The 144,179-nt window shown below is 36.1% G+C and overlaps 1 protein-coding gene across 4 annotated transcripts; it reads left to right on the forward strand.

Annotated features, from left to right (window-relative positions):
- Positions 1-21,000: 21,000 nt before the first annotated feature.
- Tgap1 (GTPase activating protein testicular GAP1) lies at positions 21,001-97,896 on the forward strand. 4 transcript variants are annotated; one of them, XM_087618590.1, is made up of 29 exons: positions 21,001-21,144; positions 36,170-36,349; positions 39,245-39,394; positions 42,411-42,452; positions 43,040-43,121; positions 46,638-46,715; positions 48,332-48,395; positions 51,393-51,575; positions 53,694-53,872; positions 54,280-54,441; positions 55,400-55,509; positions 55,901-56,090; positions 57,508-57,766; positions 58,706-58,845; positions 60,110-60,268; positions 63,218-63,327; positions 64,632-64,818; positions 68,065-68,302; positions 73,304-73,437; positions 74,678-74,836; positions 77,480-77,589; positions 78,676-78,862; positions 82,171-82,408; positions 88,024-88,154; positions 89,394-89,552; positions 91,955-92,064; positions 93,162-93,348; positions 96,712-96,949; positions 97,665-97,893. In XM_087618590.1, the coding sequence occupies exons 2-29, from the start codon at positions 36,207-36,209 to the stop codon at positions 97,697-97,699; spliced, it is 4,164 nt and encodes a 1,387-aa protein (XP_087474716.1). In that variant the 5' UTR covers positions 21,001-21,144; positions 36,170-36,206; the 3' UTR covers positions 97,700-97,893.
- The last annotated feature ends 46,283 nt before the right edge of the window (positions 97,897-144,179 follow it).

Here is a 144,179-nt window from a genome sequence, read left to right on the forward strand (position 1 = left end):
TTTGACATAGGTTAATACATTGAAAGTTTATTTACAAACCATTATTAACCAAACAACTGTTCTAGATTTACTAGGTTCTATGTCTGTATTTACATGATAGGAAAATATATCTCATTATTTACATTGTATTTATATTATCATTTTTTTCAAATTATTGAATACTATGACTATATTTAAAATAGTGAATCTGCAGTATTCCCTTCTCAAAAACATAGTATGTTTTAGCAGAAAAGTTATTTTCCTACAGTATATATGAAAAAGAATTATCTTACGACTTCTTTGTTTTTATGGTACTTGATGTTAGTAAAAATATCAGTTCATAAATTTTGTTAACATATTTTCCTCTCAGTGCAGTAATATCTCATGTTTTCCCACCCCAACCATAGAATATACTTCTATTTACAATAATTTCAGTAAATATATAGTCTACATGAAATTTTAACTATATACTTGTAAATATAGTAAAAATAATCATTTATTATTTTTAAGATTTTTAAGGAGGCATTTTACTTAATACAGAACAAAAATATTAGCAAGGCATATAGTTAGTAATAATGCTGGTACCTAAAGTAAGACCTCTGGCAGTTTCCTAAGAGCTTCACCTCCAAGTTGTCACTGATCCCAGGTAATGGGACATTTTAAATTAAGTATAGTTTTATCACTATCTTCCATTTTTAAAAGTTTAAAATTTTCCTTTAATCCATATTTTTATTGGATATTTCTTTGCATCTCAAAAGTTATTCCCATTCCCGGTTTCCTGTCCATAAGCCCCCATCCCCTCCCCCTCCCCTTCTTCTACAAGGGTGTTCCCTTCCCCATCCATTCCCCCTTACTGCCCCCCTAACATTCCCTTACACTGGGGGGGTCAAACCTTGGCAGGACCAAGGGCTTCTCCTTCCATTGGTGCCCAGCAAGGTCATCCTCTGCTATATATGCAGCTAAAGTCATAGGTCTGTCCTTGTACAGTTGTTGTGTAGTGGTTTAGTCGCTGAGAGCTCTGGTTGGTTGGCATTGTTGTTCTTATGGGGTTGCAGGCACCTTCAGCTCTTTCAATCCTTCCTCTAATTCCTCCAACGGGGGTTCTCTGTTCAGTGGTTTGGTGCTAGCACTTGCCTCTGTATTTGACATGCTCTGGCTGTGTCTCTCAGGAGACATCTATATCTGGTTCCTGTCAGCATACACTTCTTAGCTTCATCAATCTTATCTAGTTTGGATGGCTGTATATATATGGGCCACATGTGGGGCTAGATCAAATTTATTAACCTCAGACTTTCTTAGAAAGTTCTCACTGGACATTCCAGCCTGAGTCTCTAACCTTACTTCCAGTACTCCCTCTGGCACGTACATACACTATGTTCACCTAGTTCTCCGGGATTTCTGTCATACCACAACCCCAGGCCTTTCGTACCATCTATATAATACAAGAACTGTGTGTACCAGCCTAGCCTGGTAAGTCCCTCTAGGAACCTGTCTGCCTATGTTATCTCCACACTCCCAAGTCTAACTCTTTTTATGCAGCTACCACACCAACCATGCCTCAGGCAAGCTGGAATTTTACATCAAACACAAAACCAAAGAAAGAACTGTACACTGTGCATGTCCAGCTAAATATCCATGGCACTAACAATGGTGAAGGCTGAAAGTAACCTAGGGAAAATTGGTAGAAATGATATGTTCACAGTACTCCTGAGTAAAAGTATATTTGACTCACCCTACCAAAAAACTGAAGGTAGATGGGAGAAATCAGAATAGTTGGTGACACGAAGTTAACACCAATGATCATTGACCATTCCTTAAAACCTATGGTCTCTAAGAACGGCAAGGAGCCTACATTTTTCTCTGCTGTGTGAATAAAACAGCAAACATATAGAACATGACATATGTTCACAGTATAATTAGCAGAACACTCAAGAATATAAAACAATTTCAAAAGCCTAGAGAGATGACTCACAAAGGAAAAGCAGTTGCTACTCTTCTCAGGGACCTGAGTTTGGTCCCTAGTACCCATGTTGGTATGCTAGCAATGTCTGTAGCTCTAGCTCTAGGGGAATGAATGTCTGCCACATATAAGGCAATCATACATATATACATACATACAGACAGACAGACAGACAGACACACAGGTATATATAAAGAATATTAATAAAGAATTTAAATGTAAAATATTTGCCAAAATTATTCCTCATGGCAATTCCACCTTGGCAACCCAACTTTGAGAAATTTACAACAAATGTTTTATTTTTATGATTATAATTTATTTATTTATTTACAAAATAAATCTAAGATGAAACATAACTGTCATTTTGAAGTTGAACAAGCCATCCAAACCAAAGTAAGAAAACCAAAAAGAAAACCAAGTGAAGTTTGCAGAATCAGAGATGCCCTAGTTTACCCACCCAGGATCCCATCAAAGTACTAAACTGCAAGCTACATGCTGAGGTCTGGTGCAGACCCATGCACATCCAGTTGTTTTCATGTCAGCTCACACAGCTTCCCTGAACAAAATAGAATTGTGACTTGCCAGTCTTCTGATCTAAGACAGACATTTTATAAACCTAAAGCTGCCAAAGATGGTGCTTCCACTAATTCAAGAGAAGCTTTCTGGAAGAAGTGACAGTCCTAGGCTCTGTTAACACATCTGTGCTCTGTAAATCGCATGTTCCTCAGAATGTGGAAGCAGTTGACTTCAAATTTTTGGAGAACTCTGAGTAATTTTCTTTTCAGTGAAGAGAGCCATGGAACTCACAGATGACAGCTCCCCCCCCCCACTCTCTCTCTCTCTTTCTCTAATCTCTCTCTCTGAATATAGAATTTGCTCCTGTTGAAATTATGTGACAGTGTTGAAGTACCTTTGGGTAACAAGAAGTTCACAAACCAGCAGCAGATTTGGGAAATTTAATTTATTGGTTGAAATAAAGTCCTTTGTGGGTAAAATGCTGCCCCAAAATAATGAGTTACTGAGAAAACCTGGATGAAGAGACCAGTTTGCAGATGTTGCAAACTTAAAAGTCTCACACAAGGTAATTGTCATAGCCTTCACATCTTCAGCATCCACATTTAGTTAATAAACACTATCAACAAAATGAATGGCAAAAGCCTCCATTAATAGAACACAACTCATCCAATTGTCTTATCATCACTATCATATTTAGCAATATAGAACTTCTAAGTTAACACATGGGGCTTTTGATACAAACTACTTCATACCTAGATAAACGAGAGAGTATCATTAAGCTTTGTTATGAATACATGGGAATTGAGTTCATTGATGCTGAATTATTAAGGACTAGTTATTGTTCTTTCCTGTTACTATTCTTTTTTGGTAGAGGTGGAATTATGTTTGTGTTACTCTCTTCTTTTGGGTTTGTTGCAAGAGGATTACTTTCTTGATTTTTATAGGGTGTAATTTCCCTTCTTGTGTTGGAGATTCCCATCTATGATCTTTTGTAGGGCAGGATTTGTGAAAAGATACTGTGTAAATTTAGTTTGTCATAAAATGTCTTGGTTTCTCCATGTACGTTAATTGAGTTTTGCTGGATATGGTAGCCTGGGCTGGCATTTATGTTCTCTTAGTATCTGTATAAAATCCACTCTGGATTTGACTTTCATAGTCTCTGGTGAGAAGTCTGATATAGTTCTGATAGATCTGCTTTATATATTACTTGACCTTTTTCCATTACTGCTTTTAATATTCTTTCTTTGTTCTGTGCATTTGGTGTTTTGACTATTATGTGAAGGGAGAAATTTCTTTTCTGGTCCAATCTATTTGGAGTAATGTATGATTCTTGTATTTTTATGGGCATTTCTTTCTTTAGGTTAGGAAATTTTCTTCTATAATTTTGTTGAAGATATTTATAGGCCCCTTTATTTGGGAATCTTCGCTCTCTTCTATACCCATTATCCTTTGGTTTGATCTTCTCATTGTGTCCTGGATTTCCTGGATGTTTTATGTTAGGAGCATTTTGAGCTTTACATTTTCTTTGATGGTTGTGTTAATGTTTTCTATAGTATCTTCTGCCTCTGAGATTTTCTCTTTTATATCTTGTATTCTCTTCATGATGATTCTGTCTATGACTTCTGATCTCTTCGCTAAGTTTTCCATGTCCAGGGTTGTCTCTCTTTGTGCTTTCTTTATTGTTTCTATTTCCATTTATTGATCCTGGATTTTTTTAATTCCTTCATCTGTTTGGCTATGTTTTCCGTAATTCTTGAAGGGATTTTGTGTTTCCTCTTTAAGGGCTTCTACTTGTTTACGTGTGCTGTCCTGTATTTCTTTAAGCGGTTTATTTATACCCTTCATAAAGTCCTCTATTATCATCATGAGATATGATTTTAAATCCAAATCTTGCTTTTCCAGTTTGTTGGGATATCTAATATTTGCTTTCTTGGGAAAACAGGGCTCTGATGATGCCATGTAGTCTTGGTTTCTGTTGCTTAGGTTCCTGTGCTTGACTCTTGCCATCAGGTTTTCTCTGGTGTTAGGTGGTCTTGCTGTCTCTGACAGTGGCTTGACCTTCCTGTAAGCCTCTGTGTCACCACTCCTATAGACCTGTTTTCTCCCACCAAGATGTGGGTACAGAGATCTGTAGGACCAGATCAGCTCTGGGTGAAGGCAGAAATAGGAAGTGTCCTGTCCCAGACTGCTCTTGATTTGCGTGTCCTGAGGGCTCCAGGCTGGTTGCTTGAAGTAGAAGAGTTGGTCTTATCTCTGTTCTCAGTTGTGCTAGTTTTTCTGGCCACTGGCTTTCATCTCTGGGCACAGGTAGATACTGGAAGGATCCTCTTCCTGACTCTTCCTAGGTTCCTGTGTCCATAGGACTCTAGGCAAGTTCCTCTTGGTACAGGAATGTGAGCAGAGGTAATGGTTTCCTTTAAGTTCTCAGAATTGCCCATGATTCTGAGAGTACAGCTTTCTCCCCCACAGAATTTGGGTACAGCAAGCTATTGGACTGCATCACCTCTGGGTGCAGCCAGAAACAGGAAGCTTGCATCTTCTTGATAGTACCATTCTAATATATGGAAATATCATGAGGACAGGCATTTCCTGTATGTGAAATATATATTGCTGGGGTGAAGTGACATGGGGAGGTGGATACAAATAGATACAAAATACACTGGAATAAGTGTGGTCTATTAAGCTACATCCTGACTGGAACCTGTGAAGAACAATGACAGAGTCTGTATTATATAATATGGATTGCAAAATTGAGTGGAAAAATTCTATAATAAACTACAATGTAACTTTAAATAGAATGTGTTTCATCATTTATTGATATAACAAACCTTCACTTGGTATTGATCATTTCTTAGATTATGATATATTAAGGATGCAAATAAGAAAAAAAGCACATCTTCCTGAAAAAGGCATTCTAGACTTTTTGGTTGCATCTTAACCAATGTAAAGGAAGAGAAAGAACTTAGAGAGTTGTCAAGCATGTCCTCACAGGTAGTTACTTATATAATGGGGCCATGGTCTTTATTTTCAGTGAGCTAGGAGTTTGGGGGGGTTAATCTGAGTTTGAATTTTGTGTTTCATTTCTGTGTTTTTATAACATATTTTTCCTTATCATATATATTTTATAAATATTTATATTTTATTCAGTGAGTTTATGTAATTTATATTTTATTTCAGCATTGCTGCTGAGATTAGATCTCTCCAAAGTAAATGAACTAAAGAAACCAATTTTGATACTCTTCTAATATACCAGATGACCCAAGATGATGTGGCTATAATCATGAAAGGATAGAACTAACTATGCTTCCTTTAGCATAGAATTTGAAAATGAAACCAAAACACATGTTAGATAATTTAAATAAGGTATTAGATATAATGGTGACTTTTGTAATTTGATGGATTTGCTATCATTATAATTATGACCTGATATGATATAGAGAAGTACAAATAGCTAATATGTGAACATTTCCATAGAAATACCTAATATACAGTGACTAATATCAGTGTCCCTGACATGTTGGTTGTGACACAAGTCTTTAACAGCTGAGGCATTTTTACAGCTCCTAATGTAGAGTTCTAATGCACATTAAATATATTTACTGTACAGTATGCTTGAGAGATCAGAAAGTATATGGCAAAAGTATTATGTCTAGGAAATATAAGCATAGAAAAATACTGCACTAAAATAATTTTAATTAATTTGATTATTAATTTGTAGCTGAATAAGAGTATACATTAGGTTGAAAGAGGCTTATTTGTGTCTTACTATGAAATAAGTGATAGATAAAAGAATACAGATAATCAATTTTTCAACACTGTTTGACTTTTACTTCACTAGAGTTTACTTCTGGCTTCACCACAAATAATATAGTCAAATCACCAGACAAAAATATACAGTATAAATGGAAGTGTGTGAATGTGGGGTACGTGTTTGTGTTCTCAATGAAATAATACCAGAGCAATCACTATCATCCGAACAGCCAAACCAAAAGGGTCTCCATAATATGAATCACAATTATGAATTAAACTGAAATCACTATGCCATAACAGTGAACATAAAATGATGTAGAGACCTATAGCCATCCATGTAAGGAAGCTATTTAATATTGTCAGCAGAGGGTGTGCTTGTTGGCCAAGCAGGGTTTTTTAAAATGCATGTACAAATGTAATGAGTAGTGCATAAAATAGAAGACTGGGTACCATTATAGCACTGTGGCTATAATATACAACATTAATTAATTCCCGCAAACACAATTTCCACTAAAATAATCCAGTTATTAATTCTGAAGTCATAGAAATGCTGCCAGACAGTATTAGGAATTATGAAATTCGGGGACTGCAAAAAGGTTCCCTGGGTAAGGGTGGTTGTTTGCCAAGCTGAGGTTGAAACCCCGAGATCAATCCCTGTGACCCACATGGCAGAAGCTAATAACTGACTCCTGAAAATTGTCTTCTGATCTGCACTAGCATACTGTAGCATTTGAGCACACAACTAATAAATAAATAAGTGTAAGGGGGGAAGAAAAGTAAATAGAGAAATACTATCACTGTGGGGAAAGGAGAAGGCACATGTGGGAGCAGTCACAAAGAGCCTGGCAAACCTCTTTATTTCAGCTACATCATCACATGAGAACTCTTGCAGAAATATGTTCATGATATATATTTTTATTACGCTTGTTATAGTCTGTAAATTGTTTATTTTAAATCTTTCGAGAAAAACTAAAAATGAAAAGGTAAGGATATCATGTTATTCTAGAGGTTATGAGGTTATGATCTCTGCAAATTTCTTAAATACCAAAACCTAAAATCTATATTATTAGAAATTGAAAACTAGTAAGCTCTATAGCACAGCTCATACACGAGAAGCCCTGATGAGCAATAGCCAGGCTCCATGCAGAAGGAAGAGCCCTGGGTCTACAGAAGACGATAAGGAGGAAAAGTCGAAATAAGAAAAATATGCGGGCATAAAAATTAAGGAATTTTAGAATGAGCACAACACAATACTCAACCAAACAAATGTCAGGCATGATAAATAAAAGCAAATCTGAACCCAGGTGATCATACTGAACCTGCCAAACAGCAGAAACAGAGTTCTTAAAAGCATCCAGAAAAGAGAAAGAAATTTCCCACAAAGGAGGGATAGCAATTGACATAAATGCCAGAATAGGCTTGAAAAACATCCACCAAAAAGGAAAGAACGTAGCTGTCTAATGCAAACTCCATAAATAAGGGAAACTGTCTTTCAAGAATGTGTTTAAGGAACACATATGGCTTCACAGAGGAGGAGGAAGTCGACACTATTGTAATCCACACTCAGTCTTACCCACAGCTCAGCAACAGCTACTTATGTCACCTAAAAGAGGAATGATAAATTGTGTAAAAGCACCAGTGAAGGTCTGACTCAAAGTTTCTAAGTCTGTATCCCCTAATATTCCAAGGAAGCAATCTGGAAAACCCAGGAACATTAAAATGCTATAAAAAAAGCCATTTAAAATGAAAACATACAGCATATAACACCAGATACATTGAATGTTCCTATGTTTGTTCCGGTTTAGAAAGTCAGAGATAAAGTATACAGTTTAGGAAACTTGCATTTGAACACAAAATGAATTCTAAAAATTAATCACAATTTGGTGATATGAAAATTGTTTAATAGAGAAGTACCTGAAATTTTGATAAAATAATTCAGTCCTGAAGATCAAGATCATAACCTACTGTGTGCCAGGCAAGCCCTGAGCTATATTTCAAGCTCTTAGGATTTTGATACAAGTTCTCACATTTTTCAGGTTAGCCTTGAACTAACTGCTCTGATGCTCTCATACGTGAAGCTCTGGCCTCCTACTTGTTGGCTCTGTCTCAGTTTTGTAGTGTAATTATAGGCATTCGTCATCATTACTAGTAAACGAAAGCAAAGCAAGAAAAGCAAAACAAAACCACCTTTAAACCACCTTGAAAACCACAAGACCACCTTTAAAAGTATATGTTTGTGTGTAGTGTGTGCCTGCATGTATGTATGGTGTCCATGTGCATTTGCATATTTGTCTGCACGTGTATATGTCACACTACACATGTGATGATTAGAGGCCAACTTTCCAGCATGGAGTCCATGGATCCAATGATGTCATCAAACTTGCACAGCAGTTACTCTTATCTTAAAGCCATTTTGAATGTCCTTCCATTATTTTTTTTAAAAGCAAAGTAATTTACCACTAGAGGAATGATGTAAAGTTAAAAAGTATCAGTATATTTTTCCAGGAACATCTACACAGTTTATATTAAGATAAGATAATAATTTGAGACACTAATTTGACTTTTTTCATGTCCCTACATAAAAAAAAAATCTAGCAATAGTGTCTATAAATCAGACCTACACATGAGAAAGGATGATGATGCATCTTTGTTCACAGGGGAACAAAAGCTCACACAAGCTCAGTTTGCCTTTCACACTAAGGTAAGTTCTTGTCCCAAATTTATATTTGTAACAGGCTTAACTTTTCATCTATATACAGACACTATAATTTTACCCATATGCTATTTTATTCCTCATAAAAATGGAGAATGTTCAGGGTGATATATCAGAAGATAAGTTATTTTATTTCTAGACAGTTAAAGAGTAATACATTCTTTTTATGATTACACATAATCAGAAATTATAACCTGGCATAAAATGTTGAGAAATAAATAAAATAAACATTTGAAAATACAAATAGTGGTATCATTTCAGGACGTAGCTGAACTAAGTTGCATGGTTAGAAATAGTTAGGGCCTGTTTTTTTATTATATATATATATATATATATATATATATATATATTTAAGATTGTTTTTATAATTACCAAATTATTACATCCCCTGCCCCTCTGTTTCTTTGATATACAGGTTATATTTTAAAAGGCTGAAAAGTTCAAGATGACTACATTAAATGTGTGACCTATAATAAATTTTGATATGAAGAATAGAACAGAATGTTTGATAGTGAGAAACACAAGGACAGGGGATGGGGATTCTTTTGTATTTGGAAGAAGCAGACTTGAGAATTGCTACAGAGCTGGCCTTTTGTGAACCCTCAGTCCAGATGCATTGCAATAAGGGACACTGGTGGCAACACAATAACAGTGCAATTCATGTCTGTATCAGTTAGACGGGACAGAAATTCTTTGTAAGAATGACCAAAATAATAAAAGGCTCATTGGGTTCCTTAACCCAATGGATGTTGTAGGGGTAAATTCAGAAGTTTCTGATGTTATAGTTTAGACTATACAAGACTTTCTAAGACCTAGACTGAAACATACCTAATAAAACTAAAATCTTGTCCAGAAACTAATGACAGAATAAAAAATGTCCTTAAATGTAGTTACAGTGCTGGCCATTTGTAGAAAAAGAAATTGCCCACTTGAAGTTGCATTGAAGAGCAGAGGTGCCATGCTAGCTGTGGCATGGCTTACTGGAGCAGAATGTGATTGCTTGGCAGCTCAAGTCACAGAGACATTCTTTGGAAATGGCTCACTGCACATCACACAACAGGGGAGGTGTTGTGCCTATACATCATAGGGCAACTGCCTTCCTGATATGAAGACAAATAAGTGAGAGAAGTTCCGCTTGCACAGGACATCCTCTGGCAAGAGACACAAGAACAGTATGTCACAGATCAGAAAATGTACTCCAATTATCAGTGCACCTAGTCTAATCAAGCCCACATTTGAAGAGTCATAGAAACAGTAACAATGGCCAAATGTATAATAGTACACACTGTAAACGAACCTCATCTTAATCTGGGCCTGCTTCTCAGTGAGTCTCCTTTGTTGGGAAATGAAGCCTTCTCAAATCCAATTCAGTAAATGTTTTCTTTGTAAGAAGAGAGAAAGAATGCATATCATCATTGTTCAGTTTGGAGAAAGATGCTGGATGATCTCCAACTTTGTACTTTTAAAAGTTCTAGAAGTACAGTTAAGACTATTATGGGTGTGATCTATTTCTCCATCTTCAATGTATACTTGAGATGAATTTTTTCCAAAACTTTGGGATGTTGATTCATTAAACTGTCTCCTTCAATACCCCTACCTCCATTCTGTTGTTCTGTCAATGTCATTTCAAAAACCAGCTGACAACTGACAAAGTCAACTCTCTCCAATATTTTGAGTTCCCATCACTTTCCATTGTCCTCTCCCTGCGTCCCTTTGGCTCAGTTCTGATGTTAGACTCTCAGGATTACTATCAAGCTCTGTCATATTCTCTCTTAATAGGCTACTAAAATTTTTTTAAAAATTAAATTAGGATATGTTTAAGCCTTTTGTTTTCACACTCATGCAGACACATACAGCAGAAAGAAAACACCCCACAACCTGATGCCACTGAAATTCACTAATTCTTGAATGTAAAATGAATGATACTCATACTCTGTCAGAAAATTTTAATAATAAATCAGAACGGTCTCTAATAATCAGTCTATATTCATTCTAAGTGTAGAGTGCAAAGGGAAAACTACAATTAGTTTAGAATGCCAAGATCCTGTGTGAGGGACAAGAAACAACAGATAAACGCAAGATGAATAAGCATATGATAGTTAGTCACCAAAGGTCACTAATATGACAACTAAAATGAATACTAGAAATAAATGAATAACCTCAGAATGGATACATTTCTTCTGAATGGAATATACTAGAGTATCTATCGTTGAAGAAATAAGGCAGGATTTCTTACACTGAAATGTGTGAAAAAAACATTTTGTCATCATCGTCAAGTGAGGATCTCAAGTCTCACATGGCCTACCAACCAACAACTCAAAGATAGTGTTCCCAATGATATTTACACACCCCTGAGGCAAGAAACATGAACTAAACGAATAAGCTACCTTGCTCATAATGACGGCTAACTACAAGATGACCTTTATAACAGTATTGAGCATGTGAATCACAACCCACTTAAATTATATAATAATTTAATAAAAAGATATGCAATGATATATAAACTATGTGTATATAAGAAACTAGACTTCAGGAAAACTCTGTAGGTTAGGGATACTGTGAGAATCTATGTATTAATATGCAGTTATGGATGCTGAGTCTAGAAGTTGATATGCAGGTTAGGGATGCTCAAAGAGTATAGACTATAAAAGAATCTTGTCATAGCCTAGGGCAGTTTTTCAGCGAGTCCTTATTTGTAAAGTGAAGCCCTTTAAAAGTAAACTTCATAAACACTTTCTACATGAGAAGAGAGTAAGAATGCATGTCAATGTTTGGGTTGGGGGAAGATGCTGCGTGATCTCCAACATCTAGGTTTAGAAATTCAATTCATAAATTGATATGGGAGGTGGATAAATTAATACTCTTCACTATATTTTATTATCTCAAAAAACTGAACCTTAATTTTTCTCTTCTAATAACTTACATTACAAATGTAAAATATAATTATTAAAGGACTTTAGTGTTTTCTAAGTTTATATTTTTAGGATGAATCACTTTTTTAAAAAATGGATTATTCTTATACACCCTGAATTCCACTGTTTCCAGCTCCCCCTATTGTCCTTTTCATTCTTCCATCAGCAAGAGGCAGGCCTCCAAAGGACAACAATCAAAGACAACAAAACCAGGTAAAATGAGACTCAGAAAAGGCACTTATGTGTATGCAGGAAAAGGCAACACAATAGAAGGAAAATAGTTTCAGGAGCAGGCAAAAGAGTTGTAGACACACCTGGTCTCACTGTTAGGACTCCTAAGAAACATCAAATTAACAGACACAAAATATATGCAGAGGACATATGCCACTTCAGTCACAAAGCCTATATGAGCCCTAATAGAATTTCTTCTCCTTCTCTTCCGCAGGATTCCCCAAGTTGCCCTGATGGAATTTGATGGAAAATTTCAATTTAGACTCTTTCTTCCCATCATGACTCTCAGTGTGTCTATGCATTCATACCTTTCTGCTGCTTGAGGAAGCCTCTATGATGTTGACTTGACATGGAACAGATGTATGTGTATAACAGAATATCATTGAGAAACATTTCATTGATTTATTGATTGATTATTTGATTAATTTTGCTAGCTGTCCTTGGTTCTACTCTAGGTTTCTGGGCTATCCAGTATCCAGTTCCTGGCCATCAGAGCAAGGCTGGGTGTGGACTTCCTTCCTTAGTGTGATCCTCAAGTTAAATGAAATATTAGTTGGCTATTCTCCCAAGTCTGGCACCACATTGCCTTGGCACATCTTTCAGGGAGGACAAATTGTGGTTCAAAGGATTTGTGGCTGTGTTGGTGCTCTTGTGTTAGTTTTGGTACCCTGCAGAGTACCTCCCTGCACCAAAGAGGGTAGAATGTAGGAATGTAGGAAAACTTGCATGACCTGATATTTTCACATTTTATGAGCTTTGTAGATGCTGTCCTTGGCAATGAGGTCATGCTGTCCGTTTGTGGAGTGCATCCCTCTGTTCTATCATGATCATGGGATGTTTGCAGATCCCTGAAGCCAAGTTTAGCCATTGTAAGCCTTGTTTGGCTATAAAAAATGATCAGTTCAGAGTTTGTACTCTATGAAACTTGAAACCTTCACTGGGATCAATGTCAATGAAGTTTCCTCTGAATGAGATTTCCACACCACAACTGTATATGCATCCAATTCCAATTCTCTTAAGCCTAACTCTCACTTCATCACTCCCCATCAACCTGATCCCACTTATTCCCATCCCCACACTCCCTTAATTCACCCAAAAAACTGTCCTTTTTCCCCTGCCCAAGGAGATCCATGATTCCTATAGCCCTTTTCTTCATCTAACCTTTCTAGGTCTATGAATTGTATCTTATTATTTACTTAGCAGTTAATATGTATGTATGGTTGAATACATACTATATTGTTCTTCTAGGTCTAGATTACCTGACTCAAGATTTTTTTTCTGGTTACATAAATTTTTCTGCAATTTCATAATGCCATTGTTTATATCAGCTGAGAAATACTCCATTATACAAATCTAATACACTTCATTAATTTTTGGTTGAGGAATATCCACATTGTTTCAAGTTTATGCTTATTATTTGTAAAGCCACGATGACTGTAGTTTAACGGGTGTCCTTGTGGTAGAATGGAGCATCCTATGGATATATGCCCAAGAGTAGTATGGTTGGGTCTTTTAGAAGATTGATTCCCAACTTTCTAAGAAACTGCTATATTGATTTCCATTGTAGGGATAGAAATTTGTACTCCCACCAACAAGAAGTTTCCCCTTGCACCACATTCTCACTAGCATGAACTGTCACTTTTATTATTACTCTTAGTCATTCTGGTAGTTATAAAATAGCATTTAATAGTTTTCATTTCATTTCTTTGTTGTCTAAGGAGGTTGAACGTTTCTTTATGTGTTTCTCAGAAACTCAGGATTGCTTTGTTGTAAAGTCTCTTTACATGTGCATCCCATTTTGTAATTGGAATATTCTGTTGACATCTAGTTTCTTAAGTTCTTTATATATTTTGGATATTAGTCCTCTGTCAGATGGGGAGTTGGTGAAAAATCTTTTCCAATTCTATAAACTTCCATTTTCTCCTACTGACAGTGTTCTTTGCCTTACAGAAGATTTTCAATTTCACAAGGTAACATTTTTTTCAATTATAGATCATATTGCTGGTCTTATTGGTGTGCTGTTGAGGAAATTCTTTCCTGTGGTAATGCATTCAAGACTATTTCCCACTTTCTCTTCTATAAAGTTCAGTATGTCAGGTTTTATGTTAAGCTCTTTCAACAACTGGGTCTTGAGTTTTGCACAGGATGATAGATACAGTTCTATTTCCATTATTCTACATGTAAAAATCCAGTTAGAACATAAATATTGTTGAAGATGCTTTCTTTTTCCACTGCGTATTTCTAGCTTCTTCCTCAAAAATAATGTGTTCATAAGTATTTAGATTTATGTCTGGGTCTTAGACTGGATTTCATTGATCAAACTGTATTCTTTCATGCCCATACCCTGTGTCCTTTTAAAATTATTTATTTATTTTTACACTCCATATTTTATTCCCCTCCCGATCTACCCTCTGACTGTACCACATCCCATACCTCCTCCTTGCCCTCCCTGACTCCAGGAAGATGTCCCCACCCCATCCATCCCACCAGAAATCTAAAGTTCCTGGGGCCTCCAGTCTCTTGAGTGTTAGGTGCATATTCTCTGATTGAACCCAGACCTGGGATTCCTTTGCTGTAAATGTGCTGGGGGCCTCATATCAGCTGGTGTATGCTGCCTGGTTGGTCATCCAGTGTCTGAGAGATCTCAGGGGTCCAGCTTAATTGGTACTGCTGGTCTTCCTACAGGGTCACCCTCCTCCTCAACTTCTAGCTTTTCCCTAATTCAACAAGAGTGGTCAGAAACTTCTGTTCATTGGTTGGGTACACATATCTGCATCTGACTCTTATTATTACAGTTCTGTAATAGATCTTGAAATCAGGGATTGTAATAGGGTTGGATTTTCTTTTATTGTACTGAATTGTTTTAGCTATCCTGGACATAATGCTTTTCCATATGAAATTGCATATTGTTCTTTTAAGGTCTGTAAAGAATTATGCTGCAATTTTTATGGGGATTTCATTAAATCTGTAGATTCTTTTAGGTAGGGTGGCTATTTTTACTATAATAAACTTACTGGTAATATAAACATAGGGAATCTTTCCATCTGATATTTTCTTCAGTTTCTTTCTTCAAAGATGTGAAGTTTTATTATTTTATATTATTTGTCTTAGTTAAGGTTCTATTGCTGTGAAGAGATACAGGACCCATGGCAACTCTTTTAATGGGAAACATTTATTTAGGACTGGCTTTCAGTTCAGAAGTTTAATCTATTATCATCGAGGCTAAAAACTTCGTAGTGAGCTGGCTGGAGAGAGAGATTAGAATTCTACATCCAGATCCCAAGGCAGCAAAACAAAAAAGTGACATTTCGCATGGCTTGTGCTTCTTAAACATCAAAGCTCTTCACCCATCTCTGCCAGAATAAAACACTTCTTGCAAAAGAGAGAGCCACACTTACTCTATCAAAAGCAGACTTCCTCATATTGACCCTCCAAAGTAGCCTACAAGGACCATTTTCATTCACCCTCACACATTTTATTCTGTGGCCTCCATAGTCCAACTTCAAGGTCCTCATAGTCTATCATGGTGTCTGCACTGTTTGAAAGTTCCAAGTCTCTTCTGAGACTCATGCAATCTTCTTACTGTAATCCTCTGTAAATCAAAATGAAAATGCAGTTCACTTACTTTCAACACACAGTGACACAAAATATACATCACCATTCCAAAAGGGAGAAAAGGGACATAATATGGAAATACTAGATGAAAGTAAGACTAAAACCCAGCCAGACAAACTCTAAACTCTGTTTAATTTCAAAGCATTCTTTGGATCTCCGCCTCTTTTCAACTTCATTAACTCTGAAACTCATCTTTATTTTGGGCTGTGTTTATTCCCCATTAGCAGCTTGCTTTGGCAAGTATCCAAGACTACTTTGACATTATCAACATTTTAGAGTCTCCAAGGCAATCTATGCTTCATCCTCACAGCTTAATACAATGACCTCTATGGATCTTCGTTCAGGGTTACCTCTGCCATAACCTAGGGGTTATTTACTTGTTTAAGTCACAGAGGGAGATTCCATAACCCTATTCTTGCATATTTATCTCTAAAGTTATAAGCATATACCCAATGTTGTCAAAATGTTTTGGTTTCCAGTATTGGGACATGAATTATTGTTTAAGTACAGTTTTACCAGCCTTTTGCTTTTGATGGTTTCCTACAATGTTTAATCCTGACTGGCTCTGCAGACCAGGCTGGATTTGAAATCACTCTGCTACTTCCTCACCTCAAGGGCTGGTATAAAATGTATTTAGCAATACAGCTATTTTAAAGTTTTAAACATTCTTTTTCAAACGTTGGAAGATTAACTGGGTGGGGTCTTGCCCTGAGGTTACCACTCCCTTTCCATGAAGATTTTCTATTTTTCTCCTCCTCCTCTTCCTCCTTTTCTTCCTCCTCCAATTCTTCCTCCTCTTCTTCCTCCCCTTCATTATTATTATTGTTTACTATTATTGTTGTTGTTGATTTAGGCTTTTTTTTTACAGTCCAGTAATTATCCTCCTCCCGGTCAACTCTCCAATGGTTCCTCATCCAATTCCTCCTACTCTGTCTCCAAAAGAATGCTTACATACCCCTATCCATGAGAGCTTTTCTAAGGAACCTCCAGACTGATTTCCAGAGTGGGTGTACTGTCTTACAATCCCACCAACAATGGAAGAGTCTTCTACTATCTCTTCATCCTCACCAGCATCTGCCTTTAACTGAAATTTTTATCTTAGCCATTCTAACTGGTGTTAAGTGGAATCTCAGGATTATTTTGATTTGCATTTCCCTGATTACTAAGGATGTTGAACACTTCTTTAGGTAATTCTTTGCCATTTAAAATTCCTCAGCTGAGAATTCTTTGTTTAGCACTGAATCCCATTTTTAATAGGGTTATTTAATTTTCTGGAGTCTTAACTTCTTGAGTTATTGGTATGTATTGGACATTAGCCTTCTTTCAGATATAGGATTGTTGAATATCTTCTCCCAATCTGTTGGTCGACGTTTCGTCCTAAGGACAGTGTCCATTGCCTTACAGAAGCTTTGCAATTTTACGAGGTCCGATTTGTCGACTCTTGATCTTAGAACAGTATTAAGAAATGGTCTTGAAATTAGTCTGTTATTTCCTCAGAAAAGTAGCTATACAATTCCTTGGCATATATTCAAAATATCCTTCAACATATAACAAGGAAACATGCTCTACTATGTTCATATCAGGCTTATTTATAATATCCAGAAGCTGGAAAAAACCTACATGCCACTCAACAGAGGAATGGATACAGAAACTGTGGTATATTTGGACAATGGATAATTACTCAGCTATTAAAAACAATGAGGTAACCCAGTCACAAAAGAACACACATGATATGTACTCACTGAGAAGTGGATATTAATCTAAAAACTTGGCATACCCAAGATACAATTTACAGACCACATGAAGCTCAAGAAGAAAGACAAAAGTATGCATGTTTCAGTTCTTCTTAGAAGGGAAAACAAAATAATCACAGAAGGAAATACAGACACAAAGTGTGGAACAGAGACTGAAGAGAAGGCCATCCAGAGACTGCCACACATGGTGATCCATCCTACATGCAGTCACCAAACCTAAGCACTATTGGGAATGCAACTACGAGTTGCATGCTGACAGAAGCTGTCTCCAGATAGGCTCTGTCAGAGCCTTAGAAATTCAGAGGCAGATCCTTGCAGCCAAACACTGGACTGAGAATGGGGTCCCCATTGGAGGAGTTAAAGAAAGGACTGAGGTATGTGAGGGGGTTTGCAACCCCATTGGAGGAATAGGATCAACTAACCAGACACCCAAAACTCCCAGGGACTAAACCACCAACCAAAGAGTACACATGGAGTGACCCATGTCTCCAGCCACATATGTAGCAGACGATGACCTTGTTAGGTAGTAATAGGGGGAGAGGTCCTTCTCCTATAAAGGCTTGATGCTTCAATATAGGAGAATGACAGTTTGGGGAGCCTGGAGCGAGTGGGTAGGTAGGTTGTGGGAGCCCTCTCATGGAGGCACGGTTGAGGGAATGGAATAGGGGTTTTTTGGAGGAGAAGCCAGGAAAGGGGATAATATTTGAAATGTAGATAAAGAAAATGTCCCAAAAAAAAAAAAAGAAATGGTCATTCTACCAAAAGTACTCATTAGATTCAGGGTGATCCCCATCAAAATTCCAGTACAGTTCACAGATCTTGAGTGGACTAATCTCAACTTCAAATGGAAGTGAACATACACACACACACGCACACACACACACACACACACACAGAGATAGAGAGACAGAAAGAGACAGAGAGAGACAGAGAGACAGAGAGAGACAGAGAGAAACAGAGAGAGACAGAGAGAAACAGAGAGAGACAGAGAGAAACAGAGAGACAGAGAGAAAGAGAACTGGATATCTAAAACACTGTGATATAATATAAGTATGGTATTGGCACAAAACAGACACAGTGATAAAAATAATTGACGTCATAAGCCAGACATAAATTTACATACCTATGGTAGATTTCATCAAATGTCTGCATGCAGGAGAATTAAAATAGGCTTGTACTTATCACCCTGTACAAAACTCAACTACAAATGCATCAAAACTACAATAGGCCAGATATATTCAATATGATAGGAGAGTATGTAATGAATAACCTTGAACTCACTGATAGAAGAGAAAACTTTCTGAACGAGACTCTATTAGTGAAAGTGCTAACACCAAAATTTAATAAAAATGGGACCTCCTTAAACCAAGAAGCTATACATGCCAAAAGACACTGTCATCAGGCAAATCAAGAGCCTACAGAATAGGAAAAGATATTTAACCAACAATACATTCTATAGAGGACAAATGTACAAAGTACATAAAAAATTTTTTAAAAATTGGTATTCAATAAAAATATGCAAACTTTTTCATTCTCTATGAAAATCAGTATGTAAGTTCCTCAGAAAGTTGGGAATCCATTTATCTCAAGATCTAGCTATACCACTCTTCAACATATACCCAAAGCATATTTCATCATATCAGAGAGAGACTCTCTCTACCATATTTAATGCTGCTCTATTCTCAATTGTCAGAAAGTGGAAATGAGCTAGATGCCTCTCTAAAGAAGAATTCATAAATAAAATTTGATAATTTACATATTCCAATATTACACAGTTGTTAAGGAAAATGGCATCATGTAATTTGCAGGCAAATGAAGGAACTGGAAAATTAACATCCCAAGTGAGGTATCCTCGACCCAGAAAGACAAGTATGTCCTATGTCACCTACACATGGATATTAGCTGTCAAGAAAATGATAACCAAGCTTCACTGAATGTATCATATGTATTTTCTAGAATAGACACAATTAGCCCTTTAAAACATGGAGATAAATTCTATATGGGAAAATATGATTTATCTTTTTCAAGGCAGAGATTTTTCCTACTTACTGAAAAATTAGGTTAAATCTAGACTTTAAATAATGTTGCTTTGAAAGGGGGAGATCTCTATGAGGTAATCCAAAGCTTGCTAGAAAAGAAAATATAGAATTAAACATAGGACTTCTTACATTTAACCAGAAGCAGCGTATCATGGAAGACATATTCCATTGAAATTCTCATACAAAATCAGATTGGTATAAGCTGACTATATCATCACTTAACTGTTTTTTTCTCTTGATATAATCATTATCAACACCATACTCCAGAATGTCCTTCTATACGCCTGATGTGCCAGTTATGACTGGATACTGAATTTATGAAACTTTATAGTATTTTATTAAGTGAAGCTTCACTTAATTACCAAAGTACAAAATTACAAATCATTTCAATAACTTTTTAGATATGTTACCATAAGCTAGGACTAAAGGAGTGATAATATTTTCATAAATTATTTTAATTTTTGTATAAAAGAATGGCAGACATGGATCTCTCTATACAGACCAAAAGAGGATGCAGGGTCAGTTGAAGATAGGGTTATAAAATGTGTGAGCCACCAAAAGTCAACACTAGGAACCAAATCTAGGTCCTTCAGACAGGCAGAAAATGCCTAGACAAGATAACCTGTGGATGTTAATCTTTGGACACAAACAAGGAAAATCAAGCTACATGACAATTTCAAAAGTGTATGCTGGTCTTGAATTTCCTCTGTTTTGTTTTTTGTTTTGTTTTACTGTGTTTTGTTTTAAAAAACTTGACAGAGCAAGACCAAAGAAATTGGGTATAAGTTCAAATACTTTGAGTTATTTAGTAATACTAATTTAAGTAATTTATTAGATTAATAATTTTAATTTACTAATAAATTAGATTAATGTAGGATTTACTGTATAAAATTTACTATATATTGATAGCTGTGGGTTCTTCTCTATATACTTCAAAGCTGTCTGGCTTCACAGATGTGTGTGAAGGTTTCTGATTCTATGTCAGTAAAGCACATTACAATTCAAAGTTCCTTGTGATTTTGTGTCTATTCCGTTGTAAAGTTCTCAGTGTTGAAGAAGACTCCATGCTACATTTTCATAAGGAATATTATGTGGAAAAAAATAAGAATTGACAATTTTTGAAGTCCATATGTATTTCACAATATTTTACACAAATATCCTATTGCACATACGTCTGTCTACCCATTTATCTGTCTGTCCATCTGACTGTCCGTCCGTCCAACTGTCCATCCATCCATCCATCCATCCATTCACCTATCTATCTACCTATCTGTCTGTCTGTCGGTATGTGTGTCTATCTGTCTATCCAGACATCCATCCATCATTGTATCTGTCTTTTATCTCATCTATATCATGTAGGTATATCTACATCTATATGTATATTTATAGCTGTGAAAATGTTATTTATTCCAAACACTTGTGATTCCACCTGTGTACAAAATTTATGTTTTAAAGCCACAGGGAGAGTAAATGAAATGCACATGTCACTTTGCCAGATGACACGTGCCTTAGAATATTGACATCACAATGGTCCTTCAGCCTGACAACTACAGAATCCTCAGACTTCAGTAGTTTTCTAGCCACTGCAGTCACCAGTTTGGTGTCTAAAGGCAAGAAGGCAAAGGAAAATTTCACATTGTTTGATAAGTTCTTCATCCCAGGCTTTACTAAAAAGGTATATATTTATATAATTTGATTCTCATGATAGACTTATGGTATCACGAAGTGTTCTGTCTTGATTATTCAAGATCATATGAAATAACTCTCAACTCAGCAGTGGTTTCTTGAATGTGTAATATTTGTAGCAATATTCAGTACTAGTCTTCTAGAGAAACAAAGTTATCACATGGAGAGGGGTATATTTTGTGCTACACAGGAGAATATTTCTGTAAAGTTTTAAAAACTGTACAAGTTAGAAGTGAGGATTATTTTATGCTCAATCCAATTACTTTACTCCCCATAACTGCAGATTTTTTTAAAGAAACCGGTAAATCTAACCCACAATCTAAGAATTCTCTGAATTTTAAGAAATTGTTATTTTTTACCATACACATTGTGCACTTTGGAATCTAATGCTCAGAATTTAACATTGGCACGACTTTCATGACATGGTAATTAACTTAAAATTTTGTTCATGAAGCTGAGGTAGTACTATTTTTTAAACATATCTTTACATTATTGCTTGATGTGTGTGATGGCAACTATTGCCTGTTCTCTTTTGATACATGTGAGTCTTAGGTCGTTTCTAAGTGAAAACTATGCCATTTCTGTACATATTCTTTGAAAGATATAACATATATTGTGGGATGAATTATAGTCACTTGAGTAACTATCATTACTCAAGTGTATACATACATACAGTAAAGAAAGTATATATATATGTATATATAGTAAAGAAAGAATATATATGTACATATATACATACATTTATATATATATATATACACATACATTTATGTATATATATATGCTTTAAAACCAAAGGGTAGAAAGAAAAGCACATGTGTCACATGCTCAGACAGTACATGAGACCTCTACTATTGTATCATAATTTTCTGTCAGCATGACTGCTACAGAGTCCTCAGACTTCAGTAGTTGGTCTACTAACTACTGTATGTAGCTTGGTATTCAGTGCCAGAAGAATATTTCACATCGAGAGTTCTTCATTCTATATCATCTCACCATAAAGATAATTTCAATGACGAATTTGATACTCATGATTGACTAATAGTATGAGGAAGTGATTTGCTTGATTAGTTCAGATCATGTGAAGTAACTCAATTCACAAGTGTCTTGAGAAGCTATTTATGTTAGGAATATTTCTCTACGAATTCCTTACAAAAAGACAGTTATCATGTGAGAAGAAGAATGCATTGACCTAAATAGGAGAAAGGTTTCTGTAAAACTTCAAAAATATCTGTCCAAGTTATGAGTGAGAAATATTCTGTACTCAATCCAGTTATTTACATACCATGATTATGAAAATATTTTTTGTAACTGCTCAGACTACAACCCAAAATATAAGAAATCTCTGTTTTTCTGCAAATTGTTTTCAACAAAATTTACCATTATTCCAATTAGACAGGAATGATGCTCCAAGCATGCTCATTTGCTTTCAATTATAACATAGAACTGACTTGTTCCTATTTCTATTACCTTATCTTTACATTATTGTTGGATGCATATAAGGACTCTGACTCTCAGGGATCTTAAGGGCTTTCTACATAAAAATGATGGTGTCTCTGGACATTTCTTGAAAGAGGGAACATACGATTTAATCAAAATTTTATTCACTTACATAAACATATTTTAAATATTCAAATTGTGTGTGTGGGACACAGTAGAGAACCAGCAAATTATTAGTGACTATATTAGTAGAGGAAAGGCTTTCATTATAGTTGAGAGAATGTAAATATACAGAGCTCAGAGCAGAGAGAAAAACAAATTTATGTGACCAAGTCTATCTGGTAGAGAAGGGAGAAACTTACGAGATAAATTGAAAGTAGTTGGGCCAGAAAAAAATTTGCCTTCATAAAGAATAATGTTTTAGAATATTTTGAGAGTTTCCCAACTGTAGAACAAGACAGTAAGATTTGGAAAGGGATGGGTATCTAGATGGGAGATTGAGTCTGGCATCTGGATATCTAAAATCTTTGAGACCTAACTAGTTAAATAATTAATTAAAAACTAAAGATTTTCTTCACACCTATTCATGTAAGCTTAAAAATTTGTTATTTGTGGCATTTGAATACATAAATTTCTTTATGATTTTCTCTTATTTACTGGACTTCAATGTATCAGTCATTTGATATCAGGTTTATGCAGCAGCAAATCTTTACAAAAACTTTAATTTGATAGAATTTTAATCTTAATAAGTACTGAATTATTACATATATCAATGAAACTATGTAGATTGCAGAATGTATATTTTATTACTCTCATCAAAATTCCATTTTTAAAGATACAGACATTAGAATCTTACATGATCTTTCTAGGATCATTGCATTTCCCTGGTATACTATATAATTAATTCTGAGATTTATAGAGTATCTCCCAGGTTGTTTCAGTAACAATTCTTTGTCTCTAGGCTTTACTCTGTAAAATTTACTATATATTGATAGTTGTGTGTCCCCTTCTGTATGCTTCAAAGCTGTCTAGCTTCACAAAAGTGTGTGAAGGTTTCTGATTCTATGTCAGTAAAGCACATTACAGTTCAAAGTTCCTTGTTAATTTGTATCTACTCAGCTTTAAGGTTCTCAGTGTTAAAGAAGACTCCATGCTACCTTTTTCAGAAGGAACCTTATGTTGAAAAAATAAGAAACGACAATTTTTGAAGATTCATATGCATTTGGCAGTATTTTACACAAATATCCTCTTATACACATGTCTGTCTACCCATTTATCTGTCTGACTGACTGTCCGCCCATCCATCCATCCATCCATCCATCCATCCATTCATCCATTCACCTACCTATCTGTCCATCCATCCATCCATCCATCCATCCCTCCCTCCCTCCCTCCCTCCCTCCCTCCCTCCCTCCCTCCCTCCCTCCCTCCCTCCCTGCCTCCATCCATGTATCTGTCTTCTATCTCATCTATATCATGTAGGTATATCTACATCTATATGTATATATTTTTTTATATTTTTTTATTAACTTGAGTATTTCTTATATACATTTCGATATATGTATATTTATAGCTGTGAAAATGTTATTCATTCCAAACACTTGTGGTTCCACCTGTGTACAAATATTATATTTTAAAGCCACAGAGAGAGTAAATGAAATGCACATGTCACTTTGCCAGATGACACGTGCCCTAGAATATTGACATCACAATGGTCCTTCAGCCTGACAGCTACAGAAACCTCAGACTTCAGTAGTTTTCTAGCCACTGCAGTCACCAGTTTGGTGTCTAGAGGCAGGAAGACAAAGGAAAATTTCACATTGTTTGATAAGTTCTTCATCCCAGGCTCTACTAAAAAGGTATATATTTATATAATTTGATTCTCATGATAGACTTATGGTATCATGAAGTGTTCTGTCTTGATTATTCAAGATCATATGAAATAACTCTCAACTCAGCAGTGGTTTCTTGAATGTGTAATATTTGTAGCAATATTCAGTACTAGTCTTCTAGAGAAACAAAGTTATCACATGGAGAGGGGTATATTTTGTGCTACACAGGAGAATATTTCTGTAAAGTTTTAAAAACTGTACAAGTTAGAGGTGAGGATCATTTTATGCTCAATCCACTTTCTTTTCTCCCCATGACTGAAAAAATTTTTTAAGAAACTGGTAAATCTAACCCACAATCTAAGAATTCTCTGAATTTTAAGAAATTGTTATTTTTTACCATACACATTGTGCACTTTGGAATCTAATGCTCAGAATTTAACATTGGCACGACTTTCATGACATGGTAATAAACTTAAAATTTTGTTCATGAAGCTGAGGTAGTACTATTTTTTAAACATATCTTTACATTATTGCTTGATGTGTGTGATGGCAACTATTGCCTGTTCTCTTTTGATACATGTGAGTCTTAGGTCGTTTCTAAGTGAAAACTATGCCATTTCTGTACATATTCTTTGAAAGATATAACATATATTGTGGGATGAATTATAGTCACTTGAGTAACTATCATTACTCAAGTGTATACATACATACAGTAAAGAAAGTATATATATATGTATATATAGTAAAGAAAAAATATATATGTACATATATACATACATTTATATATGTATATACACATACATTTATGTATATATATATATGCTTTAAAACCAAAGGGTAGAAAGAAAAGCACATGTGTCACATGCTCAGACAGTACATGAGACCTCTACTATTGTATCATAATTTTCTGTCAGCATGACTGCTACAGAGTCCTCAGACTTCAGTAGTTGGTCTACTAACTACTGTATGTAGCTTGGTATTCAGTGCCAGAAGAATATTTCACATCGAGAGTTCTTCATTCTATATCATCTCACCATAAAGATAATTTCAATGACGAATTTGATACTCATGATTGACTAATAGTATGAGGAAGTGATTTGCTTGATTAGTTCAGATCATGTGAAGTAACTCAATTCACAAGTGTCTTGAGAAGCTATTTATGTTAGGAATATTTCTCTACGAATTCCTTACAAAAAGACAGTTATCATGTGAGAAGAAGAATGCATTGACCTAAATAGGAGAAAGGTTTCTGTAAAACTTCAAAAATATCTGTCCAAGTTATGAGTGAGAAATATTCTGTACTCAATCCAGTTATTTACATACCATGATTATGAAAATATTTTTTGTAACTGCTCAGACTACAACCCAAAATATAAGAAATCTCTGTTTTTCTGCAAATTGTTTTCAACAAAATTTACCATTATTCCAATTAGACAGGAATGATGCTCCAAGCATGCTCATTTGCTTTCAATTATAACATAGAACTGACTTGTTCCTATTTCTATTACCTTATCTTTACATTATTGTTGGATGCATATAAGGACTCTGACTCTCAGGGATCTTAAGGGCTTTCTACATAAAAATGATGGTGTCTCTGGACATTTCTTGAAAGAGGGAACATACGATTTAATCAAAATTTTATTCACTTACATAAACATATTTTAAATATTCAAATTGTGTGTGTGGGACACAGTAGAGAACCAGCAAATTATTAGTGACTATATTAGTAGAGGAAAGGCTTTCATTATAGTTGAGAGAATGTAAATATACAGAGCTCAGAGCAGAGAGAAAAACAAATTTATGTGACCAAGTCTATCTGGTAGAGAAGGGAGAAACTTACGAGATAAATTGAAAGTAGTTGGGCCAGAAAAAAATTTGCCTTCATAAAGAATAATGTTTTAGAATATTTTGAGAGTTTCCCAACTGTAGAACAAGACAGTAAGATTTGGAAAGGGATGGGTATCTAGATGGGAGATTGAGTCTGGCATCTGGATATCTAAAATCTTTGAGACCTAACTAGTTAAATAATTAATTAAAAACTAAAGATTTTCTTCACACCTATTCATGTAAGCTTAAAAATTTGTTATTTGTGGCATTTGAATACATAAATTTCTTTATGATTTTCTCTTATTTACTGGACTTCAATGTATCAGTCATTTGATATCAGGTTTATGCAGCAGCAAATCTTTACAAAAACTTTAATTTGATAGAATTTTAATCTTAATAAGTACTGAATTATTACATATATCAATGAAACTATGTAGATTGCAGAATGTATATTTTATTACTCTCATCAAAATTCCATTTTTAAAGATACAGACATTAGAATCTTACATGATCTTTCTAGGATCATTGCATTTCCCTGGTATACTATATAATTAATTCTGAGATTTATAGAGTATCTCCCAGGTTGTTTCAGTAACAATTCTTTGTCTCTAGGCTTTACTCTGTAAAATTTACTATATATTGATAGTTGTGTGTCCCCTTCTGTATGCTTCAAAGCTGTCTAGCTTCACAAAAGTGTGTGAAGGTTTCTGATTCTATGTCAGTAAAGCACATTACAGTTCAAAGTTCCTTGTTAATTTGTATCTACTCAGCTTTAAGGTTCTCAGTGTTAAAGAAGACTCCATGCTACCTTTTTCAGAAGGAACCTTATGTTGAAAAAATAAGAAACGACAATTTTTGAAGATTCATATGCATTTGGCAGTATTTTACACAAATATCCTCTTATACACATGTCTGTCTACCCATTTATCTGTCTGACTGACTGTCCGCCCATCCATCCATCCATCCATCCATCCATCCATTCATCCATTCACCTACCTATCTGTCCATCCATCCATCCATCCATCCATCCCTCCCTCCCTCCCTCCCTCCCTCCCTCCCTCCCTCCCTCCCTCCCTCCCTCCCTCCCTGCCTCCATCCATGTATCTGTCTTCTATCTCATCTATATCATGTAGGTATATCTACATCTATATGTATATATTTTTTTATATTTTTTTATTAACTTGAGTATTTCTTATATACATTTCGATATATGTATATTTATAGCTGTGAAAATGTTATTCATTCCAAACACTTGTGGTTCCACCTGTGTACAAATATTATATTTTAAAGCCACAGAGAGAGTAAATGAAATGCACATGTCACTTTGCCAGATGACACGTGCCCTAGAATATTGACATCACAATGGTCCTTCAGCCTGACAGCTACAGAAACCTCAGACTTCAGTAGTTTTCTAGCCACTGCAGTCACCAGTTTGGTGTCTAGAGGCAGGAAGACAAAGGAAAATTTCACATTGTTTGATAAGTTCTTCATCCCAGGCTCTACTAAAAAGGTATATATTTATATAATTTGATTCTCATGATAGACTTATGGTATCATGAAGTGTTCTGTCTTGATTATTCAAGATCATATGAAATAACTCTCAACTCAGCAGTGGTTTCTTGAATGTGTAATATTTGTAGCAATATTCAGTACTAGTCTTCTAGAGAAACAAAGTTATCACATGGAGAGGGGTATATTTTGTGCTACACAGGAGAATATTTCTGTAAAGTTTTAAAAACTGTACAAGTTAGAGGTGAGGATCATTTTATGCTCAATCCACTTTCTTTTCTCCCCATGACTGAAAAAATTTTTTAAGAAACTGGTAAATCTAACCCACAATCTAAGAATTCTCTGAATTTTAAGAAATTGTTATTTTTTACCATACACATTGTGCACTTTGGAATCTAATGCTCAGAATTTAACATTGGCACGACTTTCATGACATGGTAATAAACTTAAAATTTTGTTCATGAAGCTGAGGTAGTACTATTTTTTAAACATATCTTTACATTATTGCTTGATGTGTGTGATGGCAACTATTGCCTGTTCTCTTTTGATACATGTGAGTCTTAGGTCGTTTCTAAGTGAAAACTATGCCATTTCTGTACATATTCTTTGAAAGATATAACATATATTGTGGGATGAATTATAGTCACTTGAGTAACTATCATTACTCAAGTGTATACATACATACAGTAAAGAAAGTATATATATATGTATATATAGTAAAGAAAAAATATATATGTACATATATACATACATTTATATATGTATATACACATACATTTATGTATATATATATATGCTTTAAAACCAAAGGGTAGAAAGAAAAGCACATGTGTCACATGCTCAGACAGTACATGAGACCTCTACTATTGTATCATAATTTTCTGTCAGCATGACTGCTACAGAGTCCTCAGACTTCAGTAGTTGGTCTACTAACTACTGTATGTAGCTTGGTATTCAGTGCCAGAAGAATATTTCACATCGAGAGTTCTTCATTCTATATCATCTCACCATAAAGATAATTTCAATGACGAATTTGATACTCATGATTGACTAATAGTATGAGGAAGTGATTTGCTTGATTAGTTCAGATCATGTGAAGTAACTCAATTCACAAGTGTCTTGAGAAGCTATTTATGTTAGGAATATTCTCTACGAATTCCTTACAAAAAGACAGTTATCATGTGAGAAGAAGAATGCATTGACCTAAATAGGAGAAAGGTTTCTGTAAAACTTCAAAAATATCTGTCCAAGTTATGAGTGAGAAATATTCTGTACTCAATCCAGTTATTTACATACCATGATTATGAAAATATTTTTTGTAACTGCTCAGACTACAACCCAAAATATAAGAAATCTCTGTTTTTCTGCAAATTGTTTTCAACAAAATTTACCATTATTCCAATTAGACAGGAATGATGCTCCAAGCATGCTCATTTGCTTTCAATTATAACATAGAACTGACTTGTTCCTATTTCTATTACCTTATCTTTACATTATTGTTGGATGCATATAAGGACTCTGACTCTCAGGGATCTTAAGGGCTTTCTACATAAAAATGATGGTGTCTCTGGACATTTCTTGAAAGAGGGAACATACGATTTAATCAAAATTTTATTCACTTACATAAACATATTTTAAATATTCAAATTGTGTGTGTGGGACACAGTAGAGAACCAGCAAATTATTAGTGACTATATTAGTAGAGGAAAGGCTTTCATTATAGTTGAGAGAATGTAAATATACAGAGCTCAGAGCAGAGAGAAAAACAAATTTATGTGACCAAGTCTATCTGGTAGAGAAGGGAGAAACTTACGAGATAAATTGAAAGTAGTTGGGCCAGAAAAAAATTTGCCTTCATAAAGAATAATGTTTTAGAATATTTTGAGAGTTTCCCAACTGTAGAACAAGACAGTAAGTTTTGGAAAGGGATGGGTATCTAGATGGGAGATTGAGTCTGGCATCTGGATATCTAAAATCTTTGAGACCTAACTAGTTAAATAATTAATTAAAAACTAAAGATTTTCTTCACACCTATTCATGTAAGCTTAAAAATTTGTTATTTGTGGCATTTGAATACATAAATTTCTTTATGATTTTCTCTTATTTACTGGACTTCAATGTATCAGTCATTTGAAATCAGGTTTATGCAGCAGCAAATCTTTACAAAAACTTTAATTTGATAGAATTTTAATCTTAATAAGTACTGAATTATTACATATATCAATGAAACTATGTAGATTGCAGAATGTATATGTTATTACTCTCATCAAAATTCCATTTTTAAAGATACAGACATTAGAATCTTACATGATCTTTCTAGGATCATTGCATTTCCCTGGTATACTATATAATTAATTCTGAGATTTATAGAGTATCTCCCAGGTTGTTTCAGTAACAATTCTTTGTCTCTAGGCTTTACTCTGTAAAATTTACTATATATTGATAGTTGTGTGTCCCCTTCTGTATGCTTCAAAGCTGTCTAGCTTCACAAAAGTGTGTGAAGGTTTCTGATTCTATGTCAGTAAAGCACATTACAGTTCAAAGTTCCTTGTTAATTTGTATCTACTCAGCTTTAAGGTTCTCAGTGTTATAGAAGACTCCATGCTACCTTTTTCAGAAGGAACCTTATGTTGAAAAAATAAGAAACGACAATTTTTGAAGATTCATATGCATTTGGCAGTATTTTACACAAATATCCTCTTATACACATGTCTGTCTACCCATTTATCTGTCTGACTGACTGTCCGCCCATCCATCCATCCATCCATCCATCCATCCATCCATTCATCCATTCACCTACCTATCTGTCCATCCATCCATCCATCCATCCATCCCTCCCTCCCTCCCTCCCTCCCTCCCTCCCTCCCTCCACCCATGTATCTGTCTTCTATCTCATCTATATCATGTAGGTATATCTACATCTATATGTATATATTTTTTAATATTTTTTTATTAACTTGAGTATTTCTTATATACATTTCGATATATGTATATTTATAGCTGTGAAAATGTTATTCATTCCAAACACTTGTGGTTCCACCTGTGTACAAATATTATATTTTAAAGCCACAGAGAGAGTAAATGAAATGCACATGTCACTTTGCCAGATGACACGTGCCCTAGAATATTGACATCACAATGGTCCTTCAGCCTGACAGCTACAGAAACCTCAGACTTCAGTAGTTTTCTAGCCACTGCAGTCACCAGTTTGGTGTCTAGAGGCAGGAAGACAAAGGAAAATTTCACATTGTTTGATAAGTTCTTCATCCCAGGCTCTACTAAAAAGGTATATATTTATATAATTTGATTCTCATGATAGACTTATGGTATCACGAAGTGTTCTGTCTTGATTATTCAAGATCATATGAAATAACTCTCAACTCAGCAGTGGTTTCTTGAATGTGTAATATTTGTAGCAATATTCAGTACTAGTCTTCTAGAGAAACAAAGTTATCACATGGAGAGGGGTATATTTTGTGCTACACAGGAGAATATTTCTGTAAAGTTTTAAAAACTGTACAAGTTAGAGGTGAGGATTATTTTATGCTCAATCCACTTTCTTTTCTCCCCATGACTGAAAAAATTTTTTAAGAAACTGGTAAATCTAACCCACAATCTAAGAATTCTCTGAATTTTAAGAAATTGTTATTTTTTACCATACACATTGTGCACTTTGGAATCTAATGCTCAGAATTTAACATTGGCACGACTTTCATGACATGGTAATAAACTTAAAATTTTGTTCATGAAGCTGAGGTAGTACTATTTTTTAAACATATCTTTACATTATTGCTTGATGTGTGTGATGGCAACTATTGCCTGTTCTCTTTTGATACATGTGAGTCTTAGGTCGTTTCTAAGTGAAAACTATGCCATTTCTGTACATATTCTTTGAAAGATATAACATATATTGTGGGATGAATTATAGTCACTTGAGTAACTATCATTACTCAAGTGTATACATACATACAGTAAAGAAAGTATATATATATGTATATATAGTAAAGAAAGAATATATATGTACATATATACATACATTTATATATATATATATATATATACACATACATTTATGTATATATATATGCTTTAAAACCAAAGGGTAGAAAGAAAAGCACATGTGTCACATGCTCAGACAGTACATGAGACCTCTACTATTGTATCATAATTTTCTGTCAGCATGACTGCTACAGAGTCCTCAGACTTCAGTAGTTGGTCTACTAACTACTGTATGTAGCTTGGTATTCAGTGCCAGAAGAATATTTCACATCGAGAGTTCTTCATTCTATATCATCTCACCATAAAGATAATTTCAATGACGAATTTGATACTCATGATTGACTAATAGTATGAGGAAGTGATTTGCTTGATTAGTTCAGATCATGTGAAGTAACTCAATTCACAAGTGTCTTGAGAAGCTATTTATGTTAGGAATATTTCTCTACGAATTCCTTACAAAAAGACAGTTATCATGTGAGAAGAAGAATGCATTGACCTAAATAGGAGAAAGGTTTCTGTAAAACTTCAAAAATATCTGTCCAAGTTATGAGTGAGAAATATTCTGTACTCAATCCAGTTATTTACATACCATGATTATGAAAATATTTTTTGTAACTGCTCAGACTACAACCCAAAATATAAGAAATCTCTGTTTTTCTGCAAATTGTTTTCAACAAAATTTACCATTATTCCAATTAGACAGGAATGATGCTCCAAGCATGCTCATTTGCTTTCAATTATAACATAGAACTGACTTGTTCCTATTTCTATTACCTTATCTTTACATTATTGTTGGATGCATATAAGGACTCTGACTCTCAGGGATCTTAAGGGCTTTCTACATAAAAATGATGGTGTCTCTGGACATTTCTTGAAAGAGGGAACATACGATTTAATCAAAATTTTATTCACTTAAACATATTTTAAATATTCAAATTGTGTGTGTGGGACACAGTAGAGAACCAGCAAATTATTAGTGACTATATTAGTAGAGGAAAGGCTTTCATTATAGTTGAGAGAATGTAAATATACAGAGCTCAGAGCAGAGAGAAAAACAAATTTATGTGACCAAGTCTATCTGGTAGAGAAGGGAGAAACTTACGAGATAAATTGAAAGTAGTTGGGCCAGAAAAAAATTTGCCTTCATAAAGAATAATGTTTTAGAATATTTTGAGAGTTTCCCAACTGTAGAACAAGACAGTAAGATTTGGAAAGGGATGGGTATCTAGATGGGAGATTGAGTCTGGCATCTGGATATCTAAAATCTTTGAGACCTAACTAGTTAAATAATTAATTAAAAACTAAAGATTTTCTTCACACCTATTCATGTAAGCTTAAAAATTTGTTATTTGTGGCATTTGAATACATAAATTTCTTTATGATTTTCTCTTATTTACTGGACTTCAATGTATCAGTCATTTGAAATCAGGTTTATGCAGCAGCAAATCTTTACAAAAACTTTAATTTGATAGAATTTTAATCTTAATAAGTACTGAATTATTACATATATCAATGAAACTATGTAGATTGCAGAATGTATATTTTATTACTCTCATCAAAATTCCATTTTTAAAGATACAGACATTAGAATCTTACATGATCTTTCTAGGATCATTGCATTTCCCTGGTATACTATATAATTAATTCTGAGATTTATAGAGTATCTCCCAGGTTGTTTCAGTAACAATTCTTTGTCTCTAGGCTTTACTCTGTAAAATTTACTATATATTGATAGTTGTGTGTCCCCTTCTGTATGCTTCAAAGCTGTCTAGCTTCACAAAAGTGTGTGAAGGTTTCTGATTCTATGTCAGTAAAGCACATTACAGTTCAAAGTTCCTTGTTAATTTGTATCTACTCAGCTTTAAGGTTCTCAGTGTTAAAGAAGACTCCATGCTACCTTTTTCAGAAGGAACCTTATGTTGAAAAAATAAGAAACGACAATTTTTGAAGATTCATATGCATTTGGCAGTATTTTACACAAATATCCTCTTATACACATGTCTGTCTACCCATTTATCTGTCTGACTGACTGTCCGCCCATCCATCCATCCATCCATCCATCCATCCATCCATCCATCCATCCATTCATCCTTTCACCTACCTATCTATCTGTCCATCCATCCATCCATCCATCCATCCCTCCCTCCCTCCCTCCCTCCCTCCCTCCCTCCATCCATGTATCTGTCTTCTATCTCATCTATATCATGTAGGTATATCTACATCTATATGTATATATTTTTTTATATTTTTTTATTAACTTGAGTATTTCTTATATACATTTCGATATATGTATATTTATAGCTGTGAAAATGTTATTCATTCCAAACACTTGTGGTTCCACCTGTGTACAAATATTATATTTTAAAGCCACAGAGAGAGTAAATGAAATGCACATGTCACTTTGCCAGATGACACGTGCCCTAGAATATTGACATCACAATGGTCCTTCAGCCTGACAGCTACAGAAACCTCAGACTTCAGTAGTTTTCTAGCCACTGCAGTCACCAGTTTGGTGTCTAGAGGCAGGAAGACAAAGGAAAATTTCACATTGTTTGATAAGTTCTTCATCCCAGGCTCTACTAAAAAGGTATATATTTATATAATTTGATTCTCATGATAGACTTATGGTATCACGAAGTGTTCTGTCTTGATTATTCATGATCATATGAAATAACTCTCAACTCAACAGTGGTTTCTTGATTGTGTAATAATTGTAGCACTATTCAGTACTAGTCTTCTAGAGAAACAAATTTATCACATGGAGAGGGGTATATTTTGTGCTACACAGGAGAATATTTCTGTAAAGTTTTAAAAACTGTACAAGTTAGAAGTGAGGATTATTTTATGCTCAATCCACTTTCTTTTCTCCCCATGACTGAAAAAATTTTTTAAGAAACTGGTAAATCTAACCCACAATCTAAGAATTCTCTGATTTTTAAGAAATTGTTATTGTTTCCAACACACATTGTTCCCTTTGGAATCTAATGCTCAGAATTTAACATTGACACAGATTAGACATGCACAACTTTCATAACATGATTATTAACTTAAAATTTTGTTCATGAAGCTGAGGTAGTACTATTTTTTAAACATATCTACAGTATTGCTTGATATATGTGATGGCAACTATTGACTGTTCTCTTTGATTCATGTGATTCTTAAGTCCTTTCTAAGTGAAAGTTATGACATTTCTGGACATATTTTTTGAAATATGTAACATATATTGTGGGATGAATTATAGTCACTTGAGTAACTATATATTTTAAATATCTAAACTGAAAGAGCAGGGCACAATAAAGATACCACCAAAGCAGAAGCCTCTCCATTATTACAGGGAACAATTTTTTTATGGATGAGGGAGAAAAATGTTCAGAGGATTATGGAAAATTTCAGAACATAGAGAACAGAAACAGGCTTTATATGACCAAGTCTGGGTAAAGACAAGGAATACTATTAGAAGAGAAAATGGAGATAGCTTGGTCACCAAATAAGGACTCACAAAGAAAGGAGGGGTGTTCTAGAACATGTTAGGAGTTAGTATAATGAAGGAGGAGATGAGGATATTGGAAGATGTCTGTAACCTAGATGGGGGATTATAAATTTATTACAAGTATGATTACCCTCTTCAGGAGTAAGGAAGATCGGATGGAAATTGATATCCTAAAATGAACAAGTCAATGGAGAGCCATATGTCCCTTTTGCCACAGTCAAGGGAAATGTGTACCCTTGCTAGACAAGACCAATTTCACAAATTTTTGATGAATGCTTGCATTTTTTTCATTTTTGTTTTTGTTCTTGTTTTTTTGTTCGTTTGTTTGTTTGTAACTATCAGGAATCTTTCTTTCCTGTATCTTGAGCTGGACCAAGCCTGGCATTTCTGAGACTCTCCCAGAGACCTAACTGGTTTAAATCAAGATAACCTGATTATTTTCAGCACATCTACAATGTTAGCTCCTAAACTTTTAGTTATAGCATTTTCTCAGAGTATCATATCTGATATCTGACATAATGTATATCTACATTAGGATTTATAAAATTTCAAAATATCAGTTATAAAATAGCAATGCAATAATTTTATTGGAGGGTATCACCACAACTTTAAGAATTGCATTAAAGTGTTGTAGCGTTTACAGTTTGAGAACCATTGCTCTATATCCTACTACACTTCTTCAAACTATTCCCATGACACTTCTGAAAAAGGTCCCACTTCTGAAAAGATCCTACTTCTTCAATACATTCCCAATAGTTCCCTTCATACATGACACATTTTCTGTTACATTTTAAAGCTGTCTATAGCTCAACAGAATCATGCTTGGAAAACTGAGTCTGCATTTTAACACTGTTCACCCTTTGAAATACAGTATGAACATCGGTTTTATAACTTACCACTGAATACTTGTTCTCTAGGTGGAGATCTTAATCAGGAGATTTCGTTTTTTTCAACATGGACATGACTGAGGAGGAAGATGTAGGAGAAGAAAATCGAACCGTGGTTTGCCAAGGTGCTGTGGTTATCCGAAGAGGCTGGATGAGAAAGAAGAGATATCTGACATTGTTCAATGACGTTTTGGTAATATCCAGTAAACTGTAAGTATACGTATCATGCTTTCCTTACTATAAGAGGTTAGACATTGGAAAGTCCTTAAGGTACAAAATTATAACTTCCTTTATTTTTATAAGATTATAATTTTATAAGATTATTTATTTTATAAGATTACAATTACTTCACTATTCTCCTTCTTTTACCTCTTCCATATCCTTCCATATACCCCTCCTTGCTCTCTTTTAAAATCATGGCTTTTTATTACTTATTCTTACACATTATTTTATATATAAGCTAACATAAGATACACTCATATAATAGATATGAGTGGATACATATATATGTATAGTTTCTAAGTACTTAAATATAACCTGTACAGTCAATAATATTGCTTGTATTGGTGTGTTCAGGAATGTGTATTTGGCATTAGCTAAGTGATGCAATTGCCAATCCTAGGGGGAATTTCTCTAACTCTCAAGTTTCCTTAGTGGCATATACTTCTTTGAGTAGGGTTGATGCTTACTGGACTACTCCTATATATTTCTCAATTTGTTTTGACATATTCTTTGGGCACATTTAAAAAATTAATTAATTAAGGTACTACTCTGCTGTTTGAATCTGGTGAAAGATTAGTGACAAGCTACCAAGAAGACAGTTATGCAGGCATGTGCCCACATTTCTAGCATTTTTTAAAACTAACTTAGGAGTATTACAACTCATAATGAGAGCCCTGTGACACATTTCTCTAAATAAAATATTAAGTTCATGGTAAGCAGGAGCCTTCTTTCTTGGTGTTCACAAATAGATTACAGAAGCAAGATTGTTGGTCATAAGGGGCTACTGACCTCATAGCTTCCACATTAGCATGAAGAGACAGGAAGCAGCTTCTATCCCTCCACTAACAAGGGAACCTGCTGGCACTAAGTCTTGCTTGGTGATTCTGCAGACACTAGAGAAAACTGAAGTGATTGAATGAAACTGTGTATTTGGTTATATTAGAATTTATGACCATAGAGATATTTTCTGGGACCACATCAAATAATAATCTCCACTAGTTATGATCATAGCCTTCATATTATTCTAAAAGATGTGATGCTGGTATTGATATTATCAAGTAAATGTCTTAGGTGATGTTCTCATAAATTTATCAGACAGACATCAATAAAATAGTCTATTCCATTTTTGGGGGCAGGGGTTAAATTTTTGGATCATCAGTGAATCATTTTCCAGAAGATCCATTTCACAGATTGTGAGAAAAATAAAATATACAGGTGATAGTTCTTCTATGCATTATAAATACACCAACTGAGTACATTTTGCTCCTTCATAGAAAATGGTAGTTAGTGTCTGAGGCAGGCTGAAAATAAAAGAATGGACTGGGTGTCTATCAATCTGTCCATCTTTCTTGTTTTTTTCTACACAGCTTCCTTTCTTTCCATAGTGGGAAATCTTCACATTTTATTTTAAAAGATAGTAATCAGGGTTGGGGATTTAGCTCAGTGGTAGAGAAGTCCCTGGGTTTGGTCCCCAGCTCTGAAAAAAAAAGATAGTAATCAACTCATCTGAAATGTAAAAAGAAACAAACTGATCATTTACCATATAAGTGTAGTTGATAGAAGAAAGTGAACTTAACTTCGTGTTGAGAATAAAGGAAACGGAAATGGTTGGTTTCTTAAAGGCAGTACATATGGTCCCTTCTGTCATATTGCAATAGTAATTAAAACTATTTTTAGATTTTCATTCACATTATGGAAAGAAAGTTATCAAGCTTATAAGAAGTGATTATCATTATTTCCATTTTCAAAAATTATCTCTTATCAGACATTGGAGTTAGAGGTTTCAGGTTCAAGCATTTCTTGGGAATTTTGATTTTTATATATGCATATATATATATACATTTAGATGTTTAAATGGTGAATATAAAATGTAAATATGAACATCTCATCATTGAGACATGTATGTATGTATATCTTGAAGTAAATATGACATGATGGCTTGTATTTTGACTATAGTATGTTACATTAGATTATATGAGGAATCTTTCTCTGTAGTGCAATTAGTTTTCCCATGTTTTGAATATTAACGGTTTATATATACGATTTTTGAACCATGACTTATTCTTGTTATATTCTGTCCCCTGAATTTGAGAGGGAGTCATTATCTTCAGTTATGTAGCCACATATTAGCTCACGAGTATCCGAAGGAAAATTCAATACCTAGGTTTACACAGCAAATGCACTACATAATATTAGGTCCATCATTAAAAAATACAAAAAAAAATCATGAGTGTGGGGAGGAGATCTGTCAGGAGAGAGAATGGAAAGGAGAAAGTGACCAAAAAATCATTAAATGCATTATATTTTAATGTAGAATTCCCAGAGAGCAAATTACTCAGAAAAAGAATGACAGAAGAAGAAAATGTATGCTTCAAATATTATTGTTTCTAAAAAACACCTCTAATAATATCAGAATGCGTGTTAGGAAGACATTATTCTAATTATTTGTCTAAATTATTGGAAAAAAGGATTGCCTTTTTGGTTACTTGTGTGATATGTACTTTGTAGGTTTTCTACAGGAGCTACTGGAATGAGGTTATTGAATATTTAATACAGGGAGACAGAGAACAGAAAATAAATTTTATTAAGTCAAACAATATTTTTGTTTTTATTCTGGAAAGATTTTTACATATAATTAATTAAAATAAAAAAATCTTGAAATAATTTCCTTTGTGTATTATGGGAAAAAACAAGGCAAAATAGTTACTCCTTAACTAAATCCAGGTAAGAACTATTGAAACAGGTGGCCTTCTGTAAATGTAGCTGTGCTTAGATTTAGCAATGGATGTGTCCTTTTTTGCTCTGGGGCAGGAAGAACTGGGTTTTACCACAATTCCAACTACAATGCAAATTAATCTAACAGATATTTGATTCTCTTTATAGGAATAAGAAGAAATTTAAGATAAAACATGTCATTCCATTGACTTACCTGTGGGTTGGTGATGAAGTGGATGCATTCAGGTCAGACAACACTGCTGCTTCCAAATCGATTTACCTATACTGGCCGATGGGACATGTTGTTGCCACCTTTCGGTAAGAACTAGAGTTCAGATCTGTGATCACAAGAGGATAACTTCAGAAATTGTGGGTCAAATTAATGGAGTGTAATTCACTTCCCAGTGAATGAGTATACTCATTCTAATAATCTAATAATGGCTATTGGTGACCATTGAAGGGTGTGTATCTAGTAACTTCTTTCACCAAAGGCTTTCATCATCCCAAAATGTTTACAAAAATAGCATCAATTTTAGTCTGATTGTATACAGGAGGCCAACTCAATTTTCCCCTTCTATGATGACTCTAGACTTTCTATACTCTTCGCCATATCTATTTCCACATATAGGTAGGTTCTTCATGGTTTTTTGTTTTGTTTTTGTTTTTTGTTTGTTTTTGTTCTCCTTATATTTTATTTGTTAAGGTTAGAGATTGCCATTTAATTTCTGCTTATCCTTTCCTTAAGATCTACAAATTCTGCTCCCATATTAGTCCAGAACCTATCACTGTCTCCCACCAGGAAAGGGAACATTCTTCTTCAAAAGGAGGGAGGGCAAGGCCAGGCAGTTCCCACAGAAAGCATGAGTGGCTAACTCCCCACAAGGCAGAGGGCATGAGGACTATCTTGACAGTTCTACTCCAAGGAAAACCCAGATAAACAATGGCAAAGGCAGGACGCTGGGGTATTCTTAAGTTGTCCCAATTCCTGTTTAGCATTCCAAGACTTGGAAACCTGCAGGATATACAGAACCAGTACAGCACTGAACAGAATCTGATGGCAGCATGAAGAAGCCAAGGAAGGCGCTGCACGGAAGTCCTCAGGCTTCTTTGACTCCCGCACAACAGGTTCTGTGTCCAGGTGTGTCTCCATGATCACACAGGTTATGCAGACGGTTCCTAAGCATCGAAAGGAGAGACATTCGACTCACAGGACTGCAGAACAAGGTTCCCAAGAACAATATGATTAATATACAAGAACCTGTAGTGCTCAATCAGGTTGTAAGAGGTGGCCCCCAAGGTCTTGGACATCAGTGCTATCTTTGCCATCATTGCCACTGTCACCACCAGCCAGGTTCTGCTGCTGACAGGCCTCTTTGGAACCAGGATGTGTGCTACCCTGATTCTCCTTGGAACCCAAAACCACGTATCTGCCTTTCTTCAGCACCAGCTGCCTTCTCAGCTCATCTGCTATCTGTGAGAGATCTCGCTTCCTAGCATATGCATCTTCGCCATCTGCATAGGACTTGGGCTCCACCTCACTAACCTGGAAGTTTGGGGTGTGGAATAGAGGTGCAAAGCTGCTCGGTTGCTCTTCCTGGCATGCAGGGAGACTTATTAGTGTCGATGTTCTTTATCATGGCCTGGGAGGCCTGGTCCATTAGCTTCTTGGCCAGGTCAAACGTCAGTGGGAGCGCTTAACAGCCAGTGAGGTGATGTGTTCATAAGGGACATTATCAGGATCTTCTTCCATTTTGGCCAGAACATAACCCACGATCTTCCCAACCTCATCCTCAGCAATGTAGGAGAGCTGGGCCACGAGGGGCCATGATAGTAGTACTTCATCTGGTAGTTCTCGGGCAGGCAGAGCAGGTTGCAGTGTTGTATGTTCATCAAGTCATATGGGCGAGTCCAACAGATGTTCATATTGGCTGCAGAAAGACCTACCAGACTCGGGAGAATCAGAGAGGATGCCACAGACCACAGGGACACCAGCACCATTTGCTTTAAGACAGCTGGGTTATCCAAACAGGACTCATACAAGATGAGGACGATCTCTCACTATCTTCCATTTCATTTCGGCGATGATGTTCAGAACTTCGTCCATCTTCATGCAAGTGGGGCCCCAGTCGTGTCTGAAGTGAATGACGACCACGCGGACCTCCTCTGAAAGAATGGCCTGGTCTACCTGCCAGTCATGTGTAGATGCGGAAGCACGTACAACATCTTGAACGCGCTTGCGCAGCAGGACCTCGCGAGCTACCTCTAACCTCCTGTGAGCCCACAGGGCCGGACCAACGGCTCCTCCACCCAGCACCAGCGTCCTTTATGTTTTGATCTGCGATGTACATCAAGACTCTACAAGATCCATGGGACAGGACAGAGGTGCATTGTCTTCTAAGAAGAATGTGGACAGGACAAGATCTTACTTATCCTAGACATTCTTCCCAAAATGATCTGATTTTATTTGTGTTTTAAAAGTACACAGATTTATCTGTTTCCAATAATATTGTGTAGTATAATTAAATTTGACAAATACTTTCTATACTCCTATATTTTCTTAAAAATTAGTATTTAATTGAATGATGAAAAGTTACTCATGCAATACTCAAGTATTTGAATGTCTCTGTAGCAGAATATCACTGGTGTTTATAGTCAATTAAAAAGGACTAGTGTCATTAGACCATCAGAATCAGGTATAATTTTCAGAGTTCTGGAAAATTTCAAATTTGCATTCTAATATTTCATGAGATGTGCTCATGGCATATTGATGTTATATTGAGTGTAGTTGATGGACTCACAGGGATTGTGCAGCATATGCCTTCTGCTCTAAACAAGCATACACCAAAATTCAAATTTTTTCCACATGAAAAGTTTGTGCATACTCCAAATTTGAGCTCTTTTCATTCTTCTATCCAAACTCTTAGTGTCATCACACAGTTGACTCAAATAACACAAACACGAGTTTTCTGAGCATTATAGGCTCTGTGACTTTGCTCTTTATATGGAAAAGCATTTGTCATAGACTCTGACAAAAGAGATCACCTTTTGTTCTCTGAATATTTTCTACTCCTCTGGTAAAATCTCTAAAGATTGTTATTTAATGCATAGGGTTTCTCTCTTATCAAATAAAAGAAGTATTATATTTAGGGGTGGTAAAGTGTCACATGACAGCATGACAGTACAAAAAATTAGGTCGTTTAGAAGTGGAGTCATGTGAAGACTACCAAATACACCTATACCATAATTGACGGCCACAGACGTAAGATATTTTCATGCATAACAACCTTAAAAATCTTACCATTTATCATGACTCTAATTTTTTTCAATTTTACAGTTCCATGGAACAGACCATTTGGTGGTATTTCTTTCTACAAAGGTATTTTACTTGTGTTAATATTTTAATTCCTTGGTGATATAGGAATGGCAGTATGTGCTTCAGTTTATATATATATATATATATATATATATATATATATATACACTTGATATTCTGTCTCAAAATCAGTAGTTAATTAGATGGTCAATGGATAATGCTTTGCATTCTCCTGTCCAATCCTTATTGTATTTAATTTAGTGGAAGTTCTGCATTTATTATTTCCTCTTTGTAGTAAACAGTACTCTCAAGTCTTATTTTAAATTCCACTAAGTAGATGTCACTCTAGCATGCACATTCGAACCATCTGTTGCTTCTTCCTTTGAGGTCAAGCAGATTTCTACCCTTCTGTTTGTTTCAGGCATTGTTTTGAGGACTGGCTATACTACTTAGGTCAATGTGTTATTACCTGACTATATCTGTTTCTGAAACATCTTTGAGTATTCGCCAGTCGAACAATGAATATTGCTGAACTTATTTTCTTATATTGAAAGCTAAGATGATTCTGAAAAAAAATATTAACAGGGATTAGCTTGTAATAAGCTACTAATTAATGTTGCTGTATTGTATGTTTTTGTTTCATTTGGCAGATCCATTCGTGAAGCCAAGAAGCACAACAAAATAGAAATACCCATGCAGATATTTACTGAGGACATTGCATGCTGTGACACTGTATGTGAATACAAAACCAAAACTCTTCCATGTTCATGACTAGGAGGGAGTCAGTTTGCAAAGTAATGGAAGATGGAGACATAAGAAGAGCATGCATGGGGAGAGAGGGACAGAGGGACAGAGAGACAGAGGGACAGAGGGACAGAGGGACAGAGAGAGAAGAGAATTTAGACAGTATTATGTGGAAATTATATCTGTATTCAATGCAGACATAGGATTCTCATACCTGATATGTAGAGAGTAACATGAAACAAGACTGATTCATGTACTAGAGATCCAAAAAGAGGAATACTTTTTGTTATATCACTGAAAATTGAACCAAATAATTCCAACAGCATATATTTCCAAGTGAAGTATTATTACTACAATTAAATTGCCCCCTCCTGAGGCCTTATTGCTTATACATAGACTTGTATGTTGTTTCCACTATTCCTTATTCATTTTAAAATATTTATGTCTAGTAAACAATTTTTATTATGTAATATTATCATAAAGCATTACAATTTTTCTCCATACTTAAGTGTTCAGTGATATATTAGCTCTTTATCTCCATTCTGTGCTCTTTAGGTCTCTTACTGTGCATCCTCATACCTTCCTTTGAATACCAGCTACAAAGTCATGGCTTTTCCTCCTCATGTTTATTTGAATAATCTAGTCATGAGGGTATCTTTGCACATAACTTCTGTTCAGAAATTACCCTTATAAATTTAACAGTGCTCTCTCTCTCTCTCTCTCTCTCTCTCTCTGTGTGTGTGTGTGTGTGTGTGTATGTGTGTCTGTGTCTGTGTGTGTATGTGTGTTCATCTTTGTGTATAGTGTTTAGGATAAAACTCACAACCTCACAATACTATAGTGTTCTATCATTGAGTTAAACATAAATATCTATGGAATAATTGTCTATTTTTCTAATGCTTATATTATTGTCTACTTTCCAGTATTGGGTTTAACATAGATCAAAAATTTAACTACTATGTAGCATGTAGAGCATTGAAGACATTTCCTCATGTAAAGCAGAAAAGACTGTGGCTCAGGGATCAACATCTCTCTGTCTTTCATAAATGCTAATGGGTATAAAATGGACCTAGAGTCAGTATTCTAACATGTCACTGTGGACACTGCACTAGACTTACAAAGGTGAATATAATGAAGATATTTTAGATCACAAAGCAATTTCTTAATCATATCAGGTCTACATTATACAAAACAGTAATTAAATATAGTGTAAAATAGATTTTGAGTCAGTGACATAAATCAGGGAACACTCATTAGCTTGACTGAACCGTATGTGTCCTCGGGACAGAGAAGAGCAGAAGAGCAGAACGTCCCATAGGAAAATGTTCTCTTGCCTCTGCTGTTAGACTTCAGCTGTCATTGTACATTGTCATTGCTGAGCATTGTACACTTTTGTGACTTAGATCCATTTCCTTTAACATGAACATTTTTACTAATTCTCTCCCACAACTCTAATGCTTTAATATTTTATCCAACCATAATTATTAAAAACCTTTGTGTAGTTCAGAAGATTAGTAATAGATAATTTTTAACTTTTATTCATGTTATATGTTTATTTCCTTTTTGTCTTTGAAGAGATATTATCAGATCATCAAAACATTCTTCTACCTTTCTTAAATATCCTCTCTTTTTTCTTTCTCCATATTCTCTAGTCAGTATTCAGAAATAATTCTTCATATATTATATATATATCAATTTCTTATTAGTTTTCTTTGATTTTTTATCATTTAGTCTTTCTTTTATAGTTAGAAAAATTCTTTGAATCATCAACGTATTTCATTACTTAAGATAAACCTGTAAAGTTTTTCTATGGATAAATTAGGAAAATGTTTTAACTATTTTTATATTAGGATTTTTCCACCTAATTTTTCTTTTTTCTTTACTCTTAAGATTGAATGTATATCCGTCAGACACTGCTTATATTTTAAAATAGATTGATGCAGGTGATTTTAGAATTATCTTTATTTGATAATTTCATGTAAGTATAGAAATGCCAAATCACCTGTACAATTGCAAGATATCCCCAAACCTTTCCCTAAATTCATGTTCTTTTCTTTTCTTGACCTCAGTAATTACCAATGTATAAAATTTTGACTTTTGGTCTTAGCATTGTATAGAAAACAACTCACTGTCTTCATGAGTCAATGCTTATGCCATGGCTCGGGGACAGCATTTTACTTCATGCCTACATGATTTTAGTAATGTGTTTTAAAATTCATACCTTGTTAGTGATAATATCATCTCATTTAGTCTATTAATATGTAATTTCAATATTTAAAGTTATTTCTATCTGAAGATATAATTAAATATATTTACATTAAACATTTTTTATTTATCTTTGAACAATTAAAACATTTTATTTCTCATAGAATGAACATGTGAGCTATTGTAAGGTCGATCTTCTCTCTTAAGAATTGCTTACATTTCTGTGGTTCGTCTTGGCTCAAGAAATATTTTAGCATACATAGTAAAACTACCAGTTCTATTTTAATTTTAATGCTTTAAAACGTTATTTGTAGAAATATTTTATTTAAAAAGTCTCTTTGCCTTGAAATCTGTTTTATAAAGAAAATCACCATCAGAGATGTACACATCTTTGCAATCATTAACTGGACATTAATATGTTTCTAATGCTCTGAAAACAAAATATTTTACAATAATGTGAATTAAAGTCCTACGTGAATTATTACTCATGTGCAGAATTCTTTATAATAAAACTTTCTTGTCTTAAAATTATACAGATGTTTTCAGATATTCATCAAAATATCAGAAGCTTTACTTTTCTTTAAATGTTCTATGCTCACCATGTGTGCGTGTGTGTGTGTGTGTGTGTGTGTGTATGTGTGTGTGTGTGTGTGTGTTTGTGTGTGTGTGTGTGTGTATGTGTTTCCTTGTTTTTTTTCCTGGGAGTGTTAAGAAATGGGGTCTTGTTTCTAAAATATTCATTTTGGATTCCCAGATCTATCACCATAAAAGATTTCAACACTCTATATCTATATGCCATCTAAGTATTTACAAACCCTGACATGATAAGAGTGCTCACTACTTTTCATTTTTATAAAAACAATTGTGCTGCTTCTCAACCTCATTTTCCTAGAACTGTGCATATGAAGCATATGGAAGTAAGGCTGTAATGATGGAAGTCCAGTTGGAGAGGAATTAAACCTCTCTGCTCTCTTTTTAAGTGCCCTCCCTGACTACCTTCTACCATAATGAAAGAGAAACCAGGATGCTGAGCTCTAGCATCCATAGCTTCTCAGTCACCCTTTATCATACACAACCTGTAGGAGTTATGTTTGATTTCTCAGTACCAAGAACTAAATTCTAAGATAAATATGTTAAACTGAGTGTCTTCCAGCCTTAACCTATGGGAAGAAAATAAGGTATACATTAGAGGAGTTGTTACAGATTATAAATTGTAAATAATGATTAGATCATATTAATTTTGTATTCATGAGCTTTCAGGTTATTTTATAGCATTTTTTCTCTCTGTACATTCTATAGCCTCTATATGTAACAGCAACAAACTTCGATACAGTGAATGACATAATCAGCAAGTTACTGCCAATGATAAGAAAACATGTAAGTTACTTTCAGTCTATTTTGAGATAAAATTGAATTTTGCTTTTGAGATCCACATATGTGGAAATGTGTAAATACAGATGAAATTTGATCATGATACATTTACAAATCATATTTTACAAATGCCTCCTTTTTAATCTGAAGTTATTGAAGACATAATAATAGTCCTTTGAGTGACATTTTTTCTTGAATTCGTGTCTAGATTTATGTGAAATGAAACTCATAGCCCAATGGCTTGAGCTGTATGTGTAGTTTCACTAGATAATACATGTCCACTGTAATAAATTGTGATTAATTTGTCATATGCTCACAGCTAATTTAAAGGATGCCAATGTTAGAGGGAATATTTTTCTTTCTTTTTTTTGAAAATTAGGCTATACTCCCTATTTGGTATGTAATTCTTTAGTCTTTCCCATTTCTTCTTGTTTTTATTTCTCTGTGTGAATGTGTAAGTATACATGTTCTAGTGCCTTTACTTTTAACTTTTAATAAATCTTTAATAAATGAGTCTACATTTCTATGTCTATTATGCATACATATCTGTGTATATATTGTCTTTCTATTTTTACTGTGCATGTGTATCTCTTTGTAACTGTGTGTGTGTGTGTGTGTGTTTCTCTGTGTTTGTGCATCCCTGTCTATCGCTTTCTGTGAGTTTGTACAATGAGAATCCACATATCTGTCTTTATGTCCCTCTACCTCCCCCTCCCTCTCTCTCTTTTTCTCTTTCTGTTTCATTATCACCTCTCTTTGTATGTTGTTGTGTAGATGGGTATTTGGTGGTGTGTCTGCTTGAGTGTCTTTGTCTGCTAGTTTAGAACTTAAAAACTCTATGGGACAATGTCATTGGTTTTAAATAGGAGTCTACAAGAAAATGAAATTAATAATAATTCCAGTTAGAGCCACTCCTGGAGGCTGCTCAATATTTCAACAGAATGTTCTATTCAGATGATTGTTTCAAATGGAACCCTACACTTGATCTTAGCCAAAAGGTCGAGAAGCGATTCAAATGGAACCCTAACACTGTGTGCAGTAATTATGTCCTAGAACTTCTTTTGAGCATCCAGCCTATTTTCTAGGATAGACACATGTCCTTCATCTCCACAGACTGGACACCTCTCAATGAAAGCCAAAGTCTGTTTTCACTTCTAGGCACCCTCAAAGACTCTTGTGTTCACTGTTGTCAAAGTTATCATATCTTTTGAATGTTAACTTTGTTAAACTCATCATAGTCACCATGAGTATATGCCTCTGTGGACACTAGGTTTTGTGCTCATGTTAAGTCAAAGTTCAATACACCACACACAGTCTGCACAGACATAAGAAATTTCATAATACTATTAGTCTTGGTTAGTGGTAATGGCTGAATGCAACTTCTTATTCTATTGTGGATCAGTAGACCAAGGCTCCCCCCAAGAGGAAAGGCAAGTACCCAAAGATTTTCTCCTGAAATCAGTCCTGTTTACTCAAACCTGTGGTTAGAAGAAATATCTTTAATACTGGTCTAAATAATTTCCCTGCTAGAGAGCTAGAAATGATACTTAAAGGAAATCGCTAGGCTCTTCAAGACTCTGATGTCAGTTTATTTGTGATGGTTGGTTCTTTTTGCCTCCCAGAACACTGAAGATTACCAACTGTGGTTCTGTCCTGGCCCTGGAAAAGCTCCAAGACTACTCCAAGGTAATAACAGGGAAATCTAAGGAGGGACTAGCTGAGTTTGGTGAATTGTCAATATATTCATTATTTTTAAAAAAATTAAAAAAAATCATTTGGTGATCACTACAGAAAATCCTCCTAGCTATGTATCTCAAGGGTTTCCATGACTCACATGCTAGCTCACAACCATCTATAACTCCAGTTTCAGGTGATCTAATTCCCACATCTGACCTGCACAAACACCAAGTCTAACATTGTAAACAGGTATCTATGTGAACAAAAGACATACGCACAGAAACAAGTTTAAATCTAAAATGAAAAATCTTCAATTTTTTTTATTTATTCCAAATTCTATAGTTGTTTTGTAATGATTTTTAGAAATGTAGCCATTTTCTGAATCCATGTAAAGTATTCAGTTCACATCTCCTATGACCAGTAATTCTGCAACTGAATATGAAATCATATTCTGATTTCTGGAGACAACCTGACTTAATTACAGCTATTCCATTTGTTGCCTTCTTTTATTTATCACTAGATTATTGCCAAATAAATAAATAAATAAATAATAGTAATAAAATTATCAGAAAAGTTTGAATAAGAATTAAAATTTTGAGATCACCAAATATGCTTGCAAAGCTGATCTTTTAAAAGCTACTGAAAATTTGAAGCTCTAACTCATAAAGTTGACCTTCATACAAATGACATAAGTCTCGACAGATTTAAGAGAATGCTCTCCCACTAGTGCCAGATAAGAAAACACTCTCTTACATAGGTACCTGTGGTCTCTGAATAGCCCATGTATGCTCTTTAGTTGGTGGCTCAGTCTCTGATAGCTCCCATGGGTCCAGGTTAATATTGCTGGTCTTTCTATGATGTTTCCAATCCTTTCAGTCTTTCAATTCTCCCAACTTTTCCATAGGGGTTGTCGACCTCAGTCCAATGGTTAGATGTAATATCTACATCTGATTTAGTCAGCTGCTTGCATGCTGAAGACAACCATGCTAGGCTACTGGCTGCAAGCACAACATTGCATCAGTAATAATGTTTGGGATTGGTGCCTAATCATGGGATGGATCCCAAGTTGAACCTGTCACTGACTGGTCACTGCTTCAGACTCTTTTCCAGTTTGTCCTGCACTACATTTAGATAGGAGCAATTTGAGGTTGAAAGTTTTGTAGGCGTGTTAGTGTCCCTGTCCATCCACAGGCGTCCTGTTTGATTAAAAAGTGGTCTCTTCAAATTTCACATCTGCATGATTTGGCAAAATTTCCTACCTTGACTCTTGGGAGCACCCCTATCCCATGTCTCTGGGATATTCTAGAGGTTCCCACTAACCCCAAAAGTTGTAAATTTCCATTCATTCTCCTGGGTCCCTTGGCCTCTCTCATGTCTCCCCCATACCTGATCCTGACCTGTTCTCCTCCCATTCCACACTCACACATAATCTCTCCCTCTGTCTGCCTCCCATGGTTATTTATTTCCCTCTGCTAAGTGGGATTGAAGCATCCTTACTTAGGCTTTCCTTATGGTTTAACTTTTAGTGTCATGGATATTCTGTACATTCTGGGTAGTATCACTTATTAATGAGTATATACAATTCATGTCCTTTGGAGTCTGAGTTAGCTCACTCAGAATATTTTCTAGGTTCATGCAGTTGCCTGCAAAATTCACGATGTCCTTTGTTTTAGTAGCTGAATAGTATTCCATTGTGTAAGTAAACCATATTTTCTATATCCTTTCTTTGGTTAAAGGACATCAGGGTTGCTTCTTATTACAAATAAGGTTGCTATTAACATAGTGGAGCTCGTGTCTTTGCGGCCATGGAGCATCTTTTGGGTATATGCCCAGGACCAGTATAACAGGGTCTTCAGGTACAACTATTTCCTGTTTGCTGAGGAACAGCCAGATTGATTTCCAGAGTGGTGGTAGAAGTTTGCCATCCCACCAGCAATGGAGGAACATTCCTGTTTCTCTACAATCTCATCAGCAAGTTCTGTAGTTCTGTTTCTATTTTGAGAATAGTTTAAGGAGTTTTGATATTAGCTCTTATTTGAAAGTCTGGTAGAATTATGCACTAAAACCATCGTGCCCTAGGTTTTTTGTTACTGTTCTTGTTGTTGGTTGTTTTTAATGAATTCCTCTATTTCCTTAGGGTTTATGGGACTGATCAGTTTATCTGATCTTGATTTAATTTTGGTATGTGGTATCTGTCTAGAAAATCATCCATTTCATATAGATTTTCAAGCTTTGTCAAGTATAGTCTTTTGTAGTAAAACCTGAAGATTTTTTAAAATTTCCTCAATTTCCATTATGTCTCCCTTTTCATTTCTGATTTTGTTAATTTGCATACTATTTCTGAGACTTTTAGATAGTTTTAGGTTTATGTGTCTTGTTGATTTTCTCAAGGAACAGGATCTTGGTTTTTATGGATTATGTTTCTAATTGATTTCAGACTTAATATTATTTCCTGCTGTCTGCTTCTCTTTGGTGTGTTTTCTTCTTTTTGATCTAGGTTTTTCATTGTTCTTTTAAGTTGCTAGTATAGATTTTTACAATTACCTTTATGAAGACAATTAGTGCTCATATTTTATTTTATATATGCAGTATGAAATATTTAAATTGCTTAATATAAAGCTAGAGGAGTGAAGTAGGATTCTTATGATGTAAAAATATTAATTAGTATTAATACTCCAACAGACATGTCTTAAAATGGTTAGAGAAGAATACAGCAAAAGTCCCCCTATACAGTGCACTCTTAGGTCTATATTCTCTAAACAAAGTGATACACTGAAAATTTTCTCATTATTTTTAGAGTTCTCAGCTTAATTTTTATAGTATCCCTGTAAGGGTTCTAATGTTTTAGAATGTACAGTCTATATTTTCCTGAAGAAGGTGGAGAAGGAGGAGAAGAGGGAGGAGGAGGAGGAGGAGAAGAAATACAGCAAAACATTCTAAATTGTATCAGAAGGGTTGCCCATATTCAGTTACAGTAGTTACAATTCATGTTTTATTTTTTCATAGGGCATGAATATCCACATGACATTAGAATGATAAATATTCAAAAGAACTTCAGTTCACGGGACTTAAGAAATTTTACAGCAGTCCCTTCCCTACCTGGGGTAATCATGAAATATCTAAACGCTGATGTACATGGGAAATTCATCTTAAAGCCCAGAAACTCAACAAGAAGCCAGCAACAAAAAAGTGAGTCTGCCATCCTCCTTCAGGTGGCTTTTCTTAGTTCCCATTTTAATTTGTCATAAAATATCGCAGCATACTATAGTTTTCTTGTTTAGGAAAGAGACACTGTAAAAAAAACATATTAGCATACTAAAACAATAAGTTTCAGGTCCATATTAAAAGAACTCTAAATTCTGATGTGAAGACTAATCTTGGTTATAGGGAGAACATTTCATTTTTTTCAGGCAGATATTTGCCATAAACTGGTATGCCAAGATGCTGCGTACACACATTTTTGCCCCATTAGAATAAGCAGGTCTAAGACATGGATTCTGATATGTTCCCATCAAGTGGTTTCATGATTAGAGCACAAAATTACTTATGAACTACATTTTGACAATCTATTGCAATGAAATCTACATAGAAATACTAGATGTATGGGATTGAAGATAATCTGTTGCAGGCTTGACTAGAAATCACCTTAGGCTTGTAGGCCACTCCCTAATCTCATTTCAAGCCATATAACAAATATCTTTTAGACCGACATCTAGATTCGAAATGGCCCTAACATTGATAGACTGGGCCTTTTGAATTATTTTTTCAAATGATAACTTTTATTATTTCTCCTTATTTTTTTCTTAAAAACCTCCCAATTATACCCTTGATTTCTTTCAAATTTTGCTTTTTTATTTTTTATTAATTTTATTTACATTTGAAACGTTGTCCCCTTCCTGGTCCCCCCACCAAGAATACCCCACCTTATCCCTCTTCCTATTTGCCTCTAAGAGAGTGCTCCCCCACCAACCGAGCTACTCCCACCTTACCCCTCTAGTATCCCCCTTCTTTGGGGCATCAAGCCTCCACAGGAAAAAAACATCCCCTCCCACTGAGGCTAGACAAGACAGCCATCTGTTATATGTGTAGCAGGGACTGCAGACTGGCAATGTATGCTCTTGGGTTGTTGGCTAAGACCCTGGGAGCTCTGAGGGGTCAAGTTAATTAATATTATTGTGCTTCCTATGGGGTTGCTATCCCTTTCTCTTCCTTCATTCCTTCCCCTAACTGTTTCATTGGGGTCCCAGGACTCAGTCATATGGTTGGCTGAGAGTATCTGCATCTCTCTCAGTCAGAAGCTGGTAGACCCTCTCAGAGGACAACCCTGTCAAGTTGCGGACAATCCTGTCCGCAAGCATATCATTACATCATCAACACTATCATCGTTTAGTATCTATGCATGAGATGGATCAGAAGTTGAGGCAATCTTTGGATGGCCTTCCTTCAGTCTCTGCTCCAGGTTTTGTCCATGGATTTCCTTTAGACAGAAATAATTCTGAGTCAAAAATTTTGATATGTGTTTTGGTATACATATATATAAATAAACACACACACACACACACAGACACACACACTCAGACATCTCTGTCCATCTATATAATATTACTTGTGATTTCAGCCCTCATAATTTTGCATTAGATAGCCAGGCAGACAATATGTCTTACAGTGAAGAAAACTATTTATATTGTGTTATATGACTCATTTGTTTACTTTTAATTTTTTTGTTTTAAGTAACATTTAAAATTGTATTATAGTCTAATATTCTAAAAGAAAACTCAGAAGGGAAAAAGAAACTTAATTTCAGCTCTGAACTGCCACTATAGTGTATAGTCATGTATATTTTCTCATGAGGGGGACATGCTGCTGCTGAAATAAACTTAACAATGGTCTTCAAAATGCTGAACAAGAAAACTAAGGATGAAAAGACCTTCATATGACATTTGAAAAAATAGAAAATTTTTAAATGAGAATAAAAGTGAGGGAGGCTATGAAAATGGATGTAACTATTGAAGCAACAACCTGTTCATAGTTCAGGGAACTTATTCAACCAATGTATCTAGTATTTCATGATACAGTATGGAGTTAGACAGCATCATCTTGTGAGAATTCCCACTACAGAACACAAGACCATGTCTTAGAGACATCACTAAGATTAGTAACAGTGTAGGGCATATGGGAAGAAGGTTGCATAAACACAACAGGATAATTAACCCATTATAATAGGGACATTTTGCAATTGAAATTTGGTTTTGTAAAAGATCTTTATAGATTATACTATCCCATGTAATGATCTCAACTCCTGCTCAGATATGAAGGAAAAAACTTTTAAGAAACAAAGAACTTCTATAACATCGTGGTTGGACAGGGGCTCTGTGCCCCACCAGGACAAAGTATGCACCATCCCACAAGTTAAAAAGGGAGGAAAACTGTTTGGAAGAGAACTCAGCTCCATTTGTCAGGATGGCGACCTGCCCTCAGCAATCCTGGTATGTCTCACATGGCTTTTCTCTGGCTCTCCTAAGACAAAATCCTGCTTCTTAAATACCTGACCCCTTCACTTCTATCACCATGTGGAGTAAAAATTGTGTCTCAAATCATTGGCTTTCCAATAGGAAGATGAGAGAGGGCTATTCAGAAACCATCTACTGGAAAAGTTGGATTTAATCCCTTAACTACTTTGGAAAATCTGATATGAAGAAATGTTACCTGATCTTTAAGGTTTAACATTAGGGTGGGATGTGTATAACAAAAGATTGAAGCACAAAACCAGCTTGAGGTCCTCTGTGTCCATGCCAGCACTTGCACTGCACCTGTGCACACCATTGGTCTGGTTCCCAAGGAGCAACTAGTGCTCTGTGCTGTGTGAAGCCTGATGTATTTCTCTTTTTCTCAGGACATGCTGTACCTACTAAAAAAGGAAGGGCCCACAACCAAGGGTGTTTTTATAGAACCTCCAAGTACAACTTTGTTCCAAACAGTAAAGGACAAATTGGATTCGGGAGAAGAGGTGGATATAGAGAAGCAATCAGTTCATGTAGTGGCGTGGATCTTTAAGGTAGGGAATGTCCTTCCATCATCCACCTCAGGATTCCTCTGTGTCTCTGGGAGTAGTTGTCTTCATTTTGCATTCCCTTGAGTGACAGTAGATACATATGAGAGAAATATGATATGCTCAAAGCCTCCTCTGTTAATAACCTGGATGATGGTTTGTTCAGAAATTGTTTAGGCAATGTGATTGTTGGACTATCAAAAGTGAACCCTCCTCTCATTTCTAGGCGACCCAATCACAAAGCAAATGTCCCTATTCTCTGGTGTACAATTTTTCTAACACTCTCAGCCTATGCTCGGAGCCCACAGTTCAGGAGTTATTATGTATATGTATAAACTGGGGCTTAGAGTCACAGGATATTTTGTTCTTTGTACCTTGACTAGCTGTGGTTTTCAGTAATAGTCTCCATTCATTTCAAAGAGAACCTTTTTTGATGGGTAAGGGCTATAATATCTGTGAACATTAAGTTAAACATAATAGAGTTAGGAGTTACACTTGTTTAGTGAACATTAGGACATTTTCTAAGAACCATGACCACATGTGCCTCCATGCTTCCAGTACCAGACGTCCCTTTATGCTCCTGAGAAATATAACTTCCTATGGTTGTCTTTATCATGGTTATCATAATTGTATGTTTCTATCATTTAAAAATAGTATTCAAAAAAAGTATTCGATTGCTTATATGTGCTAGTTTGCTCAACTGTCCATTAGAGGCATGCTTAGCTAAGGAAAGGTTTTCCAAGTAAATCTTATAGTCCAAGTAAATCTAAAAATTTACTCTTTGGTCTCTAGCTTGAATAGATGAAACTTACTGGGCCCACATATCATGGAACGTTTTAACTAGGGGAAATTTGGGGAACTGTGAAGAAAGTTGGAACTAAACTGAAATTTACAGGTGAATGTACTTTGAATAATTTCCATGTTTAGTTTTTTTCCACAAAAATATTTTTCCTCTCTTTATAAGGACTTCCTCCAAAACATCGAGGGAAGTCTAATGACTTCAAAACTATATGATGAGTGGATTGCTGTAACCGAAAAAGTCAATGATGAAGAGAAATTAGTCGCAGTGCAGAGGTAATTGTTGGCAAACTGTGAACAACATCCACAAAATAAAAGTAACATTTGCTTACACACATTATAAATTATATATCACAGAAATATTTTCTAAGAACACTGACAGACAGCAAAAGGTTTCAATTGTTCACAATGCTCACAAACACGAAAGACACTTTTCAAACAGTATGAGTTACAGTGGGAATTACAGTAGCCCACAATTATAATCTTTCATATTCCAACTAGATTTGTCTTTTTTCTGAATTGGGTAAATATTTCAAGCAATAATTTGAGTACAAATTCTTTCATTTTATTTTCAGAGCATCCTGCTTACGATACGATTACTCCATTCCCTTCCTTAATATTTACAAATTGAGTATACTTGTTTTAAAATAACTGTCTCTGTGTTCAGTCTTTTAGATAAAATGCCACCTGAAAATGCAGCTCTTCTGAGGCAACTTTTTCGTATATTATATGAAATTAAAAATAATTCTGCTGTTAATGAAATGTCGTCTTACCACCTATCTGTTGGGTTAGCCCCATGTCTCTTATTCGTGCCCAGCTCCTGCAATAATGGAATGACAAATGATATTAGCAAAAAGGTAATTAGACAAGAAATTTACACCTAGCGTTGATAAGCCTTTACAATGAGACAGGAAAACAGGATTATCCTGAGAATCTTGGTTATTTTGTTGTTGTTGATTGTTTTGGTTTTTGTTTCGTTTCATTTTGTAAAGTAAGTACAGCTTTGAAAGGTGTTCTTCTGGAGGGAGGGAATCATTGGTGCGTTTTAAGTAAAATATAAATGGGCATTTGAGCTCAGTGACTCAGTCTTATGTCTTTATCATTTATAATATCCTTAGACTGACCCAGTGAGAACAAATGCTGTGAAATGATACAAAAAATAAAAAAAATCCTGGGTACTGGGTTCAGCAATCAAGACTTAATTCTGACATATTCAGTTGTTTTCAAGGTGGTTTCCCCAACCAAAAAAAAAGGCAATGCAATTTGGATTTTTTAATCTTATATGGTCCTTAAGAATTCCTGATTAATGTGAGTAAAATACCATTGGCCTCAGGATGCTGGTTATTATTGGTTTACAGAAATTATTGAGTATATTTTTCTATGTTAGCCACCTTTCAAGAACTATATTAACCTACCAAAACTTATGCATTACAGTGATCAAATGGTTATTTTGACTCTAAGTATTTGAGTTTCTGATCCATTATTAATTGACCAATTGTCCTTGGACCTGTAAGGAACATATTGCAAAACAACTCAATTGAGAAACAATAATATTCCTCATATTGTGTAGAATGAAAGATCAGGAGAAGACAGGGTTCCAATGTACCTGCCATTGAAGATACATAATTATCCCATTTCCTCCCAGTCGACCTTATTTCAAATACCTCCCAATATAATGAACCATAAGATCAAGATGTTACCATTGCATCTGTACTGAGTCATCACTATATTAAGATTACATAATTAATTAAAGATATGTGAAGAAATGGCACCTACAGTGATATATTGATGCAGCTGTTACCATTGCACTGCACTGAGACACATGAGTGTTACTGCTCAGATGGGTTTGCCTCTCCCTTGCTTTTTAGACAGCCCATGGGAACTTTCAGTACAATGGTATCCACATTCAGAGGCATTTTCCCTCCTTAGCTCTGCCTTTCTATAAGCATCCTTATAATCATGCTCACACATGTATGTGTCAAATGTAACCAAAGCTATTTCAATGGACAGTATGTATCACATAGTGGCCATCACAATGTAAAAATTGGAAATCATCCTCTTATGTAACATTGCACTGTGATGATCACACTTGATCATCTGATCTCACAATCTTTTAAATTTCTGACAAAATCCTGCACCTATATTTTATAAAAGCTAACTTTTTCTCAGAATTTTGAACTGCATATTTTTAGCCTCCAAGACTAACAATAAAATGTGATTTTGCAACCATGCAAAATGACAGAGACCCTCTGTGTTTGCCCTGTTTTGTCACAGATTTCTCTAGTGAAGTTTATGATCGAAAATTCGCCACAGTTTTTTGGCGAGGACTTGGCTGCAGTGTGGCATGGAGCATCACTATATCATCGTCCCGGAGCAAAGTCCTTGTGTCCCCAGAGTACTCCAACAAATAGTGGGAACGTGAAGGAAACCAAACATGGACTCAGCAGCTCCCCCAGTGGCAGGACATGCACTCCTGGCTATAATACACTGCGGAGAAGATCAGCTGCTCTTCTTCCCCATGAGGGCATTATAGGTATGTATAGTTGTTCTACTGCCATAACTTAGTTAAATCATTGAGCACTGAAAATATGATTTATACCAAACAACAATGAAGGATTTACTAAACCATGTGAGGGATAAATTCACCTATGCATTATAGGTATTATCCTATTGTTAGAATTTGCTTCCAAATTTTAGTACCTCTTTCCACTGGTCCTGAGTTCATGTTAGAGGTTAAACCCAGAAATGAGATTAAGAAATTAAGAATATGTAAAGAAACCATACTTACAGTGATATATTGATTCTTAACATAGATTCTTAAAATAAAGAAAATAGCAACTTAATAGCAAATTGGATTTTCTCTATGTAACTGCTCTGGCTGTCATAGAACTTGCTCGGTGTACCAAACTGACCTCAAACTTACAGACATCCTCTTGTCTCTGCTTCCTGAGATCTAGGAATAAAAGCATGTGCCACCATGCTAGTCTCTTATGAAAATCTGAAAATATAGCATAATATACCCATATGGTTGACATAGACACTATGATCTCAGATTTGAACTCACAGACCTGTGGAGAAAGCCAAAGACTGTAACAGAAGTGCAGTCAGGCAAATTGTGTTGTGAAGGACAGATACTGCTGGTACTTTACTGTTGTCTACGGCAGTCAGAAAATCACATAAGGAGATGAAAAGATTGGTACTACATGAGTGTTTGATTCTAATACCTATAGGCATAGCTTTCAAGGCAAATACAAGAACTTACTCTTTATACATGAAGTACAGGCTGTATACAACTATATATCGAGTGCCTTATGAATCAAGATCATTATAAATGTTATAATACTAATTAGTTATTTTCTGTGTGTTTGTGATATTGCATAAGGCATGCAGGCAGTAAAAGGAAAAGGCTATGCTAGGGCTAAATGAGGGCCAAATGAGTTCAGTTACAGCAATGATTTCCCTTCTTTCTTAGATTCACAAAAACACGAAGTCAATGTATATACTAAACCAACAGTACCATCTCTTAATCCACCACAAGCAAAACAGAAATGTTTGTTTGGCAAATCTCTTACAAGTCTTTTTGAAGACAAAAAGTTGCCTACTCCAATACTTGTGAGTATCATTTTGGGTTTCTACAGCATCTTAGTTCTAAGTAAGTTATTTAATCAAACAGATTAATGTTTAGATAACCTATCCATGAGGGTAAGATCATTTTAAAATAGAAATAATTTCCACTGAATTTTGAGTCATGTAATTGAAAGAAATCAAAAATACAAAAGAAAAAGAAATAGTATTCCCACGTTTTACACTGATTGCATCAAAGATCCTAACCCACCAGCATGTTGGAGGAAATGGATCTATGGAAGGACCCTGATGATTACCCAACTGTAAAGTCTTCCAGTTTCTTTATGACTCCATATTATTCTGGAGTCAATACCTTAATATCATTACCTCTGAGATTACCCAATCTTTTAAAATTAAAAATTCTATAGACTTTTACTTTATCAATGAATTAGACATATACATTGTTTTTTGCTACATAGTAACATCTTTTATTATATAGTAGACTATATTTAAATGCTGCCTAATATAGCTTAATCTATTTTAAACTAGTTACTAAACTTCTTTAGAAATATATATTTACTATCTACATCTATTTTAGCACTATAGCTGAGTAGGAATTTATGCTATGTGTGAACAAATTTATCTTGTCAGACACATGAGCATTACTGCCCATTTCTTGGGTATTTTAGAGCAGAATTTTCTGGTAACCATGTTTTTAATCATGTAATCAATTGAAAATAGAGAAAATATTGGGTAAATCTGTGTATGATAGTCATTTTTACAGAGTAAAATTATGGAAGAATGATTGACAAATACTTGGGTTCTTAAATGTGACAGCATCTTTAGACATAATTAACAATAAGAAGTCACAGAAAAGGGAAATAAAAGTTTCAGAAGTATAGTGAAAAAATATTTATAAATATATTAAAACTTAGGATACATAATAGAGGCCAGGACAGACAGGAAGTAAAATACTGATTTGATCTCTAGAAGGGAAATATCCCAATATTTACGTAGAATGCTTGAGAAAGATATTCATAGAAGGAAACAGAAAGTAATACAGGACCATTCACCAAAATGCTTTGGGGAACAGAAGTCCAACAAAATCATGATGTTACAAATTAGGGAAAAATGGATTAGGGAAGAAAATGTATTTGGAAGCTAAAACAGAAAAAAAGTTCAATGACTTTTCTATTCCTCTCAGTTATTATTGTGCACCCAAAACTGTCCTTGTTCAGGTTCACAATAAAAGATATATTTGTGCTTCAGATGTGGATGTCTAATAATACAAGCTTATCCTTATCCCACACAGGATATGCTATCCATAATTGCAGAGAAAGGACATGAATCGGATCACATATTCAAAATTCTACCTAAAGAATCACACTGGTCCCTGAGGTATAGGCTTGACAGTGAACAACACATTGACTGGGACGAGGAATGCGTTCTTGTAATAGCATCCGTTTTAAAGGTAAGGAAGGTTTTTACATCACCAAAATTAACATCCCTCTAGAGATGCATATGTCCTTTTCTTTCCTTGAGATTACATGATGGTGTCTGCTTCCTGGAGCTATGAACACATGACCTCTTGATAAGAGGCATAGCAGGTAAAAGTCTGACAACCTCAAAGATTCATCACAAGGACACAGGTGAACATCATCTGTTGGAAGTTAACATCCTCATATATCAGATGGGCTTTAGTTTGGCCTTACAAAAGTTCCTACTGATTTCACCTCTGAAGTAATAGCGGAACAAGTTATAATAGTGGTAAAAGAGTGTTTTACAAAACACATGTTTCAATAACTCTTACCAAAAAATGTCCTTCAGAAATAACAGCTCAAAATGGCTAGTCCACCACTGATCAATTGGTGTTCGATGTTGGATATTGCCCTCTCTACAGTAGATACATGAAATTGTTTTCAGTCCTAATCAAAAAGCAAACCAGCAATTTCACTTTATCTGAATATTCACACTGGTCCCTGAGGGATAAGACAGACACTGAACAATATATTAATTGGAATGAAGAATGCATGCTTGTTATATCATCTGTGTATCCCGGAACTATGAACACATGATCTCTTGATAAGACACATGGCAGGTAAAAGTCTGACAAAGATTAGAATGTCACAAGATTCATCCAAAAGACACAGGTGAACAGCTTCTGTTGGAAGGTAACATCCTCATATATCAGATTTGCTTTAGTTTGGCATTACATATATTACCACTGATTCACCTCTGGCCATACATTGTGAAGTAATAGGAGGACAAGTAATAATAGTGATAAAAGTGTGTTTTACAAAATTCATGTCTTTAACAATACTTACCAAAAAATATCCCTCACAAATAACAGTTCAAAATGGCTAGTCCACCACTGACCTACAATAGGCTATCAGTGTTTGATATTGCCCTCTGTCCAGTAGATAAACAAAATTGTTTTCCTTGTCAATCAGAAAACAATCCAGCACTTTCACTTTTGCCAGATATTGACATCCTAATTCCATGTCAAGTAATCAAGAATTAACCTAAGCTACATTTAACCTGTCTACCACTCTTAATTTGCCAGCAAGCTGCAGTGACTCTAGAGCAAATGTCATTGTTTGATTTCTGTTTGGGCCTTGATCTGAATTCACCTCTCAGGACTGTGGACTATGGCCCAGACATCAAGAGAAAAGATAATGTTCAGGGATTAACTATGTTTAATAACATTGGGCAAAGGTACCCAATTATTCCTCCTTGGCCCTTGAGCTTGCCAACTGTGTCTGGTTCAAATTGTCAGAAACTTGTTACCACATCATGGGGAGAAAAGTTAAGATCAGTGACTGAAGGTAGCCATGTGCATTCAAAGCAGTTTACAGGAACACCTGGGATTCTTCCAATTTTATGACTTGCTACCCTTAGTACAACACAAAAGTTATTTGTGGTATTTTATGAGCAAAGACAGTTTCTGTTCTTTAAACAAACTGATGCTTACAACTTAATTTATATTGTTTTACCTTTACCAATTTTAAGAAAAAGATATGATACTGAGACCTTCTCACTTGGAAAACATATAAGAAACCTTCTCACTTGGAAAACATATAAGAAACTTCCTCACTATTCCAAGTGGTCTGTAAGCAGAGGTCTACTTGTATATTACAGCTTTACTCTGTGTGTACTATACAGATTCACCAAATTATACAATCAGGATCAGGTAATTTCTGGTGCTGCCATCTTTTGATAGTTGCCTATTTCCAAGAATAGGATTTTTTTTTGTTCTTTGTTTTGTTCATTTGTTTTATTAGTTACTATCATCATCATCATCATTATTATAATTATTATTTTTACTTTAAATTTATTTATTTGTTCATTTTATGTCTCCTATGCTGACACCCCCCCCACTCTCTCCTCACAGTCTCTTTCCTTCTCTGAGCCAGTTACGGGCCCCTGCTACTACCCTGTCACCTCAACTCTGTTCAGGGATAGCACATCTTCTCCCCTAAGGCCAGTTGGGGAAGGGTTTTCAAGTCAAGAGCTTGCAGATAGCCCTGCTCCACATGTTGGGGGACTCACATGGAGACTAAGTTTTAGATTGCTATAAATGTGCAGTAGGTCATGCTGCAGCTCCTGTAGGCTTTTTAGATGGTAATTCAGCCTTTGGTATCTCCTAGTGGTTCTGGGTAGTTGATTCTGTAGCTCTTACTATGGAGTTCCTATCTCCTTTAGGGTGTGGAATCCTTCCCTCATTTGTTCCATACAAGTCCCTGATTGATCCATAAAATCCAATGGTTGGCTATGGCTCTTCATATCCCATTTCAGTCAGCTGCTGGATGGGGCCTCTCAGAGGGCACTCATGATAGGCTCCTGTCTGGATATTCCATGTAGGAGCTGGCTTCTTTTAGGCAGAGAGAGCTTTGGTCTGGGAAGTGGAGTGGAGATTTATGATTACAAAGAGTGGTGTAGACTAGAGACCAAGAGAGGCAATTTGAACAGACTGTAGTTTTATTTCATTGCTATAGCAACTAGGACTCTGCTTCATTGATTCTAGTCTTAGGTAAGAACAAACAAGATCCTGCATATAGGTTCCACATTTGATCCAAGATTCTGGAGAGATGGCAGTTTGGGAATCTTTTTGGGAAGTACGCTCTCAATCAGTGACTGTCAGCCTCCCTAATCCTGTAACACTAATATATTTCCTCATGGCTTTGTGACTCTTAACCAGTACTTCATTTTTCTTCTCATCATAATTCAAATTTTGCTCCTCATAGTATTATAAAGAAAAATGGATAGAATATCTGATATGGAAAATGTATGTGACCCCATAATGATTATGACCCACAAGTTGAGAATCACTGGTCTAAACTGCTAATTTTAAACAATGTTTTTCCAGTACTTTCTAGAATGTACATTGACCATTACTTTTTGTTTTATTTTCAATAAAAAGGATTTTATTATTAATATTGATGGAAGCTTACTAACCTTGGAATTCTATGAAAATTGGCTTAGCATCCCAGACGAGGGAACTCTGGCTGAAAAAATTAATGCCATCCAAAGGTAATGATACAGTAAACACTTGGGGAACTGCACCAATATAGTAACAGTGCTTTTGTAAGGTACATAGGCTTGTGTTTACAGGATTATAAGCTGGAATGATGTCCCATGCCAAGAGGTTTCCTTAGCTCAGACATGTATTGTCACTTTTTAAAAATTCCCATTTCTCAAGCTAGCATGTTGAACCATGTCTGTAATCTTACCTGGGAGTCTTCTCCTTTATAAATGCCATGATTTAGAATACAGTCTATGTAACACCTTGTGTTCAGGTCAGCCTAGAGTATTGGTTTAGTTCCTGTGTGAGACAAATTAAAAGAAGTATGTGCATATAATACCTGTGGGTTACTTGCATCCTAGAATTGTTACCATGGTATTGTGAATATTTCACATGGTCAATATATGTCATTGATTAGAACATAAATCTATTATTGAATTCTTTTTTCTCAACTATAACTATGTAGAAACGTCTAGGTCAGGTATAGCTTTGACTTCTTTGAGTCATTTTTCTGTGTGATACCCCATAGAATCATTTCATACTTAACCAGAGCTTTGAACTCCCATTGCAACACAGGAACCCTGCATCTCTGTCTTGTAGTAGCAGAAACTTTTATAATTGTATTGTGTAGGGTCACTAGTGTGCTTTCTGCTCCTTATGTTCTAGAGTGTCACAAGAGTGTTACATGGATTCATACTACATTAGATATTAAATGTGTCTCCACTCCACGATGGTTGGAAAGATGGTTTACTGTTTAATAACACTGGATGTTTTCATACACAGAACACACATGGGCTTCAAAAATCTTCATTCATTCTAATACCAGGGCATTGAGTAGAGTCAGGAGTGGGATTCTGCTCCTTAAGTTCTAGATTGTTATAAGACTGTGTCATGGATTTATAATACATTAGATGTTAAAGGTGTCCCCATGGTGGCAAGAAAGATGGTTTGCTGTTTGATAACTCTGGATGTTTTCATACACAGAACATACATGGTTTGCAACAATTTTCATTCATTCTGATACCAGGGATCCTAACATGTTCCTCTGGCTTCTGTATGTAGCAGTCATACATCTTGTACACTGATATTCATAAATAATTTTAAAAATGATTTTCCGTGATGCTGTACAGAAATGTGATTTGCGGAAAATGTTTTATGTAATATTCTAGCTATATATTCTTTCTTCTTTTGAATTCTGATTATACTAAGAGTTGGTCCACAAAACATTTACCATATTTGCTCTTCATAGTTAGATTTCTAACTTACATTATTTTCAAGATGGTCTAACCTAAAATTTTTTTTCTTTGTTTAGCCTTTTGCAACAGATCCCAGAACCAAACTTTATACTATTAAAACATCTCGTGTATGTATTAGTAATAATTAAAGATTCTTCCATGAATAATTTAGACAGTTACAGGTTATCTTTGCGAATAGCTCCACATGTACTGTGGGGTAAGACTTCGAGAGACTCATTATTTGGGACTGACGTCTTAAGAAAGGTAAGGGAATCTGAAATTTGTCTTTGGGAACAAAAGTCTAATTATTATTCAGTAATTGGTAATACTATAGAAAGATTATTTCTCTAGCAGGAAACCCTAGGTTTGCATTCTTCTGGAGTGGAGTAGAATATGTATTGTTCTATTTCAGAAAGATTTGGGAAGGGAGATTTATTTTAATGTAGTTTAAAGTAAGTCAATCATTTCTTTCTACTGTTCTTTCCTTCTTTCTTCTTAGATATTGATTTAGATATTGATGTTTTAGCCAACAATAATCTGCACATGTAATGGTAATCTAAGAAGACTTGGGTGAAATTTTAAAAGATCCAGATTACCTAGATTACCTAAGCTTTGTTTGTTTTTTCCATTGTAGCCCTATTTTTGGAGTATAGAATAGTTGTGTTTCATAGTGGTGAGAACATGATATTACTTAATATTCACATCATGTGAATTGCTGGTCATATTAAAGCACATTTCATATATATGTGTGTATATATATGTATACATATATGTATGTGTGTGAGTGTGTGTGTCTATGAGTGTAAGTGTACTTGTACATGTACATGTATTTGTATATGTATATACATGAATAATTGGTGTATATTTTGTATGCTTTCCATTATTTTAGCACTAACCTATTTCAGGTACAGTTTTATGTTCCTCAGGTATACTGTTGCTGTTAATTTTATTATAAACACACATACATCAACATTTTTCACTAATTAATTTACTGTATATCCTGATTGCAGTCCCTTCTTCCAAGTCCCATCTTTACAACCTGTTTTTCCCTCCATTCTTCTTTACCTCAGTAGTGTAGAACTTCCATTGACACCAACTCACTCTCATACATCAATGCACAACAGGAATATGTGCTTCACCTTCTACGGAAGCCGTACAAAGCAGCCCAGATAAAAGAAACCAACCAGTGGTAGAAAACAGAGTCAGGGCCAGTCTGCACACGAACTGTTAGGGGACATACCTGAAGATCAAGCTGCCCATCTGCTACATATATGTAGAGGGCCTAGATCCTGCTGCTGGAGCATATGATGGGGGAGGTCCTGCAGATTCAAAGCTCAAGGATCACAATAATCAAAGGCTACAGCAAGATACCAGGATATAGGAGGAGAGGCATCTCAAGGAGTTTCCAACATTGAGAGTATAGTAAAATACAGAGAACTTAAACCAGACTTATTTCATTGTGCATTTGCAAGAAAAATCTATTTGGACAAGAGTATATAATGTGTGATCACTTATGGCAAAACACATCTCACACATTGTATTTTTAATTTTTTAATTTTAATTTGATTTAATTTTTATTTAATTTTAATTTTTGAAATTTAGTGAGGAGGGATTGTTTCCAAGGGATATCTGGAAGGATTGAAAAATGAAATGAGAGTTACTTGGTAGCATGATTAGAAATTTCAGAGAATCAATAAAGGACATATATTTTGAGAAGAATAAAAGGCAAAGAAAATGTAAATATGACAGAAAGCAAGATACATGTTAACTAGTAGCTCCCAAGTATTCGGTCCACAGAAAAGAAGATATCATGATGTTACTCACAATGGAGGATGATAGCCCAAGGGATAGCTTGAATAAGATTCTTACTCAGGACTCTACTTGGCTTGGACTAGAAACATAGCTTTTTTAGTTAATTTCTAATTACCAAGGTACTGGAAACTTAAAATCCAAGCCTATATCAAACTGCATGTTTAGTCCAAATGAAACAAGAAAATGCATATTTCACTCTTAATAACTATTAATGGTTCTTCCTTTATGGACAGTTCTTTTCAAACATATTCTTTTGTATGGTCAAATATGAAAACAAAGAAGCAAAACTATTCTGTACAATCTGCATATAAAATAGGACTATCCTGTGCAGGACTGCTCAAACATAAACTTAGGTGCATGCTGGGAAGAAACATGTGATGAGTAGAGTTTACTTAACCTAAGCCATCATCTCAGAAGAAAAGTAATTTACCAGTGCTGTTCAATTTAGGAAGTGTCATAATTTTCTACGATTGCTGTGACAAAACACTGATGAAAAGCAACTTATAGAAGACAGGTTACACTTCACAATATACTTGCAGTTACCAGTTAAATACTGAGAAACATCAGAACCCAAAATGAAACAGGGAGGCAAGAACTGAAGCAGAAGCCTAGTTGGAACACTGCCTAATTATTTCTGACTAATAACTCAAGGGTGGCACCATCCTGGAGATCTAGGCCCTACAAATTCCAAGGTTAATCAAGACAATATCCCTTAGACTTCACTATAGAATAGGTCAATCTGATGTAGGCATTTTCTCAATTAAGACTCCTCCTCACCAACTTCTTCTCTCAGTCACATTTCTATGGCCTTAATAAAACACATGGGGGAACACATGGCTCCATCTGGATATGTAGCAGAGGATTGTCTTATTTGGCATCAATCACTAGGAGGGGAGGCACTTAGTCCTGAGGGGCTTGATGGCCTAGGGTAGGGGAATGTAAGGTTGTTGAGGCAGGAGTGTGTGGGCAAGTGAGAGAACACTGCAATAGAGGCAAGGGAGGAGATATAGGATTTGTGGAAGGGAACTGTGAGGTAGGATAACATTTGAAATGTAAATGAATGAAATAATCAATAAAAAATAAAACAACATGACCAGGGAAACATTGAAGTAGGTGGTTATTTGGGACCTACAAATGCTGAGCTAGTATCTCACCTCAATGTCATGACAGAGGAGCAAAACCAAAGAGGAAGCTGAGACTGATGGTCCTTATCTTGGGAAGCAAAAATGTAGCAGAGAAAGTACATTGAGAATGGGCACCTACCTTTGTAACTACAAATTCTAAGCAGTGGCATACTTCCACCAGGAGGGCCAAGGCACCAGAACATTGTAAATGAGAGAGTATTGTGATACCTGGAACTAGAGAGGCCTCCCATTCAAAACATCACAATAAACAGCTACCCCCACCCATACACAAACCATTAACACATAAGGGTCATTAATTTGGTTCAATCAGTTTTTTGCAGCAGATCAGTTCTGAAATTTTGCGTTGGTTAAGTAGTTCTTCTGTCCTTTGCAATACGTATGAAATTTTAACAAGTTGTGTAAAACGCAAAGAACTTAGAGTCGCCATTTCAGAAACTTCACTTCATGGGTTCCTATCTGTGTTTGTGTTTCCTCATAGTACTGGATTTCATTTTTAAATTTATTTTGTAAACTATGTGAAATGACAATCTTGTTTTGCCTTGTTGTGTTATAGTTGTCCATTATGCAAATCATGATCGACAACTACCATGAAATATTTGGAAATGATGATATGTTTATTAAACATACTGACAAAGAGTCTAATGACTTAAGGATGAATGAAGAATCAAAAAGTTCTTCTGACAAATCACCTGTTATGACAAATGTCATAGCATGCTGCACCGGGACAACCTGTGATAACAATGAAAAATTAAATATTTCATGTGCTGCTCTGCAGGAGGAAGGTCCTCCAGGTAAGACAAGATTTATTTACTCGTTAATTTGTAAATATCAGAGAAGCATTGGAACAAAAATGCTTATATTAGAATATGGGAAAAGTTTTTAAACATCACTTTAATTAAATTATACTTAAATATATGCATATATATGTATGTATACACACATACACTTACATACATATGGATACATAGAGGTATGAATGATACACTATTTAGAGAAATCCCAAAATATTGTCTGCTATAATTTCTCCCCTTTCTCCCCATGCTCCTTAAGTCATATAGGAGTTCTTGCATAGTAATTTATTATTGTCGATAAGATCATTTAGAAACTATGATTTGATTTAAAAATCCATTAAACATTCTGCAAGATTAAGCCCTGCACCACTGTCACCAATCTTTGTTATCCTAGTGCAAAAATACTGTTTAACTTCCTATGAGGAACAATATTGCAAAATGCTTGGCATTGGCATAAATATTAAATTGCACAGGATCCACTACAAAACCTAAGTGAGTTATGATAGAGACTAAAACTCACCTGATTAACAGGTAATACCATGCAAATTCAAATACATTATTAACTCAAGTAGCACTTTGTATAGAGTTAAAGTATACTGAAATATTACTCTGATCTGAAGTGAGGTGAATATATGATCAGAGTGATTGTCTGATGATGACATTTAATGTTGCATTTAGCAGGACAAAACAGAACATCTACCACATGTAAGTTGTAAAGGATGAGTTAAGTAGGTCTAAGGTCATTCTATTTTAATGTTCCCTTCTACTTCCCATATAATCATATCAGAAGAATTATTATAAGATCCTATGTTAGTTTTGCAGTTCACCATATTAGTTACAAATAGTTTTCACTCATTAGACTTACTTTATGCTGCATATTTCACATTCTTTGCTATTATAACAAATGTTATTAAATTTGGTTATTGCTTACACTCCAGTGTGCATGTTTATGGTCCTCCACAGTCTTTGGAAAAGGGCATTTTTCAGTCTCAGCCTCTACAGCCCAGTTATAGTATTAGTTTTCCCACCTCAGTTACCAATGTGTGGCCAGAAGTTAATGACACTGAATAATCCCTCAGATTTCTGCGTACCATCCAGTGCCATAGAACGTTATAAATAAAATTCCATTAATAATCAAAATTAATCCACACATGATGAACTTAGAGGTGGATCATGGATGTAGAATATGTAAAATGACCTGAAAAGATAATCCAGTTTCTAAAGCAATTGAAATACAGGCTTTGTGACATGAATTAGTGTCATCAAAACATACAAAACAAAGCTAGGTATTGTAGCACAATCATCTCTAAACCAGAAGCTTCTACCTGAAGGGAGATGGCAGTTGGGGATAGTAATTATTGGACAGAAGATTCCTGACATATTGTTCAATAATGATCAATAGAGAAGCTTCTGCCCCCCCCCCAAAAAAAAGAAAAGAGAGAGATTGAAAATGACCAAAACTGGAGGCTCTCCTAAAATGTTAATAAGCTCAAAGTTCTAAATAAGCTTTAAATTCATCAGCAGTGATGTGAGCTGCCCGTGTTTTACACACACACACACACACACACACACACACACACACACACACATGCATTACATACACTGAGAAATGCACAGAAGCATACAGCATATTTGCTTTATCTCTCTTCATCACCTGAGAAATCAACATGAAATATTCTTTTTCATGGTTTGTCTATCTCGAAAGTGTCTGTAATACAATTTTGAGAAATGGAAATCTTAGAGAAAACCTCCAGTAAAAAATTGATAATTTCCATATTTACTGTCCTTGGTCCCTCCAGAACTCCCATTACTATAAGTTCACAAGATTTTCATTTATTACTAGAATTATTTTAAATTATTTTAAATTTTTATCAAAAACTGAATTTTAGCACTGTAGCCTGACTTTTCTGCCTTAAGTCCATCACAGTCACTGCCCTTTGAAACTCATTTTAATATTGTTTTATACATGTTTTTATTTATATATATACTTGTATCTTTAAAAACATGAATATTACTTGAGTTCATTTTGCTCTGTTTGTGAATATGGTTTCTACGATATACACTGTGTATTAGGTAATCCATATGCAGGTCATTTCTGGAAAAATTAATATTCTGTCAGTTGTAATTAGCTCCCTATGACTTTTGACAAGTGAAATTGTGAGCATTGCCTTAACACTGCATTGATGTTGCTATTATTGTAATTTTGCACCTATTTTTATGAAAGGCAATTTCAAAACAGACTTTCAAGTATGCTGGGTCTTACAGTAGTTGTAACCCCTCTTCTACAATGCTCCCTGAGCTACAGAGCATTTAGCTCTAATGATTATGTATTTGCTGGTGCTGGATTTTCCATAATGCAAGTATCTCTTCATTGTGTCCAGTTTTTTTTTTTTTTTTTTTTGTAATGGTCTCCATTTTCTGTACAAAGAGGCATTGGTGTTGAGAGATGATGGCCCCACTTATTTGTGGATGTAAGACTAATATTTAGAATGCTGTAAGGAATGTGGCAAATTTAGTAAATTAATGTGATAAATTTTAAAGTTTTTACCAAACTGGCTACATATATCAGACTAGATTTATAGCACCAGCCATTTCAATCCTGGTGAGAGATATTCTTGTCTGTTAAAGTATTTCCTGTGACTTCCCCCCCCCAAAAAAAAACGGATGCTTTGGGTAGCAATTGGATTTCTCTCAATATTTGGGACTTGAGTGCTAGTTGTCAAATAAATCTTACAGGGATGTCTCAGGAGTCAACTGATTCTAGCTAGATACGTCTTAGCAGCCTCCAGCTTTAAGTCAAGGTCCTAAGGTAGGTAAACCAGTAGGCAGGTTGACATGTTAGGGAAGCAATTGATAGTTAGTTGTACTCACCTGTAATGCATATGAAATACAACAATAAACAGTGTGGCAAAATATCCGAATAAGTGCAGTAAGTGACACTAAGAGCTCAGTTCATAATAACTGTTCTTTGATTAGACTTAAATATATTTTCATTACCACAGAATTGAACATAGTTCTGGGTCTTTTGCTTGGTTTCTCAGAAAAAAATGTTATTCCTAGGTACTCCTTTATAGTTCAACATTTGATCTCTTGTTATTTCTCTTTAGGATCGTCCATGCAGGTCCTTTGACTTGTCCAAGTCACATATTTTCACTCCTCTCTGACAAGATCAATTCATTTTCCTAGTTTAATATAAAAAATTGAAATATATACAATCCCTTCATTTTTTACTTCTTTAATTTTCTTCTTTCCACATCTGCAATTAGCCTTAAATGATTATAGTCTGAAGTGTTAAAAGTTGAAATATCAAGTAATAAGAAAATGTTTACCATACTGTGTTAAGTGAAGAACATTTAGCAGTAACTGTCTTATTTTGCAAGGATGATAATGGTTCTATCTCCTAGAATTTCCTTACAGTGTGTGCTGCCCCTCATCTAGTTATGTATTAACTATTAGGGAATTAAAGACTTGCTGTCATCATCTTTAGTCATACTCAGTGGACTCTTGTTTCATACAGCATTTGTAAACAAATAGAAAAATGTTCACAATTGAATGAGGCTAAGGGGATGCAAATTAGACATAAAGAAGTCAAAATAGCTCTTTCTGAAGATTATATGATAATAAACATAAGTGAGTTTAAATAATCCATAAGAATACTCAGATATCTTATAAACTCAACAATTAGCAGCATACAGAATTAACACACAAAGTGAGCTTTCGTCTTTATAAAAATTACAAACTTAATGAAAAGAAAGTCAATGAAACACCATCATTCACAGTAAACTTCAAAAGTGTTAAGTTACTTGGGGAAATTCTAACCAAGATGTAAAAGACTTGTAGAATTAAGAAAACAAAACAAAAACAAAAACAAATAAGAAAAACAAAAAATTACAACCCAAAACAACAACAACAAAATCTTACAGATTGAAGAGATATCACATCATGGAAAGATTCCCCCATACTCATGAATCAGTAACACTTATATAGTGAAAAACCTAGACCATCATATAATACCATTTTGATTTATCCTTTGAAAGCATTATAAAATTTATAACACCTTCGATGTTATTAGGAGAAACACTATTATAGAAGTGATTTATTTACCTTCTTTCCTCCCAGTCTTCTGCTATGTTCCCGTGACCTCACCCATAAAGCCTCACCAACATCACTTCCTAAACATTAACTGAACAAAGACAACACCAATGGGCATGAGAAACTAAATGGGACCTGAGACCTAGACAAAGAAATATAGGCAATTGCATCCTAAACACGAGTATGCAATTGTATCTTAAACAAGTGTATTTTGGGATGCAGGAGAAAGATGGAATCTGTTTTCTTACCCAAACTGATAGTCTGTATTTTACTAGGTGAGACAGATTATCTATCATTAGATTTCATTTATTTATGGGTCTTTGTTATTTTGTTGTTGCCATATACTTTTCACTCTTTTGTTGAATGACTACAGGCTACATTCCTGTCCTCTTGAATATATATATATATATATATATATATATATATATATATATATATATATATATATATATATACCTTATCTTCAGATTGTTGTTTGCCTTTTGTAGATCAAGATTGCTGAAGAGAAATGGCTTCCTGGTGATTATACTATGTAATGTTTCTCCTCTTTTGCTAATATGAATGATATTTTTGCTTAGTAATAAAGTCAAGGCTAATATCTGTATTCTTTGACAACATGTTGATCATTGATCCAGAGCCAACTGTATTTTGTAATAGCCATTGAAAATTCAGGTGTTAGTCAAATGCGGTCAGCTCTATGTGTAACTTGGTCTTTTCCTTCATAGCTTTTTGTATTTTTATTTCTTATTTCAGTTAGTCTTTCATTATTATGTGTTCGCTTGATGTTTTCTATGCTTCTAATACTTAAACAGGTATCTCTTTCTGATTTAGGGGCTATAAAATGAAAAGTGTATGCAAGGGTAAGTGAGTTCAGTTACAACAATGATTTCCCTTCTTTCTTAAATACAGAGAAATGTGAAGACAATGAATATTCCAACCCACCAGTACGTTGTCTATTTCCATTACGACCTGCAAAGAAATGTTTGTTTGGTCAACCTCTTACAAGTATTTTTGAAGACAAAAAGATACCTACTCCAATATTTGTGAGTATCATTTTGGGTTTCTACAGCACTTTTGTTCTAAGTAAGTTATTCAATCAAACTGATGAATGCTTAGATAACCTATCCATGAGGGTAAGATCATTTTAAAATAGAAATAAGTTTCACTGAAGTTTGAATCATGTAATTGAAACAAATAACATTCCCATGTTTTGTACTGACTGCATCAAAGATCCAAACCTAAAAGCTTGTTGGAGGAAATGGGTCTCTGGAAGTGCCCTGCTGATTACCCAACTGTAAAGTCTTCCAGCTTCTTTATGACTCCATATTACTCTGGTGTCTCCCTTAATATTATTGCCTCTGAGATTACTCAATCTTTTAAAATTAAAAATATCCATATATCTTTACTTTACATTATTAATGAATTAAATATACACAGTTTTTTTCTATATATTAACATCTTTTATCCTAGTGGACTATACATAAATGCCACTTAATATGGCTTAATCTATTTTAAATGAGTTATTAAACTTCTTTGGAAATGTATATTTACTGTCCAGCATCTACATTAGTAATATAGCTGTGCTATGAATTTATGCTTTGTGTGAACAAATTTATCTTTTCAGACACATGAGCATTACTGTCCATTTCTTAAGTATTTTAGAGCAGAATTATCTGGAAGCCATGTTTGTAATCATGCAATCAATGAAAATAGAGAAAATATGAACCAAGTCTGTATATGGTAGTCATTTTTACAAAAAATTATGGAAGAATGATTGACATATACTTGGGTTCTTAAATGTGACAGCATCTTTAGACATAGTTGAAAATAAGAAGTCAGTGAAAAAGGAAATAAATGTCTCATAAGTATAGAGAAAAAAATCTTTCTAAAAATACAAAACTTAGGGGTCATAATGAGACCAGAACAAACCGGAAGTAAAATAGTGATTTAATCTCAGAAAGGGAAATATCCCAATATTTACTTAGAATGTCATTCTTTGAGAAAGATATTCATAGAAGGAAACAAAAAGTAATAGAGGACCATTCACCAAAATGCTTTGGGGAACAGAAGTTCAAATCATGATGCCTCAAATTGGAGAAAAAATGGATTAGGAAAGAATGTATTTGGAAGCTAAAACAGAAAAGTTTCCATGTCTTCTTCATTCCTCTCCGTTATTGCTCTCTATTCAAAACTGCCAAAGCTCAGGATCACAATAAATGACATATTTGTGCTTCAGATGTATAGATCTCTAATAATGCAAACTTCTCCTTATATCCCACACAGGATATGTTGTCTATAATTGCAGAAAAGGGAAAAGATACAGATCACATATTTAAAACTCTATCTGAATATTCACATTGGTCCTTGAGAGACAAGATAGACACCTATCAATATATCAATTGGAATGAGGAACGCGTGCTTGTAATAGCATCCGTATTAAAGGTAAGGAAGGTTTTTTTCATCACCAACATTAAGCATGGCAATACAAATGCATATGTGCATTCTGTCCTTGAAATTACATGATGATGACTGTTTCCTGGAACTATGGACACATGATCGCTTGATAAGATGCATGGCAGATAAAAGTCTGACAAAGATTAGAATGTCACAAGATTCATCGCAAAGACAGAGGTGAACAGCTTCTGTTGGAAGGTAACATCCTCATATATCAGATTTGCTTTAGTTTGGCATTACATATATTACCACTGATTCACCTCTGGCCATACATTGTGAAGTAATAGGAGGACAAGTAATAATAGTGATAAAAGTGTGTTTTACAAAATTCATGTCTTAAATAATACTTACCAAAAAATATCCCTCACAAATAACAGTTCAAAACGACTAGTCCACCACTGACCTACAATAGGCTGTCAATGTTTGACATTGCCCTCTGTCCAGTAGATAAGCAAAATTGTTTCCCTTCTCAATCAAAAAATAATCTAACACTTTCAGTTTTTCCAGATAGCTACATCCTAATTCCATGTCAAATAGTCAAGAATTAGCCTACCCTACATTTAGCCTGTCTTCCACTCTTAATTTGCTAGGGACTTGCAGTGACTCTAGAGCAAATGTCATTGTTTTATTTCTGTTTGGGCCTTGATCTGAATTCACCCCTCAGAGGACTATGGACCTATGGCCCAGACATCAAGAGAAAAGATAATGCTCTGTGATTAACTATGCTTAATAACATTAGGCAAATGTACCCAATGGTCCCTCCTTAGCCCTTGAGCTTGCCAAGTGTGTCTGGTTCAAATTGCCAGAAACTTGGGACCACATTATGGGGAGAAAAGTTGAAGATCAGTGACTAAAGGTATGTGTATTCAAAGCAATTTACAGGTAAAATAGCACCTAGGATTCTTCCATTTTCATGGCATGCTATCCTTATTACAACACGAAACTTCATTTTGATATTTCATGCACAAAGACAGTTTCTGTTCTTAAAAAAGGCTGATGCTAGGGACTGGAGAGATGGCTCAGTGGTCACTGACTGCTCTTCCAGAGGTCCTGAGTTCTATTCCCAGCAACCACATGGTGGTTCACAACCATCTGTAATGGGGTGCAGTGCCCTCTTCTGGTGCGTCTGAAGGGATCAAAAGCTGATGCTTACAACTAAATTTAGATAGTTGAATATTTACAAATTTTAAGAAAAATATGAAACTGTGAGAACTTCTTACAAGGCAAAAAAGTAAGAAACTTCACCACAATTCCACCTGGGCCTGTAAGCAGAGGTGTACATGTATATTACAGCTTTACTCTGTGTGAACGAAGAGTACAGATTCACCAAATTATATAATCAGAAGGAGGTATTTTCTAGTGTTCTTCCTTTTGGAGAGTGACCTACTTCCAAAAAGTGGCCTGTGATTTTGGTTTGTTTGTTTTGTTGGATTTTTTTTAATAGCTGCTGCTCCTCCTCCTCCTCCTCCTCCTCCTCCTCCTCCTACTACTACTACTACTACTACTACTACTACTTTACATTTATTTGTTCATTTTATGTCTTACATGTTGCTGCCCACTTCTTCTCCCCTTATAGAGTTTCATTTTCTTTCTCTGAGTCAGTTAGGGGGCTCTGGGTTACCCTCCTTCCCTGGCACATCAACTCTCTTTAGCGTTAGCATAACTTCTGCCCCTGAGTCTGCTTGGGGAAGGGTTTTCACAGAAAACAGCTTTTGGATAGCCCCTGCTCCAAAAGTTGGGGGACCCAAATGGAAACTAAGCTTTTCATTTGCTATGAAGGTGCTGGAGGCCACGCTGCAGCTTCTGTTGCCTTTTACATTGGTAGTTCAGCCTTTGTTAGTTCTTAGTGGACATGGTTAGTTGATTCTGTAGCTCCTCCTGTGGAGTTCCTATCTCCTTCAGGGCATGGACTCTTTCCTGTATCTCTACCATAAAGTCCTTGATTGATATATAAGATCCAGTGATTGGCTGTGACTCTTTATATCCTATTTTAGTCAGCTGCCGGGTGGACCCTTTCAGAGGGCAGTTATGATAAGCTCCTATCTGGATATTCCACATAGGAGCTGGCTTTCTTCAGGCAGAGAGAGCTTTGGTCTGGGAAGTGGAGTGCAGATCTATGATTGCAAGGAGTGGTGTGGACTAGAAGCCAGGAGACGCAATTTGAACAGACAGTAGGTTTATTTCATTGTTACAGCAACTAGGACTCTACTTCATTGATTCTAGTCTTAGGTAATAAAACACAAGATCCTGCACATGGGTTCCACTTTTGAGCCAAGATTCTGGGGAGATAGCAGTTTGGGAATCTTTTATGGAAGTAGGATCTCAACCAGTGATTCTCAGCCATCCTAATACTATAACTCTAATATTTCCTCATGATTTGGTTATTCCTAACCAGCACATCATTTTGATTCACTTCATTATTAAAATTTTGCCACTGGTTTGAATTATAAAGAAAAATGGGTAGAATATCTGATATGGAAGATGTATGATGTACGACCTCCAAAAGGATTATGACTCACAAGTTGAGAATCACTGGTCTAAACTGCTAATTTTAAACAAAAGTGTTTTTCAAGTACTTTCTACAATGTACATTGACCATTACTTTTTCTTGTTTTATTTTCATTAAAAAAGGACTTCATTACCCATATAGATGGAAGTTTGCTTACATGTGAATTATATGAAAGTTGGCTTAGCGTCCCAGATGAGGGAACTCTGGCTGAACAAATTAATGCCATACAAAGGTAATGATACAGTAAGCGCTTGGGGAACTGCACCAATATAGTAACAGTGCTTTTGTAAGGTACATAGGCTTGTGTTTACAGGATTATAAGCTGGAATGATGTCCCATGCCAAGAGGTTTCCTTAGCTCAGACATGTATTGTCACTTTTTAAAAATTCCCATTTCTCAAGCTAGCATGTTGAACCATGTCTGTAATCTTACCTGGGAGTCTTCTCCTTTATAAATATCATGATTTAGAAGACAGTCCATGTAACACCTTGTGTTCAGGTCAGCCTAGAGTATTGGTTTAGTTCCTGTGTGAGACAAATTAAAAGAAGTATGTGCATATGATACCTGTGCGTTACTTGCATCCTAGAATTGTTACCATGGTATTGTGAATATTTCACATGGTCAATATATGTCATTGATTAGAACATGAAGCCATTACTGAATTCTTCTTTCTCAACTACAACTACCTAGAGAAGTTTAGGCCATGTAAAGCTTTGACTTCTTTGAATGATTTTCCTGTCCGATACTCCATAAAATGATAACATATTTAACATGAGCTTGGGTTCCCATTGCTACCCATCACCCCTGGATCTGTCTTGCTACAGCAGATGTTTTTATAACTGCCCTGTGCAGGGTCACTAGTGTGCTTTCTGCTCCTTATGTTCTAGAATGTCACAAGAGTGTTACATGGATTCATACTACTTTAGATATTAAATGTGTCCCCGTGGTAGCCGGAAAGATGATTAATAAGACTGGATGTTTTAATATACAGAACACATAAGGTCTACAACAATCTCCATTCATTTTAATACCAGGAATCCTGACACATTCCTCTGGCTTCTGTAGGTAGCAGTCATCCATTTAGTATACAGAAATACATACATACTTTTAAAAAAGTTTCCTGATTCTATACAGAAACGTGATTTGCAGAAACATTTTATGTTATACCCCCAGCAATATATTCTTACTTCTTTGAATTCTAAATATACTATGAGTTGGTCTAGAAAATGTTTACCCTGTGTTTTCTTTGTAGTTAGTTTTATAACTGACATTACTCTTAAGATGATCTAACATGAAATTCTCCTTTTTCATTGTTTAGACTTCTTCAAAAAATCCCAGAACCGAACTTTATATTGTTAAAACATCTCATCTGTGTATTAGTAATAATAAAAGACTCATCCACGAATAAGTTAGACACTAACAGGTTATCACTCCGCCTTGGCCCACATTTGCTATGGGGTTGGACTTCGAGTGATGCATTTTTTGGAAAAAATGTCTCAAGAAAGGTAAGGGGATATGATGTTTGCCCTAGGGAACAAAAATCTAATTGTGATACTGGAATTGGGAAAACTTTGGAAAGATCATGACTATAAAAGGAAACCCTAGGATTGCATTTTTCTGGAGTGGAGAGGAATATGTATTGATCTATTTCAGGAAGTTTTGGAAGGGAGATTGTTGATGTAGTTTTAAGTTCATGAATCATTTCTTTCTTTTGTTCTTTCCTTCTTTCTACTTAGATGTTTATGTTAGATATTGATGTTTTAGCCAACCATATGCTGCACTTATAATGGTAGTCCAAGAAGACTAGAGTGAAGTTTAAAAAAAAACTAGGTTTTGTTTGTTTTCTTCCATTGGAGCCTATTTTTGGAATATAGAGCTCTTGTGTTTCACCGCGGGAAGACAATTCTATTATTAAATATTCATGCCAAGTGAATTACTAGTTATATAAAAGCATATTACATATATATACTTATATGTATATATATATATACATATGCATATATATGTGTGCGTAATGATGAATAATTGGTGTATGTTATTTTGAACACTTTCCATTATTTTATCACTAAGTATTTTAGGTACAGTTTTAAGTTCCTCAGGTCTACTGTAGCTATTAATTTTATTATAAACACATGTACATTGATTTTTTTAACTAATTTAATCACTCTATATCCTGATTACAGTCCCTTCCTCCAAGTCCTATTTTCACAACCCTTTCCTCCCTCCATTCTCCTTTATCTCAGTAGTGTAGAACTTCCATGGACACCACCTCACTCTCATTCATCAATTCACAACAGGAATAAGTGTATCTCCTCCCACTGAAGCTAGACAAAGCAGCCCAGCTAAAAGAAAGCAATCCAGTGGTAGACATCAGAGTCAGAGCCAGCCCCCACACTAATAGTCAGGGGACCTACATGAAGATAAAGCTGCACATCTGCTATGTAGGGGTCCTAGATGCTGCTGCTAGAGCAGATGAAGGGGAGGTCCTGCAGATTCAAAGCTGAAGGATCACAATATTCAAAGGCTACAGGAAGATACCAGGATATAGGAGGAGAAGCGTGTCTGGGAGGTTTCAGTATTGATGGTGTAGCAAAATCCAGAGGACTTGAAGTAGGCCAGTGACTTATTTCAATGTACATTTGCAAGTAACCTGTTTGGACAAAAGGGTATAATGTGTGACACAGTATGGCACAACACAACCCACACAGTGCATTTTTTAAAGATGTTTTTAAATTTTGGTTTGATTTTTTAATTTTTAATTTAAATTTAAAACTTTAATTTTTTTGACATTTTGGGAAGGGGGATTGTTACCAAGGGAGATATAAAAGGATTGAAAAATGAGAGTTACTTGATAGCATGTGAATAATTTACAGAGAATCCATAAAGGACATACATTTTTTAAAAGGAAAAAAGGCAATAAAAAGTAAAAAATAAAAGAAAGCAAGGTACATTTTAACTACTAGTTTCCAGGGTGTAGGTCCACAGGACAGTATTTGTGGTGATATCACTCACAATGGAGGAGGATAGCCCAGGAGACAACTTGAGTACAATTTTCATCCAGGACACAATTTGGCTTGGACTAGAAACATACCTTTTATAGGTAATTTCTAATTACCAAGCTACTGGAAATCTAAAATACAAGCCTACATCAAACCTCATGTTCAGTACAAATGAAGCAATAAAATACATTTTCACACTTAATAACTGTTAATGATTCTTGCTTTATGAACAGTTCTTTTCAAACATCCTTTTGTACGGTCAAGTATGAAAACAAAGAAACAAAACTATTTTGTACGATCTGCATATAAAATTACACAATGTTCTGACTGATTTTCCTAAGAATCATTTCTTTCCTATCCTGTGCTCAAACATAAACTTAGGTGCATGCTGGGAAGAAACATATATGATGAATAGAGTTGACTTAATTTAAGCTGTCATCTCAGAAGGAAAGTAACTTATCAGTGTTGCTCAATTTAGGAAGTGTCATAATTTTCTGCTATTGCTGTGACAAAACATTGATATAAAGCAACTTATGGAAGACAGGTTACACTGCGCGATATACTTGCACTTAAAAGTAAACTGAGAAATTGCAGGGCCCAAACTCAAGCAGGGCAAGAACATAGAGGCACAAACTGAAGCAGAAGTGAAATAGTAGTACTGCTTCCTGCCTTGTATCTGGTATCTTTCTTTTTGCTAACTGATAGCTCAAGGGTGGCACCATCCTGGAAATCTGAGCCCTCCAAATTCCAATGTTAATCAGGACAATATATCTTAAACGTCCCTGTACAATAGGTCCATCTGATGGAGGCATTTTCTCAATTAAGACTCTCTCTACTCACCAACTTCTTCTCTGGGTCACCTTTCTATTGCCTTAATAAAACACCAGGATCTAAAACACCAACCGAAGAGTACATATGGGGGAACCCATGGCTCCAGCTGGATATGTAGCAGAGGATGGGCTTATTTGGCATCACTAGGAGGAGAGCCTCTTAGATTTGTGGAGGTTTGATGACCCAGGGTAGGGGAATGCTAGGGTGTTGAGGCAGGAGTGGGTGGGCTAGGGAGGGAGCATCATGTAGCTAGTGGGAGAAGATACAGAGTTTGTGGAGAGGAAATCGTGAAGGAGGATAATGTTTGACATATAAATAAATAAAATAACCAATAAAAATAAAACAACATGATCAGGGTATCTTACTGAAGTAAGTGCTTATTTGGAATTTAAAGATGCAAACGTAGTACAGTTCTTCAGTGAAATGACAGAGCAGCCTGGCTTCAGAAAGGAAGCAAAACCAAAGAGGAAGCTGAGACTGATGGTTCTTATCTTGGGAAGCAAAAAAGGAGCAGAGAAAGTGCATTGAGAATGGGCACCTACTTTGTAACTACAAATTCTAAGCAGTGGCATATTTCCACCAGGAGGGCCAAGGCACCAGAACATTGTCAATGAGAGGGTATTGTGATGCCTGCACCTAGAGAGGCCTCCCATTCAAAACATCCCAATAAACAGCTACCCGGACACTCACACAAACCATTAACACATAAGGGTCATTAATAGGTTCAATCACAGTTTTTTGCAGCGTATCTGTTCTGAAATTTTGCGTTGGTTAAGTAGTTCTTCTATTCTTTGCAATATGCATGAAATTTTAACAAGTTTGGTAAAATGCATAGGACTTAGAGTCTCCATTTCAGAGACTTCACTTCATGGCTTCCTGTTTGTGGCAACTGTTATTTTCCTGATAATATTGGATTTCATTTTTAAATTTATTTTGTAAACTATGTGAAATGACAATCTTGTTTTTGCCTTGTTGTGTTATAGTTGTCCATTATACAAATCATGATCGACAACTACCATCAAATATTTGGAAATGATGATATGTTTATTAAACATACTGACAAAGAGTCTGATGATTTAAAGATGAATGAAGAATCAAAAAGTTCTTCTGACAAATCACCTGTTATGACAAATGTCATAGCATGCTGCACCGGGACAACCTGTGATAAGAATGAAAAATTCAATATTTCATATGCTGCACTGCAGGTGGCAGGTCCTACAGGTAAGAAAAGGTTTATTTATTCATGAAATGAATGGAAAGATGATATAATTCTGTGATTTCATTAATTTGTAAATATCAGAGAAGCATTCGGACAAAAATGCTTATATTAGAATATGGGAGGGGAGGAGGGAAGGGGATGTTTGCCCGGAAACCGGGAAAGGGAATAACACTCGAAATGTATATAAGAAATACTCAAGTTAATAAAAAAAAGAATATGGGAAAAGTTTTTAAACATTACTTTAATTAAATTATACTTGAATATATGTATCTCTACATATATTTATATATATACACACATATATATACACATATACTTACATATATCTGGATACAATCAGGTATGTATGACACACTCTTTATTTAGAGAATCCACCAATATTGTTTGCTATATTTTCCCCCCTTTCTTCCCATGGTCCTTAAGTTAGAGGATTTTTTGCATATAAAACTATTATTTTTTATAAGATCATTTAGAAACAATGATTTGATTTAAAAATTGATTAAAAATTAAGCCCTGCATCACTGTCAACATGCTTTGTTTTCATAGTGTGAAAATACTAATGTTTGTTTAATTTCCTATGAGAAACAATATTGTCAAAATCTTATCATCGGTATAAATATTAATTTGCACATGATCCACTACAAAACCTATGTGAGGTATGATAAAGAGGTTAAACACACCTCATTATCAGGTAGTACCACACAAATTCAAAAACATTGTTAAATGAAGTAATTCTTTCTATAGAGTTAAGAAAATATACCCAAATATTACCCTTATCTTAAGTGAGGTGAATCTATCATCTGAGAATATTTGTCTGATGATGACATTTTATGTTTCATTTAGCAGGACAAAACAGAAAAATTACTACACATAAGTGGTAGAGGATGACTTAGAAAGGTCTAAGGTCATTGTTTTTTAATGTTCCCTTCTACCTCCCGTTTAATAATATAAGAATTATTACACGATCCTATGTTAGTTTTATAGTTCACCATATTAGTTACAAATAGTTTTCACTCATTATACTTATCTTACGCTGCATGCTTCACATTGTTTGCTATTATAACTAATGTTATTAATTTGGGTTATTCCTTACACTCCAGTGTGCCTTCTTCATGGTCCTCCACAGTCTTTGGAAAAGGGCGTTTTTCAGTCTCTGCCTCTACAGCCCAGTTATAGTATTAGTTTTCCCACCTCAGTTACCAATGTGTGGCCAGAAGTTAATGACACTGAATAATCCCTCAGATTTCTGCATAGAATCCCGTGCCATAGAAAGTTATAAATAAAATTCTATTAACAATCAAAATTAATCATCACACATGATGAACTTAGAGGTGGATCATGGATGTAGAATATACAAAATGACCTGAAAAGATAATCCAGTGTCTGAAGCAATTGAAATACAGGCTTTGGGACATGAATTTGGGTCATCAAAACATATATTAAAAAACAAACAAAACTAGGTATTGTAGCACAATCATCTCTAAACCAGAAGCTTCTACCTGAAGGGAGATGGCAGTTGGAGACAGTAATTAACAGAAGTTTATTGGACAGGTATTCCTGACATATTGTTCAGTAATGATCAAAAGAGATCCCCCCCCAAAAAAAAGAGAGAGACAGAGAGAGAGACCAATACTGGAGGCTCTTCTCATATAGTAATAAGCTCAAAGCTCTAAATAAAGCCCTAAATATATCACAGTGATGTGAGCTGCACGTGTTTTACATACAAACACACACACACACACACACACACACACACACACACACACACACGCATGCATTACATACACTGGGAAATGCACAGAAGCATACAGCGTATTTGTTGTATCTCCCCTTCATAGCCTGAGACCTCAACATGAAATATTCTTAATTCATGGTTTGTCTATCTCGAAAGTGTCTGTAATACAAATTTGAGAAATGGAAATCTTAGAGAAAACCTCCAGTAAAGAAATTGATAATTTCCATATTTACTGTTCTTGGTCCCTCCTGAACCCCCATTACTATAAGTTCACAAGGTTTTCATTTATTACTAGTATTAAATTTTTATCAAAAATTGAATCGGACCACTGTAGCCTGACTTTTCTCCCTTAAGTCCATCACAGTCACTATCCTTTGAAACTCATTTTAATATTGTTTTATGTCTCGCCCACCTCGTCTGGCAAGGAAGACGCAACACCGTCGGATCCTTGTCAACAGCCTTTATTGCAGGACACCTTCATTGCTGATACAGGGATCTCGAGCAGCAAAAGCGCTTGCCTTATATACACAACAGTATGCTAATAATCCTTCAGGGATTGGCGGGGCACGGGTTACCCCACTATCACCCCACTGTCATCCCACTATCACCCCTCTACTTGTCCTCCAGGGATTGGTGGAGAATGAATCACCTCACTAGCATGCTACCGCCCCTCATTAGCATATTACCTGCCAACTGACACCAGGTGCAAAAACTGCGCATGTGCAGTACCGTTGTTCACCACTGGAGGGCGACTTACAGTTTTATACTTTTTTTTTTTGGTTCTTTTTTTCAGAGCTGGGGACCAAACCCAGGGCCTTGCGCTTCCTAGGCAAGCACTCTACCACTGAGCTAAATCCCCAACCCCACATGTTTTTATTTACATATATTTGTATCTTTAAAAACATGAATATTACTTGAGTTCATTTTGTTCTGTTTGTGAATATGGTTTCCACGATATACACTGTGTATTGGACAATCCATATGCAGGTCATTTCTGGAAAAATTAATATTCAGTCAGTCATAATCAGCTACCTTTAACTTTTGACAAGTGAAATTTTGAGCATTGCCTTTGACGTTGCTATTATTGTGATTTTGCACCTATTTATATGAGAGGTGATTTCAAAACAGATTTTCAAGTATGCTGAGTCTTACAGTATTTGTAACCCCTCTTCCACAATGCTCCCTGAGCTACAGAGCATTTAGCTCTAATGTACATGTATTCGCTGGTGCTGGATTTTCCATAATGCAAGTGTCTCTTCATTGTGTCCAGTTTTTTTTTTTTTTTCTTTTCTGTAATGGTCTCTATTTTCTGTACAAAGAGGCTTCTTTGACTAACATTTAAATGCTTTAAGGAACGTTGCTAATTTATTAAATTAATGTGATCAATTTTAAAGTCTATGACCAGACTAGCTACATAAATTGGGCTAGATTTCTAGCACCAGCCATGATTTCAATCCTGGTGAGAGAAATTCTACCAATTGTTAAAGTATTTCCTGTGACTTTCCCCAAACATATGGATGCATTAGGTAGCGCTTGAATTTTGCTCAAGGTTGTGGGCTTGAGTGCCAGTTGCCAAATACATCTACAGAGAATCTCCACAAATAACTGGTTCTAACGGGATACATCTTAGAAAGCTCTGTCTTTAAGTCAAGGTTCTACGGTAGATAAAACAGTAGGCTGGTTGACATGTTAGGGAAGCAATTGATAGTTGTATCCACCTGTAATGCCTATAAAGTACGATGATAACCAGTATGGCAAAACAACAGAATAGGTCCAATAAGTGACACTAACAGCTCAGTTCAAAACAACTGTTCTTTGATTAGACTTAAGTGTATTTTCTTTACCATAGAATTGAACATGGTTCTGGGTCTTTCCTTTGGTTTCTCAGAAATAATGTTATTCCTAAGTATGCTTTTTGTATGTGTGTGTGTGTGTGATCCACTTTTTTTTCAATCTTTATTAACTTGGGTATTTCTTATTTACATTTTGATTGTTATTCCCTTTCCTGGTTTCGGGCCTGGCCCAACATCCCCCTAACCCTTCCCCCTTCCCTTCTCTGTATGCTTTTAAAGTTTAAATTTGATATCCTGTTTATTCCTCTTTAGGATCATCTATGCAGGTCCTTTGACTTGTCCAAGTTACACATTTCACTCCTCTCTGACAAGATAAATTCATTTTCCTAAAGTAATATGATATAAATGTTATATAAATATATAATTCCTTCTTTTTTGGTTACTTTAGTTTTCTTCTTTCCACATCTGCAATTAGCCTTAATTGACAATAGTCTGAAAAGTTAAAAGTTGAAATTAGGTAGCAATAAGAATGCTTACCATATTTAGCAGTGAGTGCCTTATGTCTGCAAGGATGATAATGATTCTGTCACCTAGAATTTCCTTATCGTGTGTGCTGCCCCTCATCTAGTTATTTATGAAATATTATGGTACCAATGGCTTGCCTTGCTCATCTTTAGTCATAATCAACTCTTGTTTCATACAGCATATGTAAACATTTAAGATAATGTTAAAACTGCATGTGACCAAGGGGACATATATTAGAAATGAAGAATTCAAAGTATGTCTTTTTGAAAATCGTGTGATAGTAAACATAAGTGAGCCTAAATATTCCAAAAGAATAATCAGATATCTTGTAAATTATTTCAGAAGTAGCAACATACAAACTTAACACACAAAGTGAGTACTACTTCTTTGTAAAAATTACAAACTTAATGAAAGGTAAATCAATGAAACACCATCATTAACAGTAACTTTTAAAAGTATTAAGTTTCTTGGGAAAATTCAAACTGAGAAGTAAAAGGCTTTTATGATTAAAAAAATTCAACCCAAAACAAAACAACATATCTTAGGAATTGAACAGATATCAGATAATGTAAAGATTCCCCCCATGCTCATGAATCAGTGATATTTATACAGTAAACATCCTAGACCATCCTATAGTAACATTTTGATTCTATCCTTTGAAAGCTTGATAAAATTTATAACACCCTTGATGTTATTAGGAGAAACACTATTATAGAAGTGATTTATTTACCTTCTTTCCTCCCAGTCTTCTGCCATGTTCCCGTGACCTCTTCCATAAAGCCTCACCAACATCACTCCCTAAACATTAACTGAACAAGGCAACACCAATGGGCATGAGAAACTAAATGGGACCTGAGACCTAGACAAAGAAATATAGGCAATTGCATATTAAACAAGAGTATGCAATTGTGTCTAAAACAAGTGTATTTTGGGATGCAGGAGAAAGATGGAATCTGTTTTCTTACCCAAACTGATAGTCTGTATACTATTGGTGTGAGAGAGTTAATGCTTAGGGTTATTAATGAGAAGTATAAAAGGGTCTTTGTTATTTTTTGTTGACATATACTTTTCCCCCTCTTTTTTGAATGACTACAGGGTCATTTATCATGTACGTTATCTTGAGACTGCTGTTTGCCTTTTGTAGACCAAGATTGCTGATGAGAAATGACTTACTGGTGATTAAACTATGTAATGCTTCTCCTCTTTTGTTGATATGAATGATGCTTTTGCTCAGTCATAAAGTTTAGGCTAGTGTCTGTATTCTTTGAAAACATGGAGAACGTTGATGCAGGCCCACTGTATTTTAGAATAGCCATTGAAAATTCAAGTATTAGTCTAATGTAGTGAACTTTATGTGTGACTTTGTCTTTTTCCTTCATAGTTTTTTGTATTTTTATTTTCTGTTCAGTTAGCCTTTGACTACTATGTGTCTACTTAATATTTTCTATGCTTCTAGTACTTTAACACATATCTCTTTTTGATTTGGTGCAATAAAATGCAAAGGATATGCAAGGTCTAAGAGAGTTCAGTTTTAAAAATGATTACCCCTCTTTCGTATATTCAGAGAAACAGAAAAGCAATATATATACCAAGCCACCAGAATATTCTAATCCAACACCATCAAGAAAGAAATGTTTATTTGGCAAAAATCTTACAAGCATTTATGTCGACAGTAAGCTGCCTGCTCCAATACTTGTGAGTATCATTTTGGCTATCTACAGCACCTTTGTTCTCAGTAAGCTATTAATCAAACTGAGGAATGTTTAGGTAACCTATCTATGAGGGAAAGATCATTTTAAAACGGAAATAAGTTCTGCTATATTTTGAATAATGTAATTGAAAGAAAAAGAAAAGCAATAACATTCCCATGTTTTGCACTGACTGCATCAAAGATCCAAACCCACCAGCTTGTTGGAGGAAATAAGTCTATGGAAGTGCCCCACTAATTACTCAACTGGAAAGTCTTGCAGCTTCTTTATGACTCCACATTTCTCTGGAGTCTCCCTTAATATCATTGCCTCCGAAATTACTCTATATTTTATACTTAAAAATATCTATAGGTTTTTGCTTTATATTATTAATGAATTAGATGAACACACTGTTTTTGATATATATTAACATCTTTTATGCTAGTGGACTATATTTAAATGCCATCTAATATGGCTTAATCTATTTTAAATGAATTATTAAACTTCTTTGGAAACATTTCTTTAGTGTCCAACATTTATTTTAGCACTATAGCTGTGATAGGAATTTATGCTGTTTGTGAACAAATTTATCCTGTCAGACACATGAGCATTACTGCCAATTTTTTTAGGTATTTTAGAGCAGAATTTTCTGGTAACCTTGAATGTATTCATGTAATCATTTAAAATGGCATCAACCTATGTATGGTACTCATGTTTATAGAGTAAGTTATGGAAGACCGACTGAAATATGCTTGGGTTTTAAATGTGAAAGCATCTGTAGACATAGTTGAAAATAAGAAATCACAGAATAAGGATATAAAAGTCTCAGAAATATGGTGAAAGAATTATTTCTTCAAAACACAAAGGTTAGGATTCATAATAGAGGTCAGGACAGACAGTAAGTAAAATAGTGATTTAATCTCAGAAAGGGAAATATCCCTATATTTACTTAAGATGCCATGCTTGAGAAAGATATTCATAGAAGGAAACAAAGTAATACAGGACCATTCACCAAAATGCTTTGAGGAACAGAAGTCCAACAAAACCATGATGTTACAAATTAGGGAAAAAATGGATTAGGGAAGAAAATGTATTTGGAAGCTAAAACAGAAAAAAGTTCAATGACTTCTTTATTCCTCTCAGCTGTGCATCCAAAACTGTTCTTGCTAGGTTCATAATAAAAGACATATTTGTGCTTCAGATGTGTGGATCTCTAATAATACAATCTTATCCTTATCCCACACAGGAAATGCTATCCATAATTGCAGAGAAAGGAAAAGAATCAGATCAGATATTTGCAATTCTACCTGAAAATTCACATTGGAGCCTCAGAGAGAGGATAGAGAGTGAAGAACTCATAGACTGGAATGAAGAAGGCATACTAGTTATAGCCTCTGTTTTAAAGGTAAGGAAGGTTTTCACGTCACCAACATTAAGCATCCCTCTAGAGATGCATATGTGCTTTCTGTCCTTGAGATTACATGATGATGACTGTTTCCTAGAACTATTGACACATGACTTCTTGATAAGAGGCATGGCATGTAAAAGTCTGACAGCCTCAAAGATTCATCATAAAGACACAGGTGAACAGCTTCTATTGGAAGGTAACATCCTCATTTATCAGATGGGCTTATTTTGGCTTTATAAATACTCCATTGATTTCACCTCTAAACATACCATGTGAATTAATAGCTGAACAAGTTATAATGGTGGCAGAAATTTGATTCATCAAATGCATGTATTAAATAAAACTTACCAAAAAATATCCTTCACAAATAACAGTTCAAATTGACTAGTCCAACACTCACCTACAATAGGCTATCAATGTTGAATATTACCCTCTGTCTTGTATATACAAGAAATGGTTTTCCTTCTCAATCAAAAAATAATCCAGCACTTTCACTTTTGCCAGATATTGCCATTCTGATTCCATGTCAAATATTCAAGTATTAGCCTAACCTGTTTTTTTAACTTGTCTAACACTCGTAACTTGCCAGGGAGCTGCAGTGACTCTAGAGCAAATATCATTATTTTATTTTTACTTAGGACATGATCTGATTTCATCTTTCAGAAGTCTGTGGAGCTATAGCCCAGACATAAAGAGTGAAAATAATGCTCTTGGATTAACTATGCTTACTAACATTAGGCAAAAGTACTGAATGATCCTTCCTTGGCCTTTGAGTTTGCCAAGTGTGTCTGGTTCTCATTGCCAGAAACTTGAGACCTTACTCAAGTTAGCCATGTGTATTCAAAGCAATTTACAGGTACAAGGGCACCTGGGATTCGTCCACTTTATGGTTTGCTATCCTTAGTACAATATGAAAGTTCATTGTGGTACTTCATGCAAAAGACAGTTTCTATTCTTTAAACAATCTGATGCTTACAACTAGATTTAAATAGTTGAATATTTACAAATTAAGAAAAAGACATGAAACTATGAGTCCTTCTCACGTGGAAAATGAGTAAGCTTCACCACTATTCCAGGTGGGTCTCTAAGCCAGGTGTACGTGTATATAACAGCTTTACTGTGTGAGCCTAAAATATAGATTCAACAATTATTCAGTCAGGATGAGTTAATTTTGGGAGCTGTCATTTTTTAATAGTTGCCTATTTCCAAGAAGAGGAAATTTGGTTTTAGTTTGTTTGTTTTGGTGGATTTTTGAATAGTTACTGTCATTATGATCATGATAATCATCATCATCATCATGTTACATATTTTGTTTGTTCATTTTATGTCTTATATGCTCCTCCCTACCTATTATCCCCTCACAGAGTCTCTGAGCAGGTTAGGGGCCCTTGGGTTATGCTCCCACCCTAGCACATCAACTCTCTTCAGGGTTAGCACATCTTCTCCCTCTAAGACCAGATGGGGACAGGGTTTCACAGTCAACAGCTTACAGATAGCCCCTATTCCACATGTTGGAGGACCTACAAGGAGACTAAGCATTTGCTATAAATGGTGCTGTAGGTCACGCTGCAGCTTCTGTAGGATTTTTAGATAGTAATTCAGTCCTTGATAGCTCCCAGTGCTGCTGCTTAGTTGATTCTGTAGCTCTTCCTATGGAGTTCCTATCTCCTTCAGGGCATGGAATCTCCCCCATTTCTTCCACACAAGTCCTTGATTGATCGATAAGATCCAATGATTAGCTGTGGCTCTTCATATCCTATTTCAGTCAGCTGCTGGATGCAGCCTCTAAGAGGGCAGTTATGATAGGCTCCTGTCTGGATATTCCACATAGCATCTGCCTTTTTTCAAGGCAGAGAGAGCTTTGGACTGGGAATTGGAGTGCAGATCTATGATTGCAAGTCATGATGTGGACTAGAAGTCGGGAGAGGCAATCTGAACAGACAGTAGGTTTATTTCATTGCTGTAGCAACTAAGACTCTGCTTCATTGATTCTAGTCTTCGGTAAGAAAACACAAGATGCTGCATATAGGTTCCACATTTGATCTAAGATTCTGGGGAGATAGAAGTCTGGGAATCTTTTATGAAGTATGCTTTCAACCAATGATTCTCAGCCATCCTAATACTGTAACACTAAGATATTTCCTCATGGTTTGGTGATTACTAACTATTACATCATTTTGCTGCTTTTTCACAATTAAAATTTTGCTATTGATAAGAATTATAAATTAAAATGGAGAGAATATCTGATATGGAAGATATATGATATGTGACCACCTAATGGATTATGACCCACAAGTTGAGAATCACTGGTCTAAAATGCTAATTTTAAACAAAAATGCTTTTCAAGTTCTTTCTAAAATGTACATTGACCATTACTTCTTTGTTTCCATTAAAAAAAGGACTTCATTACAAATATCGAAGGAAGTTTACTTACTTCTGACTTATATGAAAGTTGGCTTAGCGTCCCAGATGAGGGAACACTGGCTGGAAAAATTAATGCCATTCAAAGGTAATGATACAGTAAGCACTTGGGGAACTACACCAATATAGAAGCAGTGCTTTTGTAAGGTACATAGGCTTGTGTTTACAGTATTATAAGCTGGAATGATGTCCCATGCCAAGAGGTTTCCTTAGCACAGACATGTATTGTCACTTTAAACATGTTCATTTCTCAAACTAGAGTGTTGAACCATGTCTGAAATCCCACCTGAGAGTCTTCTCCTTTATAACTCTCACAGTTTAGAAGACAGCCTATGCAACACCTCATGTGCAGGTCAGCCTAGAGTATTGGTTTAGTTCCTGTGTGAAACAAATTAAAAGAATTATGTATGTATAATACCTGTGGATTATTTGCATCCTAGTATTATTACCATGTTACTGTGAATATATCATATGTTAAATATATATCATTGATTAGAACATGAAGCTATTACTGAATACTTCTTTCTCAACTATAACTACCTCAAACAGTCTAGGTCAGGTATAGGTTTGACTTCTTTGAATCATTTTTCTGTGCGATATGCCATAGAATGATTTTGTATGTAACAGAAGGGTTGAGCTCCACTTGTTACCCAGGAGCCCTGCATCTCTGCCTTACCTGTAGCAGAAGCTTTTATAATTGCATTGTGTAGGGTCATTAGGGTGCTTTCTGCTCCTTACATTCTAGAGTGTCACAAGAGTGTTACATAGATTTATCCTACATTAGATATTAAATGTTTCTCCACTCCATGGTGCTTGGGAAGATGGATTGATGTTTAAAAACACTAGATGTTTTCATGCACAGAACCCACATGGTCTGCCACAATCTCATTCATTCTAATACCAATATCCTGACACCTTCCTCTAGCTTCTGTAGGTAGCAGTCAAATATCTATTACATAGAAAATCATTCACACTTTTAAAATAAGTTCCCATGATTTTATACAGAAAATGATTTGCAGAAAATATTTTATGTAGTACACTAGCTGTATATTATATTTATTTGAATTCTGATTATACTATGAGTTGGTCTTCAAATCATTTGCCCTGTTTTCTTCATAGTTAGTTTTTTAACTAACATTAGTTTTCAGATGGTCTAAAATAAAATTATCCCTTTTCTTTGTTTAGACTTTTACTGAAGATTCCTCAGGCAAACTTTATCCTTCTAAAGCATCTCATCTGTGTGTTAGTAAAAATAAGAGACTCATCCATGAATAACTTAGACAGTAACAATTTATCTGTCCGCATAGCTCCTTATGTTTTGTGGAATCAGACTCCAAAGGACACATTGTTTGGGAGTGATGTATCAAGAAAGGTAAGGGGATCTGACTTTTGCCTTTGGGAACAAAATTCTCATTGTAATGCAGGAAGTAGGAACACTTTGGAAAGATCATTTCTATAAAAGGAAACCCTAGGATTCCATTCTTCTGGAATGAAGTGGAATCTGTATTGATCTGTTTCAGGAAGGTTTGGTAAGAAAGATTGTTAATGTAGTTTAAAATAAGTGAACCATTACATTCTTTCTTTTGTTCTTTCTTCCTTTCTTCATAGATATTGATTTTGGCCAACAGTATGCTTCACATATAATGGTAGTCAAAGAAGACTAGAGGGAAGTTTTAAAAAATCCTGATTATCTAGGTTTTCTCGTTTTTTTTTTCATTCCAGCCCTATTTTTTGGAGTATATAATAGTTGTTCCACAGTAATTAGACAATTATATTATTATATATTCACATCAACTGAATTAATGGTCATATAAAAGTACATTCTTATATATATATATGTGTGTGTGTGTGTGTGTGTGCGTGTGTGTGCATGTGTGTCTGTGTGTGTGTATGTAGGTGACAAATTGGTGTATGCTATTTTGTATACTTTAAATTATTTTACCACTAATATATTCAGGTGCAGTTTTAAGTTCTTCAGGTCTACTGTAGTGTTAATTTTATTATGAACCCACACACATTAATATTTATTCACTAATTTATTTACTCTATATCCTGATTACAGTCCCTTCCTCTAAGTCCCATCTTCACGACCCCTTCCTCCCTCCATTTCCCTTTATCTTAGTAGTGTAAAACATCCATGAACACCAACTCACACTCATACATCAATTCACAACAGGAATAAGTGCATGTCCTCCCACTGAAGCTAGACAAAGCAGCCCAGCTAAAAGAAAGCAATCCAATGGTAGACAACAGAGTTAGAACCAGCCCCTATACTAATAGTTAGGGGACATACTTGAGATCAAACTGTACATCTGCTACATATATGTAGGGGGCCTAGATCCTGCTGCTGGAGCATATGAAGGGGGAGGTCCTGTAGATTCAAAGCTGAAGGATCACAATGTTCAAGGGCTACAGGAAGATAGCAGGATATAGAAGGAGAGGCGTGTCTGGGAGGTTTCAGTATTGATGGTGTAGCAAAATCCAGAGGACTTGAAGCAGGCCAGTGACTTATTTCATGTACATTTGCAAGTAAACACATTTGGACAAAGGGATATAATGTGTGACATAGTATAGCACAACACATCTCACACACTGCATTTTTTAAAAGAATTTTAAATTTTTGTTTGATTTTTAATTTTTAATTTAAATTTAAAACTTTATTTTATTTTAATTTTTGAAGTTTTGGGAAGGGAGGTTGATACCAAGGGATAGATGGAGGGATTGAAAATAAAATGAGAGTTACTTGGAGCATGATGATAAATTTAAAGAGATTCAAAAAAGGACATATATTTTGAAAAGGATAAAAGGAAACAAAAAAGTAAAAAATGAAAGAAAGCAGGGTACATTTTAACTAGTAGTTTCTAGGGATTAGGTCCACCAGAAGGAAGGTATGGTGGTGATGTTGTTACACACAATGGAAGAAGATAGCCCAAGTGACAGCTTAAATAGGATTCTCACACAGGACTCAACTTGGCTTTGACTAGAAACATACCTTTCATAGGTAATTTCTAATTACCAAGCTACTGGAAACCTACAATCAAATTCTGTATCAAAGCACATGTCCAAATGAAGCAACAAAATTAATTTTTCACTCTTGTTAACTATTAATGATTCTTCTGTTATTGGCAGTTCTTTTCAAATATATTTTTTTGAATGGTCAAGTATGAAAACAAAGAAGCAAAACTATTCTGTACAATCTGCATGTAAATTAAGGCAATCGTTTGAATGTGATTTTCCTAAGAATCATTTCTTTCCTCTTCTGTGCAGGACAGCTCAAACATAAAAGTAGGTGCATGCTGGGAAGAAATGTATGTGATGAGTAGAGTTGACTTAACCTAAGCCATCATCTCAGAAGAAAAGTAACTTATCACTGTTGCTCAATTTAGGAGGTGTCATACTTTCCTATGATTGCTGTGACAAAACATTTTTAAAAAGCAACTTATGGAAGACAGGTTACAATCCATGATATACTTGCAGTTACCAGTTAACTCCTGAGAAATAGCAGGATTCAAACTGAAGCAAGGCATGAACCTTTATGCAAGAACTGAAGTAGAAACTGAGTAGGAGTTCTGTCTCTTGCCTTGTACTCATATCTTTCATTTTCTGACTAATAGCTCAAGGGTAGCACCATCCTGGAGATCTGGGCCCTACAAATTCCAAGGTTAATCAGGACAATATCCCTTAGACTTCTCTATACAATAGGTCAATCTGATGGAGGCATTTTCTCCATTAAACTCCGCCTTCTCACCAACTTCTTTTCTCAGCCACATTTGTGTTGCTTTAATAAAACACCAGGATCTAAAACACCAACCAAAGATTGACATGGTGGCACCCATGGCTCCAGCTGGATATGTAGCAGAGGATGGTCTTATTTGGAATCACTAGGAGGGCAGCCGCTTAGTCCTAAGGAGGCTTGATGACCCAGGGTTAGGGAATGCTAGGGTGTTGAGGCCGGAGTGTGCAGGTGAGGGAGGGAGCACTGTTATAGAGGCAGGGGGAGGAGATACAGGGTCTGTGGAGGTGAACTGTGAAGTGAGATAAGGTTTGAAATCTAAATAAATAAAATAACCAATAAAAAATAAAACAATATGATCAGGGAAACTTATTCAAGTAAGTGGTTTTTTGGGACTTAGAAATGCTGAGAGAGTATAGTACTTCAATGTCATGACAGAGGAGCATGGCTGCAGAAAGGAAGAAAAACTAAACAGCAAGCTGAGACCTGATGTCTCTTGTCTTGGGAAGCAAAAATGTAGCAGAGAAAGTGCATTGAGAATGGGCACCTGTATTTTGTAACTACAAATTCTGGGCAATGCCATACTTCCACCAGGAGGGCCAAGGGACTTAAACCATCAGAAAGTTGTCACAAAAGGGTATTGCCATGCCTGGAACTAGAATGGCACCCCATTTAAAACATCCCAACAGAACCCCCCACCCCCCTACCCCCACAAAAAATCAACAAACGACAGTCATTAATTCACTCATAGTGCTTGGCAGTACATCAGGTCTGAAACGTTGGTTTGGTTAAGTAGTTCTTCTATTCCTTGCAACATGTCTGAAATTTTGACAAGTTTTGGTAAAATGCAGAGAACTTAGAGTTTCCATTTCAGAAACTTCATTTCATGGGTTCCTATCTGTGGCAACTGTTATTTTCTTCATAGTTTTGGATTTCATTTTTAAATTTCAATTTTGTAAACTATGTAAAATCACAATCTTGTTTTGCGTTGTGTTATTACAGATGTCCATTATACAAATCATGATCGACAACTATAGTCAAATATTTGGAAATGACAGTATATTTTGTAAAGGTATTGACAAAAGACCTGAGGATTTAAAGACGTGTCCAGATTCAATAAATGCTTCTGGAAAATCACCTATTATGAACGAATTCCTAGGTGGCCGCAACAGGAAAACATATGATAATAGTGAAAATTTTAAAATTTCATCCATTGCTCTGCAGGAGGAAGGTCCTGAAGGTGAGCCAAGAGTTATTTAGTCATCAAATGAATGGAAGGATGATATCATTCACTTATTTCATAAATTTGTAAATATCAGAGCAGTTTTGGGTGCAAAATGGTATTAGAGTATGGAAAAACTTTTTAACCAACACTTTAATTAAATTTGTGCATATGTATACACACACACACACTTATGTACATACAGATATATATGTGTGTATATATATGTATATATATATATATATATATATATATATATATATATATATATATATATATATATACAGGTAAGTATGACAGACTCTTTATTTAGCCTCTGTAAGAATCCCACAATATTGCCTTTCTTCCCATGGTCTTTAAGTCATAGAGGATTTCTTTCATATGAAATTATTTTTGCTAAGATCATTTAGAAACAATGATTTAATTTATATATCCATTAGACATTCTGCATGTTTAAGCCCTGCACCACTGTTAACATGCTTTTTATTTTAATGCAAAAATAATGTTTAATTTTTTATGAGAGACAATCTTGCCAAATGCTTAGCATTGGCATAAATATTAAATTGCACAGGATCCACTACAAAACCTATACATTCCTATACATTGATAATTCAAGTAATTATTTGTATAGAGTTAAGAAAATATACTGAAATATTACTCTTATCTGAAGTGAAGTGAATCTATCATCTGAGAATGTTTTTCTAACAATGACATTTTATGTTTCATTTAACAGGACAGGACACAAAAACTGCCACATATAAGTGGTAGAGGATGACTGAAGACACTAAAAGGTCATTCTATTTTAATGTTCCCTTCTACCTTCCACTTAATCTTAGCAAACAAATTATTGCAACATCCTTCTTCAGCAACATCCTTCTTCAGCATTTATGCCATATGTTATTCAATGTTTGCTATCATAATAAACGTTACAATAAATAAAAGTGTTGTTATTGCGTACAGTTCAATGTGCCTTGTTCATGATTGTCCATAGTCTTTGGAAAGTGGCATTTTTCTGTCTCTGCCTCTACAGCCCAGTTATAGTACTAGCTTACCCACCTCAGTTTACAAAGTGCAGCCAAAACTAATGACATTAAATATTCCCTCAGAGTTGTGCCTAGAATTCAGTGCCATACAAAGTTCTAAATAAAATTCCATTACCAATCAAACTTAATCATCACACATGATGAAGTTAGAGATGGAGCATGGTTTTTAGAATATACAAAATGACCTGAAAAGATCAGTTCTTATGCAACTGAGTACAGGCTTTACGACATGAATTTGGGTCATTGAAACATACTTTAAAAAACAAACAAAACTGGGTATTGTTGCACAAGCATCTCTAGACCAGAAGCTTCTACCTGGATGGAGATGGGAGTCGGAGACAGTAATTAACAGAAGCTTATTGGCCAGATATTTTTGACATGTTGTTCAGTAATGATCAAAAGAGACCTTGGAACAAAAAAAAATGAGAAAAACCAATGCTGGAGGCTCTTTTCCAATGTAAATAAGCTCTAAATATATCGCCAGTGACATGATATACACATGTTTTATACACACACACACACACACACACACACACATATATATATACATACATATATATATATATATATACACATGTACATACATTACATACACAGGAATATACAGAAGCATACAGCATATTTGTTTTATCCTTCTTCATAATCTGAGACCTCAACATGAAATATTCTTTATTCATTGTTTGTCTATGTGGAAATGTTCTGTAATACAATTTTGAGATATGGAAATCTTAGAGAACACCTCTAGTAATGTCATTGATAATTTCCATATCAACTGTTTCTTGGTCCATCCTCAACTCCCACTATTATAAGTTCAAAATGTTTTTATTTATTACTTTTATTATTTTAAATGTTTTTTAAATTTTTATTAGATATATTTCTTTACTTACATTTCAAAGGTTATTCCCCTTCCCAGTTTCTGGACCATAAGCCCCCATTCTCTCCCCTTCCCCCTCCCTCCATATGTGTATTCCCCCTATACATTTTAAAAATTGAATTATAGCACTATAGGCTGACTTTTCTCCCTTCAGTCACTGCAATCTCAAACTCATTTCAATATTGTTTTACATATGTGTTTATTCACATATATTTGTATCTTAAAAATATGGATACAACTTGAGTCCATTTTCTTGTGTTTGTGAATATAGTTTCCAGGATGTACATTGTGCATTATACAATCCATTTTCAGGTCATTTCTGTAAAAATTAATCTTCTGACAGTCACCTTTAGCTGCCTATAACTTTTGACACATGAAATTTTTCCACTGTCTGAATAGTGCATTGATATTGCTATCATTTTGTTTTTGCACCCATTTTTATGAAAGGCAATTTGAAAACAGACTTTCAAGTACACTGTCTCTTAAAGTCTTTGTAATCCCTCTTCTACAGTGTTCCCTGAGCTGTAGAGATTTTCGCTATAATGTACATGTACTCATAAGTGATGGGTTTTCCACAAAGCACTTTGTATACAGTTTTTGTTTCCTGTAATGGTTTCCATTTTCTGTATAAAGAGGCTTCTTTGATGAGAGATGATGGTCCCAGTATTGGTAAATATAATACTAATATTTAGAATGCTGTAAGAATCGTGGCTGATTTAGTAAATTAATGTGATAAATTTTAAGGTTTATGACATCACTAGTTCCATAAATCTGACTAGATTTCTTGCACTAGCCATGATTTCATACATTTTGAGAGAAATTCTTCCAATTAAAGTATTTCATGTGACTTTTTCCAAAATATAGATGCTTTAGGTAGCACTTGGATTTCTGTCGAAGTTGGGGGCTTAAGTGCCTGTTGCCAAATAAATCTTACAGGAATGTCTCAGCAGTCACCTGATTGTAGCTGGATATGTCTTAGAAGCCTCCAGCTTTAAGTCAAGGTTCTAAGATAGATAAAACAGTAGGCTGGTTGACATGTTAGGGAAGCAATTGATAGTTGTACTCACCTGTAACGCATATGAAATGTGACAACAACCAGTATGGCAAGATATCAGAATAGGTGCAATAAGTGACACTAACAGCTCAGCTGTAAACAACTGCCCTTTGATTAGACTTAAATGTATTTTCATTACCACAGAACTGAACATAGTTCTGGGTCTTTTGCTTGGTTTCTCAGAAACCTAAATACCCCTTTAAAATTCAATGTATTATGTCATATTATTTCTCTCTAGGATTGTCAGTGCAGGTCCTTTGACTTGTCCAAGTCACTCATTTTCACTCCTCTGACTGGATAAATTCCTTTTCCTAGTATAATATAAAATAAAATAAATATAAATATTTAATTCTTTCATTTTTGACTACTTTAGTTTTCTTCTTTCCACATCTGCAATTAGCCTTAATTGACTAAAGTCTGAAACATTAAAAGTTGATGTTTATAGTATAAGAGAATGCTTACCATACTGAGTTAAGTGAAGAATATTTAGCAGCCAGTGCCTTATTTCTGCAAGGATGACAATCATTCTATCACCTAGAATTTCCTTATAGTGTGTGCTGCCCATCATCTAGTTACTTATCAACTATTATGGAACCAATGACTTGCTGTGCTCATCTTTGGTCATACTCAATGGACTCTTGTTTTCCACCACATTTATAAACAAGTAGGAAAATATTAGAACTGAATGAAGACAGTGGGGCACACATTAGAAATGAAGAAGTCAGTGTCTCATTTTGAAGATTTTATGACAGTAAAAATAAGTGAGCCTAAATATTCCATAAAAACACTCATATACCTTATAAACTCAGCAACTAGCAACATACAAATTAACTCAAAGTGTGTATTCCTTCTTTATTTTAAATCAGAAACTTACTAAATAGTAAATCAGTGAAACACCATCATTCATAGTAACCTTAAAAAGTATTAAGTGTCTTGGGGAACTTCTAACCAAGAAGTAAAAGACTTTTATGATTAAAACAAAAATCGAAAGCAGCAGACCAAAACCTGAAAAAATACAACCCAAAACAACAAAAAAAATCTTATAAATCAAAGGGTATCAGATAATAGAAAGATTCCCCCTATGCTCATGGATCAATAAGTTTTATATACTAAAAAACCTAGACCGTCCTATAATGCTATTTTGATGCTATCCTTTTAAAGCTCTATAAAATTTATTATACTTTTGATGTTATTCGGAGAAACACTATTATAGAAATGATTTTTTTACCTTCTTTCCTCCCAGTCTTCCACCATGTTCCCTTGACCTCACCTATAAAGTCTCCCCAACATGACTTCCAAAACTTTAACTGAACAAGGACAACACCAATGAACATGAAAAACTAAATGAGACTTGAAACCTACACAAAGAAATATGGGTAATTGCATCCTAAACACAAGTATGCAATTCTATCTAAAACAAGTGTACTTTTTGCATGCAGAAGAAAGATGAAACCTGTTTTCTTATCCAAGCTGATAACCTGTATATTATTGCTGTGAGACAGTTAATGCTTAGCATTATTGATGAGTATTATGGGTCTTTTATTTCCATATACTTTTTCCCTCTTTTGATGAATAACTACAGGGTTATTTATCATTTCTGTCCTCTTGAGTTTATACCTTGTTTTCAGACTTGTTTCCCTCTTTTAGACCAAGATTGCTGAAGAGACATGGCTTACTGGTGATTATACTATGTAAAGTTTCTCCTCTTTTGTTGGTATGAATGATACTTTTGCTCAGTAATAAATTCTAGGCTAGTATCTGTATTCTTTGACATTTTAAACGGTGATCCAGGCCCACCTATATTTTAGAATATCCATTGAAAATTCTGGTGTTAGTCTAATGTGATCAGCTTTATGTGTGACTTGGTCTTTTTCCTTCATAGCTTTTTGTATTTTTATTTCTCTGTTTAGTTAGTCTTTGATTATTATGTGTCTACTTGATGTTTTCTATAATTCTAGTACTTTAACAGGTAGCTCTTACTGATTTGGGGGAAATTGTTCTCAGACAAATCACATAGAAATAGTTATTGTAGGTGTTTTTATTCTTATGCTTATTGTACTGTCCTGAACTTATGAATTAGGGACCCTGCCTCAGTTGGTTCTGATTGGTAAATAAAGATATTGATAGCCAGTATCTAGGCAGGGCAGACAAAGGCAGGAATTTCAGGATGCTTGGACAAAGGACCAGAGAGGAAGAAGGCATGGAGATTCACCAGGACAGAAGCAGAGGAGAGTGGTTCAGAACAGAGAAGCAGCTGACAAATAAGAGCCTGAGAAAAAGCAGACCCAGAAGACTTGCCCAATGGCAAAAAAGATGGGTATAGATTTTAGCAAGTAATAACATGGGAATGTCAGAGGGGGATAGTTTAGCCACATGGAGGTTAGGAAGTGGCCTTGCCATTGAGCTGTTAAAGGCATATGAAAATATAAAGGCTGTATGTATGTGGCCTTCAGTTGCAAATATAAAGCACTGGGGTCAGTGATAGGAATGGGCCTCAGCCCCTCAGCTGCTGGAATCATTTGAGTAGGATTCACTGGTACAGCAACAGATGATATTCAATGTGTAAGTGAGAACTCGCCCTTAAAAATTAATTGGAAATTCTCGAATGTAAAATATCACCTGTGCCTTAACATTAAGGGATGGGAAGAATTGGATTCTTAGCAGAGCTGCATGATTTTTGCCCTAGCTGTAAGGGTTATGGACTAGGACCAAAGACTGTGCTAGCTTGGCATGAATATTCTGGGGTTTATGCCTTAAGCCTAGGACACACCCAGGTCAACCCAGAGATATGAGCAGTGGGCTAGTGATTCAACCACTCTCAGGTTCTGCAAAAGCTTATGCTGTGAATGCTCAAAGTTCCTGCTGTGAGAAGGTAGGACACTGAGAACAAGTCTAAATAAAATACAGAAATGAAGAAATTGATGGGAATTTAAGAAGTTTATCCTATAGCAAGCACTTGGATTCTTTGAACATGCATCCCACAGGAATTCTAGGCTTGTTTACCCTGGCATATGACACTGTCAGCCTGAGAATACAGTAAATAGAAGGTATTTTATTGAAGTGAAATAAGAAATAAAATTAGTTCAATTCATATAAAGAGAATGGTGATATAATATATATACCCACAATGTACTAATCCCCAAAGGAGAGATGAATGAAAATTACTTGTTTTTATGTATGGATAAATAAAAAATTCAGGCCTTTGATCTCCAAATAAGGTGCCAGGGGTGGGGGGGATCAACAGCAGGAAATTTGGAGGACTGCTTTCTCAACAGATAATATTTGTTTAGGATTGCTTTAAATTGCTTTAAATTGTTTCAATTTCCAAAACGCAGATGGGTACAAGTTTGGTGATTATGGTATTACAAACACACTATGAGAGAGGTCAAAGTATAGCAGGCCTAAAAAACAAGAAGCTGCTAATGTAAATCAGTCTATACTTTTGATGATTTTGGGTTGCTGGGCCAAGGACATGCTATTTTGAGAAAGATGCTCCGTATTTGTGTTAACAGGAAAGAAAAGGTTTTGGTTTCTCCTAAAGAGAGATTGATTGGTAAGATATGGGAAGACGCCCCTAAAGTTTTTTACTACAAAAAGGAAAGAACAATTCAAGAAGACCAAACAGGACATGTAAAATAATTTGCTGATTCCTTCACATGGGAGCAGCCATAAAACTGTCTTAGACATAAAAAAAAATGTTTCTAGCCAAAACTTCAGCTCAAACTACCCAGTAAAACTTACTGGTTACAGAATCCTTAAGATTCACCATGCCATCTTTCACACGGCATGTGTAAAGATCTATTACATTTGGTTATTGGTCAAATTAACTCATAACAAGACAATTGTCTTTAATTTGCTCAAACAGGGTTCAAAATTCATACTTAACTGATCAGTACACTTTACACAATCCATATGAGTATCTTTATATAACTAAAATTTTGGTTGTAAGATTCTTATATTGCAGAAAGAAGCACCAAGTTGATGTTCTGTCAAGATACATCCTTAGGGATCCTGAAAAGACCTACTCTTGCAGCTCCCAGACTGACTCTGCCTCCTGATGCTGTTTCTAGAGACTCCCTTTCAGAACAGCTTCAGGAATAGCTGCTGATTCCTGATGAAGTTAGTTCAGCCAGGCTTTCAGACAGATCTAGTCAGAACTTCATTCAAGCCCTGAATGTATTTTTTTGCATACACATACTAGAAAACAAATACACGCACACACACACACACACACACACACACACACACACACACATATACATACATACTTGTATTTCAAATACTATCTCCCTTCCAAATTTCATATCTGCAAAAGCCCCTATCCTCCCACTCCACCCTGAATCTGAGAGAGCTCCCCAACCCATCCACACACTCCTGTCTCACCACATTTAACTCTGCCAATACAGGGTAAATTCATAATTTTTGCTTCACACTGTATCTATTGGATGGTTCTAGGCCAGAAAATTAAAAAAGATGCTCCAACTTTATGAAAAATACAGGAGACTGTCTAGGCAGCCACCTGTCTCTACAGATTATATAAGTTTTAGAAGCTACACACTTGTGCTACATATATATTCAGGTAATATTTAATTGATTTTCAGATCTCTGAGAGGGTTAAAGACTAGTTATAGTCTCATAATACAACTTAAGGTCTTAAGCATTAAGGAAGATGTTCTAGATTTGATAGGATGGTTTTCAGATGGTAATGCAAGTTAAAATCAAAATATAAATTGCGTAGAGAATTAAAACTTTTTTATTGGATACTTTTTATTTACATTTCAAATGTTATTCCCTTTCCCAGTTTCCCATCCATAAGCCCCCTATCCCCTTCCTCTGCCCTGTCTTCTATAAAGGTGTCCCCTCCCCGGCAAAAACACCACCTTGCTGCCTCCCCAACATGACATTCCACTTCACTGGAAGGTCTAGCCTTGGCAGGACCAAGGGCTTCTCTTCCCATTGGTACCAAACAAGGTCAAGCTCTGTTACATATGCAGCTGGAGCCACAGGTCTGTCCATGTGCAGTCTTAAGGTAGTGGTTTAGTCCCAGGGGCCTCTGGTTGGTGACTACTGTTGTTCTTATTGGGTTGCAAGCCACTTCACCTCCTTCAATCCTTTCTCTATCTTCTCCAATGGGGACCCTGTTCTCAGTTCAATGGTTGGCTGCAAACATCAGCCTTTATATTTGTCATGATCTGGAAGAGCTTCTCAGGAGACAGATTTATCAGGCTCCTGTCAGCACTCACTCCTTGGCATCAGCAATATTGTCTGGGTTTAGTGGCTGTATGTGGGCTGGATCCCCAGATGGATCCTCAGAATGGCTATTCCTTCAGTCTCTGCTCTAAACTTTATGTCCATATCACGTCTTTTAAATATTTTGTTACCCGTTTTAAGACGGATCATCCTCACTTGGTTCATCCTTCTTCTTGAACTAAAAGTGGTATGTGAATTACATGTTGTGTAATTCAAGCTTTTGGGTTAATATGCACACAACAGTAAGTGCACAACTTGTGTATGGGTATGTGAGTGTGTGTGTGGGTGTTTTGTTTTTGTTTTGATTGGTTTACCTCATTTTGGATGGTATTTTATAGTTTCATTCATTTGCCTATGATTTTCATGAAGTCATTGTTTTTGATTGCTGAGTAGTACACCATTATGTAGATGTACCACATTCTTTGTATCCATTCCTGTGGTGAAAGGCATCTGGGTTCTTTCCAGCTTCTGGCTATCATGAATAAGGCTGCTATGAATATAGTGGAGCATGTTTCTCAGTTATATGTTGGAGCATCATTTGGGAATATGCCCAGGAGTGGTAAAGCTAAGTCCTCAGGGAGTACAATGTCCAATTTTCTGAGGAACCACAAGACTAATTTACGGAATATTGTACCTTATTTCAACCTCACCAACAATGGGGGAGTATTACTCTTTCTCCACATCCTGGCCAGCCTCTGTTGTCAACTGAGTTTTTGTTCTTAGCCATTCTGAGTTGTGTGAGGTTGTTTTGATTTGCATTACCCTGATGACTAATGATGTTGCACATTTCTTGTCATTTCCCTAATTTCCCTAATTTCTTTCTCGGTCTGTTTATTCATGAAAGGTTACTGATGTGTTTGAGTTAATTTTATGTCCAGGACTTTGCTGAAGTTGTTTATCAGGTTTACTAGTTCTCTGGTGGAACTTTTGGAGTCACTTAAGTATACTATCATATTATTATTTCTCAGCCATTCGATATGCTTCAGCTGAAAATTATTTGTTTATATCTGTACCCCGTTTTTAATAGGGTTATTTGATTCTCTGGAGTATAACTTCTTGAGTTCTTTGTATATGTTGAATATTAGCCCTCTATCAGATATAGGATGGTAAAGATCTTTTCCCAAGATGTTAGTTGCCATTTTGTCGTAATGACAGTGTTTTTTGCCTTACAGAAGCTTTGCAATTTTACAAGGTCCAACTGGTCAACTCTTCACCTTAGAGCATAAGCCATCGGTTTGGTGTTCTGTTTGGGAAATTTTCCCTAGTTTCCATATGTTCAAGGCTTTTCCCCACTTTTTCTTCTATTATTGTGAGTATATCTGTTTTTTGTTGTTGTTGTTGTTGTTTTTGTTTTTTTGGTTTTGTTTTTGTTTTTTTGTGGAGGTTCTAAATCCACTTGGACTTCAGCTTTGTACAGGGTGATAAGAATGAATGGATTTGCATTATTATACATGCTGACATCTAGCTGAACCAAACCACTGTTCTACTTGCCTGTCTCTGTACCAATACCATATACTTTTTATTACTATTGCTGGATAATACAACTTGAGGTCAGGGATGTTGATTCCCTCAGAAGTTCTTTTATTGTTAAGAATAGTTTGCACTTCCTGGGTTTTTTGTTATTCTAAATGAACTTGCATATTTCTCTTTCTAACTGTATGAAGAATTCAGTTGGAATTTTCTTGGGGATTGCATTGAATCTGTAGATTGCTTTTGACAAATGGCCATTTTTACTATATTAATCCTGCCAATCCATGAACATGAAAGGTCTTTCGATCTTCTGAGATCTTCTTCCTTTACAGACATGAAGTTAATTTCCTACAGAGCTTTCACTTGCCTGGTTAGAGTTACACGGAGGTATTTTATGTTATTTGTGATTATTGTGAAGGGTGTCATTTCCCTAATTTCTTTCTCGGTCTGTTTATTCATGAAAGGTTACTGATGTGTTTGAGTTAATTTTATATCCAGGACTTTGCTGAAGTTGTTTATCAGGTTTACTAGTTATCTGGTGGAACTTTTGGAGTCACTTAAGTATACTATCATATCATCTGCAAATAGTGATATATTGACTTCTTCCTTTCTTATTTGTATCCCTTTGACCTCCATTTGTTGTCTGATTGGTCAGGCTAGGATGTCGAGTACTATATTGAATAAGTAGGGAGAGACTGGGCAGCCTTGTCTAGTCTCTGATTTTAGAGGGATAGCTTTAAGTTTCTCTTCATTTAGTTTGATTTTTGGCCACTGTTTTGCTGAACATTGCCTTTACTATGGTTAAGTATGGGCCTTGAATTCCTATATTTGTAAGACTTTGAACATGAAGGGGTTTTGTTTTGTCAAATGCTTTCTCAGCATCTAATGAGATGATCATGTCATTTTTTTCTTTGAGTCTGATTATCTGGTAGATTATGTTGATGGATTTCCATATATTGAACCAACCTTGCATCCCTGGGATGAAATCTCCTTGATCATGGTGGATGATTATTTTGATGTGTTCATGGATAAGTTTGCAAAAATTTTATTGAGTATTTTTTGTCGATATTCATAAGGGAACTTGGTCTGAAGTTCTCTTTCTTTATTGGGTCTTTGCGTGATTTAGGTATAAGCATAACTGTGGCTTCATCGAAGGAATTGGGTAGTGTTCCTCTGTATTTTGTGGAATATTTTGGACAATATTGGTATTAGGTCTTCTAGGAATTTCTGATAGAATTTTCCACTAAAATCATCTGGTCCTGGGCTTTTTTTCCATTGGGAGTCTTTTTATAATTGTTTCTATTTTTTAGGATTTATGGGACTGTTTAGATGTTTTCTCTGATCCTGATTTAACTTTGGTAACAGGTATCTGTATAGAAAATTGTCCATTTGACCCAGATTTTCCAGTTTTCTTGAATATAAACTTCTGTAGTAGGATATGATGATGTTTTGAATTTCTGCAGATTCTGTTGTTATGTTTCCCTCTCATTTCTGATTTTGTTAATTTGGATACTTTCTCTGTGTCCTTTTGTTATTCAGGCTCAGGGTTTATCTACCATGTTGATTTTCTGTAAGATCCAGCTCCTGGTTTCATTAATTCTTTGTAGAGTTCTTTTTGTTTCTACTTAGTTGATTTCAACCCTAAGTTTGATTATTTCCTGCCTTCTACTCCTCTTGGGTGTATTTGCTTCTTTTTGTTCTTGAGCTTTTAGATTTGTAATCAAACTGATAATGTATGCTCTCTCCAGTTTCTCTTTGGATACTCTCAGAGCTGAGTTTTCCTCTTAGCTCTGCTTTCATTGTGTCCCATAAGTTTGAGTTTGTTGTGCCTTACTTTTCATTAAATTCTAAAACATTTTTAATTTCTTTCTTTATTTCTCCTTCTACCAAGTTATCAGTGAGGAGAGTATTGTTCAACATCCATGTATATGTGGGATTTCTGTCATTTTTGTTGTTATTGAAGTCCAGCCTTAGGTCATGGTGGTCTGAGAAAATGCATGGGATTATTTCATTCTCATTTATCTGTTGAGGCCTGTTTTATGACCAATTATATGGTCAGTTTTGGAGAATGTGCCATGAGGTGCTGAGAAGGTATATTCTTTTGTTCTAGGATGAAATACTTTATAGATATTTGTTAAATCCATTTGGTTCAAAATCTGTTGTTTTTCTGTGTCTCTGTTTGGTTTCCCATTCCATGATCTGGCCATTGCTGACGGTTGGTTGTTGAAATCTCCCACTACTATCTCGTTAGCTTTGAGCTTTAGTAAGGTTTCCTTTATGAATGGAGGTGCCCTTGCATTTAGAGTATTGGTATTAAGGATGGAGAGTTCATCTTGGTGGATTTTTTCCTTTGATGAATATGAAGTGTCCTTCCTTATCTTTTTTGATAACTTTTGGTTGAATTAGATATTAGAATGGCTACTCCAGCATGTTTCTTCAGACCATTTGCTTGGAAAATTGTTCTCCCGCCTTTTATTCCAAGGTAGTGTCTGTCTTTGTCACTGAGCTATGTTTCCTGTATGCAACAAAATTCTGGTTCCTCTCTATGTATCCAGTCTCTTAGTCTATGACTCTTTCATTGGAGACATTGATAGAACACAACTCATCAATCGTCTTATCATCACTATCATATTTAGCAATATAGAACTTCTAAGTTAACACACTGGGCTTTTGATATGAACTACTTCATACCTAGATAAACAAGAGAATATCATTAAGCTTTGATATGAATACATGGGAAACAAAACAAGGGACACATTCTATTATGATGTTAGAATTTAAAATTGCAGTCTCTGAGGTCTACAAATCTACAGTATCATTACAACCTCAAATTAGCTAATAAATATTCTAACTATGAGATAATAGAACCATCTCAAGCTCAGGTTTCCAAGGTATAAAAAATATTTCACCAAAGTGAATTTACATTAAACAGATGTGTTCTAAATTCTTTCCCAACATTTTTATTAGTAAAATGATTGATTTTTATGTAAAGTTGTTTTCAAATTAAAAACTACCATACTTTGGTTCAGCTTTTGAAATATGTGAAAAGTATCTACAGTGTTTTAATACAGACAGAAGGAAAATTCTTCACTTTGAAGTGAGCGAATTTATTCCTTTCAGGGTATTTGAGTATTTGAATTTTTGAGTAATAATTTCAATTAGTTCTTCATGAGATACATCATAAATATTCCTTACAAATGACTTCAATGCATTGCAATGATTCTCATAGACTATATGTTGAAATATGGAATTAACATTTTTAAAGATTTTGACATTTCAAAGAGATTGAATATTTACAATATTTCATAAGTAATGACTGTTTGATGTGAAGTCTAACTCTGAAAGGTTTTACATTATTTCACAACTCTTTAATATAGTAAAGCCTTGATTCTATTTTTTTTTCAGTGAGTTAGTAGAACTCAAAATAAGACAAAAAGTGGGACATAATTATTGATACAGAATAGTTAATATCCATATATTCATTGCTGGTTTCTTTTTTTTTTATTTACTTTTTTTTATTAACTTGAGTATTTCTTATATACGTTTCGAGTGTTATTCCCTTTCCCGGTTTCCGGGCAAACATCCCCCTCCCCCCTCCCCTTCCTTATGGGTGTTCCCTTCCCAACACTCCCCCCATTGCCGCCCTCCCCCCATAGACTAGTTCACTGGGGGTTCAGTCTTAGCAGGACCCAGGGCTTCCCCTTCCACTGGTGCTCTTACTAGGATATTCATTGCTACCTATTGGGTCAGAGTCCGGGGTCAGTCCATGTATAGTCTTTAGGTAGTGGCTTAGTCCCTGGAAGCTCTGGTTGCTTGGCATTCTTGTACTTTTGGGGTCTCGAGCCCCTTCAAGCTCTTCCAGTTCTTTCTCTGATTCCTTCAATCGGGGACCTATTCTCAGTTCAGTGGTTTGCTGCTGGCATTCGCCTCTATATTTGCTGTATTCTGGCTGTGTCTCTCAGGAGCGATCTACATCCGGCTCCTGTCGGTCTGCACTTCTTTGCTTCATCCATCTTGTCTAATTGGGTGGCTGTATATGTATGGGCCACATGTGGGGCAGGCTCTGAATGGGTGTTCCTTCAGTCTCTGTTTTAATCTTTGCCTCTCCCTTCCCTGCCAAGGGTATTCTTTTTCCTCATTTAAAGAAGGAGTGAAGCATACACATTTTGATCATCCGTCTTGAGTTTCGTTTGTTCTAGGGATCTAGGGTAATTCAAGCATTTGGGCTAATAGCCACTTATCAATGAGTGCATACCATGTATGTCTTTCTGTGATTGGGTTAGCTCACTCAGGATGATATTTTCCAGTTCCAACCATTTGCCTACGAATTTCATAAACTAGTTGTTTTTGTTAGCTGAGTAATATTCCATTGTGTAGATGTACCACATTTTCTGTATCCATTCCTCTGTTGAAGGGCATCTGGGTTCTTTCCATTTTCTGGCTATTATAAATAAGGCTGCGATGAACATAGTGGAGCACGTGTCTCTTTTATATGTTGAGGCATCTTTTGGGTATATGCCCAAGAGAGGTATAGCTGGATCCTCAGGCAGTTCAATGTCCAATTTTCTGAGGAACCTCCAGACTGATTTCCAGAATGGTTTTACCAGTCTGCAATCCCACCAACAATGGAGGAGTGTTCCTCTTCCTCCACATCCTCGCCAGCATCTGCTGTCACCTGAGTTTTTGATCTTAGCCAATCGCACTGGTGTGAGGTGAAATCTCAGGGTTGTTTTGATTTGCATTTCCCTTTTGACTAAAGATGTTGAACATTTCTTTAGGTGTTTCTCAGCCATTCGGCATTCCTCAGCTGTGAATTCTTTGTTTAGCTCTGAACCCCATTTTTTAATAGGGTTATTTGTTTCCCTGCGGTCTAACTTCTTGAGTTCTTTGTATATTTTGGATATAAGGCCTCTGTCTGTTGTAGGATTGGTAAAGATCTTTTCCCAATCTGTTGGTTGCCGTTTTGTCCTAACCACAGTGTCCTTTGCCTTACAGAAGCTTTGCAGTTTTATGAGATCCCATTTGTCGATTCTTGATCTTAGAGCATAAGCCATTGGTGTTTTGTTCAGGAAATTTTTTCCAGTGCCCATGTGTTCCAGATGCTTCCCTAGTTTTTCTTCTATTAGTTTGAGTGTGTCTGGTTTGATGTGGAGGTCCTTGATCCACTTGGACTTAAGCTTTGTACAGGGTGATAGGCATGGATCGATCTGCATTCTTCTACATGTTGCCCTCCAGTTGAACCAGCACCATTTGCTGAAAATGCTATCTTTTTTCCATTGGATGGTTTTGGCTCCTTTGTCAAAAATCAAGTGACCATAGGTGTGTGGGTTCATTTCTCGGTCTTCAATTCTATTTCATTGGTCTATCTGTCTGTCTCTGTACCAATACCATGCAGTTTTTATCACTATTGCTCTGTAATACTGCTTGAGTTCAGGGATAGTGATTCCCCCTGAAGTCCTTTTATTGTTGAGGATAGCTTTAGCTATCCTGGGTTTTTTGTTATTCCAGATGAATTTGCAAATTGTTCTGTGTAACTCTTTGAAGAATTGGATTGGTATTTTGATGGGGATTGCATTGAATCTGTAGATTGCTTTTGGTAAAATGGCCATTTTTACTATATTAATCCTGCCAATCCATGAGCATGGGAGATCTTTCCATCTTCTGAGGTCTTCTTCAATTTCTTTCCTCAGTGTCTTGAAGTTCTTATTGTACAGATCTTTTACTTGCTTGGTTAAAGTCACACCGAGGTACTTTATATTATTTGGGTCTATTATGAAGGGTGTCGTTTCCCTAATTTCTTTCTCGGCTTGTTTCTCTTTTGTATAGAGGAAGGCAACTGATTTATTTGAGTTAATTTTATACCCAGCCAATTTGCTGAAGTTGTTTATCAGCTTTAGTAGTTCTCTGGTGGAACTTTTAGGATCACTTAAATATACTATCATGTCATCTGCAAATAGTGATATTTTGACCTCTTCTTTTCCAATCTGTATCCCTTTGATCTCCTTTTGTTGTCTGATTGCTCTGGCTAGAACTTCAAGAACTATATTGAATAAGTAGGGAGAGAGTGGGCAGCCTTGTCTAGTCCCTGATTTTAGTGGGATTGCTTCAAGTTTCTCTCCATTTAGTTTAATGTTAGCAACTGGTTTGCTGTATATGGCTTTTACTATGTTTAGGTATGGGCCTTGAATTCCTATTCTTTCCAGGACTTTTATCATGAAGGGGTGTTGAATTTTGTCAAATGCTTTCTCAGCATCTAATGAAATGATCATGTGGTTCTGTTCTTTCAGTTTGTTTATATAATGGATCACGTTGATGGTTTTCCGTATATTAAACCATCCCTGCATGCCTGGGATGAAGCCTACTTGATCATGGTGGATGATTGTTTTGATGTGCTCTTGGATTCGGTTTGCCAGAATTTTATTGAGTATTTTTGCGTCGATATTCATAAGGGAAATTGGTCTGAAGTTCTCTTTCTTTGTTGTGTCTTTGTGTGGTTTAGGTATAAGAGTAATTGTGGCTTCGTAGAAGGAATTCGGTAGGGCTCCATCTGTTTCAATTTTGTGGAATAGTTTGGATAATATTGGTATGAGGTCTTCTATGAAGGTTTGATAGAATTCTGCACTAAACCCGTCTGGACCTGGGCTCTTTTTGGTTGGGAGACCTTTAATGACTGCTTGTATTTCCTTAGGAGTTATGGGGTTGTTTAATTGGTTTATCTGTTCCTGATTTAACTTCGATACCTGGTATCTGTCTAGAAAATTGTCCATTTCCTGAAGATTTTCAAATTTTGTTGAATATAGGTTTTTATAGTAAGATCTGATGATTTTTTGAATTTCCTCCGAATCTGTAGTTATGTCTCCCTTTTCATTTCTGATTTTGTTAATTTGGACACACTCTCTGTGTCCTCTCGTTAGTCTGGCTAAGGGTTTATCTATCTTGTTGATTTTCTCAAAGAACCAACTTTTGGTTCTGTTGATTCTTTCTATGGCCCTTTTTGTTTCTACTTGGTTGATTTCAGCTCTGAGTTTGATTATTTCCTGCCTTCTACTCCTCCTGGGTGTATTTGCTTCTTTTTGTTCTAGAGCTTTTAGGTGTGCTGTCAAGCTGCTGACATATGCTCTTTCCTGTTTCTTTCTGCAGGCACTCTGCGCTATGAGTTTTCCTCTTAGCACAGCTTTCATTGTGTCCCATAAGTTTGAGTATGTTGTATCTTCATTTTCATTAAATTCTAAAAAGTTTTTAATTTCTTTCTTTATTTCTTCCTTGACCAGGTTATCATTGAGTAGAGCATTGTTCAATTTCCACGTATATGTGGGCATTCTTCCCTTATTGTTATTGAAGACCAGTTTTAGGCCGTGGTGGTCCGATAGCACGCATGGGATTATTTCTATCTTTCTGTACCTGTTGAGGCCCGTTTTTTGACCAATTATATGGTCAATTTTGGAGAAAGTACCATGAGGAGCTGAGAAGAAGGTATATCCTTTTGCTTTAGGATAGAATGTTCTATAAATATCCGTTAAGTCCATTTGGCTCATGACTTCTCTTAGTCTGTCTACATCACTGTTTAATTTCTGTTTCCATGATCTGTCCATTGATGAGAGTGGGGTGTTGAAATCTCCCACTATTATTGTGTGAGGTGCAATGTGTGTTTTGAGCTTTAGTAAGGTTTCTTTTACGTATGAATGGTGCCTTTGTATTTGGGGCATAGATATTTAGGATTGAGAGTTCATCTTGGTTGATTTTTCCTTTGATGAATATGAAGTGTCCTTCCTTATCTTTTTTGATGACTTTTAGTTGGAAATTGATTTTATTTGATATTAGAATGGCTACTCCAGCTTGCTTCTTCTGACCATTTGCTTGGAAAGTTGTTTTCCTGCCTTTCACTCTGAGGTAGTGTCTGTCTTTGTCTCTGAGGTGTGTTTCCTGTAGACAGCAGAAAGCAGGGTCCTCGTTGCGTATCCAGTTTGTTAATCTATGTCTTTTTATTGGGGAGTTGAGGCCATTGATATTGAGAGATATTAAGGAATAGTGATTATTGCTTCCCGTTATATTCATATTTGGATGTGAGGTTATGTTTGTGTGCTTTCATTCTCTTTGTTTTGTTGTCAAGACGATTAGTTTCTTGCTTCTTCTAGGATATAGCTTGCCTCCTTATGTTGGGCTTTACCATTTATTATCCTTTGTAGTGCTGGATTTGTAGAAAGATATTGTGTAAATTTGGTTTTGTCATGGAATATCTTGGTTTCTCCATCAATGTTAATTGAGAGTTTTGCTGGATACAGTAACCTGGGCTGGCATTTGTGTTCTCTTAGGGTCTGTATAACATCAGTCCAGGATCTTCTGGCCTTCATAGTTTCTGGCGAGAAGTCTGGTGTGATTCTGATAGGTCTCCCTTTATATGTTACTTGACCTTTTTCCCTTACTGCTTTTAATATTCTTTCTTTATTTTGTGCGTTTGGTGTTTTGACAATTATGTGACGGGAGGTGTTTCTTTTCTGGTCCAATCTGTTTGGAGTTCTGTAGGCTTCTTGTATGTCTATGGGTATCTCTTTTTTTAGGTTAGGGAAGTTTTCTTCTATGATTTTGTTGAAGATATTTACTGGTCCTTTGAGCTGGGAGTCTTCACTCTCTTCTATACCTATTATCCTTAGGTTTGATCTTCTCATTCAGTCCTGGATTTCCTGTATGTTTTGGACCAGTAGCTTTTTCCGCTTTACATTATCTTTGACAGTTGAGTCAATGATTTCTATGGAATCTTCTGCTCCTGAGATTCTCTCTTCCATCTCTTGTATTCTGTTGGTGAAGCTTGTATCTACAGCTCCTTGTCTCTTCTTTTGGTTTTCTATATCCAGGGTTGTTTCCATGTGTTCTTTCTTGATTGCTTCTATTTCCATTTTTAATTCCTTCAACTGTTTGATTGTGTTTTCCTGGAATTCTTTCAGGGATTTTTGCGATTCCTCTCTGTAGGCTTTTACTTGTTTATTAATGTTTTCCTGTGCTTCCCTAAGTGTGTTCATGTCTTTCTTGAAGTCCTCCAGCATCATGATCAAATATGATTTTGAAACTAGATCTTGCTTTTCTGGTGTGTTTGGATATTCCATGTTTGTTTTGGTGGGAGAATTGGGCTCCGATGATGGCATGTAGTCTTGGTTTCTGTTGCTTGGGTTCCTGCGCTTGCCTCTCGCCATCAGATTATCTCTAGTGTTACTTTGTTCTGCTATTTCTGACAGTGGCTAGACTGTCCTATAAGCCTGTGTGTCAGGAGTGCTGTAGACCTGTTTTCCTCTCTTTCAGTCAGTTATGGGGACAGAGTGTTCTGCTTTCGGGTGTGTAGTTTTTCCTCTCTACAGGTCTTCAGCTGTTCCTGTGGGCCTGTGTCTTGAGTTCACCAGGCAGCTTTCTTGCAGCAGAAAATTTGGTCTTACCTGTGGTCCCGAGGCTCAGGTTTGCTCGTGGGGTGCTGCCCAGGGGCTCTCTGCAGCGCAGCAACCAGGAAGACCTGTGCCGCCCCTTCCGGGAGCTTCAGTGCACCAGGGTTCCAGATGGTCTTTGGCTTTTTCCTCTGGCGTCCGAGATGTGTGTGCAGGGAGCAGTCTCTTCTGGTTTCCCAGGCTTGTCTGCCTCTCTGAAGGTTTAGCTCTCCCTCCCACGGGATTTGGGTGCAGAGAACTGTTTATCTGGTCTGTTTCTTTCAGGTTCCTGCGGTGTCTCAGGCAGGTGTCCTGCTGCTCCTGGGTCCTCCCCCACGGGAGCCCAGAGGCCTTATACAGTTTCCTCTTTGGCCAGGGATGTGGGCAGGGGTGAGCAGTGTTGGTGGTCTCTTCCGCTCTGCAGCCTCAGGAGTGCCCACCTGACCAGGCGGTTGGGTCTCTCTCTCACCGGGTCTGGGAGCAGAGAGCTGCTGCGGGCCGGGATCCGCGGGTGTGGGACTTCCGGTAAACACAGAACGTGCCTGGTCCTAGAGAAATTCTGCTTCCGTGTGTCCCAAGCTCACCAGGCAGCTTTCTTGCAGCAGAAAATTTGGTCTTACCTGTGGTCCCGAGGCTCAGGTTCGCTCGTGGGGTGCTGCCCAGGGGCTCTCTGCAGCGGCAGCAACCAGGAAGACCTGTGCCGCCCCTTCCGGGAGCTTCAGTGCACCAGGGTTCCAGATGGTCTTTGGCTTTTTCCTCTGGCGTCCGAGATGTGTGTGCAGGGAGCAGTCTCTTCTGGTTTCCCAGGCTTGTCTGCCTCTCTGAAGGTTTAGCTCTCCCTCCCACGAGATTTGGGTGCAGAGAACTGTTTATCCGGTCTGTTTCCTTCAGGGTCTGGCGGTGTCTCTGGCAGGGGTCCTGCCGCTCCTGGGCCCTCCCCCACGGGAGCCCAGAGGCCTTATACAGTTTCCTCTTGGGCCAGGGATGTGGGCAGGGGTGAGCAGTGTTGGTGGTCTCTTCTGCTCTGCAGCCTCAGGAGTGCCCACCTGACCAGGCGGTTGGGTCTCTCTCTCACCGGGTCTGGGAGCAGAGACTCATTGCTGGTTTCTTACTTAGAAAAACCATGTCATTATACTAACAAAACTGAAAAATACAAAAAGCCATCTGAAAGAGATAAACATATGCTTTCAGTAAAATATATCTAAAGATCTATGTTCAATTATTTCTTCAAATGTCTACTAGGCAAATGATTAATTATGAAAATAATTTTTCTTTTCCTGCAAATATTTTGTATATCTGAATCAATATGTCAAATATCCTGCCATTTCTAGTTTTTAATGTTATGGTATGAATAACTAACTACTTCACATATATACAAAATTTATATCAAGAAATTTTATCTGTATCAGAAAAGTAACAATGAGACCGAGTGCCATGAGCACAAAAGGAAATTGTGTCTATACAATACAATTGGCATGTTATAGCAAGATTCTGTGTGTATGTTTGTGATGATCATCATAAGTATACAAAGGAATACATATTAGCACATATCTGTGTGTGAAAATGCATTTCTTAAAAATCAAATTAATGCTTTCATTAAAAATTTGGCCCTGAGAACATACATGTAAGTAGCACTTTACAGACTAAATAGGTTATATTTAGGATCTATATCTATATAACTGTTATATGCATGCAATCATGAAAATAGATCATAAATTTGAAAGCAAACAAGAACTGAGTTTACACAGGATGAAACATCTCTCTTAGTTTATTCAATAATGGTCAAATTGCAGTTAGTAAACATAAAGCAAGAGTCTCTGCCAATGCAACCTATATCACATGACCAAGGTACTCATCCCCACTTGTAAGAGACTGGAAGAATTAATCTCTGGTAGGATCTCCTGAGAATAACTCATATCTGTTCTATTCTTGGGAAAAAAATCCATGAACAAGTAAGTTCTTGCCATGGGACACGTCAGCAAAATTCAAGTTGAGTACATTCAAACATTGAGATCATACTCAAAAAGTATGTGAGAAGCATCGTTTCCAAGATAATCGAAGGAAGCAGCCACTAAAGAGATGCAAAGACAAGGGAAATGGAAAATCCCTCAAAGAAAATATCTTGAAAGAAAACTAATGACATGGCTCATATAAAAGTGTTGTGATTTTTATATAACTATAATTAATGCCTTGATAAAATGTTACAATTAGGATTTAAAAAACGGAGGATATTTCTAAATCCAAAGTTAGGATGGATAGACAGAAAGACAGACAGACAGACAGACAGACAGAGCAGGAATGCAATTAAAATTATAAACCATTTTGCTGAAAAATAATCTGTTAAATACTACTAGTTTCAATAATTAGGAGAAATTCTGCAGAAATAGCTCAGTGAATTACAAGCACTGGTTCAGGAAGCCCAGTGACATGAATCTGATCCCCAGGATCCATGGAAAGGTTAAAGTAGTTAGAGCACCCTCAAGTTGTTTTCTGACCTCCACCTGCACCCTGTGGCATATATGCCCACACATGTATACTCCTGTTCATATGTACACAGTAACAAATTTATTGTTTAATTTTAAAATAATTATAGAACGTGATCTGAAGAGGTCAGCATTCCTGTAACAGAGCAGGAAATTACAATGGATTATCATTCTTTTAATCACTAATCTTCAATAGTTTTCTTGCTTCTTTCCATTGTTAACACACCATGCTGCTCCCAGCATCACTGCTGGCAGACATAATTTTCCTCACATTTTTACCCAAGATCACAAGATTAGAAGGGTTTAGAAGGGCGTTGATACCATGGTTAAGGATGACCCTCAGTCAAGTTGAGCACAGTTTATGTCTGTGCTTTCAAATGCTGCTGACAGCTCTTGACCTGAAGTGTGGTATGGAGCTCATGTAATGAAGGTAACCCTTGGTCCCTGTTCAAACCAGAGCTTTGCTCTGGTCTAATACATGTGAAAGAGAGAAGGTGAGAGAGAATGCTGAAAATAGTCTACATTTGCCATATCTACCTGAAAAGCTCACAGATGTTGACCTGGGTTTACAGGAGTATTTTCCACGCAAAGTTAAGGCAAAAGTACCAGTGAACAGCATTAATCTGTGAAGGAATTTGCCATATACCTTACAGTTTGTAAAGCACTAGCTAGAAACATTGAAACTTAAAATCTCCCAGGTTTCATTCATCTGTTTTAAAAACCTGGTTTACTTTGTAGAAAGAAACTCCTTGTTCAGTACTTTGACAGGACCAAAAAGAACATTTTTTCTCCTTTGATAATCACAGTAATGCTCTTCAAACGCTGGCATTTATGCATGAGCAGAAGCTATTTTTCATACATTGTAACGGGAATTATCTTTTGTTGTTGACCTTTAAATGGCTTTCTGGTCGTGGTTCACTCTCCTCTCTTCCCGCTGACTTTTGCCATTTTTCCTCATCTGCAAACATCATTGAAAGCAATCATCTACAAAAGGAGGACACTGTGGTATTAAAGCCTTGACTGTTTTGGATCCCACAAAAAATTAGAAATGGTTCCTTGGTTGTGTAATTACTTTTTCAAATCCCTTCAAAATGTGCATTTTCTTGTTTCCAAGGTAATAACATATATAGATTATTATTTTAAAATAGTTATTCCCATAAATTAATAAATTTTCAAAATATTTTCAAATTCTAACTTTATCAAAACATAATCAAGTAAAAAGATTTCTAGAAAAAGCAACAAAATAAACTCTTTTATCTATTTTAAATTAAAAGAAATATTCAATAAGAGATAAGAGCCATAAAACATAGGACAGAAATATTAAATTTAATGTTCTTTGAAGAATTTCTTGTACTCTTGAGTTATAGAAATGAAAACAAAATAGCAAAAACACCCTCAGTGTCTTTGTGATGGCTTCTTTAATCTCATGCAGCTTAAACCATCCAATAATTTTGAAAATATTGGACCATTCAAATCTTTTAAACTTTCACATATGACTTATCATTGTATATAAAGAAATGCATCTATTTATTAATTCATATTTTATGGAGGAAAATATAAATGTGAAATATTTTTCTTCTAGTATAACATCAGCTATGCACAGTAGAGAATGTTTGTGTAGCGTTACTTTTGGATGTGTGGGTTTGAATGCATGGTATGCATGTCTGAAAGGTTTTCCTGTCATCTAAAGCATGTACCTCAATCATCTATCTCACTTTGTATCAGCATAATCATTAAATAAAGGAGACACTGTAGAATTAATTCTTAGTAAATAAACGTGTGTAGCAACGCAGTGGATATAAGCTTAAAATAACTCTAAAACAAGTGAAATGTGAGGCTTCCAAAGAAGCAGTGGGGCAGTAACTGTGATGAATAAAAGGAGTCTTTGTAAAAAAGACTCTCTAACTCAGTATTACCTAAAAAATTTACAATTTCCTAGGTTTATGGTGACATCATAGTATTCCAGATACACCATCCTCATACCTGTAGCTTACAATGCAGTTTATAGGTGAAAATAAGTCATCTCTGTAATGAGAGAAATTATTAGAAAATATTTGCTTTTCAAATTTTCTAATTTTTTTCTTATTTTTGAACATTAGCACACATATAAAATTAAATATGATCATTTCTACCCTCTTTTGTCATTTGAAACACCTCTTATTCATTATCCAAATCTTTAAATTATTGTAACTGGTTCTACTTTTCCTTGACACTGTGGCGTGTGGGTTAGAAGGATTTGGGAAGGACTTTCATTTGAAAACTTTTGTTCTGTACATTAGCTTCATTTATATTTAACCTCCCAGTAGGATTAATAAACAGTACTGCTGGCTTACAGAGTACCACAAACTGGCTAAATGCTGAGAAAACGAGGAATAATGGACTCATTCAGAGGAATGTGCAGTCTAATGGAGGAGTTGTTCTTTCACGTGACTGAGTAGAGTGTAATTTGCCAGGACTAAGTGGCTGGGGCCTCCCAGAGGGAGTGTGATTTATGTTGTCTGTGGTTAGTGGACATTCATTTCAAAGGAAATGGCATGAAATTGGACTATCGGGATGGTTTGCTTCGACCTCTGTGTTCCATATTGCCTCAAGGAGCTCTCCTTCAAACCTGTGATTTGATAATTATATAATTTCAGTTTACTCCCACGTGTTCATAATTTGGAGGAGAATGTTTGAATACTTATGATGTATGTATCATATTTATACACAGATAGACAGACAGATGATAGATAAGCAGGTGTGTGTGTGTGTGTGTGTGTGTGTGTGTGTGTGTGTGTGTGTGTGTGTGTGTTTGGAGGTAACAGAATGTGTTGGGGATTGCCTTTAAGGCAAACAGTTTTATCCCTTAAGTTATTTCACCAGCCCTTGCCTTCTCATTTAATACATGGGGGGAAACCAGGTATCAGAGAATTTATATTACTTCAAAGAATTAGAGGACGACACATCAGAATGAAGATTCAGACACTTGTACTGTGGTTGAACAGCTTACTTTAACTCTGTTCTTAATCTATGCCAACATACATTTATATTTAGATATAGAATTATTCTCCTATGCATTATACTCCTCTCATCTCAGTACTCAGAGCATGCAGAGTTTGACGCCAGACTGTACTACAAACAGAATGTATAATGTCTCAAAGATAAAGAAGCACTACTCAGAAAGGTCACCAAGGGAGTGCTTTCTAAAGATCGGAGAGTCTAATTTCAAATGCCATCATCCATGTTAAAATGGAAAACAAATTAAAAAAAAAGTCAGTGCTGGATATAGCCAGGAACTGCTGAGCATGGCTGGGAAAGACACAAATCTATAACCTAATGCTCATGGGCAGAGCCAGAGGGAACACTGGGGCTTGCTGGATGCCAGTTTAGCTCTAGGCTAAACCCAGTTGGAAAAGACAGAACCAATGTATACCTTTGCCCTCACATAACCTCATATATCATAGAAATAAAGTAAACAATATTACAGACTAAGAGATTAAAATATTATTACATATTTTATTAGTAAGAACTTTCATTTAGACCATTTGTAAACAGAAATTATTTATTATTCCTCATTTTTGATTCATGAAGCAAATCTATAGTACATACTTTTATAGAGTATTACATATTTACATAACTTTTAAGGATAATTAAATATGAATTTTCATATTATGATATATTCATATGTAGATATATTTTTGCTTTTTATGTACTTTGAATGAGCTATTATGATTTTTATCTAAATAAAACATCACATTTTTACATTTATTCTAAATCATCTTTCTAATGTGAGGTAACATTCTAAAAATGACATATCTAAATGTTTAACAAATAAAAAAGGACAGTTTTCATAAAATATCTTCAATTTATACTGAATTATACAATGGTCAATATTAAAGCAGTAGTTAAAACCAAGGCTGCTACTGTTATTGTCTGTCTGCACCTCTCTCTGCTGTCTTATACATATTATTATATAATGATTTCTCTCACTATCCTACCTTTTCAGGTATTAAACAAATGGGAGTATTTCCATCTTAAAGCTGGCTGTTTTAATTACATTAAATTAAGAATGAGAAGACAGTAACTTCTAACAAGTTTTACATTTAGTTAACTCCATCTTTCTCTTACTCTTCGCTATATTCTATGTCTTATTCCTCTTACAGTTCAAAATGTCCAATTTGCTTTTATAAAGGAGAACGGGAGAGAGCGCCCAAGCCAGCAAGCTGCACCCCAAATGAATACAGAATGTAGCCCAAGAAATCCAGAACCACAGCTGCAGGAAAACAGAGACCAGAAATTCTTACCTTACGTTTATTAGCAGATAATTTAAAGGTAGTGCAAAATACAAAAGCTATCCTGGAAGTTAGGTCCACAGATATGGAGAAAGCTGACAGAAATAGTGGAACCTGCATATCATCATGATACTGGGAAAATCCTCTTGTTAGCCATATCAGTGAATAAATGGCAAGATGGCATTTTAAACTATGATAACTCATGGTTTGGATAGCAGAAGCAAATGCCTGAAGGATCTAGGCTTTGAAGACATTCTAATGGAAAGCTTGTTGATTTCCTGTTGAGTGACAAACCTTTTCTTAGATAGATGTTACACCCACATCTACTTATCAAAATAGGAAGCCTACAACACACCAAAGTACAGACGCCACTACTGTTTGACTTTGTGAACTATGGCTTTTATTGTGGTTATTTATAAGAACACTAGTGAGAAGCAACATTGTCTCAAAGAGAGCTGAATCACCACAGCTCACCAGAACATGTAACAGGGCACAGAAGGTGGAAATTGGAGCACTCTGCGCCACCTGCAGGGAGTTCATAATATTGGGGAATATCCTTTCCAAGTGAGTCAGTTAGTCCTAAACCTCTTCCAGGCAGCTCTGCTAGCCGAAGAGTCTTCTTTGTAGCTTGGCAGCCTCTTGGAAAGGAGAGACCTGGATAATCTATATCATCAATTGCAGGGACATTGTGAAGCTGTTTTGGGTGGTTTGCATTTCTACTCAAGGAGCTACCCTGCATGATGAAAAGTTCAGATCTCTGAGGAAACAGACACTCAACACCACTCGGTCCTTTGGCCCTTACATTTTTTTCTGCCCCTTCTTCCACACCTCATTGCTGTAACTATGCATGCCATCTTTGGAGTTTGATTCTCTGACACATAAGGGGAGAACTTCAATCCAGCTGCTTAATTTTTTGCACTGCTATAGTTACTCTTCTAGTGCTCTGCACCAAGTTTCTGCCCCTTTCGAGGACTCAGATCAAAACCATAAAGGAACCCTTTACTCAGACTGTTTTTGCCCCAATCATAGCCTTCTGACCTTCTGGTGACTCCTAACAGAGAGGTATACTGAGGTAGTAGAGGACATGGCTATTTTGATTGTCCTACAGAAATGGTAGCCTGCTCAAAAGCCTACTGATTGGGACTTCCTGTGCCAATTAAGTTTTTGTCCTTTATCAACTTATAGAGAGGACAAGAAGCCTGGGCAAAATGGGTTGTGGAAATATGCCAATATTCCAAGAGGTACAAACATGCCTGTATCTCCTTTAGATTTATAGACGTGGATTGTGGGAGGATTCTGTCAATAACTGTGTCCGGCATCACGCACATCTCACTGGACCATAATATTCTCAAGAATTTTACAGCTGTGTCTGGCCTTGCACATATTGTGTTCACCTCCTCCTTTCTTAAAAGGCACGTATATGTCCATTCTAGATCTGCAGATGCTTAACATTGTCTTTTTCAGAGCATGAACAAATAGCAGAGCAAAGTCCTTGGCCATCAGCCCATTACAAGTATTGGGAATATGAAGGTAAATTTGAAGAAGTACTCTGAATATCCACTGTTGACTACTACATGTGAATGCGAATTGGTCTTGTTACTTGGCAAGTAAGGGAGAGAGAGAGAGAGAGAGAGAGAGAGAGAGAGAGAGAGAGAGAGAGAACAGAGACAGAGAGAGACAGAGAGAGAACAGAGACAGAGACACATAGAGAGAAGGGGGGAGTGAGAGAGCACATTAGTAAGGCCTAATACAGTAAAAACTCCACCAAGAAGGTGACTGCCAACATAATGACCACAACAGCAAAGAAGATAATGGAGAAGGGACATCCACTCTCCTAGGAAAGAAACCTGTGAACTTTGTTTTAGGCCCCCTTACTATCTGGGTAACCCCGGAGCAGAGAAGCAACAATCTTGTCATCAGGTTCACAGCAGCTGGCAGGAATGTCTATTGGACCACTGGTTAGACATGGGAACTAAGACTTCACATCTTTCTTTTTTTTTAATTATATATATTTATTTGCTTACATTTCAAATATTATTCCCCCTCCTAGTTTCTTGTCCATAAGCCCCCATCCCCTCCCCCATATGGGTGTTCCCCTCATCAACACCTGTTACCCAGTCTGACATTCCCCTGGACTGGGGGTTCAACCTTGGCAGAACCAAGGGCTTCCCCTTCCACTGGTGACCCAACAAGGCTATTCTCTGCTACATATGCATATGTTGGAGCCCTGGGTCAGTCCATGTATAGTCTTTTGGCAGTGGTTTAGTCCCTTGAAGTTCTGGTTGGTTGGCATTGTTGTTCTTATGGGGTTGCAAGCTCCTTCAGCTCTTTCAATCCTTCCTCTAATTTCCCCAAAGCGGGTCTGTTCTCAGTTCAGTGGTTTGCTGCTAACATTGATCTCTGTATTGGACATGCTCTGGATGTGTCTCTCAGGAGAGATATATATCCGGTCCCTTTCAGCATGCACTTTTTAGCTTCATCAATCTTATCTAGTTTCGGTGGCTCTGTGTGTGTGTGTGTGTGTGTGTGTGTGTGTGTGTGTGTGTGTGTGTGTGTGTGTGTGTGACATGTGGGGCACGCTGTGAATGGCCGTTCCTTCAGTCGCTGCTCTAAATTTTGCTTCTATATCCCCTCCTATGGATATTTTTTTCGCCTTTTAAGAAGGAGTAGGAACATCTGTATTTTGGTCATCCTTCTTCTTGAACTTCCTTTGGTCTGTGGATTGCATCATGGGTAATTCAAGCTTTTGGGCTAATATCCACTTATCAATGAGTGCTTACCAAGTGTGTTTTTCTGTAATTGGGTTAACTCACTCAGGATGACATTTTCTAGTTCCATCCATTTGCCTATGAACTTGATAACTGAGTAATACTCCATTGTATAGATGTACCACATTTTTTAATCCATTCCTCTGTCGAAAGGCATCTGGGTTCTTTTCAGCTTCTGGCTATTATAAATAAGGCTGCTATGAACATAGTGGAGCATGTGTCTTTGTTGTATGTTGAAGCATCTTTTGGGTATATGACCAGGAGAGGTATAGCTGAGTCCTCAGGTAGTGCAATATCCAATTTTCTGAGGAATCTCAAGACTGATTTCCAGAGTGGTTGTACCAGTTTGCAGTCCCACCAACAATGGAGGAGTGTTCCTCTTTCTCCACATCCTTGCCAGCATCTGCTGTCACCTGAGTTTTTGATCTTAGCCACTCTGACTGGTGTGAGGTGGAATCTCAGAGATGTTTTGATTTGCATTTCCCTGATGACTAAGGATGTTGAACATTTCTTTAGGCGCTTTTTGGCCATTTGGTATTCCTCAGCCGAGAGAGTTTTGTTTAGCTCTATACCCCATTTTTAATAAAGTTATTTGGCTCTCTGGAGTCTAACTTCTCGAGTTCTTTGTATATTTTGAATATTAGCCCTCTATCAGATGTAAGATTGGTAAAGATCTTTGCCCTATATGTTGGTTGTCATTTTGTCCTAATGAGAGTGTCTTTTGCCTCTCCTATCCTGGCTATGATCCGGGATGCCTATTGAATGCTCAATTGCTCCAATATAGTCTTGTGAGAACTGTGGTTCCCTTAGGCTGCAACAAGGCATTAGTAAGGCCTTCCCCAACCTCTATCGCTGCCCACTCTCACTCTCTCACCAGGACCCACCACCCTTTTGCCCTAATGAGGTCCCACTTTACCTAACTGACTGCTCCCTAAAACCATGCTACTTCCTCCATCACCCGCTCCATCACCTGAGTCACGACTCCTGCAATATTAGAAGCCACTAACTGCTCCCTCCAAGGCTTAACACAGGACTGTTGGTTTTGCCTGTTTTGAAGGAATAGCTATTCCTGGAGACTGTTTACAGACTGCAGATAGTACTCAGTGTAGATGGCAGCAACCAGTAGAGGTAAACTGACCCTATAGTCAGTAACAGGACAGATACTCTGTATTGAAAATAAAGTTACCTTAGCCTGCTCCCACCTCTGAGACTACACTGCTACCATTATTGTTGCAGGATACATGCTGCCCCCCCAGAGAATTCTTGGTGGTCTTGTATCTGGGGCTTACCCCATTCATTCATGGCCTGGTTTTAACAACAGTATCATTCAGGAAAAATGTCTCAATGATTTGAGATAATGCAGGACTCAGGGAAAGAATGAGGAGTCTATTTTTCGTATCCCATTTTATCTCCACTCAGAAACTAGGCCATGAACCATTTGTGATCTGTCCAGGATGTAAGATACTCTGCTTCAGCAGCAGCAGCAGCAGCAGCAGCAGCAGCAGCAGCAGCAGCAGCAGCAGCAGCAGCAGCAACTGATCTGCAGTCTGAGTTATTCTGGCAGCTGACAGCCTCCAGTAAGTGCCTCAAAGTGACACAGAGGGAGGCTAGAGGGAGTATCATGTGGGAATTGTGGGACTTGCAAGACTCTAAGTTGAAGTCTAAGGGAGAACTTGTTCTCAGAATTTGTAAAGTACTTTTGCAGCCTCTCAGAGAATGTGTTCACATGGTAAAAATGCACATTTGAATATTCAGATTATAAATCGAATAAGAAGTTATAACAGAGAATGCCTACATGTATGTACACTAGGAGCAATTATCTGGCTTAACTTTCACCATTTGTTACTAGCTTGCAGGTCATGGACAGCTTAAGACTGTATCTAAGTCCTCCTTGAAGTTTTGTTTAGACAAACCCAGTCAGTATCTTATCACCTGTTTTAGTACCTAGGGTCCTGTGGTGTATATCTTCGTTATGACCTTCAGTTAATGGTTTCTTTAACCCTTGGAATGTGCCTTCAGCTTTAGAAGTCTGCTGTTATCTCAGAAGCAACTAAGCAGTCCTGTTACAAAAGGGACTCAAATATCTTCATCTCTGTTGCCACTGAGAAACAATAGTAACCCTTGCATGCTAGATGTTTCTACAGAATATAAGGTCTTTGCATACTGTCTGAGTCCGTGGTCTTCCTTTAGTGATTTTCAGATCCTTACTCTTGTAATTTGATCATGCCCTCACCCCAAGCACTCTGTATGGTTTGACCTCAAACACCCCATTTTGAATAGGCAATTTTGCTTGTTCCCATGTTGCCTGATCATTCATGACTGGCTTCACTGCTATGAATAACAAAACTTTGAACAGTGATAAACACAGTGTGCCCATATATCCACCCCCTCAATGTATACTCTTGTGGGTAAAAACTACCTGCCCCAGGAAACAACTCAATCCTTTTCACCTGTACTGTCTTATCACCATATTCATCTACTGATGCCAAATGTCCATAGATGCTTTTGTGGGTTGCCATGTAAGTAAGCCACACTTAGCTCCAGAATGCATCAAAGCCAAAGCCCAAGTATTTTAAACATCAGTTTTGGACCAATAGATCAGTAACACAATATGAAGCCTCCATTTTCCATGTGTGGCCCCTACTGGTAGGCAATCCTGGAGTGCCTTCTGCTTAAATAGAAGTTACTGTGGGAACCACCAGAAACTCCTCATCTTCTCATACTGTGGTGAAGTGCTAGTCGGGCCTTAATGTCTTCCAAGGACACACAAGCATAGAAGACTGCTTCCTGTCAACATTTACCTTCAGGTGAATCAGACAGTACTCATTGTCTGTTTACTATTCTCCTCATGTCTTTCCTTGTGCTTTAGCACTTTATGAACTCATGCAGCAGTTTAGATCATGCAGGACTGCATACCTACTAAAGCCCTATACCAACCTTCAAGGCCCCTGTTAAAGCAACAGATTTTTTTGTTTTTCGTTTTTTTTGTTTGTTTGTTTTTGTTTTTGTTTTTGTTTTTGTTTTTTTTTAATTCTCCCTTAAATTCAGTATGGCAAAGAAATTTCAGGACCACACACAGTTTTTCTCTCAATAGCACCTGGCTGACACCAATTTTTTTTTCCATTTCAAGACATTTATGAGGACTTCAGAGATAACCAAATGTACTTAATAGCTTTGATAAGCCAGTCCATTAAGGGAGTGATTTCTGTCACATTGTCTCAGGTTATGCCCCATTTGTCTAAAGGAGGTATTAATAGTTATATTACTCAGGTTTTCTACCTTCACAGCAATCAGTTTGATTCCATATTCTCCCAGGTCCTACAGCCTCATAAGCCAGACTTCAACAAACTCCCTCATTGCTTGTTTAAAAGCATCCCACAATTTCATAAGCTCAGGCACGAAATACTACCCTATAGCCATAGTTTCTGGCATTGCGGCATTTTTAATGCCACCATTAGCATTGTGGATTATATATTTTCATTTTTACTCTATTAAAGGTCATACCTACAGGGTAAATGTATATTGCTTTTACCATGGTTTCCTCTTTCTTACTTTCTGAATTTTCCCATTGGTTCTCCCTGAAAGACATTTGGAACATAAATATAACATATACACTCTTCCCCTGTACCTCCAGCCGAAAGAAATAATGAAGAAATGAATTTGAAGTTTGGAAATGACAAGGTCTATTAAACAAAAATGAAATTCAAGAAAAACTTCACCAAGAGATGATTATGTCTAAGAGTGAATACCAGGACTTTAAGAAAAGAATGTTAGACAAGATAAACAAACAGAAAGTAAAGATCCAAGGAGAAGACACAAGAATCAGAGACCCAGTTTACACACCCATTAGAAATGCCGAACTGGAATCAATAATATATATGCAGTGGACTATTTTGTTATATTTTACAGAAATGAATAAATGATTGAATGAATTGATAGGAGCAAAGTTTAACAACTGAGCTGTTACACCTGCTGGGAGCGGGAAAATCAGTTTTCTCAATAGAGTGGTACAGTATATCCAGGATAGACTTTGTATTCCAGAGTAATAGACCAACATATAATTGGACTCAACAAGTCTTTTGTGGGGGACTGGGATTTTGTTTTCTTGGTTTGATTGGAGTTTGTGTGGTCTTGCTGTGGTTTTCAACCTCAGGGTCACAACCCCTTTGACAATCCTCTATCTCCAAAAATGTTTACATGATAATTCATAACAGTAGCAAAATTACAGTTACAAAGTAGCAATGAAAATAATTTTACTTTTGGGGCCCACCACAACATGAGGGACTGTATTAACATGTCTCAGCATTAGGAATGTTGCAAACCACTATTGTATTGAGTTTTTGTTAGGTTTTGAGAAAAAGCTTAGGCTACCCTCAGGAGGGGAAAGATGGTCTTGAAGAACTTGGGGCAGGAGAGGAATATGATCAAAATGTTCAAATTTAAAAATTATTAAATATAAAAATATGTTTAAAAGGATGAAAGAAAAGATAAATGTGTCAACCCATTCAGACAATAAAAAAGAAATTGGAGGATCAAAGAGAGGGTTTTGTGTAAGATGGGCATCCAAAGTAGAGGCGTAATACTTGATCTCTATTTCTCATTTTACACAGAAATCCAAAATAGATTAAAGAAGTTAATGTTGAGACTTGAAGCTCTGATACTTTTAATGAAAATACTTCCAAATACAAGGTTACAAATGGCTTTCGAAAATGATTCCAATGTTTCAGATAACAGAAAGATAAGACAAATGAGATATTGAGTTAAAAAGCTAATGTACAACAATATTATTATAAAAATTAATGTAAAAAAAGACAGTCTATAGAATAGAAGTAAAATATTTCCTTGCTGTACATTAGACAGCATCTTTTCATGTCTAGAAATTATAAGGAAAACAGTTAAATGACAAAACATCAAACAACCCAATCAATAAAGGGCCTATGAAATAAACAAATAGTTTTCAAAAAGTGAACTATAGATGAACAATAAATATCTGACAAAGGTTTGATAACATTAGCTGTAAGGAAAAATAAAAATTAAAACCCACACTGAAATCCTACCTCAACCCTTTCATATGATTATCATAATAAAAAAATTATCAAATGTGGTGAAGATTCAAGGACAGAGAACTTTTAACCTTGTTGGTTGGAAGTAGATTACTCCCACAAATAGGGACATCTTGCTAGAGGGTCTTTAAAACATAGTAGAACTACCTTATGACTGATTTGTTTCCTGCTGGGCTTATACCCAGAGGACCACAAGTAAGCAAACCTCAGTAATACTTGCCCATCAAAGCTTATTGTACCACTGCTCACTTTATCCTGATGATGGGATAGTCCTATATGCATGTTGGTACAGAAACAGAAAAGGAAAATGAAAACTATGTAACAAGAAAAAGTTAACTTGTGTTTTTCAAAAGCAAACTGATGTAGCTGGGAATACTAAGTGAAATAAATCAAACTTGGACAAATATATTTATCAACCTTATTTTATGTAAATGCAAAAACAAAGCAAGTCTGTAGGCTTAGATTTTTCAAAGCCTACTTGAATAAAGGTAGATGCTTTCTCCCCACTTTTAGCCTGTCTGCCAGAGGTAGGGGGAAAGAAAGGTTAACAGGAAACAGGGGACATGGACTTCTTTAGAAGTAGGTCTTTCAGGTAATTCCAGTATTCATTGTCACAATTTCACCAGTCCAGTCCAAAACAATGAATCAGTAGCAGTAGCTTGATATAGAACCCAGAAGGCTCTGCCAAATTGGCATGAGTCCAGGAAGGCAGCCAGAAAACCACATTTGAAATCACAAGCAAAAACCAGCAAAGACCTGCAAAGCATTCCAAAGTGAAGCAATGCAACAATGTCACCTGTGAAGACCAGTGAGGCAAAGCAAGGCAGATCACTACAAGAGTGTCAGTCATTGTCTGTTGGGTTGTACTTATACTCTTTCCAAGCATGTGTCCTCTCAAATATCCACTCTAGCAAAACATCACATGCCCTTTCATGTGACGGCTTCCGTAAAAACACCACATGTCTCTTCTCAGAAAAACATCCTCTGTTTCAACTCAACGTCCTCTATACATCACATGACACAACCAAATCTCCAAAGAAACGAGAAATTTCCACTACATATGTGTTTGATGTGAAAAAAGGTCAGATTAGCTGAAGAAAAGAGGCTATTAGCAGAAATGAGGCAGGGGAGTGTCATACTCTTCTGTTTCTGTGAAGCAACATCTTGAATGATGGAGGTAATTCTTACAAAGCACTTTACTGGAGGGCCTTGCTGACAGATTCAGAGAATTAGTCCATAATCATCTTGGTAGGAGGTACAGAGGGGTTACATTCTGATCTTCAGGGAATAGGAAGAGAGCTACTATACCAGGCGTGTGCTCTTTAAACTGCAACCCCAACCACATTGGAACACCTCCTTTGCAAAGGTCATACCTACTCCAATGAGGTTATATCTCCTAATCTTTCCCAACAGTTCATTGGCTGAGGACAAAGCATTCAAGGCTATGGGAGCAATTCTCATTAAAATCACCATAGGTAGTATGAAGGTATGCAGCATTAATAGGGTCAAGATACATGGTGTATTTGAATGAGAACATCCTGTGAAGTCTGCTACTACATACTGTGAATATGTGCCAATTGAAATAAAAGAAAAACATATAAAGTTATGTAGAAAACTGATTGAAGAAAAATTAATACTTTTATGAAATAAAATCAATAAGATTATTTTTTGTGTTAAATCTCATTGAACACTTTAAATAACTTTGAGTCGAGTTTTCTTATGCATACTAAACAGAAAAACTTGAGGACCTAAAATATGACTTTCAATGGCCAGTATTATGCACCAACCTGACCCAGGAGTATCCAGTATCTGAACAAGGTATGATCTGGCTCTAAGAGATCCTGTCCCCTGAACCAAGGCCCAGTTGCTCTAAACAGAATGTCTGGTATTTAAACTTTACCCCTGGTTCTCCAGTGTGAGATTCTTCATTGGTCAGTGTTCTGCCTATGACTTCACAGGTAATTGAAAAAATTGTTCTTCTGAACTTGCAAACATTGTCATCAAGAACTGCTTAAATTAACCCACCTAAGTCTCAAGGAGAATAGAACGAAGCAGGTGATATTGTCATATTAAAGATGCTTTTATCATTTTGGGTGGAATTCCACACATTTTGCTTTGAACATTTTACCTTCTCCCTTATTTCCTTCCACATCCACCCTCCACTGTGAGTCCACAGAACTCTGCGTTCTCATTTTTCTATGTCCATCCTTTTTAATTTTTACTGTTTATTTCCAGGATTTCTAAATACTACTCACCAACTAAACTCATAAAATAGTCTTTGAAACATGATTTACTTTTTAAATTTTAATATTTTCAAATCCAGATCATCATTAAAGATAGAAGATATGTAATATTTGAGAGTCAAGTTTGAACTGTGAAGTACTACTAATAGTGAATCTAATTTTAAACACAAGCCAATCAGCCTTTTAGAGCGTCATAAAAACACAGGTGCAATCAGTTATCTGCTCAGAAGAAAGAAGTTCCAGATCTGTGGTTGCATGTTTCCTCAGAAGCAGGTTGTTTCTGGCCTAGAGAGTAAATCCCAACTCTTCACTTCATGAAAGAGTACTGGTCACCTGTGCTTGGATCTCAAGGCACCATCAGAAAAAGCAACATTTTAGTTGCTTCTTATTAGGTTAATTTATCTCATGTCTACACAGGAAGTTATTCTTTTGTTTCATCAGTTGCAAAACAAAAGCAAGGAGAAGCCAAAGGCACTGTCCAGGGCTGAGGGTTCATGTTTCCATTCAACTGGTCCTGCTATCAACTCTGATAAAACTATAGAAACTTCTGGGCCTTTTTTCATTTCTGATTCAATATATTTAGATTCCTCTTGGTCATTTTAAAGTTTTGGATGCCTTTAAAATCCTATGCATATGTATTTAGTGACTATATGAATTTGAATCAAAAGATAAAACAGAATTAATCTATAGTCCTTATAGATGTTGATGCCTCTAATATGCTGTTGTGTATACTGTGTTCGGCTTTATCTACAAATAATGAAGGATGTATTCAGTTAGATGGCACGTAATACTTGTCTTGGCAATTGAGAATAATTATCAGATGAAATTCAAACTTTATCTCTAGACTTCAAGGGAGTCTAAATGGAAATAAAATAATAGCTTTGTTTAATGATGAGGTAATTATAGTAGTATCTAGAGAGATAGCTCAGTGGTTTAGAGTGAGTTTATACTTGGAGAAGATGTAGGTTCAATTCCCAACATCTATATGGTTTCTCAAAACCATGTTCTGGGGATCTGAAGCCCTCTTCTGACCTCTTTGGGCAGGAGACATGAATGTGGTTCACACATATGCACACAGACAAACCACCAAACACACACCACATACACACACACACATAAATAAAATAAATAATATGAAAGAAAAAGAAAATATGTATATCTGTGTATTTATCACTTTTAACCTTTAAAAATATCAGTAAAGTGATTTTTCTTTAAATCATTGATGTTAGTAGAATGAATATATTTAATCATGCTATTTATGATACATTACTATAATTTACTAAATATAAAATTTATGGGAACCACCTGGTAAGGTGACCCAGTAGGTAAAGTTTCTTCCTACCAGGCTTGACAACCTAAATTCAATCTCTGGAAGTCATATGGTACAAAGAGAGAACTACAGATTTTCATCTAGCATCCAAAGGAGAGCTGTTTAGTTGATGTCCCAACATATGTGCACATATTTCTACAATAAATATATAGAAAAGCAAAAACAGTAAGGATAAAATTTCTGGATTCTATAATATAATTTTACTTAAATTCTACATAATACAATTCTAAAATGAAATTTTATTTAAAATTGTAGTTATTGCAGCAATTAGGGCAGGAAATAATTATTTTAAAAATTATCCATATGCCAATTTTCTATTTTTGTTTTGTTCTTGTTACATGTTTGTAAATTTAATAATCTTAATAGTATATTACACTTTTAGAAACATCTATTAATATATCTTTGAAAGTCTCACCCACTTCAGCTACAGGAATGAGGCTAAAATTTTTATTTACTTATTTTATTTTTAATAGAAATCTTTACATTTTTGTTGATATGATATAATCTATGGATTATAACCAACAAATCTATCAAGCCAACCAACTGTCAGATAAATAAATATTTATTATTTATTAGTAACTTTGTATTCATTTTAAATGTGAGGTCCCAAGACTTAATTAGAGGAAAGTTTAGAAAGCCAAATTATTGTGCAAACTTCTACTTGAATGAGCAAAACTCGAGGTTGCTAATACTAATGAATGTTAATGCTATCAATATTTTTATCCCCCCCCCCCTTTCTGGGAAATAAACTGATAGCGTGGGTGATCTTTTCACAACCTTTATTGTCTTAACACTTTATTTACCTATCACTTAATTGCTTTTATTATTTTTATTTTGTAAAAAAACAATCATTGCCTTTAATTACCAACATCATGGAGAAAAATCCTTTGTAAAGTGAAAATGAAGAAGCATTTACTGATACAATTACACTATAGAGTCACTCATATTTTCATGAAATGGCATAAATGGCCACTTTTGCTTTCTAGTAATATTTTATGTGCCTTAAGTCTCCTTAGTTACCTAAAATCTGGGACTCTATAATTATATATTTTTCAATTTATTTATTTATTCATTCATTTAACATCCTATATCAGCCTCCCTCTTGCTCCCCCCTCACACAACCCCTCCCCTTCATCACTGTCCCCGTTTCTTCTGAGAGGGGTATCCCCCATCCTGATACATCAAGCCTCTGCAAGGCTAGGTGTATCCTTTCCCACTGAGTCCAGATAAGACAGCCCAGATAGGGGAACAGATTCCACAGACAGGCAACTGTTTGGCAACAGTCCCGCTCCAATTATTGGGGGTTCCTTATGAAGGCTGGGATGTACACCTGCTACTTAGGTGCTGGGACCACGGTCCAGACTTTGTATGCTCTTTAGGTAGTGGTTCAGTGTCTGAAAAACCCCAACGGTCCATGTTAGTTGAGTCTGTTCTTCCTGAGGAGTGCAGAATACTTACTTATAGTATTCTCAACAAAAATGTCCTCCAGTTCCCTACCTGTCAACAATTTGTTCCCAAATATTTTATTTGCCAATTTTTTTTTCTTTTTTTCGGAGCTGGCGACCGAACCCAGGGCCTTGAACTTGCTAGGCAAGTGCTCTACCATTGAGCTAAATCCCCAAACCCTATTTGCCAAAATTTATAAACTCTTTATACAGTTGTAAAAATGAAGAAAAATCTGGTCTGGTGGAATTTTGCAACCGTCAGAGCTTTGCCAGTATGAGGACCTGGCTTTGGATCTGCAGCACCCATATAGCTATTGCAGCCGGCTATTGTTATATGTATGCGTATCACCAGTGCAGGCAGGCAGGTTCCAGGAAATGGCTGGCCAGCTGTTCAAACCACAGTGGTTAGCTCTAGGTTCAATGAAAGGTAGTGTTCAAAATGTAAGTTGTAAATTGTTAGAGGCAGACACTTGCTGTCCACCTGTGCTCTGGATGAGCTCACTAGCACACACTTGCACACATCCATACCACACTCCTGCACTCACGTGTGCTTGAAAATAAAACTAACAAAGCATGACCAGCATTCTTATACTTATGGCTATAGAATATTTAAAAATTAATTTTAAAGGATTAAAATTTTAAGGATTAACGTACTTATTCATTATTTTGTCTTGTGAAATTTTCTCACTGGCATATTAGCATTTGTGAGGTATCAAAGCATAACGTTAAGAATAAATTATTGAGTTCCATTTTCTTTAGAGATTTTATAGAAGTTTCCATGGAAATTCTAAGATCTGTTTCTTTGGGTGTATTTTTTCCCTCTCCTTTTCTCTCCCTCCACTCCTCCTATCTCCCCAACCCCAACTCTTCTCTCACCCAAATCTGATACTCCCCATCCCACCCACTCCACTAGGTTTGTTTTTACTTTTTCATTTTGTTTTTGTTTTTGTTTTTGTTTTCCTCTTCAGAAAAGAGCAAGTCTCCAAGAGATGGCAGCCAAATAGGGCAAAGCTACATACAATAAGACAAGGAGAAATCCCTCATATGGAGGTTGGACAAGGCAATCTAGTAGGAGGAAAAAATTGTCAAGAACAGGAAAAAGAAGGAGAGATATACCCCCCGACTGTTAGTAGTCTGACAAAAATCATCAAGCTAATAACTATAACTTACATGCAGAAGACCTGGCACAGACCCATGCAGGCCTCACACTTGTCACTTCAGTGAGCTAATATGAGCACTGCTTACTTGATTTAGTAGGCCATGTTTTCCTGATGTCCTCCATTCCCTGTGAACCTTACAGTTTTTTTCTTCCCCTCTTCTACTGGATTCTCCAAGGGGAGGAACTCAGTCAAGACCTTGAATTATGACTATTTTTTCACCTCACATCTGGCTGTGTAACTCTGCACCCATTGCCATCTGCTGGTAGAAGTTGCTCTGATGATGCTCTGAGGACAAGGTGCTGATCTTTGAGCATAGCAGACTACCATTAGGAATCATTTTATTGATTTTCTTTCCAGTCGTGTTTCATTCTAGCTATGTAACTGACTCATCCAGACTATGGTTCTTACCATCCTGCCAGTAGAGTGCATAGGCTTACTCTTGTGACAGAGACTTCAAGTTAAAACAACCATTGCCTACTCCCAAGAGTTTTGAGCCAATATTGCCCCCAGTACATCTTGTATGCAGTACAGATTATAGGTGGAGGCCTTTGTGACTGGGTTGGTGTCCAGGTTTATCTTTCCTTATCCTGCAGAGTACCTTTCCCTGCCAAAAAGACTAGAAAGTAGATTGAAGGCTTCTTACAGGCACCAGTCTCAGTTCTCTAAGTTCAAGGAGCATGTGCATGATAATTATCCTCAGCAATGGGACACACACACACACACACACACACACACACACACACACACACTCACCACTATCAATTATCTAAGAGGGATTTTGTGTCCTAACATCAGCCTAGTTGTAGAGGGATCTCTACAGAGACCTCTCAATGAACAACTCAACCAAATGCAGCCCAGCTGCACAACTGGAATCCATGCTTGGATACAAAAGACAACCAGTCCAAACTCTGTATCTTCCATTACTCAGAGGCCTCACTAGAGTCAACACCATAGTTCCCAGAAAGTTTCCACTGCACTGTATTTTCACACCATCTCCAAAATGTCCCCTAATTCCAGCTGACTCTCCCAGTACACTCTCCCTATCCACCCAAACTGACCCTTCCCCTCCTGACCCCACTTACTCACAGTCAACCTGTAGAATCTATTCTATTTCTCTTTCCATTCAGAAAGACAAATATGGTGTAAGTCTCCCCACTCTTGTGGACCCATCGGCTGATTGGGTCCATAAGGGCAGTGGGAACAGAAATGAACAGAAAGGTAAGAAGCCCTGTGAGCTTGTACAGTGACTATACCACACTGAGACCATTTGTCAGTTTGCAGATCAGCTTTACTTAGGGTGATAGATGGCTTATAATGTTTTGAGGGGCTGAAGGTAGGAACATCTAGAATGGGCAGATGTCATTGGCTGGGGGCTTAGGGTACTTTGAATGCCTCATTAACTTGGGGATGCATTTCAGGAATTTCAGTTGCTGGCTGAACAAGTCTTGTCAAGAGGAGGAAATTGGTACTATGAACGAATTGAGGCTAAATAACCTTCCTCAGAAGGAGGCAAGTATGGGGGCTTAGAACTCAATGCAAAAGGTCAGAAAAGAAGAAACTCTGCTAAGGAAGGGAGTCCTCCATTATGCACTAGACCCTAGAAGGCTATCTAGTCAATGGTAGACTTCAACTTTAATTAGCAGTTTTCCTTAATTTCTACTTCTAAGTGGATATTACTTGTTAAGTAAGATAATCAAGCTACATCCTATAGATTCAGAGAGGATAGGTACAGAGGAGGGGTATAGTGTGGAAGTATGGGTTTCCCAAGATCCCCTTCTGTTGCAATTGTATTCCATAATAACAAAAGCTGTGTCAAGTGAATTGTCAAATAGTAAAAGATACTCTTAAAAGCATTAGATAGTTTTGCTATAACTTCCTTAATCACTAATCATTAAATCACTTCCTTTGATATGTCTGCTATGTAAGCTAACTATAAAACACATATGTTCAAGGGATTTTCAAAATTTTCTGAGTTGACGTTATTGACATATATCTTGGTATATCTTTGTCTTTCCAGAGATTCTATTTTTTATTATGACATTTTTACCCAATTACCATTTTTATTATCTTCTATAAGTGCTTTGCTTGTGTTCAATATATATAAAATATTTTATAATTTTAGCACCTAATCTCAAACTAATAACTCAATTTTAAGCTCACACACATACTCTTCATAGAAGTATATTCTATTGATACCATAGTATTTCTTTCTTATAGCAGTATATTCTATAGATGTCACAAATTAAATCATTTTATGTGTGAAACCATTAACATATTTTTACCTTTTGACCTTTTGCCTTCTATCTAAAATTTAAGATAATTTGTGTGTTATCATGTTAGTACTTCAGTATTACAAATTTCTATAATTTGCTGTTCCCAAAGGTGAATGTTTTATTTTAGCTGCCATGTAAAATACTTTGATTTAAATTAGAAGAATTCCTTTCATTTTTCTTATTAAATTACTTGGCAGACTTCTTCTTTTAATACTTTCTTTTATCACCCCACACTGTCCTGGCCTGTAAGCCACTCTGGTAACAACTATTTCCATAATGACAAACTCCATCCATCAGCTATGCTTCTTAGAGAACCCTGACTAACACAACACACTTTACTTCAGTCTATCTTATTGCTCTTCAAGGCTCTTTCTGCTGTTCTCATTTTTAAAAAGCTCGTCTACACAGAAGATGCTAACCTGCCTTGCCCTTCTGTTTGCCGATCATACTATGTGTTGAAAATGTCGATGCCCAATAACTCTGGTGACCTTTTTGGTTTTTGTTTTTTCTTTTAATGGATATTTTTATTTACATTTCAAATGTTATCCCCTCTACCTGGTTTTTCCTCCAGCAACCCCATATCTAACCCTTTTCTCCCATCCCCAGCTTCTACGAGGGAACTCACCCACCCAATTACACACTCTCTCCCTCCTCATGACCCTGGCATTCCCCTACACTGGTGCATTGAGCCTTCACAGGACCAAGGGCCTCTCTTCCCATTGATGCCCAACAAGGCCATCCTCTGCTACATATGCAGCTGGAGCCATTAGTCACTCCATGTGTACTCTTTGGTTGGTGGTTTAGTCACTGAGAGCTCTGGGGTGTCTGGCTGATTGATATTGCTGTTCTTCCTATGGTGTTGAAAACCCCTTCAGCCCCTTCCTTCAGTCCTTTCTCAAGCTCTTCCATAGGGGACGATGTTCTCAGACCAATAGTTGGTGGCAAGCGTCTACCTCTGTATTTGTCAGGTTCTGGCACAGCCTCTTAAGAAACAGCTATCAGATTCCTGTCACCATTGCACTTCTTGGCATCCACAATAGTGTCTGTGTTTGTAACTATATATGAGCTAAATCCCAAGGTGGGGTCTCCGGATGGCCTTTTCTTCAGTCTCTGCTTCAATCATTGTTCCTGTATTTCCTCCCATATTTTGTTCCCCCTTCTAAGAAGGACTGATACATCCACACTGTGGTCTTCCTTCTTGAGCTTGATGTGGTCTATAAATTGTATCCTGGGTACTCAGAGCTTTTGGTCTAATATCCACTTATCAGTGAGTGCATACTATATGTGTTCTTTTGTGACTGGGTTACCTCACTCAGGATGATATTTTCTAGTTCTATCCATTAGCCTAAGAATTCCATAAAGTCATTGTTTTTAATAGGTGAGTAGTACACCATTGTGTAACTGTACCACATTTTCTGTATCCATTCTTCTGTTGAAGGACAAGTGGGTTCTTCCAACTTCTGACTATTATAAATAAGGTCGCTATGCATTTGTCCTTGTTATATGTTGGAGCATCTTTTGGATATATGCCCAGATGTAGTATAGCTGGGTCCTCAGGTAGTTCTATGTCCAATACTCTAAGGAGTATCCAGACTGATTTCCAGAGCAGTTGTACCAGCTTGCAATGCCACCAACAATGGAGCAGTGTTCTTCTTTCTCCACATCCTCGCCAGCATCTCTTGTCATGTGAGATGCTGACCTTAGCCACTCTAACTGGTGAAAGGTGGAATTTCAGGGTTGTTTTGATTTGCATTTCCCTGATGACTAAGGATGTTGAACCTTTCTTTAGGTAGTTCTCAGCCATTAGATATTCATCAGGTGAGAATTCTTTGTTTGTCTCTGTACACTATTTTTAATAGAGTTATTTGGCTCTCTGGAGTCTAACTTCTTGAGTTCTTTGTATATATTGGGTTTTAGCTCAACAATGTATCAGATGTATAATTGGTAAAGATCTTTTCTCAACCTGTTGTTTGCTATTTTGTTCAATTGACAGTGTCCTTCGCCTTCAGAATATATACAATTGTGTGAGGTCTCATTTGTCAATTCTTTAGATCATAAGCCAGTGGCATTGTGTTCAGGAAATTTCCCCTCTGCCATGTGTTCAAGGTTTTCCCCCACTTACTCTTCTATTACTTTGAATGTATATGGTTTTATGTGGAGGTCCTTGATCCACTTGGACTTGAGCATTGTACAAGGAGATAAAAATGGATCTATTTTCATTCTTCTATAGGATGACTGCCAGCACCAGTTGAGCCAGCACCATTTGAAAATGGCGTCTTTTTTCAACTGGATGGTTTTATCTCCTTAGTCAAAAATCAAGTGACCATAGATGTGTGGGTTGATTTCTGAATCTTCAATTCTATCCCATTGATCTATCTGTCTGTCTCTGTACCAACACCATACAGGTTTTAATCACTATTGCTCTGTAATACTGCTTGAGGTCAGGGATGGTGATTCCCCCAGAAGTTCTTTTATTGTTGAGGATATTTTTCCCTATGCTGGGTTTTTTGTTATTCCAAATGATTTCGCAAATGACTCTTTCTAATTCTATGAAGAATTGAGTTGGAATTTTGATGAGGATTGCACTGAATCTGCAGATTGCTTTTAGTAAAATGGTCATTTTTAATAAATTAATCTGCCAGTCCATGAGCATGGGAGATCTTTCCATCTTCTGGGGTATTTTTTGATTTCTTTCTTCAGAGGCTTGAAGTTCTTGTCATAAAGATCTTTCACTTGCTTGGTTAGAATCATACCACAGTATTTTATGTTATTTGTTGCTATTGTGAAGGGTTTCGTTTTCTTTATTTCTTTCTCAGCCTATTGATTCTTTGAGTAGTGTAAGGCTACTAATTTGTTTGAGTTAATTTTATATCTACCCACTTTGCTGAAGTGGAATTTTTAGGGTCAATTAAGTATAGTATGATATTATATGCAAATAATGATAAATTTGACTTCTTCCTTTGCAATTTGTATCTCGTTGACTTCCTTTCCTTGTCTAATTGATCTGACTAGGATTTCACATACTATACTGAATAGGTAGGAAAAGAGTGATCAGCCTTCTCTAGTCCCTGATTTTAGTGGAATTGCTTCAAGTTTCTCTCCATTTAGTTTGATGTTGGCTACTGGTTTGCTACACATTGCTGTTATTATGTTTAAGTTTGGGCCTTGAATTCCTTATCTTTCCAACACTTTTAACATGAAAGGGTGTTGAATTTTGTTAAATGCTTTCTCAGCATTTAATTGGATAACCATTTGGGTTATTTTTTTTCTTTTGTTTATGTAGTGGATAACATTAATGGATTTCTTTATATTGGACCATCCCTGCATCCCTGGGATGAAGCTTACTTGATCATGATGGATAATTGATCTGATGTGTTGAAATCCAGAATTGCTGTGTAATTATTTTTATCTATCTCTCTGGTTGTGGTTTTTTCATGATTCTTTTTTGAGCTAATTGAATGTTTTCATGGTAGCTATATTAAAACATTTTTAACACAATTCACATGTCTGTTTTTTAGCTGTATTTCTAAAAAATCATTTTGCTTTTTATTTAGACTGCATTTCCATGTGTCTGTGATATCATATATATTTTATGGTTTGGTCTATGCATTTGGAAATACAGAGCCAACTCTCTCTTGATAAGATAAGTCTTTTGAATACTTTTATCAATTAAGACAGCTAATGATTCTCAGAGAGTAATATATATACATATATATATATTTCATATTCTCAAATGGAAAACTTCCCTCTTTCTTTGATTCTTTCTTTATTTCTTCCTTTTATTCTTCTTTCTCCTTCATTTGCATCTATACAATACTGTGGAATTCCTCTGAAGTTCCAGGATACAATGAACTGTCTTCTAGCAGCAATTCAAAACCTAGGATATGCCAGGTTGTATCAATCCTCTAAGTCAGCAAGACAGACAGCCACACCTCAGACAGCCCTGGAATGATGGAATTTTATATATATATGCCCGATTTGTCTCTTTTTCATCCTGAGACAAAGTTGACCAAACTACATTGGCCTCTATCTACGTGGTTCCTCTGATAATGCAGAAAGTCTTCAAAAGTCTTTTACTCTCAGAGGCTCACTTACCTCTATATTAGGCATGCCCCAGTGGCATTCTAATATGGGAAAATCAAATTAATAACTTGAAAATTACACTAAAAAGCCCATATAAAGCATATTACTACTATTTTTATCAGATCTCAGTGGCTCTCAACATCTTATGATTCCTTATTAGCATTCATATTCAAGCAAAACCTGTCCATTAGACAATTTATTTATTTGTTTGTTTGTTTATTTCTACACTCCTGATTTTATTCTCCTTCCAGTCTATCCCATGACTATTCACCCTGCACTCCCCTGTCTCCACAAGTATGTCACCACCCCACCCACCCCACAATACCTCTAAACTTCCAGGGGCCTGCCATCTCTTGAGGGTTATGCCTCTTCTCTGACTGAACACAGACCCAAGAGTCCTCTGATGTATGTGTTGGAGGTTCATCTCAGCTAGTATATGTTGCCTGATTAGTGATCCAGTATCTGAGAGATCTCAGGGGTCCAGGTTATTTGAGACTGCTGGTCCTCCTACAGGGTTGCCCTCCTCCTCAGCTTCCTCCACATTTTCCGTAAATCAACTAGAGGGGTCAGGGTTCATTGGTTGGGTACACATATCTGCATCTGACTCTTTCAGCTGCTTGTTGGGTCTTTTGGAGGGCAGTCATGATAGTTCGCTTTTTGTGAACACCCCATATCCTCAGTAATGGTGTCAAGTTTTGGGGCCTCCCCTTGAGCTGGATCCCACTTTAGGCCTGTTTCTGGACCTTCTTTTCCTCAGGTTCTTCTCCATTTCTTTTTCTTTGTTTTTTTATTAACTTGAGTATTTCTTATATACATTTCAAGTGTTATTCCCTTTCCCGGTTTCCGGGCAAACATCCCCCTCCCCCCTCCCCTTCTTTATGAGTGTTCCCCTCTCCATCCTCCCCCAATTGCCGGACCCAGGGCTTCCCCTTCCACTGGTGCTCTTACTAGGATATTCATTGCTACTTATGAGGTCAGAGTCCAGGGTCAGTCCATGTATAGTCTTTAGGTAGTGGCTTAGTCCCTGG

The sequence above is a fragment of the Rattus norvegicus genome, chromosome 2, assembly GCF_021556685.1.
Source record: "Rattus norvegicus strain SHRSP/BbbUtx chromosome 2, alternate assembly SHRSP_T2T, whole genome shotgun sequence".
Classification (NCBI taxonomy): domain Eukaryota; kingdom Metazoa; phylum Chordata; class Mammalia; order Rodentia; family Muridae; genus Rattus; species Rattus norvegicus.

Coding starts and splice junctions, on each gene's coding strand:
- Tgap1 (XM_087618590.1), top strand. CDS start 36,207: ATGGACATGACTGAGGAGGAAGATGTAGGAGAAGAAAATCGAACCGTG. Junction 60,269..63,217: donor TAATAGCATCCGTTTTAAAG/GTAAGGAAGGTT, acceptor TTCAATAAAAAG/GATTTTATTATTAATATTGA. Junction 73,438..74,677: donor AGATACCTACTCCAATATTT/GTGAGTATCATT, acceptor TATCCCACACAG/GATATGTTGTCTATAATTGC.